Genomic DNA, 144,179 nt, shown 5'->3' with positions numbered 1-144,179 from the left:
CACCCCCGATTTGTGTTCCTGCATGGGAGCTGGGGCCGTGAAGTCCCCAGTGCATAAACGGTCTCTGAAATGTCATTGCCTTTTGCTTTGTTACCCCAAAGGGACCCAAACTTAGTGAAGAGAACAGCCACACATCTTTCCTGGTATCCTGACAGAAGTCGGAAACTAGCTGTAGCTTATTCCAACCTAGAGTTCCAACGGAGTTCGAAAGACATGTGTTATGACTCCTATATATGGGATCTTGGTGAGTGAGGGGACAGCAGAAATTAGACCTTCTGCATAATTGTTAATAGGGCTTGGTTGGGGGCTGAATTTAACTGGTTTCTACAGGGTGCATTTTAATTGCTGCCATATCTGTCCTTCATGCTATGGAGAAAACAGAATTTTTCATTAACACTGATTATGCATGGCCTTAATACAGCTTCTAAAAGCTTAGCTTCATTCTTCCTCTTGTTCCTTCATCCTTCCCCTCAATGTATATGAGCTGCCTGGTGAATTTATCCTACTCCCAGTTCAAACATGCTTAGAAGAGGGTGATTGCTGAGGCAGTTGTGTGTGTGTATGTATGTGGAGAATATGGAGTCCGGAAGGGACTGAATGTGAAATCTGGAAAATCTGCAAGTTTTTCTCGTCCTTGCCATAAAACATTTTCTCTTTCTTAGAAACCCCCAACAAACCAGAAATGATTATCCGGCCTTCCTCACCTCTGATCTGCTTGGAATACAACCCCAAAGATTCACATATTCTGATTGGAGGATGCTACAATGGACAGATTGGTAAAGAAAATTACTGAGGAGTGCAGATCCTGCACTTCTTTGACTACTACCCACACTCAGCAAATCTCAACTCTTAGAATACTGAGATGGAAATAAAGGAAATTAAAATAATAGAAACATAGAAATGAAAGGGGCCAAAGTGGCCATCTAGTCCAGCTCCCTGCTCAATGTAGGATCAGCCCAAAATATCCCTGATAAGTTCAGCCGCTGCTTAAAGATGACTAGTGAGGGGGAGCTCACCACCTCCTTAGGCAACCTATTCCACTGCTGAACTACTCTGACTAAGATGGCCTGTACAAAAATAGCATGAACTCTGAAATAGATAATATATCATTCTTTAAGTTGCATGGTATTGAAGGATTCTTCGAAACATTGAAGACAATTGTATATTAATTGAAGACTGGTATCCAATGTACATAGTCTCTGATCCAATTTCTGGTCCATTTGTATCAAGAATTTCTGAAGAGTCCATACTTGGTTTCTTAGCTGTTTGTTCAAACATATAGGTGGCCTTATTAAGGAGCCATCGTATTTCCGCACCTGCAATATATTCAGTATTTATAGTCCAAAAAGATTAAATTATTTAAGTGTCCACTCTATAGTAGTATTGTATAAAAATGGATTTAACTCAGTGGCAGTCTGCTAATGGTTAGTAGCATATCAATGTTTACATTCCAAAGTAAATGTGATGACTTTTCCCTGGATAATTTTTGTAGTCTCTAGTTTAAAAATGCTTCACTGTATATAAACTTCATTAAAGAGACCAATTATCTTTCCAAGTGTAATTTTTTAGCAAGAAACAACTTTCCTTTTTTATTTAATATAGAGGGGGCAAAGTGGTCTGCTCTCACGTTTTGTCACTGTTTCAAGCAGGAATTAATGTTTTACTTTTCTATCTCTCTGTATATGTTCAGCTGGTTGTAAGGGATTGTAAAAGAGAAGAAGGGTGTGACTGTTAATCATCCTTCTATGTACAATTAACAGAAACATTTAAAATGGATAAGAATGTATAGTTTTGACAATGCTAAAAAAGTATTCGAAACTAAATTGTGTGCAAATGATGATCATGCAATTACAAAAATGTACAAGATTTTATTCAAATATGAAACAGAGGATGAACAAGTAAAACAAATTAAATGGCATAGAAATTTTGCTTAAAATACTCAAATGGATCAATGGGAAAGAATGTGGAGTATGGGGATTAAATTTACAGAGCTCCTTAGCAGGCCAAGCCTAGCAGGCCAAGAGGCCCTCATTAGCAGGCCCTCCACCACGATCCTTTGCCCAGGGCCCTCTCCTCTTACCTGCTGCTGGCTCCAGGCACTGAGGCACATCTGAGAGCATAGAGGCTAGAGGCCAGGGATGGAGGGTGGGAGCTGCAGGGGCAGGGCCAATCAGGGTGCAGCCAGCTGCACCCTGATTGGCCCTATTCCAACTTGGACAGCCAGACTCGTTCCACCCCCCAGGCTGTTTCACAAATATATAGAGGAACAACAATGGATAAGGATACAAGCTAGGATCTTTAGTGCTGTAACAACCAACTTCTCAACCTTTTTTTGAAATACAGAAAAAAGGGAATGAAACAACTTACACTGGATGTTGGTGAAAGTGGCTATGATCATCCTATACAAATCCCAGACTGAGAAAGAGAGAAAAGAGGGAAGTGTCAAATGTGTGGTTATATTTGTAGACTATCTTTCATTGTCCTTCAGCTTACTGGGACACCCGAAAAGGATCTTTACCTGCAGAGCTGACTGTAGTTGAACTTGGCCATCGGGATCCTGTGTACAATGTGATCTGGCTGCAGTCAAAGACTGGAACTGATTGTTTTTCTGGCTCCACTGATGGGCAGGTAAGTGGCAGAACAGTATGTAACAACAAAACATAGTCTGTTTGGTGCTTTTGGTTTAGGAAAGGCAATGGAGAACTTTATTTAGCTCCTTTTTTGCCTGTATCTTAGAGACAAAAAATCTTTTTTCATTTTGTGTAAACTGGACTGTGTCCAATTAGCCTTTGTGACTGGCGTTCTGTTAACATGGCTTATGGACTGGATTTTATGATATGTGTTTATTCCATTCCATTAGTTATCTACTACATTGTTATATTGCCCTACCTCCAAATAGCTTAGTGTGGCATACATGATTTTTCCTTCCCACATTTTATCACAATTAAGTTAGGCTGGGCCAAGATCACTGAGACTGTTTTCGCACTACCGATGTTGTTCAGATTAGCCCTTTTAAAGGATCAATTTTTTCATCCATTTTCGCACTAAAATTTGCTTCGGCATGCAGGTACCGCCCCTTCCCAGGTACAGAAACCATGAGAGAACTCTTACTCAAAAGTAAGGAGGGGAGCACTGGAAGCGGCCAAGTCAGAATGAGCACTTGCAGCCAAGTCAGGATGGGAAATGCTGCAGACCCCTCTGTAGCTTAGTCAAATTAAATGACTAACATATCATTTCTACCCCTATATTTCAATGACTGATAGAAATAGAAGGCAAGGAACAGGGCTGGAGACTAAAGAAGAAAGGTGAGAAGAAAGATAGTTCAGGGAAGTCAGGAGATAGGTACAGTCCTCAATAGCATAAATGCACTAAACATTCTTTTGAAAAGACTAAATGGAAAACCAATATGTAGTCTACCAGGCCCAAACAACAGATTGAGCACAAAAGGCTTCAGCCCCATGCTGCAATTCTTGGGGTGGCTGATCATGAATTAGGTCTTCATGCTTCCTGATACTTCATGGTAGTAGCAGATAGCTCAGATGTGATGACATGACAGTTCTTAAATACAGGCCACCTCAACCCCCATTATGTGGCCAGAGAAAGGTGGACAGTAGCAATTATGGGCATTTCTGTTTAACAGGTCTTGTGGTGGGACATTCGTAAACTGTCTGAGCCTGTTGAGACATTGGTAATGGATATCAGCAGGAAAGGAATCTTGGAAAATGCGTTAGGAGCCATTGCACTGGAGTATGAACCAACCATGGTCAGTACTTACTGAATTTTCCCTTTTTTGTGGGTTCTAGGAAGCCATGGCTTCTTTGTCTACTGATTGCACCATTTCTTACCTTTTAGTAATGTGGTCACGAGGCGTAGCATATGAATAGGCCAAAACATGGAATGTCTACTTATTAGTATGTTTCTGTGCTGGGAAACAAAATGGAGAGAAGAGACAAAAGTATTTGAGCCTACACTGTATATGGTGTGCATTTTGGAGATATATTTATATTAAATGTCCACTATACATGCATATAAAATATGCATTGGTAAAAAGAAATAAAATAATCTTGGTTTAGAAGTGTCAATTTGAAACATCAATGTTTGTTTTCTGTTGTACATGCTTAGGAACAGAGGTTCCAGGTAGGTTCAAAGCAAAATCCCAAAACAGAAATTCTGTAATATTTTTAAAATTAAAATCAGCAAATGACAATATTTTTCAGATTCAAGTATATTGGGCCTGAAAAATATCAGTATAGCTGATATCCCAAAATTCCAATATCAGTATGGTATTCAGATTTGGTATTTTTCAGGAATCTAAATTTGTTCAGTTCCACTTAACTGGGAGCCAATTTGGTGTAGGGGTTAGGAGTGCGGACTCCTAATCTGTCATGCCAAATTCGATTCTGCACTCCTCCACATGCAGCCAGCTGGGTGACCTTGGGCTCGCCACAGCGCTGATAAAAATGTTTTGACCAAGCAGTGATATCAAGGCTCTCTCAGCCTCACCCACCTCACAGGGTATCTGTTGTGGGGAGAGGAAAGGGAAGGTGACTGTAAGCCGCTTTGAGCCTCCTTCGGGTAGAGAAAAGCAGCATATAAAAACCAACTCTTCTTCTTTTTCTTCTTCACAACTTCTCTGTCCATGTCAACCTGCCATTCAAATTCTATATCTTGCCTACTACCGTCCTAAATTTGTCCATATTCTTCAGAAAAAAAACAAGGCTGAGCCTTTCTGCTTTTTATCTGTCTTCTGGCTGAGTTTCTCCATCTTCACCCAACAGTAGGAATATTTATTTATTGTTATATTTATAGCCCACCCTTCTTGATCCAGTCATCTCGGAATGGGCTGCTGCTGCTGCTTCTGCTTCTGCTTCTTCTTTAGTCCTTATTTTACTAACTGTTATTGGGGGGAAGGGGATTGGCTTAAACATTTCTTGTCATTTTTACATATCTATATGAGACACCAAAACAGAATTTGTTGTTGTTGTTGTTGTATATTTCATCTTTTGGAGGATGCCCAGATGTCTTTTGTTTCTTTCCGAGACAGCTGATGTGCATCATTATGGTGGTCTCAGCACTGCATTTTTCTCAGAGTACTTGTTTGAACATCTGGAAGTTAGGTGTTATTTTACATGCTTCCTTCCCTATAGTGTGGAGACCAACCATTGGCATGCACTTCCCAGTGGGTTCTGGTATTCTGCAAAATTAGTTTGTCATACCACTACTTTCACCTAGAACACCAGACGTGCAAACATTCCACATAGTCATGGAATTTATTATAATTATATTTTCATTGACTAATGGACACCAACACCCAGATACTCTGATTGAAGCCCTGGGCTATTTGACCTTACCCTATAATGGAACATTTCATGCCGTATTCTTTTATGCTGCTATTCTCACAGGGACCCCTGTCATTGGGGAATGCCCTTCTAATCCCTTGCCAAGGTACACTTGTTTCTGATGACAAACATTAGTGCACTCCTTAGTACTTCATGATAGTTTTGTCATCAGTATATAAGAAGATTATATAAAACTAGTAAAAAAGCCCACTGCAGTCAAAATGCAGTGGGCGCTAGGAGGGCAGGCCATGAGGGCGGCGGGGCTCTGCGGGCTGGCTTGGGAAAGCCGGGTTTGCGCTGTGGGGCCGGGGGCTCGCAGCCTACCTGGATGGCGGTAGGCTGGCAGGCCGTGGTGGAGGGCGTCGGCAGCGTCGGGGGGGGGCTCCTGAAGGGTGTCGAGGGGGCGATGTCCGTGGCAGTGCATCCGGCGGCGACTCAGGAGGTGGGTGGGGAGCCCCCGGCAGCTGCGCTCAGCGCGACTGCTGGGGGCTCCCTCGGGCGGCAGCCTGACGCATCGGAGGCGCTTTACACCTCCGACGCGTCAGGCCGCCGGCAAAGGAGCAACTGCGAGCCGCGCTCTAATTTCACCAACCACAATAATATCTACTTAAATTCTACCACCATCCAAACCACCCCTCTAGAAATTAAGGGGAAGAGGCAGAAAGAAACAGACTCCAAAACTGAAAAGCAAAGCAAATCTTTTAACAAGTTAAAACAGCAGAAAGTAAACAGGGGTGAAGTAAACTGGGGCAGCTGACTGGCTAGCAGGCAGGTAGATACAGGTAAGTGCAACCCTATTCTTTCCACTCCATGTGAATAATGGGAAACAGGTCTCTTTGTGTGTGTGTTTTTCTTCCCTTTGCTTTGGGATGGTGATATGCTGTATTTCTATTAACAGCCGACCAAATTCATGGTGGGGACAGAGCAAGGAGTGGTGATATCCTGCAACCGCAAAGCAAAGACTGCTGCGGAAAAAATTGTCTGTACCTACAGTGGACATCATGGCCCTATATATTCCTTGTCTAGGAATCCTTTCTACCCCAAGAATTTTTTAACAGTTGGAGACTGGACTGCACGCATCTGGTCAGAAGAGAGCAAAGAATCATCAATCATGTGGACCAAGTAAGTAGCACATTCTTTTACTTTTTTTACTTTTTAAAAATCTTGATTCCTGTGACTCCAGGTTGGATGACTGTCAAATGTGCTAGACAGGACAACTGCCTTTGAAAACAACCTAGAAGCTTCAGCTACTACAATACGCCTCATGTAACCTTTCCATATAATAAAACATCTGCCATACTGGCAGATGAATAACTTCTTAAAACAGGAGACCCTGAATGGGGGATATTCAACCAATAGAAAAAAGGCAATTTTAGGAATCTGCCCTGCAACTGCTGACAAATCCAGACTGCTTTTTTCCTATTGGTAGGATATCCCCCACTTAGGGCCAAGTCCTCTTGAACTCCCCCCCCTCCCCATGTCACAACCCCTCCCCAGCCTAGTGGCAGCAGGTAGCCAAGAGCAATTGCCCCCCTTCCCCGGCCCACTCAGCTGGATTGAGCCTGGGGTCCAGGCAGCTTCCTGGATGCCTCCTTCCCATCTGTGACCCTCCAGCTGGATTAGCCCAGTAGCGTCCTGTCCTGATGAGCTTGTGGCAGGGGGAGGAGAGGCAGGGGAGGCTGCCTCAGGGCCCATTCCCAGCAGAAAGTCAGTTGCCTTTGGCCCTCAAGGCTTCCCACTCTTGTCTGGTGGCCAGTTGCCCAGTCCCATGGTGCTTGCCTCCTGGCCTAGATGGCCTAGCTTGGAAAGACATGGTGGTAGCTAGGGTTGTGTACGGTGGCATCCAAATTGGCCATTCCAGGCCAACGCAGCCGGCACCGTGGAAGGGGGGGAGGGGAGGCGCTGGTGCATAACTCGGCACCAAGTTACTCACCAGTGCTTGCGCCTCCCCTCCCCCCATGGTTTGGCACTGGCTGCGTCGATTTGGCCGCCGCCGCACACAACCCTAGTGGCAGCTGCTGGGATGGGGCTGGAGGTGTCACCTCTTCTAATGCCCCCTCCCCACCCAGATCCCTCCCCCACTGGCTACACTGCTGCTGTCAGAGAGCTGAGAAAGAACAGCAAGGCCAAGATGGTGACAGTACCACAGGCCAAGGCAGTGACAGATGGGTGGAGAAGGGAGCCCCCCACCCTCATTCTTTGGGCTGCAACCACGCTCTCCCGAAAAGAGCTGAGGGAGGATAGCCTGACAGAGACAGGCTCTTGGCCAAAGGGGAGACCAAGCCAGCCCCCCCCCCACCTGCATCGAACACTGCATTCTGGGTATGCCTGACCCAACCCATTCCTGATGGGCTTCGCCTATACTATCCCCAGTTTTCTAGAATCCATTATATTTCTTCACAAATGGGTAATATTGCTAGTCAGTGTGGTCACTGTGGTCAGTGCAAACATATTTCACCTGTTCTAGAATGTCGCAATCACAATTGATGGTGAAGAGATTGAATAAATTCAGGAAATAATTTTTCTTGGATCACTTTCACTGTCATTCTCCCCACACTATTTTAACTCAGCCTCATCACAATTTCTGTCCCCTAGCAATTTCCTTTCTATCTATTGACTGCTTCAACCACGCCCACCTCACTGCGTGCACCTGCAAAACCTCCAAATAGCCTTTCCTAACTCGTACCAGTTTCTCATGGGCTTGATAAGGGCCCTGGATCGAATGCTTCTAGACTTTAGGTCTTATGTCTGACACTCCCGCTCTAGAAAGTTATATAAAATTGAGTTTCAATATAAGTGATTCCATTGATGCTTTCCTCTGTATCTTTTTAGACATGTGAAAGCTATGGAAATACACAATGTAAGTCAGGGACAAGAGCCAACTATTAAGGCTGAGCATTCACAATATCCTTTCTGACTCCTAAGATCTGCAGTGTGCGTACTGCCAAACTGAAGAAGGGTCCACCTTACCCTTTTGCCTCAGTGGCTGAACTTTAGTGTCTGATGCAGTTCTTCAAAGCTTAACACTTTCTGTAAAAATGCACTTTCCAATCATGAATGAAAGCAGCAGTTTTAAAAAATGAATGCTTTGGGATAAAACAGTGCAGCCTCAATGAACATTGTGTTCTTTGGCAGATACCACATGTCTTACCTCACAGATGGGTGCTGGAGTACCACTCGTCCAGCTGTCTTCTTTACCACAAAAATGGATGGGACCCTTGATGTCTGGGACTTCCTCTTCAAGCAGAATAACCCTACCCTGAACTTGAAGGTAATTCCCAAAAAACAATGCTTCCACTTAGATTGTCAGAATCAATATCTTTATATTGATCACTTGACCACACCTCTACAACACATCATTTGACAAACGCATACACCAGACCTACATCACGGGTACATTACTAATCAGGTGATGCTAAAGCATTTCTCATGATTAACAAAAATTCTACAATTAACATAAACATCCTGGTTCTCACCAGATGCACAATTTGTAACTCTGTTATTCAGTTCTTTTGTGAGCTTTTTCATAGACAAAATCTTACCCTCCACCAACGGTTGGCCCCTTGGCTGCCTTCAGAGGTGGCAGGGAGCACTGAAGCAAGGAGCCTAGCCAATTCGAGAGCTCCCTGAATGCTTCAGGGAGGTCTCGAATTGGCTAGGCTCCTTGCTTCAGTGAAGCCAACCACTTGCTTCTTTGACCCCTGCCCCTCGTGGCTGCTGAAAATGGGCAGTGAGAGAATTGGGAGGCCCCTTGATGACATAATTAGCTAGTCCCTACTAACAAGGACTTTCCCAGTGCTCTAAATGAGGCAGTTGGTGCTACCTCTGTTGAAGAAACCAGCACTGAATCTGCAGGATCCTGCAAACTACCACTCCATTTAGTATATCTGGGGAAAGTGGTGGAGTGGACGGCTGCAGAACAGTTAAAGGATTACCTAGAGGAAGCTTTTGTACTGGACTCATTCCAGTCTGGTCTGGCCACAGGATGGAAATGGCACTGGTTGCTCTGACAGATGACCTCTAAAGACAGCTGGACTGAGGTGGGTCCTGAGCTGCTGGTATAGTTAGACCTTACCAAAGTATTTGACTTAGTAGACCATGAACTTTTCATTCACTGCCTCGCTGACACAGGGGTCAGCCCTTCACTGGCTGGTCTCCTTCCTCCAAGGTTGGAGGGTTGCAATCAAGAAAGAGTAGTTGCATCACTTCAAACTCCATGACTGGTTCTCCAGCAGCTGCACTGGTGGCCGATTGAATTCTGGATCAGGTTTAAGGTGTTAGTCCTAACTTTTAAGGCCGTACACAGTCTGGGAACTGCATACCCGAGGGACTGCCGCTCTGAATATGTACCCCAAAGAGCTCTATGGTTTGAGGCCAATTGTTGACCATAGAGCTTTCCCAAAAAACAGAGCATCACCCCCAATATCTCCAACATGCCAATGTCACTTCCAGGTGATAACAGCATGTCTGATTCTCTTCTGGATTCTGGTAAGTGCGGGGGTAGCTCCTGGAGAGTGCCTCCTCTCCCCTCCCCTACCAGCAGCACAGTGGCACCTGGCAACTCTAGCATTCAGCTTGGTCTTCTGAGATTATTTGGTTTTTAAATATTTGCACCCAGTGGGCTCAGACTTTGATGACTGTCAAGGCTGCTGAAATGCTGATGGGCCTTTTTCTTTTTGTGACATTTAAAACTCCTCCTTCCTGAATTGCCTTTTTCTTCACAGGTCTGTGATGATCCTCTCTTCAGTCTACGTTTGCAGGATAATGGTCGTTTTATTGGCTGTGGCTCCAAACTGGGTACAGTAACACTGCTGGAGGTTTCTTCAGGCCTGTGCACTTTGCAGCGGAATGAGAAAAACCTGGCTTCAGCAGTGAGTTTCAAATTTTATTTATAATCCATTACAAAAAAATACATTTAGCCATCTCCAAAATTACATGTTAATAGATTATATTACATTTACAAATAATAACTTCCAACTGTATTTGTTGAAGAATATACAAAAAAAACATTAATTTTCCTATTCAAAATTTCAATCCATTCTCATTTCCCCTTATAAATCATGTCATAACCGATATAAATAATAAGTCATAACCATAAGTCATAACCATAAATCCACAACTATACTTTTGTTACATGGGTTATGGATATCCTTCCTTTAGGAAATATTTTTGTTGTTAGGTATATGCATATCTTAGAGTTCACACAAGAAAGGACTTATTTTCAAAGCAGAACTCACACTTAAGAGTGAGAACAACCAGCCTAAACATCCCTTGAAATGCAAGACCACTTGACTCTGGAACTAGGAACATAATATTCAGTTGAAGGGGCTTATGGGAGTTTGGTTCAGTGAGTGGGGAAACCATGGAAGGGAGCCATGCATTGACCTGACTGTGGGATAGCGCATCTGCCAGAAAGTTGGTCTTCCCTGGCAGATGAATCATCACATGAAAATCTTGAGAAGAACCCACCAGACTGGTTTTACATTAGGCTTCCTGGGCTGTTTTAGGGCTTCTACCTTTTTATGATCCATCCAGACCTCAAAAGGAATCAGAGCCCCCTCCAGACTGCCACCAGGTAATTTTGTGAGTGCCACCTCCTTTTCCCAAATTGCCCAATTTCATTCTGTTTCATTAAATTTCTTTGACAGGCTCCCCTCCCCCTGCTGGATTAGAATGCTACCCATTGCCACTTCACTCACATCAGCCTGAACCACAATTTGCCGGTCAGAGTCTTCATGCCTCAAGTAGTAGTTCATTATTAAACTTTTACTTTAATTCTTCAAAAGCATGCTGCCATTCTGCAGTCCAATGTATGAGGTTTTAGCTGATTGCTTTTCAGTAAGAAAACTGAATGAAAACATTCAAGGAAACGTTTTATTGCAAAAGACAATGATGCCAATGACCCTAATGACTCTTTGCTAAGACTGAGAAGTGGCTTCTCCTCTGTTTTAACCCCCAATCCCCCCACCTCCCCCAATTAACCCTTTTGGGTGCAGAGAGTCCAGACTGTAGGCTTCCAACTGAGAGACAAAACTACATGGTGAAGATAATGTTAGTATAGTGACCAGACAGAGCTCTTTTCCTATAACTTTCTGTAACAATTCTTTAGTGATCAGATATATGTTGCCTAAATAGAGCAAACATGCACTGCAGTGCTGATCCAAATCAGGCCCCAATATACCTGGGAAGCATGGACCATCAGGACTTTCAGCTGTAACTTTCCTGTGTGTCCCAGATGTTCGAGCGGGAGACAAAGCGGGAAAAGATTCTGGAGGCCCGGCACCGTGAAATGCGGCTCAAGGAAAGAACCAAAACAGAGGGCAAGGAGGAAGAGGTCAAAGAAGAAACAGAGGAAGAAAAACCTGAGGAAGTCCTGGCTCGAGTCAAGAAAGAGTTCTTTGAGGTTATTGAAAACGAGCTTAGGCGCAGAGAGCGAGGTCGAGCTAAATCAGTGGTAGGCCAGGTAAGGGGGCCACACTTCTGAACCTCCATTTCATAGTCAGGGCAGTAGAATGAAAAATGTAATGATTAGATCTGTTCCCTAGGCACAATAGGATGCCAAGGTTGGTATTTTAATGGCAAGGCAAACTCGCTATGGAAGAAGCATCCTAACTTTGCAGAATTGCAGCCATATTTTCTAATGAACATCCTGTGGGGATAAATAAACTGTCCTATTAAAGTCTAAAATTACATTTCTTCCACCACTGGATGAGAATACTCTGCATCATAATTTAACACCTTAATATTTATGTTTATATTTGTGTGTGTGTTTAAAAGTCACAGTGGCATTTTGGTGGGGATACAGCCTTACAGTGACTGGTCTCCTTCCTTGATGGTCAAGGACAGAGGGTGGCTACCAGAGAAGAACAATTGCACCACTGCATATTACAGTGCAGGACACAACTCTTTCCCCAATACTATTCAACATCTTTATGCACTTTCATGCACCCAGCTTGTCTGGAGATATGGGCTAGGGCAGCAGTAGTCATCCTGTGGTCCTCCAGATGTCCATGGACTACAATTCCCATGAGCTCCTGCCAGCAAATGCTGGCCAGGGCTCATGGGAATTGTAGTCCATGGACATCAGGAGGACCACAGGTTGACTACCCCTGGGCTAGGGTGTCACCAATATGTGGATGACGCCCAGCTTTACCTGTTAACAAGGAGCTAGCTGAAGCTTAACTGCCTGAAGCTTAACTCCCTGGCTGGGTAGGAAGGGTTCAGAAGAGGAAGTGTACCTCCCCTGTGTTGATAGGGTGCAGTTGGTAGCTGCACAGGCTGTCAAGAACCTGGGAATGCTCCGTGACACCTCCCTTATCATGGAGGCGCAGTTCACAAAGGTCGCTCAACAGGCAGTTTTTCCATCTGCACCAAGCAAAGCTACTAGCACCTGACCTGGCCCTAGAACACTTAGACACAGTGATCCATGCAATGGTCACCTCCAGGCTAGATTTCTGTAACTTGCTGTGCATGGGCCTTCCACTAACTTTGATCCAGAAATTACAGCTGGTCCAGAATACAGCTGCCAACATCCTAATGGTCCCCAACCCCCAAAAGTGTGGCTGGCCTCAAACAAATTATATAATTTAAAAATATTTGTATTCAATTTTAATCATGTTAGCCACCTCACGACCGTTGTCAGATAGGAGCAGCCTAAAAATCCCATACATTTTAAAAAGCTATATTAACTTGGGAAAACATTCAACTGGTGGCAAAGTGGTTTAGGATCAAGGTGCAAATAACTTATTAATAAAGCATACCAGCACTGGAATCTTTCAAAAACCAATTGGAGCAAACTAGCATTATGAACTTTCCTGCAAACTGTTTAAAGTCACTGAATATATCACAATCTTGTTCTTCCATTTTGCAGGACCAGGAGTTTGATGAAGAAAGCGATGATATAATCCTTCCGAAGGTCAGGATTCTAAAGTCTAAGCACACTCTTGTAGCTTATAAGATGCCCTGTCAGAAGTCTTTTGTTATGCTTCGAATTGGAACCAGCCCATGGGGGAGAGAGAAGGGTGATAGAGACACACCATACTGGGAGGAATCAGGCCACAACTTCATTTAGTACAGGTTCCTCAGGTTTTGGCACATTATAGACTGGGAACAATAGGTGTTAGTACCTTCCCCAACCCGCCTATTGGTATGACTGAGAACATGGGGCTGGTGTTAGGGTTGTCCTTGCTTCCTCCTCTTCCACCCAGGCACAAATGGTCCCCCTAGCCCAGCCTTTCTCAACTTTTTTACTATTGAGAATCCCCTGAAACATTATTTAGGCTTCAAGAAACTCCAAATATGGTTGGGAAGCATAGCTGTGCACATGCACACCCAGGGCCCTTATCTCTCCAGGCCTATCACTATTTGGAAGGGAGAAGGTGGGTCGACATGAACATATATGGTCATATCATGATAAATGTTTAACCTAAGGTGACCAGCTTGTCCCACTTTTGCAGGGACATCTGGGGGTACCTGGCAAATTGTACTTATGTTGAAATTTAAATATATATATTGCAATACTATTTTTGCATTCTATGCGTTCTGTGAAAATTTTTGTTGCTCCACCCCCCCCCACCCCCCGTCAATGGTGTCCCGCTTTACCAATGTTAAAATCTGGTCACCTTAGTTTGAACATTTTTAAGATATATCAAAAATTAACTCCAGCCCTTTCAGGAAACCCTTCCAGGGCCATAAAGAAACCCCAGGGTTTCATAAAACCCTGGTTGAGATAGCCTGCCCTAGCTAAACTGCTGGGAGCCTGTTTTGTTGGGGGTTATCTACAGAAGGGGAAGTCAGGGCACAAATAATACCTGCACAGAGGGTTGGGAAATGGGAGGCATTAAGACAACGAAGATCTTACAAAACCAATGGCTGAGGGCATTAGATTTGCTCCAGGTACTCCAGTGGCCCTGCTGTGTTACCCTCATGTAGATTGTGTCTGCATGTGCAGAACTACACACAATAACTGTTTGGGAGCATTCCTGTTTTGGATATAATCTCCGTCTTGGGTGTGCACCTTAATGTAATGAGGGAGTCTGTGTGTATCAGCAAAGCTGAAAATACTGTAAGGAGTTTATACTGTGTCAAGAGGCTGAACTCCTAGCAGAGTCTCACACAGCTGAAAGGGGTTTAGCAGCCTTCTCAATAAAAAAAGTTCCTTTGGCTACAATATCCCCCCACCATAACCCTGCTAAGGGCGGTCAGTTTTCTTTGCACCCAAGTCCAAAAAATTTCTAAATTGGTTACTTAAATTAAAAAATGGGCTGCACCCAGCAATGCTTCAACAAAACAAAAGGGGGGATTACAAGGTTCTTATGCATTAGAAGAAATTGCATTAATATTGATTATCAAAATGAGGCGAAAACAGTAAAACAAAATCTTGCCACCTGGGATCACATCTGAAAAACAGCATTTAATAAGGTTGCAACTTACAGAAGGGAAGATCTATTGCATAACAACAAAAACAAGTTGCAGAATGAAGAATAGCAGTCAACCTGACTTATAAACACATTAGTGCACAATTAAAAAGAGCATATATAAAAGCTGGAATATGTTGTATGATGTTCCACTTTGTGATTAAAAACTCAACACTCTCTATTAAAAGAACATCCAATTTAAATGACAAATTGGATCACCCTCTCTCCAGAAGAGTGCTGCTTTTCTTTGCCATGTTCCCAGGTGTATATTGGTTGGGACACTTGTAGGGAGCTCCCTGCTCCTTTAAAAGACAGTTCAATATCAGACATTAAACAATTGCTAGGAAGGTGGTATCTTCCTTTGAGAGCTTCATGCCATCTCTTGCACTCAGTGAGCTTGCTAATTTCCCATTGTGGGGCTGCGCAGAAGCAATGATGATGAAAATAGGGTTGTACTTACCTGGAACTGTTGTTCATCAAGTGGTCTTCTGTGCAGGTACACATACTTCCATCCTACCCTGCTGTGAACTCCCTGGAACCTTAATTTCTTGAAGTCTCTGGTGTTATCAAAAGAACCGAGGGAGTAGCACTCCTCCTTGTAACGTGATTGCTTGGCGGGAAATCACCACTCCTAGTCTTCTAGAAAGCTTTAGATATCTTTTCTGTGGCTGGCCTTCACACATGCAATCCTCACAGGTGGCCTGCACAAAAGACCACTCAATGAACAACAGTTACAAGTAAATGCAACCCTGTTTCCCTTGCATGGGCACATCTATAATGATGGATATCATTTTAACATCACTTCTGACCACTACTATTTCACTTTTACAATCATAGTGAACATCTGTGTTTAGGGCTAACTTCCACAGTCAACTATGTTATACAAATTCCTCTGGGACTGTACCACTTCAGATTACAAGAGGATTACAACACCATTGAGTGCTCTGCATTAAAAAAACAAAAACAAAATAACTGCATAGAGAAACTATTACAGCAGGGAGTGTTTAGGATAGAACTGGTATTTTTACATGACAGAACCATTCAAAAATACTATCTCCCACCTGTAGTCTGAAGTGGTATAGACCTAGAAGATCATTGATTTTGCTGATCTTAATCAATTTGTTTGTTCACTTAATCAGAAACTAATGATAAGAGAACTTTGAAAATAATCAATCTTGTTTTTCACTTTTTTAACAGGAGGAGGAGGAGGAATAAATGCAGACCCTGTATTTTGTCATTTTGGACTTTTTCCTTTATTTTTATTTTTTTTAAACAGACTGCATCAATAAATTTGTATTTGTATTCCTTTTTACTCTGTTCTCTATCGGTCAAGCTGGTGTCCACTTGAGCTTTGAATTTCTTTGCCATAGAAGCTTGCAGTAATCGTCAAAAGTAGAAGGACAAAATAAATGGAAAGACAGATATTGGATTAAAAACAATGAAAGTAGCTTCAGCATGTAGCATCCTGAAATATTGCATACTGAAAAGAAAGCTCCAATGCCTAAGAAGGCAATACTGCACTTTTCCTTCTAGCATCTCTAAAGAGGAACAAAATATTTTCACTGACAGTTACCACACTGGGATCTTCACTGCCCTGGCTTCCATATGGGAGCACAAATCCAAGGCAGACGAGGTGCTCCGGGCCAAATACTCCTGCGTGGGGTAGTAGGAAGAGGCAGGGCAACCTGCCCTGACTCTAACTCCAGCCTGCAGCCCAGTATGAAGCCTCCAGTGCAGAAACGGTTAAATGGGATATGGGTCAAGGATAAATGTGCTGCTGTTGCATTAAGTGATGCCCTGTATGGAAGGAATGGATGGTAATTATACTTCTCTGCTCAGGATAGGGTCAGCCTTATTTGTTTAGAGTGGCCAGTTTGGCTTGCTGCTTTTCAATAAGAATGCAAAGAAAGGACGAGGAATTCAGAGAAGAACCAGGCACACACAAAAAGAGGCCAAATGGTTTGAATAGTAGGACATATGATGAAGGGCATAAGGAATGGCATGTTCAGAGAAGAGAGTGAAGGGCAACAGAGCGGGTGGACATTTCAGTTTTTAAAATATTTCAGCCAGTTGTATGTATGTGGCAAGTGCTGTCAGGTTGCTTTTGACTTATGGCAACACTGTGTATCAATACCTTCATCACTGTGGCTACTGTGCAGTTCAGCATTGAGACTGCAAATGGGCAAGGCCAACCATAGAAAAGGTTTCCAATGCTTTCTAGAAAGCTAGGTATGCCCCTTCTCCCTCTGGTGCTTTCCTGCCAAAACGATCACATGACTAGGAAGAAGGATGCTACTCCCTCAGTTATCTTTATGTCACTATGAAAAAGGATCTCCACTGCTGATGTTGTCCTCACTTTATACTTGAGGCCGAGGAGACATATTCCTATCAAGCGGTTTTTGTCACGAGAACTCATGCATGAAGAACTACGTTTAAATAAGAAAGGTTTTTGCGTGGCTGAATGGAGTCTAGGCTTGAGCACACACCACCTTCTGCATCACCCTGTGCTGAGGCTGCACTCTTGGGGTTCTGTAGAGTGAATTGGATCCAGATTGGCAGTGAGGATATTTGTAAGGCTGAGTTTGTCATGCTAAAACTGAAGCCAGTCCAATTGGTTAATGCCCCTGCTGCTTGTTTCTATTCCTTTTTTAAAGTTTGGGAAGAAAGTTTTTCATCCCAGCTGCACAGCGCAGATCAAGAGGGGATGCAGTCACAGCAGGTCGGTGCTCACCAACACTTGCCCTCAAAGGTGGGGAGCTGAAAGCTGGCAAGGTGTCCTTCAGGAAGGTCAGTTGCTCAGCTCTTGGTGTCCAGGCATGAGCACTGTGTGCAGACAATTATGGATTTGGATTTGGATTTCAATGTCACCCAATGGAAAATGCCTGCTTATTCTGGATGCTTATCAGAGGGCATGAGAGGAAGTTCTGGGCCATGACTGAGAGACAGCAGACAGGTGATCTGTGGCTCCTGAGGCTCAACAAAGTCAGGCTTCACCATTGCAGCTGCTATCCCTCTCTCGTACCCATTCCGCTCCCATGGGAAACACACCCACCCCGTCACTGCCAACTTAGATTGATGCAGCTACTTGGTGGAGTCTTTAGGGCAGAGCTGAGCTGCTTTTGCCCGTATCTCCCCAGCTGTCAACATGGCTCATTTGGACGTGTGGCATGCACCTGCCCCAGGCCAAACTAATGGTGCTGGGTCGGTTAGATGCACTGAACAAACTGCACTGCCACCCATCTAGACAAACCCTTTTTCTGACACCCTTTTGGAAAAAAGCTAACCTACCTAACCTCAGATATTGTTTTTCTCCTTTTTAGTTTCTGGGGTGTCTGATGCCTAAAGTCCCCTAACACTAAAACCTGGCTACCTTTTAATCACCTAATCTAACCTCAAGTTGGAATCAAAACCTTTTTTAAAAGTTTAACCCTCTTCACTAAACCCCTCCCCTGACTACACAATCTTCCGGAAGAAGCTGGCTTTCCTGTTTGGAAATGCATTAACTCAGCTTACTCCCTCCTGACAATTTTTTTAAAAAACTACAGGGAACACTAAATTGAAATTCCTCTAAAACAGCTGGTATTCAGTGGAGAGGATGCACAGCCGGTTCGTTTTCTATTTCATTCTAGCCAATTCTGAAGCCACCATTTGTCTTTTGATTTCCTAAGTAACTAGTCCTTTGGGGGAGAAACTGAAGCCTTATCCTGAAATTTTACAAAAAGTGATTAAAAATCCTAACAGTCCCTTTATATCAAAAGCCTAGTTTACCCTTCTGCAATCTTTTTACTACTGAGAACCCCCTAAAATAGTGATCCCCAACCTGTGGGCCGCAGACCACATGTGGTCCTTTGACTAATTGGAGGTGGGCCCCGAAGGACGCCTTCTCCCCCCCCCCCGGCCCTTTACTTCATCCCCCCATCCCTTTATAACACACTTCATTGTTGTGGTGTGTCTGTATCTTATTTTGAAGGGATGTTTAAACATTACCATAGCAATCAGAGAGCGTTAGAGCAGTGGTTGAGAGTAAACTACCCGCCCCCCACCGGGCCTCAGTAAAAGGCGTTGAGTGGTCCCCGGTGAGTGGTCCCGGCATTGAGTGGTCCCCGGTGATAAAAAGGTTGGGGACCACTGCCCTAAAACATTCTTCAGGCACTGAGAAACACCGGAAGTGATGTCAGCAGGCCACACCTCCCTGCCATGCCCCCAGAAGCCACATGTCACAAGAAGTGACATCACCCAGACACTCCCAACAGATGTGATATCACCAGGCCACTCCCACAGCACATGAAGTGACAGCACAGCAATATTTTCAGATGATTTGTGAACAGAACCATACCTGCAGTCTGGCCTAGCTATCAGTTTGCATCAGGAGAAACAGCCCTGCAGCCAATTCCACTGGGCCGGAATGTGTCAAGCCTCCACTGCACCCCCACCCACGGGAGAAACAACTCAGCAGCCTACTCTACAACTAGTTCAAAATGCAGCAGCCAGGATCCTCATGGCAACACCGTGGAGGTCCCATATCCGGCCTATTCTTCATCAGCTGCAATGGCTACCAGTTGAATTCCGGATCAGACTAAAGGTTCTGGTAATTACCTTCAAGGCCATACGCGGTCAGGGCCCAGTGTACCTGAGGGACCGCCTCCCCGCCTATGCCCCCAAAAGAGCTCTACGCTCTACTGCCTCAAATCAGCTAAGGATCCCTGGCCCTAAAGAAGTCCGTCTGGTCTCGACCAGGGCCAGAGCATTCTCTGTTCTGGCCCCTACCTGGTGGAACGAGCTCCCAGAAGAGATCAGGGCCCTGACGGAGCTTAAACAGTTCCGCAGGGCCTGCAAGAAGGAGCTCCTCCATCAGGCATTTGGCCGAGACCAGACGTAATCAACAGCGACCAAGGGCCCCTGCTCCCCCCCCCACCCCCCCTCAGAATTCAATCAATAAACCACCCCCCTCAGAATCCCATCAACAAGCCCTGGACCTGTTTGTATCACAACTGTTTACTGTTATACTGTGTTGTGTTTGGTTGCAATTGTTGGTTATTGATGTATATGTTTTACAGACTGTTTTATGTAAGGTTCCTTGTTATAATGTAAACCGCCCTGAGCCTCCGGGGAGGGCGGTATAGAAGTATGATAAATAAATAAATAAATAAATAAATAATAAAATACTCCACTGGGCTGGGGAAAAGGACAGGCCTCTGCCACTCCATCACACACACACACACACACAGTGACAAACGGCCAACTTTGCAAGAAAGGGCCCCAGTGGCTTACTCCACTATCGGATCAGAAGCCATATAGAAGAAGAAGAGTTGGTTCTTATATGCTGCTTTTCTCTACCAGAGAGAGTCCCAAAGCGGCTAACAATCCCCTTCCCTTTCCTCTCCCCATAACAGACACCCTGTGCGGTAGATGAGGCTGAGAGAGCCCTGATAGTACTGCTCGGTCAGAGCAGCTTTATCAGTGCTGTGGTGAGCTCAAGGTCATCCAGCTGGCTGTGTGTGGAGGAGGAGTGGGGAATCAAACCTGGCTCGCCAGATTAGAAGCTGCAGCTCTTAGCCCCTACACCAAGCTGGCTCTCTGTATCAGGCCAATGATCCACTTTGTCACACAGTGGCCAAAAACCAGGTGCCATCAGGAATTCCAACAGCAAGGCCCAAACACCAGAAGCCCTCCCAGGTGCCAAGCACCAAGAATACAGAGTCACCCTACCTTGTTGGCTAACAGCCACTTAGGGACCTCTGATCCCTGTTTATCTAATCCCCTCTTGAAACTGTCGATGCTTGTAGCCACCACCACTTTCTGTGGCAGTGAATTCCTTGTCTTAATTACTCTTTGGGTGAAGGAATTATTCCTTTTATCTGTTCTAAACCTACTGCTCATTCATTTCATTGCATTCTCACAAGTTCTTGTATAGGAAGAAAAGTACTTCTTTCTCTACATTCTCTGTTCCATGCATAATTGGTCCATCCTCTTCTCTGCCTTTCATTCGATCTGAACAAAAGCCTAGAGATATACCCTAATGGCAGCATGTTTAAAAGGCTTAGCTAAGCCTGACTGAAGGAACCATTTCTTGGCTTCCCTCAGTTTAAAGGTGAAATCATTGGAGGCATGGATTAACAGAGCCTTGCAATTCTCAGTGCTCTTTGTGATTAAAGGTGTTATGTATCAGAAGGGTATTGTGACCTTTAGCTGGGGTTGCTTGGGCCTCTTCATCCCCTGCAGTTTTAGAGATCTACAAAGTGCATAGAGTTTGCTGTTCTTGTTGTTAGTTGTGTTGGGTAACAACCAATGAGTTATGCTTAAAGCCTGCTCAGGTCTGCTTTACCACTGCGTTAAAACTAATTGTCTTGTTGATCTTGGCTTCAAGCCCTCTTGCTAATGGCTTGTTCTAAAGGTTTAAGAAGGAGTACACGGTAACAATACTATGAGGGAAAAACCCGTATAAGGTCAGTGAAAAAAAAGGGTTTTGGCATGTCTTCTAACTGTATTCCTTTACTATTGGATAGATACAAATTCAGTACCAATATACTGGTATAAGAATTGGTTTCACAAATTTTGGCTTCTTTGGCTGAAAAATAAAATTGCATTTTTACTTAACAAATTTATATTCACAAATTTATAATATATACTAATATTTAATATTACATATGAACACAAAGCTAGCATATTTTCCTGTGCTAAATACAATCCATCATAATTAGAACATATCATCATCATGTTTTTACTATTACTCTACCATTATTTTACTAACATTCAAAAATAAGCTCTGAAGGAGGAAAAACCTATCCAAATATGACATGATTTAAGTGTATCAGAGTGGTAAACATCCTCTAGTGTGCACAAATCATTACAACAGCTCAGAATGCAACCAAATTTAAGAGAGTTCACATCTGCATCTCATTGAATAAATGCAACTAATTCATTGTCATGATTGACTCCATGAGGTGTTAGAGTTCCAATTTCATAGATGTACACAGCTTCTCTTTGTTTCCAAATTTTTGATATAGCTATACATTTATACTTATGTGGTTTTAAAGGTAAAGGTAAAGGTGTCCCCTATGCAAGCACTGGGTCATGTCTGACCCTTGGGGTGACGCCCTCCAGCGTTTTCATGGCAGACTCAATACGGGGTGGTTTGCCAGTGCCTTCCCCAGTCATTACCGTTTACCCCCCAGCAAGCTAGGTACTCATTTTACCGACCTTGGAAGGATGGAAGGCTGAGTCGACCTTGAGCCGGCTGCTGGGATCAAACTCCCAGCCTCATGGGCAGAGCTTTCAGACAACATGTCGCTGCCTTACCACTCTGCGCCACAAGAGGCTCTTTATGTGGTTTTACCACTTCCAAAACTACAAAACAGAAGTCTTATTCTGTGCGTAATTATGTAAAAAAATGTTTTTTATCAATTTGGTTTCTAGATTTCTGTTTATAATCCTAGATTTATGTTCTGATATTTTAATTTTCTAGTAGTAGCAGTTTCCCCCTGTTGGCTTTAAGATGGGCATTTCTAGTCTTTTAGAGCAGCGGTCTGCAACCTTTTGGCTGCCGCGGACCGCTGCTCCGGAGTGGGGGGAGAGGGCGGCCTGGGGGCCCACACACGCACGGCAGCCCCAGCGCAAATGCGCGTGCGCGGACTGCTGCGCACGCGCGTTTGCGCCCGGCAGTCCACACATAAGCGTTTGTGCCACCGCCATGCCGGTGGCCACGGCTCCCCCTCCCAGCCCCTCCGGACCATCAGCAAATCGGCCGCCAAAATGGCCGATTAGCTTGCGGCTCAGCAAGCTTCTCTTTCCCCCCCCTCCCGAAACAAGAAGCTTGCTGGGCCGCGAGCTAATCGACCGCTTTGGCAGCTGATTTGCTCGTGGCCTGGCGAGCTTCTCGCTTCGGGGGGGGGGAGGGAAGAAGGAGCCGCAGCCCGGCGCCAAGGCCTTTGCAGCCCACTGACGGGCCGCGGCCCGTGGGTTGCGGACCACTGTTTTAGAGAGCTTGGAAATCTCTTCCGTGGCAGGCCTGTGCATTCACAGTTCAAATGTGTGCCTGCGCATTAGACTACTTGATGAACAACAGTTACAGGTAAGTACAACCCTGTTTTCATCATCACTGCTTCTGCGTAGCCCCACAATGGGAAATTAGCAAGCTCACAGAGTAAAAGAGATGGCATGAAACCCGACCCACTGACAGCTTTGGCTTCCTTTATAAGAACAATCCATCTCATGTTGGTTCTCCCTCCTTTCCTGCTACCTTCAACTTTCCTAACATTATTATCTTTCCTGCTATTATTATTACATTATTACCTTTCCTGCTACCTTCAACTTTCCTAACATTATTATCTTTTCCAGTGACTTTTGACATAATGTGACCGAAATCTGATAGCCTCAGTTTAGTAATTTTAGCTTCTAGGGAGAGTTTGGACCATGAGACCATTCGGGGAGCAGCGGTATATAAATTGAAAATAAATAAAATAAAATAAATTTGATCTAGACCTCATTTTTGTGTGGTCCACACTATCTGTAAAACTCTCCTCCGCCACATTTCAAAATAATCAAAATTCATCTATTACATATATCACACAGAATAAAAAAGAGTGAGGTGGCTACAGACAAAAACGCAAATTTTTGAACAGTGTTCCACATTAAAATACTAACGATTACAGTAAGCAAGATAGAGGACTGTGCCGAACCTTTCTTTATGAAATGCCAGTTCATTAGCTGCAAGGTTTTTATGTCAGTCAGTCTCAAAAAATATGACTCACTGCCTGCCGTCTGAAGTGATAGATGTGCCAACTTGTTCGATGTAATGTATACTTTAAAGGCTGCTATTCTGGATAATCTGGCACACTGAAGACTAGAGAGATCAAATTCTCTCTGGAGCTCAAATGTTGAGAAATGATTCTGAAGATTAAGTATTATGGTAAAGTGCCCCTGTTTTACAGGGAAGTTATAGAATGTCTTTACTTGGTTGTTGCTAGAGAGAAGCTGAATGGAATCCTACCCTGCAGATTCTACCAGTATAGGAATTAAATTGAAGAGCCTGAAGTGCCTGCCGATTCCGTGGCCTCACTCATTACTTTTTAACTAGTTCATAAGTCAAAACTTGTCAGCCTGTTCCCTTCTATAACAGAAAAGCAGACATTGTGGGTGAAGTTCTGCCAGATATGAAATGAGATTTAAAGAAGTATAGTAAGCACGAAGTTACCCATTTGTTATTTACGTCAGTGGTCCCCAACCTTTTTATCACCGGGGACCGGTCAACGCTTGACAATTTTACTGAGGCCCGGGGGGGGGGGTAGTCTTTTGCCAAGGGACATCACCACTGCCGGCTGAGCCCCTGCTCCGCTTGCTTTCCCGTCGGCGCCCCTGACTTCCTGCCGCCCACTGGGGGTGCTGTGCCACGCCGAGGGGGAGCCCCAGCCATGGCGGCTGCTGGAGAGCACCAAAGGGGAGCCAGCGGCAGAGTGGCAGGGCAGCCCCCGAGGCAGCAGCTGGGAAGGAGAATGAGAAGGAGTCGCGGCCCGGTACCGACTGATCTACGGACCTGTACCGGTCTCCTGACCGGGGGTTGGGGACCACTGATTTACGTCAAAGAGCCACCATCAGACATGGACAGGTGGTGCTTCTATTAATGGCTAGAAACATGAAGAGTGCATGTGAAAGTATTCCCTATAGTATTTTCCAAAGATTTTACCTACTTTCAGAATTCAGAACTGTTGGCCCACTTGGTCTCCCTAATGAACGAGCCAACTACAACTGCTTGTTTGCCCCCTCAGAGGTAACAGTGTCTTTAGTTTCTAGGGAGAGCCAGTTTGGTGTAGTGGTTAGGAGTGCGGACTTCTAATCTTGCATGCTGGGTTCAATTCTGTGCTCCCCCACATGCAGCCAGCTGGGTGACCTTGGGCTTGCCATGGCACTGATAAAACTGTTCTGACTGAGCAGTGATAACAGGGCTCTCTCAGCCTCACCCACCTCACAGGGTGTCTGTTGTGGGGAGAGGAAAGGGAAGGCGACTATAGGCTGCTTTGAGCCTCCTTCGGGTAGAGAAAAGCGGCATATAAGAGCCAACTCTTCTTCTTCTTAAAGTTAAACTGTAAAGGATATATTTGCATGATGCTGAACCACATTATGAACAACCATTCAAACAAGAGAGGATGCCGGTGATCTTTGCAATAAACAGCTTTACCAGTCTCTGGCAGGTGAATTATTAAAGGGATGATCATTTTGCAGCTCATGCAAATGCCTCGTCTCTGAAGCAGTGGCAGAGGGCAGGAGTAATAGAGAGGTGTCCTATTACAGTTATTCCATACACACACACACAAGGCATGCACAAGCCTCGGCTCATGAACAAAAAAGTTTCATTTGCCCTTATCACTAGGATATGTGAAACAAATTGGTCACAGTGGGAGGCAGCTCTAGTCTGGAGAGAGAAAGCAGTTTTTAAGAGAGTTTAAGAGAGGAATGGCTTACACATAGCTGATTCTGGTGAAAAGTTTGCAGGGGGCTTATTATTTTATTTATTTTTAGATTTAAACTCTGATTTTCCTCAGAGGCCTCAGAGCAGTTTACTGCAACACAAAAGGCTGTTTACTCATGATGGCAAAAGTGGTGTAGAGAGTGTATACACACACACACACCACAAGTACCAATCCCTCTTTCAAAATGTCGGAATATGCAAGATCTGTAGTATGCATGATTCAGCAGAATACAGAGAAAAGTCTACAGGAGGCATCAGAGGAGGCGTGTACTTAGCATAGTTAGATTAGGAACTTCCTGATATTTGTCAAATAATCTCCAGTGTCCAGATTGGCTCAGCTGGAGACTTCCTGCTTCTTTGAACACCCTTCCCCTCTGTCTGCCTTCAGATGAAGATCAGTTACACAGATGGTTAGGACTGTCTCTCACCTCCCTCTCTTTACAAAACTGTTTCTCTTCACAATAAAACTTTATACATATACATATATTTAAACTCTGCCAACAGAGTCCTGGGCCTAGCATGAGCATTCAGACTGCTTACAAGATAGTTTGATAGGCAAAGAGAAGATGAAACAGAAAATGGCAGTTTCCAGCAACATTCAGCATAACTACCTACACAATAGGTTTACAGAAGGCAGCATCCAAATTTGGAGGGAGAAAATTAAAAGTCACCTCCTAGACACAGGGCTGTAGCTTGCCATCACACACACACACACACACACACACACACACACACACACACACACGCAGAGATGACCAACAGGCAAGACAAAGGGCATGGGATTCTGATGACAAGAAAGCAAGAGGGCCCCTGATCAAAGGTTTGCCCAACAGGGATATTATGAGGATCATTCAAATGCAGACAGAAAAAGCAATACGGTCTGAGTTAGAGGGGCTTTATGTTAATTCCTCTCTGAAAAGTCAGCACTGTTTACAGAAGAATACCTATTTCAGTATTAGAATGCTGGAGGAAGGCAATTTGTGTGGCTATTTAGATCAGATGCTTAGTCTAATTAAGCAGCTCAGAAATGCTGGCAAGAAAATCTCAGAACAGGATTTTATTGTGTTAATTTTAATAAGTTTGCCAAAGACCTAAGAAAATACTGTACCACAGCTTGAAACAAAAGGCAAACTCAAGTAATAAACCAGCTTGAAGAGGCTTACAAGCATAAATTTAAGGACTGCTGTAATAGAGCTGATGGAAATATTGAACTAGTAGCCTTGAATATACAGCAAAAGAAAGGTGATTAGCCCCTCATGTGGGAGACAAGTGCACTTCAAAAGGGACTGCAATGATTGTAAGGAGAAACCCTTGAAAAAAATGTTATATATTGATGCAGGGAGACATGGTATTTGGGCAGTGGGTATACAAAATACATGTGTTCATGCAAGGACTTCTTTGAAACTCTAGATGAAAATGAAAAGCAGACACTGTGGCAGATGGCAGGTCTGTGCTTGCAGAAAGGGTTAGGTCAGAAACAGTAATATATAAACTGCAACTGGACAAATTAGAGAAGTCCTCATTGACAATTGCCTATATTTATCACAACTGGCAAACAACTTGATTCAAATCAGTTCCAACTAAAAGAGGAATATTGACATCATTTGGGTAAACATATTGCAAGTCCCTATGTCTGGTTTTGCAAACAGAACTATATGCCCATACATAAGCAGATGGAGAGAGCTGAGAGCTTAATGATGGATGCTTACTTCCTAAAGAAAGAAGAAGTGGGTGGTGGCCAGCACATGGCTGAGAATCCCCTGCAACTTAAACAGTGACCACCTGATGACACTAGTGAGCAGCTCAGCAGTTTAACAGCTTAGCAACAACCCTTCAGGGCTGACTTCACTGAATTACTTGCTGATTGGAATTTCAACATTCCTGATTGGCTTAGTTGGAGAATTCCTGCTTCTTTGAACACACTTTCTCCGTTTGCCATCAAATGACAAAAGAACAAGAATGTTAAGATCTTCATAACAACACCTGTTCAGTGTCCCTGGCTTGAAAGAGGTGAAGTTGACCTCGGCCAGGGCCTCTTTAGCCCTGGCCCCAGCCTGGTGGAATGAGCTCTCAGGAGAGATCAGGGTCCTGCGGGAGCTAAATCAGTTCTGCAGGCCTTGCAAGATGGAGGTTATGGTCGAGGCCAAAAATAACATCTACCATAGTGGCTGGCCTCATCACTAGGGAAGGAAGGAGAAGAAATGGAAGAACTGTTCCTGTCAAACTTCCTCCATCTGGAGACCTAGTCGAGGGCATGACTGGTGGAAATTGGAATGTTTTAATATTTTAACCTTGTATATATTGTTAAGGTTGTAACCTGCCCTGAGCACTGGAAGGGCAGGATATAAATAAAACTGTTTTTTTTAATTAACAGACAGACTGTTAGGACTCTTCTCTCTTTACAAAGTTGTTTCTCTTCCCAATAAGACATTTAAGCAACTCCGGGCTTGACTCCATTGCAAATTTAAGCTCTGCCAACACAAAGAGGCGGCACTTTCCTATTCTTGTCTTTCCAGCTCCTTAGAGAACTCAATGTGGCAGGTGCACCCCAGGATCCCTTGTGATGAAGCAGAGGACTCTGGGACCACAAATCACGGCTTACCTACATCAACCAGCTCACTTTGTCTCTAGCAGAGTCCTGAGGGAAGATTCCCAAAGGTTCCATGAGAAAACTGTCTTCAGCATTTCCATTCTCTTTGCTATTTTTAAAAACTGACTTCATGCTTAATTGTTCCCAGAATGCTGCCATTACACTCTGTCAGTGTGTTTTAATGGAGAAAGATAGCAGTAAATCAAACCAGTCTTCGAAACCAATTTTCCTTCTATGGCTCGAGCTGCACGATTTCCCCAGAACTCTCCATTTTGCTATGGATGGGTAGAAACCTGAGACCATAGATGCATAGATGGAAGAGTTGAAAAGTATCCTTCCTTAACAGACTTCCAAGCAAGTCTCCTGTGGGAATACATAGTGTAGGCAAAATGTACTTGCTAGCCAGATTTTTAAAAAATGTGATAAGAGACTTTTTATCTTATATTTAATTAAGCCACTGGACAGATTCTGTCTCTCCTTTGTTACAATTTTGGAATCGTCCACTTTTTTCGTGCAGCACTTAGGGTTTTTTTTAACAGCATGACCAAGTTTCCCCCCTTTTGGCTAGCTACACAATGAAGACTTTTTCTCATAATGATGAGAGTAGGAGGGTGACATTTTTGATTCAGACCACTTTAGAAGATGCCTCAAAGCCCTATTGGGTATTATACAAAGTCGTCTGGTTTGATTCAGACATGAGGATTTACAGGCTGCTGTCCCTGCTTCTGGGGCAGCCTTTCCTGCTCTCTTCTCCTATGCCCTCCCACCAAGCATAAGCATAAACTGCAGGCAAGCCAAGGGGAGCCATTGTCTCTCATTGATGAATTAGAATGGGAAAGTGCTCTGAACCTCTGGACACTACAGGAATGATCAACATGGCTTTAAAAGAAGGAGATTCAATGATGAGGAAAACTGCACCTGATGTAGTTCTGCTTGTTAAATACACCATGTTTCTTGCTAAGACAAGGATAGTGGCTTATTGTTTGTTGTTGTCAGCCATTCAGTCGTGTCTGACTCTTGCACCACCTCCCTCAACCATGCAATGTTCTGGCCGGTGTCCATTCTGATCGCATCCAACCACCGTGACCTTTGTCAGCCCTATTTCCTTTTTCCACTGACCAATCCCAGCATAATTGCTTTCTCCATTGAGTTGGATCGCATGATATGGCCAGCAGAGTTTTGTGATTTTGCCTACCAGTGATATATCAGACTTTATGCACTGTAATATTTTCTTGTTTGTGATTTTTGTGTCCATGAAATCCACAGAGTTCAAATGAATCAGTTCTTCTCTTGTTCGATTTTTTCATTGTCCAACTTTCACAGCCATAAGTGGCTGTTGGAAATATGATAGATCTAACTAATCTACACTTGGTCATCAGGCTTATATTCTTGCTTTTCCATGTTTGGTTCAAGCTGAGTGATCCAGAACAATTCGACACATATTCGGTATTTCCATACTATGGAAAGTGGCAGTCCTGCTTGTATATTTAGTATAAGAGTATGAGACAGCAGATGTTGATTGCTTTTGGTCCCATCTCCTTCTCCCAGCTTGGTGTAGTGGTTAGGATCATGGACTTCTGATCTGGAGAGCTGATATCTTTTTTCCTGATATCTTGTTGATATTGTTCTACATGTAGTTTAAACCCATTACTGTGGGTCCTATCCTCTGCTGCCAACAGGAACCTTTCACTGCCCTTCTCCAAGTGACAACTTTCAAATACTGAAAGACTGTGATCATGTCTCCTCTCAATCTCTTCTTCTCCAGGCTGAACATCCCCAAGTCCCTCAGCCTTTCTTCATAGAGTGTCTTCTCCAGGCCCCTGATCATTCTCATCGCTCTCCTCTGCACCCGCTCAAATTTGTCCACGTAGTTTTTGGAGTGAAGCCTCCAAAACTGCACACACGCACTCCAGGTGGGGTTTGACCAATGCGATATACAGTGGAAGACATCTTGTAAGCAACTCATCTTCTTGTGACATGGATTAAGGGACTTGTGCCAGCCTGAGCTTCTCCTCCCAGTCGCCAAATTCAAAGTCTTTATTTGCACATCTGTCTTTCACCTCTTCTCCTGATGTTTGTTTATATTTTTAATATACACCACCCTTCCCCAGCAGACTCAGGACAGCTTACACCAACGTTTAAAATACATAGTAATTAAAATTTTTAAATTCTAAAATTCAGTTTTCAAATTTTTGTACAGATCCAATTCAGCAGAAACACAAAGCTTTGAAATAGTTACTGAATTGGTTAGGTTTTGTGTTTCCCCCCCTCCTTTATATAACGAGGTCATGCACCCTCCCCTCCAGCGTAGTAAAGGGGAAGGGGCTGCGGCACTCTGCACACGTTCAGAGGCAAATTCGCCTCTGGCTCCTGGACGCTGGCACAGAGGCGTTTTAAGCCCTTCCCTTCCCTATCCTCAGAGGCGACAATGCCGTCCCGCGTTCTCCAAGGACTGTCCGGCAGAGGGCGAGCGAAAAGAGCAAGTGGGGGCGCGGCCAATTGCGCGCGGTTTTGTCGCCAAGAGGAAGGCTCCCGCGCGCCTGGTTGTTGTGTACACTTCAGGGCAGATCTCCAGGGGACCCGAAACACCAGGAGGCAGGCGGAGGGAGGCGTGAGACGACGGGGGCAGGGAAAAGACGGAGCCGCTGCACATCCCAGATGGGGAACGGCGGCCTCACCAAACGCGCGGCGCAGACAGGACAGCCGGCTCGCTAAAAAGGGGCGGCGGCGGCGGCATAAAAGGGGGGACCTGAACTATAATTACTAGGAGGGTCACCGGGAAGACCAAGGGGAGGAAGATGCGGCGCCGAAAGGAGATCGGGGGAAGCGCCTTCCGTGCGGAGAATGCGTTTAGCTTGAAGATGCTCTGCTAGAGGAGAGATCAAAGTGACCCTGAGCAGAGGACGGGGAGGGGGTGGGGTGGGGGTAGCTGTTCTGCACGTGGCACCTGCGTTGGGTTTTGCCTTGGCCTCAGGGCGGCTTCCCTTGCCATGATCATGAAGGAGGCGAGCGACTCCAAGGACCAGCAGCTCACGGTGAGAGGAAGTTTTCCCCACCTGTCTGATGCATCCATTGCAGTTTGGTGAACGAAGGAAGGGTATGGGAGGAGGGCAGATTCAATAGAGTACAATTCTCCCCCCCCCTCCCGTTGCACTTTCTTATGTTCTTTCTTCCTAAGAGAGGGACCGACCCAATAAGAATGGGTTGACCTCTTTTAATCAGTGAGCTGTGTTAGGTGGGGTCAGCTGTCATTAATAGAAGGGTCACCGAGATGCTTAAGGTACCCGCTGGCCTTCAGAGACCTGTTCTCCTTATCCAAGCAGAACCCAGAGTTTAGTTGTGCTTTTGCATCTGTGTAGCCCATCTGGCAGGTTTGATTAGTAGTAGATGTGCCTAAATCTGAACTACTCCTTTTATGCCCCAGATCAAAGAGGTTTAGCTGCCATAAACATCTTTAGCAGAAAATAATGACCCGGGAATGGAAGTTTGGTGTCTGAGTTTGCCTTACCCCACTAATGTATTTACATAACAGTAATTAGAGCTGTTCATTTTCTCACTAATAGCCTGTACTACTGAGCTAACTGTACTAGCCAACCGTTATTAGTATGTTACATACAACAAAAACGTTTGGTTATGGTGTTTGGATTGCACCTTGGAAGAGAGAGGTGGCTGTTTTCTGAAAGATTTTTTTTCCCTACAGCAGACTCCTATCTTCTCAAAATGTATAAAGCTTTGTATACATTATGTACATGTAAAATATGTTAATGTATATTTAGGTAAGGGGCAAGGAAATTATTTTGATGTGAAGTCACAGGCTTGGACAGCCTTGTAGCCAATAGCCTAATTGCTCAATAAATGAACAGAAGATAAATTATTCTGCACAAAATAGAGATCCTATGGATTATTATTAAGATAACAATTCCTGCTGTTTTACGTAGAATCTGTTGTGGTAGGGTTCTTTTTCCAACACTCCCCAATGGACATTGGAGGGGTAACCTGAGTCAAAAAAACAGGTTCCCTCCTGTTACAAAGGCCAAAACTGAGTGCTCATTAGAATGAACAGGCTGAAATAGAAGTCAGCTTTCCTACATGGCCACCAATTAGTTCAGAAACCTGATAGAAGCACATTACTTTTCTGGTTTCCACATTTGCACAACAGTGGGGAAGAACCAAAAAATGCTTTAAGAGACTTAATGGTTTAGTTTACAATCCACAAGTACATAATGGCAAAGAAACACAGTGGATTTCTTGTAAATGAGATCCAATCAGAATCCAATGGCAATTGTAGTGTCTTCTCCACAATTTAATATTGTAAACTGTGGTCCTCAACATACAATATCTCCAATAATTTGACCAATATAACCAACTAAAACAGGGTCCCAGGTAATTTTTTCCTGCTTTCTCAATCTTCATCAGTGGTTGCAAATTACAAACCTTATTCAACGTGTTAAATGTTAAAAGTATTATAACAAATTGACAAAGCTCTCAAACTACAAAGTAGTAAGGTGTATCACTTGGGCACCGCTCCAAAGTCATGAGGAAATTTTTCAAAATAAGTCCCTCTATTATTATTGGATTTATTACCCACCACTCCCAGGCAAGCTGGCTCGTGCTGGGTTAGGTACAAAACACACACAGTGACACAGTCTCCAGTTAACCCCCTCCCCATTAAACCCCCATAAAATTAGAGAAAAATACAAAAACCATATGGCAGATATAACAACACATCATTTAGCAGCCCCCATTAAAAGCCAGGATGTGGTGAGAGGTGTGATATCTGGCTATACCAATGGACCGGCATGGAAGTATATCTTTCAGGGGGGAACCCCATCTGACCATCAAAGTTTTAGTCAAGGTGTGTGCTTTCATGTGCAAGCACCCTTCCTCAGGGATTATAAGTGTACAGATATAAGAAGGGAGCTTGAATGGAGACGGATGGGGCTAGCAACAGGTCTCTTTTAATTTATTCTTTTCACAGCAGGGAAAGTGTCTCCCATTGCTCACTAATCTTAACATTTTTATCCCCCCTATGTTTTTGTGAATGACAATTGAACCCAAAGGACTGATTCATTATTCTAGTAATCAATTATCTGATCTTCATTATCATGCTCCGTATTTGTTGGACATCATCATGAGGATGTATACTAATTTGCCACTAATTTACTCTCTCCTTATATGTATAATGATCCCTGTTCTATTGTCCGAGGAAGTGTGCATGCACACAGAAGCTCATGCTTTCAACAAATCTTTGTGGGTCTTAAAGGTGCTATTGGACTCAACTTTTGTTTTGCTACTTCAGACCAACATGGCTACCACCTGAATGCAACTACAGAGGGACAGACAACTACAGAGGATAAACAAAATAATTGTAGCTGCATAGCCTGTACCTTCTGTGCTTAATTTCAGTTCTCTGAAATTCCTGTTCCCACGTGACTGAGGAACTCAATATGTGTTATCAGTCTTCAACCACCAGTGTTTGAGGCAGACTGTCTCCAAAAGGAAATCTAGAGTTTGAGGTTGATGTGGAAACTCTGGCTCTGATTGTACTAACTTTAAGTTGGCTCTTTCACTCATGCAAGTTTTGGCAGTCTTGCAGTCATGAAACAATTAACAGCGTTGAATAGGATCCCTATTGTACAAATGCATTTTGATTCAGAACAGCTTGTTTCTGAGACTTTGACTGCAGCCTGTCTGACTGAAGGCATACCTTCCTCTCCCTTGCTTCTCTTGAATCCAAGAGCCTGGAGGTGTGACCTGTCAGAGATCACCTGACTACAGAAATCCCTTCCCATTCTCTGCCTTTTGTTGGATCTGACCAGAAGCTTCAGTAATTTGTAAATGGCATTCTTTTATTTATGCAAAGTCTGTGATTTCTGTTTGTTTTTAAAGGATGCTCATGTGTAAAGTACAAAGTATGAAGCTTTACTGTGTGCATACAACACAGAAGCAAACATAAAGAGAGGTTGTTTTGAAACTGTATGTTGCTGTACAACCCCACATTGGAACTGTGCATGTGCGGGCTAGCTCCAGAGAACAATTTCTAGCTTTAAAGTTCTACAGTGGTGTATCCCACCTTCAGTGTAGCCACATGTGCATGGGTATTCCTGCCATTCACATAATGTGCTCTGAGGACAGGATACCCCTCTTCCCTCAGTTCCCTTTTCACTGTTGCAAGGGGAACACTTATGGAGACCGGAAACTTGTGGATAACGAAAACAGCGCTAGCGGGAGAGCCCTTTTTCCAGTAGGAACGGCTGTGCGTATTAACAAGACCTGCCGCTATTAATTCTAGCGCTTTACAATAGCGCTTACATTTGGCTACATTGGCGGTTGTGTGGAATGGACCTTATTCTAGTGTGCTCTATACTAGTGGTATCTTTTGGCCTTGCCTTTCTTCCAGATCATCTAAACAGTGAGGCTTTTTGGTTCCTCTCACATCACATTGGGATTTGGAAGTTCAAGGGAGGACCTGACTAAAGCTGCTTCTTTCAATCTATGGCTTAGCAACACAACATATGAAGCCAGAGGTGCTTTTCTCGGGGAGGTATTTTCTTTCTTCCAGGAAGAAGGCTGTAATTGTTAGTGTATGACTGCCTGCCAGGTCTATGGAGAGACACACATTATTGTCTCTCTGGAAAGGCAACGCCTCAGGTGAGGCACACTGGATGAGGAAGAGGTAACAATATCAACCAAGAGTTAATTTTTTGAAGTTTAGGAGTGAAAATCGCTTTCTTAATGCATACTTCATACACTCCGGCTGCTTGGTAATGGCAAAGAGGGCTCTGGCTTCCATGCAGGTGCTGCTTCTGTTTGCTTCTTTTTCTTTTCTCACTTTGCAACGGGTGGGACTTGTATGGAGCTCATGTATCTCCTCCTTGACTTCTAGGTGGCCCTTCGGATAAGGCCAGTCAGCCTGGCCGAGCTGGAAGAAGGAGCCACACTCATCGCCCATAAAGTGGATGATCAGGTATTATGGAAAGGCTTATGGGGGGCAGCTGTGTCAGACAGATTAGGAGTGGGTACTCTCACCTTTGAAATACAAGATCAGATAGGATGTCAGGAAATGCTTTGATGTAGGTGTCATTTTAAAAAACACTTGGGGATACAAGATCCCCTGGTGGGGGCGGGGTTCTCCTGCTTGTTGGGCCACCTTCTCCACCATCACCAGTTGGCAGGGGAAATTCCCCTCCAAACACGGAAGAGCACTGGAAATTAATGTGACATACCTACATAACCAAGGAGTGACATAGGAGTATCAGGGAAGGTGGGGGTGATGCTCTGTTATTTTCCTGACTGTGAAAATTTTGTTCCTGATACCTAGCCAGTATCATTCGACACATAGTTTAAACCCATTACTGCGGGTCCTGTCTTCTGTCAACAGAAACTGTTCCTAGCCCTCTTCAAATTGACAACTTTTCAGATACTTAGAGAACAATCATGTCCCATCTCAACCTCTTCTCTGGGCTGAACATTCCCAGATCCTTCAGCCTTTCCTCATAGAGCTTCTTCCCCAGGCCCAGGATCATCCTCGTTGCTCTTGCCTCATGTTCACTCCTCACAAGCTTTTCTTTATATAGTGGGCATCCCTGGCTAGTCTCAGCTCACTCCCAGCTTTGGCCTCTCTTATGGCTGTCCTACAGTGCCTTGTAACCTGCAGATGCTCTTTTTTAGAAGTCTGTCCTTCCCTCCATTTATTGAACATTTCCTTTTTCTTCCTGAGTTCTTCCTGAAGTTCTCCAAATAGGCTTCTTGGACCCCCTACCATGTTTCTGGCTGGCTGGAATAGTCATGGCTTGAGCATACAACAGCTCTTGTTTAAAGGGAGCCCACCAATCACTTGCTCCTTTCTCTTCCAGAATTCTTGTCCATGGGATAACTCAGTATGTCTCTGTTTATTAAAGTCTGTCCTATGAAAGTCTAATACACATGACAGACTACATACTTCTTTGGCCCCCCATCTCAAAAGGAATTCTAGGAGGACATGGTCACTCCCCCCCTCCCCGGGTCCCAACCTCCTTCACCCCATTCACCAGCTTTTGCTGTATTAAGTCGAATATGGCTGAGCCTCTCATAGGTTCTTCTAACATGTATGAAATTGCCAGGCAGGCAGGTCAGAAAATTGCATTACTCTGGATGCTTAGTAGAGTTTGTTTCCCAGCACACATCAGGGAAATTGAAGTCACCCATAATTACAAGGTCCTGATTCCTGGAGATTCTATCAAGCTTTCAAGGAGGGCAGCATCTACATCTTCACCCCGGTCAGGCAGTCTGCAGCTGATGCCAACCACTGTACTCTCTGTTTTCCTCTCCCTTATCTTCACCCAGATATTTTCCACCAGTGTGTCACTCTTCTCCTCTAGTATTTCTTGACAGACAAACCCTCTCCTCACATATTGTGCCATCCTACCTCCTCCTGTTTTAGGATGCTTAGGGCTGATCCTGCGTTGAGCAGGGGGTTGGACTAGATGGCCTGTATAGCTCCTTCCAACTCTATGATTCTATGATTCTAACCTTTTCTGTTTTTTTTTTTTTTTAACAACTCACATCCAGCCACTACTGCATTCCAGTCATGGAAATAATTCCGTCAAGTCTCTTTAATGCCTACTAAATCATATCTCGCTGTCTGCATGAGAAGCTTGATCTCTTCCTTTTTATTGCCCATGTTTCAGGCATTGGTATATAGACAAAAACTAAAATGGGGGGGGGGGACTAGAACTGGAACCAGAAAAACCCAACTGGTAACAGTTAGGACCTACAAAGGTTGTTATTGTTAAAATTATATTACTTTTATCGTGCACAATTTTAAAAAACAACTTTAGGAATTAAAAACATATATCTAGCCTATAGGCTATGGCAAACCAGTACGCTATGCACTATGTGAACCAATAGACTGACACATTTTGGCCCTTATAAGGCCTTCTTCAAAGGTCTTATTTTAACACACACCGGTTCTTAACACATATAAAATATATATATAGCAGCCAATAAAAGCTCCAAAGTAAGAGTCTGTAAAAGATAAAGAAATAAACTGTAATTCTACACAATCCAAGTTAATACATAACAGAAGAAATTGTGAAGTCATAAAACTTACCATAAAGTATCAGAGTCACTTAATGAAAGAAGATGTCTAGTTTTCAGTCATTAGCTCGCTGTAAAAAAACAAATTAAGAATTTAATCAAACTTATCAACTGATAAGAGAAAGGGAAAAAATGGAATGAAATTTCTCTTCCAAAGGCTGCCCAAAATGTTCAATGGTGTGTTTCCTTATTAGTGCATTATTTTAATGAGTGAAGTGGTTGTCTGCTGGGGGAGAGAATCTTATGAAGTGAGGGTATGATGCAACAGTGCTGATGCAGTGCAACCAGCTGCAGGCAGCCAGAGACAGTGTGTGTGTGTGTGGGGGGGGACGACACATTTGTATCTGAAAATAGACATTTTCTCAGGGAGAAGAAGAAATATATATAGGCACCTGAAGCCTCTTATAACTGGCTTTATTTGACCCATCCTTCCCAGGCAGACCATTGCTTTTTGTTTTGCTACATTAGAATCCCTATTTGGGTGTCTCTTTCCCCTTATGGCTTCAAATTTAAAGCTCTCCTGATGAATCTTACCAGGTTCTTGCCCAACACATTCTTCTCCACCTTAGATAAGTGAAGCCCATCCTGTGCTAGCAGGTCTTCTAGAAAACCTGTTCTGTCATCCCAGAATCCAAATCCCACTGCCAGCACCACCAATGTGGCCTGCAGTTCACCTCCAGTATCTTCAGCTCCTGACTCATTCCTCTTAACCTGACAGGCAGGATTGAAGAGAAAAACACTTGTGCCCCCATTCATTTCAGCTGCCTCCCAAGATCTTCAGTGTCAGCCTTGATATGCACAATTATGTTCATAGCTGTGTTGTTCATTCCCTTGTGGACCATCACAAACGGGTAGTGATCCATAGGTTTTATCAGTTTCAGCATTCAGTTTATAATATCTTCAGTTTTTTGGGAGCTTAGGCATAGTCACATGCCATTAATAGAATCATAGAATCATAGAATCATAGAGTTGGAAGGGGCCATACAGGCCATCTAGTCCAACCCCCTGCTCAATGCAGGATCAGCCCTAAGCATCCTAAAGCATCCAAGAAAAGTGTGTATCCAACCTTTGCTTGAAGACTGCCAGTGAGGGGGAGCTCACCACCTCCTTAGGCAGCCTATTCCACTGCTGAACTACTCTGATTGTGAATTTTTTTCCTGATATCTAGCCTATATCGTTGTACTTGAAGTTTAAACCCATTACTGTGTGTCCTCTCCTCTGCAGCCAACAGAAACAGCATCCTGCCCTCCTCCAAGTGACAACCTTTCAAATACTTAAAGAGGGCTATCATGTCCCCTCTCAACCTCCTTTTCTCCAGGCTGAACATTTCCAAGTCCCTCAACCTATCTTCATAGGGCTTGGTCCCTTGGCCCCAGATCATCTTCGTCGCTCTCCTCTGTACCCTTTCAATTTTATCAACGTCCTTCTTGAAGTGAGGCCTCCAGAACTGCACACAGTACTCCAGGTGTGGTCTGACCAGTGCCGTATACAATGGGACTATGACATCTTGTGATTTTGATGTGATGCCCCTGTTGATACAGCCCAAAATGGCATTTGCCTTTTTTACCGCTGCATCACACTGCCTGCTCATGTTTAGTTTACAATCCACAAGTACCCCAAGGTCTTGTTCACACACAGTGTTACCTAGAAGCGTATCCCCCATCCAGTAGGCATGCTTTTCATTTTTCTGACCCAGATGCAGAACTTTACACTTATCTTTATTAAATTGCATCTTGTTCTCATTTGCCCATTTTTCCATTGTGTTCAGATCTCGTTGAACTCTGTCTCTATCTTCCGGAGTATTTGCCAGTCCTCCCAATTTGGTGTTGTCTGAAAACTTGATGAGTAGTCCCTCCACCCCGTCATCTAGATCATTAATAAATATGTTAAAAAGTACCGGGCCGAGCCCCGAGCCCTGAGGTACCCCGCTACTCACCTCTCTCCAGTCTGATGAAACACCATTGACAACGACTCTTTGAGTGCAGTTATCTAACCAATTCCCTATCCACCTAACTATCTGAAAATCCAGATTGCAGTCCTTCAGTTTATCCATCAGAACATCATGGGGAACCTTGTCAAAAGCTTCACTAAAATCCAAGTAAATGACATCAACCGAATTTCCACGATCCAGCAAACCTGTTACTTGGTCAAAAAAGGAGACCAGGTTGGTCTGCCAGGACCTATTGGAGACAAATCCATGCTGACTTCCTTGTATCACTAAATTGTCCTCCAGATGTTTGCAGATCGCTCCCTTTAATATCTGCTCCATTATCTTCCCCACAACAGAGGTCAGACTCACTGGTCTGTAGTTTCCCGGGTTATCTTTCCTCCCTTCTTTGAAGATCGGAATAACGTTTGCTCTCTTCCAGTCCTCCGGGACATCTCCAGTCCTTAAAGAGGTCTCGAAGATGATGGACAAGGGCTGTGCAAGTTCTCTGGAAAGTTCTTTGAGCACTCTCGGGTGCATTCCATGCCCCTCAGCAGAGAGTCACCGATGACCAACGTTTTCCTTTTTGTTTGAATGTCATTTTTTCCTGTCCCCATGCCCTCTTCACTCCATTGTAAACAACATCAACTGATTTTCCATGTTCATCAGTCGGTCAAAGAAGAAAACTAGGTTGGTCTGTTAGGACCTGTTAGAAACTTCCCTGGTTCAACAAATTGTCCTTCTTATATTTGCAGATCTCCCCCTTCATAGTTGGCTCCATTATTTTCCCTGCAACTGAGGCCAGACTCACTGGCCTGTAGTTTCTTAGGTCATGTCTCCTCCCTTTTTTGAAGATTGGAATAACATTAGCTCTCCTCCAGTCTTTTGGCACCTCTCCAATAGGTCCTAAAGATGATGGACATGGATTTTGCAAGCTCTGCAGATAGTTCTTTGAGCATTCTTGGTGCACACCATCTGGCTCAGGAAATTTGAGTTCATCCAAGGGAGCTGGGTGCTTCTCGACAACCTCTCTGTCCATGTCAACCTGCCACCCAGACATAGTATCTTGCCTATTACCATCCCTAGATGTATCCACTTACAGTGCAGGCTTAAATCCCGCCTTGGACCTCAAGCTTGAACCTCGGCAGAACTACAGACACAACAAATCTCCTAGCTGATCTCCATTTGTCCATTCAGCAGATTCCTCATCACCTCCATAGCCATTCCTTTGCTTTAGGCCAATGGATCTTCCATTCCTTAGAGGTTTGCCCGGAGTTGCCAAAAGCCTCTAGACAAAGATCCTTTCTGTTCCCTCCCCACACATACCAGCTAGGCCCAACGCAAACGTAATGTAAACTCAAATCATATCTCATGCCTGGTTCCAAGAGCCTCAGGGTGACTAGAGCCCCCAAGTCTTCGTCCTTAGCCCCTCCTGCAGTAGCTCTCCCCCCTTTTTAGCACCATCTTAGAAATGTGCCCCAGCTGATACTTAGCCATACTTGGCTCCCACTTGTTGCAGTCAGGAGGGAAATTAGGTGTGCTGATTAGAAGGATATTTTTTTCTCTCCCCTTGAGGGTTGCTGGGAAGTGCTAACTGCAGTTGACACAGCAAGCTGGCCCTAGGGATCCAGTTGGCCTCCAGTGAGAGCTAAGCTGTTTTGTCTATGTGTTACATGTATTAGATTTGATTAATTGCATCAGGTCTGGGCATAAGGGTTTAAAAAAAATGAGATGAAGGCAGTTTGGAAGAGGGATTAATACTCATAATGCGCATCCCATCTTCACTTCTGGTAAGCCTGTTTTGTGTGCTTTGATGATTTTCATTTCATTATGGCATTCATTCAGTATTCTTTTAAACTTTCAGTTGATTTCTGTGGGCAGTGCTTTGCTGGCTGTAATAGTTTGTTGTGTTTTGTTTCCCATTCATATGTGCATGGCATGTTCAGGGCTTGTTCCTGTGCAGACGGCACGGCAAAGACAGGCTTGCATTTCTGCAACCTGAGGAACTAATTTGCTGTTTGTCTCTTGAAGTGCTTCTCTGAACGGCTATCATGTTCCAGTCAAAATGCTCGGCTGTTTCTTAAGCAACACATTTCCAAGGGCAAAAATGCCTGGCATTGCAAGGAGGATTCAAATGAAGATGTCTTACAGGCCCAGTAAGCAAGATGGAGTGGCAGTCTGAGATTTGCACTGGGCTACCACAGGCAGGCAGCAAGGCAGAACTGGTCATTTCATTTCCCAGGAAAGATGGCTACAGAAAAGGCAGAGCAGCAGCATTGCAATGGCAGTATTATTTCCCCTACTACCATGCCCTCTGTAGAGCTGTTTACATTTTACAGTGAACACACGTTCATCCTGCCTGGGTGTGCATACATCTGCTTGTAAGAAAGAGCCAATGTATGTTCACTTTACAAATTAAGCTGGGAACAAGTAAATGGGGGGTTTATATCACACTTTCAGTGGTACATGCATTGACATGAGAATTACTCAGCCCACATACATAGAACATAGAAATTTTTCACAGTCAGAGTAGTTCAGCAGTGGAATAGGCTGCCTAAGGAGGCGGTGAGCTCCCCCTCACTGGCAGTCTTCAAGCAAAGGTTGGATACACACTTTTCTTGGATGCTTTAGGATGCTTAGGGCTGATCCTGCGTTGAGCAGGGGGTTGGACTAGATGGCCTGTATGGCTCCTTCCAACTCTATGATTCTGTGATTCTATGAACAATGAGATGTATTATTATTATTATTATTATTATTATTATTATTATTATTATTATTAGATTTATAGCCCGCCACTCCCTTGCGGCTCGTGGCGGGTAACAATATCGCAAATCCCCATTAAAACCCCATATAACATTGCCAATATTGCCGGCATGGCAAGAATGGCAGCTCAACTCCCCCCCCCTCCCTCCCACTACTAGCGGGTGGAGAGGAGGTCCTGATGATGTTTTGCTTCGGGTCCAGAACCCGAGTCCCCGGGGGAGGCATAGATCTATTATCAGCCCCGGCCTCAACCACAAACCTGGCGGAAGAGCTCCGTCTTGCAGGCCCTGCGGAACGTTGAAAGATCCCGCAGGGCCCGCAGCTCTCCCGGGAGCTCATTCCACCAGGTCGGGGCCAGGACCGAAAAGGCCCTGGCCCTGGTCGAGGCCAGGCGTGCTTCCCTAGGGCCGGGAACGACCAACAGGTTTTCACCCGCAGAGCGCAAGGCCCTGCGAGGGGCATAGGGCGATAGGCGGTCCCTCAGGTATGTGGGTCCCAACTCGCGTAAAGCCTTGAAGGTTAGAACCAGAACCTTGAACCGGATCCAGGCAGCAATTGGCAACCAGTGCAGCTGCCTCAGCACTGGCTGGATGTGGGCCCTCCAAGATGTGCCAGTGAGGACCCTAGCAGCTGCTTTTTGCACTAGCTGAAGTTTCCGGATCAAGGACAAGGGAAGGCCCGCGTAGAGCAAGTTACAGAAATCTATTCTGGAGGTGACCATTGCATGGATCACTGTGGCTAAGTGTTCGGGGGACAGGTAGGGCGCTAATAGTCGAGCCTGGCGAAGGTGGAAAAACGCCTGGCCCGCTACTTTTTTGACCTGCGCCTCCAAAGTCAGGGAGGCATCTATGGCCACACCCAAGTTCCTGGCCTGGGACGTGAATGTACTAGATGTACATTCACTGTAACTTGTGAGCAGGGCTTCAGTCTTTCACATTCTTGCCCTGGCTTTAGATGAAAAATAAAAAGAGTAGGTTTTTATTGATGTCAGCCACTCAGTCGTGTCTGACTCTTGGCAATCCCATGGCACAGCCATCATCACAAACCTCAATCCCACACTGCCTTCCTCAACCATGCAGTGTTCTGGCTGGTGTCCATTCAGATCGTGTGTAACCACCGCATTCTTTGTCGGTCTCATTTCCTTTTTCCACTGACCAATCCTAGCATAATTGCTTGCTCCATTGAATTGGATCACATGATATGGCCAAAGTGAGTGAGCCAGAGTTTTGTGATTTTGCCTACCGGTGATATATCAGACTTTATGCACTGTAGTCTTTCCTTGTTTGTGACTTATGCTGTCCATGAAACCCACAGAAGGTTTCTCCAACACCAGAGTTGGAGAAACCCTGCAATTGCTGCCAGGTACGGGTGGTTCCACCCCAGCACATCCCACACCTTCACTGGGTCCCTCTCAAGGCCCTGACTGGATATTCGAGAGCCGAGGAAGTCCAGCTGCTCCTTGTGGAACTCACATTTGGAGAGCTTGACAATCACTTCAAACTTCTGATATCTGCCTCTCACCAGTAACCCCGTGCTGGAATAGTGGAGGTTTCACTTGTGAAATCATTTCATATGTGACAATATAATTTCCATGTAGGATATTTCCTTATACACTGGCATCCATATGCACACATGATAGGACTGTGGCTTCCCAATGCACTTGTAACAGGATGGCTATTTGTGCAATTCTCCCCTAAAACAGTGCATATGGTCGTTAAATCATTGCATGTATAATGGTAAATTGGAGTCTTGGAGCTGTGGGTGAGGATTAGGGTGCTGACAGGCCTGCTAAGAGCTACTGCAGTCATCCATACAAGGATCCTTTCTGGCTTCTTCCTCACATCCACTGGTGCTTGACAAGAACAGTTATGCTGCTATTAACACCTTGTGGCACATTGTCCTTTTCCCCAAACCATTAGGGCTGACTGGGCTCCTGGAACTTTGCACTTCATGGCAATCCACCTGTGTTTCATAGCAGTTCCCTTTACCTCGCTGCTTCCTTTGCTGTGACCTTCTGTTGGTTTTATTCTCTGTGGCAAGCAGGGGAAGGTTGTAGGTTCAGGGAGGTGTAGTTGTTCCCTGTGGTTGTGCCTGCTCCGATTGCAGTGCTGCCCTATGAAGGGGCTCCTCCCCTTTCTCCTAGGACCCGAGTTGCCTTGGAGACTGGCTCCCCACCGCATCTTGCTGAAGACAATGCTGTATTCCAAGTGCCACTAAATTGTTTGTAAGAGTGACTTGTTGTCATGACAATGATGCACCGGATTCAAAAAAAGGGGGGGGGGGACCACTTCCAGAGCATGATTCGGGACTAATAGAGGGATTAGTACAGGCCCCTTTTTGACATTACTCACTTCCTTGCTTCAGGTGTGTCTCGGAACACTTTTGTCACTAGTGTAATGCTACTTGCTGTGGGCCTAATTAAGCTGTAGAGCTTGTTTTCAGGGCCAGAATTCAGTAGGCAAAACCAAAAGTCTCTGTTTTCTTTCACCAGGAGGTTCCAGAGCAAAGCCAGTTATCCCCCGCCTATCCCTGACTCACAAGAAAATTGTGCTGGAATAACTGTTGTTAGAAGAGCCTCTTGTGGCACAGAGTAGTAAGGCAGCAGACATGCAGTCTGAAAGCTCTGCCCATGAGGCTGGGAGTTTGATCCCAGCAGCCGGCTCAAGGTCGACTCAGCCTTCCATCCTTCCAAGGTCGGTAAAATGAGTACCCAGCTTGCTGCTGGGGGGTAAACGGTGATGACTGGGGAAGGCACTGGCAAACCACCCCGTATTGAGTCTGCCATGAAAACGCTGGAGGGCGTCACCCCAAGGGTCAGACATGACTCGGTGCTTGCACAGGGGATACCTTTACCTTTAACTGTTGTTAGTCTTTGAGGTACCCCTCAACTTCTGTTTTATTTCACTACAATAGTCTGTAGTCAGGGGCAGACAAGAAAAGCATGTTACACCAAACAGCAAAGCTCTGGCACCAATTGTGACACTGGATTTAATCTTTCTGGATTTAAACTTTCAGCCTGCTTATTTCTCTCTCCTGCATCCCCCGCCCCAAGCTGGCCTTTCTGCATGATATTAACTGCCTTAGCTATCTCCTCTGTCATCCCTTCCAGATGGGAAAAACAAAACTATTATCCCTATTGATTGCATTCATTTGTTCATTTAAATATATGAATGTCTTAATTTGCCTGTTGCCCAGCAGTGTCATTAACCTATAAAGAGTGCAGGTGAAAGAGCAAACAAAGCTGTGATTAAACAGCTTTCTGAAATCACTGTTTGGTAAGCATATTCCCTCACATGTGACCCCAAAAGTAGAGATTCTTCTGTGTCATGATAAACATGATCTATAGAGAAGGTGGTCCTATCTGGTGGTCTCAGGTTCGTCACCCCCCTGCAGAGTTTGTAGAGAATTTCTACCTGGCAGTATTCCCAGAATAGTTCAGACAGTCATACTAGTTGGTTACCAGGCCTGGTTCTCCATCCAGACATCATTCACCACTTGGACTGTGCTTGGCCCCAGGTGTAGTTGGGAAGGAGACATTCAACATCATCCAACCAGGTCTGAGCCACACCATTGAAGCCTGGCTAGCTCTGCTAGGGCTCAGCTTGCTTGTGCAGCAGTAATTGATGATCATGATGATACATGATGAATTATCTTGAATTGGCCCTGAATGAGACATTGAAAAATGTGACTGGATCAACCATGTCTTTAAAATCAACATATATGAGCTTATGAAGCTCTCAGTTTGGATCAGGTTGGTAGTGCTGGAGTGGGGTATAGGATTGATGTTCCTCTTTTCCAACATAAATTGGCTCCCTGGAGGTGTTGTTTTCCCAATAGGGAAACCACTGGGCGAGGGGTAAATTACACCAGGAAATGGGAAAGTTCCCCTCTTGCTTAGTGTTATAATGTTGATTAAAATGCCCAGTGGTTACTCTCTGTAGAAATGTTGAGACTAAATATCTGATCATCTATATCTATGTCATCTAGTCTGGTCCCAACAGTAATAAGGGGAAAATATCCTACCTCAATATTGCTTCTGATAGCTCTCTCTCTCTCTCACACACACACACAAACTCACTCACTCACTCTTACACACACACACAAAGCACAATGTAAAAAAATTCCTCAGAGGAACCCACTCTTTCTACTATGGCAGGAGTGAGCTCCTATGAGTAATTCTTTTGGCATCTATACTGAGCATGCCTTGGGATCAGAAGGTGGCAAGGCTAGCAAAGCACATCATGCAGAGATGCAACAGGGATCTCTTGCCAGACAGTCATATTGGAAGTCGTGGGAGGATTCAGTCACCCTTTGTGCAGAGATGCTGGTAAACTGCCCAACCTTATCAGTAGGTCTTGCACAGATGTAGCAAGCAATATTTTCTATGGAAGGAAGATGTGAGTTCACAGAAGCCTCACTGGGTGCTGGCATGATCCAGTCCAGATGGCTAAGTGGTAGCAAACATGTTTTGTATGCATGAGGCTCAGTAGATGTTGGGAAAGCCGGAGAGCTGCTGCCAGTTAGAGTAAGCTGCACTGTGCTAGATGGACCAATGGGCTGACCAGGCATAAGGCAGTTTCATAGATCTTCCTGTGGTCCTTGTCCTGTTTGCTTCTTTATTTATTTACATTTATATTTATAATAAGGTGACCAGATTTTAACATTGGTAAAGCGGGACACCATTGACCAGGGGGGTTCTTGATTAAAAATTTGGTCTATATGGAGCAACAAAAAGTTTCATAGAACACATAGAACGCAAGAATAGTATTGTATATATATATATATATATATATATATATATATATATATATATATATATATATATATATATATATATATATATATATATATATATATATATATATATATATATATATATATTAATTTCAACAGAAGTACAATTTGCCAGGTGTCCCCCAGATGTCCCTCCAAAAGTGGGACAATCTGGTCACCTTAATTAATAATCCACCATCAAGGCGGATTATACATGGTAAGTCAGTACAAATTGACAAATGGGACATTCAGGGCCATTCCGCACTCGTCCAAAATAGCACAATGGTTACAAATTGAAATCGTTACTGTTTTGCTGTTATGCACAACGTCGTCGACAATCTGCAACACTCCTGAAACCGATCCGCAAAAAGCGCTTCGTTGTAGCGCTTTCAAGGAAATCCCAAAAAGTGGATTCACCCTCTGGAAAGCTATACACTCTTGCAACCAATCTGCAACACTAGCGGGAAAGTTCTGTGCGTTAGCATTGTTGCGATTTCTGCAAAGTCCCTCCCCCTAGCTCTCTCCTCTGATCTTACGGCGAAGCGATCACCATTTTTTTTTCTCCGAGCGAGCGGAGATCAATGCACCGGCAAGCCTTCATTTACCCAGCAAGGCTTCCCTGGCTGCAGAGCTGTTTTAAGTCACCAAGCACGAAACAACACACAGCCCTGTTTGCTGGGTTATTTTCCCTTTATTTTTCACTGGATTTTCGGCCGAAAATTTCGCCCGTGCTGGGGGGGGTTAATTTTTTTTTTCACTCGGGGGGAGCGTGGCAACGATGAAACGGCAGCTCACACGCCACCTGCTACCTAGATGGGTTTCTCCGTTGCAACGAATCAACGCAGATTCGTTGCAACATGTTTTTTTTTAAAACTTCCTTAAAGGGAAAGGGGCTTTTGGGGATCATGATAACGGCTGCCCATTGGCTGCTTGACAGCCAGGGGCGGGACGAGCTCGGCAATATTGCTTCCTGGCTAGCGATTTTTGCCGAGACCGGAAACCTGTGGGAAACGATAGAAACGCAACTAGATTCCACTACAAAGCCAGGTATGCATAACGACGAATTCCACAATTTAAAATGGCGTTTTTTCGTCCCGCAACCAATTTGCCACATAGATCCTGGTGCGGAATGGCCCTCAATATTCAATGCAATTAGGATTTTAGAAGTCTGGAATCATCAGAAAGAACTGAAGCATAGCATAAGTAATCACATGACACATTAAGCAGAACAGAAATTACATTACCTGGATCTTACTTAGAATAAGCTGTACACAACAATATATTCATTTGGCCCAGCAATTTTTTAAAACCATTTTGTATGGTGCAACCCTGTTACTGGCACAGAAAAGCACTCTTGAATGGTTCAGTATTGTACAGTTTGCAGACAGCCAGGAGAATGGGAGTTCTCCCGAACTCCTCACGGAATACCTTTCCACAGGGCAGTGGCCAAAATAGGGAAAACCTGTATACAGGCAGTAGTTGATTTGGCCTGTTTGCAAGTTAACACCTGCAGAAGTTCCTGCTGACTTGAGTCAAGTTGTTGTGACAGAACATAGAAAGAGAGAGCGGAAATAAAAAGGGCCAGGTCATGAAAGGTTTTGTATATGATAGCCTCATATATTAAGCTGAGTAACAGATGGGCAGCCAATGGAGTGTCTGCAGAATGAGAATAATATGCAAGCTCTGTCTAGCTCCAGTCTATAGCTGAGCTGCTGCATTCTGGACTAGTTGGAGTCTCTTTGTTGATTTTGAGAGGAGAGTAATGTACGTACGTACATACATAGATACATTATAGTAGTCCAGTCCTGCTGTTGTTATGGCATAGATCCAGGAGGCCAGGTCAGTCGTGTCAAAGTAAGGGGCCATTTTACGGACTAGGCAGAGTTGGTAGAAAGAGGCAGCTGCTGCATTAATGTATATGGCCAACATACATAGAATGGGAACAAGCAAATGTAAGCACAGGTGTGTTTTTGTGATTCAGGATCACTGTTGTCAGAATGGATCCTACAGGCACACAACTGGATCCTGCAGGTGTTCAGTTTGAATGCATGTAATGCTGTTCCCATGTGAGGCACTTGCATGGAGATGAAGATTGGGTCCATAACCCATGACCCCTTTGCTTGTTTTTGCTGTATTTTGGGTTGCCAGCTCTGGGTTGGAAAATTCCCGGAGATTTGAGGAGCAGCCATTTGCTCCAGAGGAACTGATCTCTGTAGTCTCTAGAGCAGGGGTAGTCAAACTGCGGCCCTCCAGATGTCCATGGACTACAATTTCAATGAGCCCCTGCCTGCAAACGCTGGCAGGGGCTCATGGGAATTGTAGTCTATGGACATCTGGAGGGCCGCAGTTTGACTACTCCTGCTCTAGAGCATAGATGTAATTCTACGAGATCTCCAGTCCCCACTTGGATATGCCATGTCTAACCTTCGTTCTTTTATGAAATCCTAGCAAAGGTCCATCCCATTTATCTGTAACCAAATAGGAATTGTCTCTTCAATGTATAATGGGCAGCAACCCACTAGTGAGGCTGTTTCTTTGCACGGGCTGGCAGAGTTGAGAGAATACTTCAACTGATGAATTTCTGCTTGCTACACAGCTGTTAAAGCTTGCCTCTGTCTGTTTAAAAAATGGTGCTGATTGTCCCTCTCCACTGTAGGTCACCTTTCCGCTCCCCTCGGATCCGTCTGCTGAAACCTGAGGACTGGACCACATAGAAGCCCAATTGTTTGAGTGAAGTTATGAGGCCAGCTAGCAGCATTTTTGGCATTGTTCACAAATGGCCATTGGAACAATGTCCTGATTCTGCAAGCACAATAGGGAAGAGCTGCCAGCACAGACTGTTCTTGTGACTATTCAGATCCAAATGCTGAAAGGGAAAATGCTTCAGTTGTCAGTACCCAAATCTTCAACAAGGCTTGCAGCATGGTAGCATCTGCTCCCCCACCACACCCACCCACACATATGCCCCGTTGGATAGCACAGTCATACGACTCCTCAGAAATGCCACTGCAGTCTATGGGGCCCATCCACACCCTTCCCAATCCAGCCATGTTTCCCCCTCATCAGTCTCCACGCCTTGTGTCTAGCCTCTAGTCACCTCCTACCCCTATTTCCAAGGGCTGTTCTTGTTTGGCACAGCTTCTGGGTATTTGTAGGCTGGGGCTTGGCTTGGAAAGAAATCTAATAATTGTTCTAATGTATAGGCTGGAGCATTTCCTGGATGATTACTTTTAAGTTGGCCTAATATCCCAGTAATGACAGCTTATTGGAAGTTCCCCTAGAAGCCATAATACAGCCTGAAGTTATACAGGTTTGAGGCTAGTAACTGAGGATTTGAAATGGCAAATTAACAGCTCTAAAGTCAGAAACTCAAGCAGAGCTATTCATAGAGTTGCCAGCCTCTAGGTAAGGCCTGGATATCTCCTGGGATTACAGCTGATCCCCAGATAACAGAGTTCGCTTCCCCTAGTGGAGTGGTCCCCAACCTTTTTATCACCGGGGACCACTCAACGCTGGGGACCACTCACCGGGGACCACTCAACGCCTTTTACTGAGGCCCGGTGGGGGGGTAGTTTACTCCTCTACTCTCAGCCACTGCCCTAACGCTCTCTGATCGCTATGGTGATGTTTAAACATCCCTTCAAAATAAGATACAGACACGCCACAACAATGAACATAAGGAACATTTTATTTTCATGGAAATTTTAACTCATGACAGTGACAAATCAATGGGAACCCTGAGCTTGTTTCTCTGGGAGTGATGGGAGACAATGACACCCGAAGTGTGTTGTAAAGGGCTGGGGGGATGAAGTAAAGGGCCGGGGGGGGGGGGAAGGCGTCCTTCGGGGCCCACCTCCAATTAGTCGAAGGACCACATGTGGTCCGCAGCCCACAGGTTGGGGATCGCTTCCCCTAGTGGACATGGCTGCTTTGGAGGGTGGGCTGCTTGGCATTATACCTGCTCAGGTCCCTGCCTTCAAGTTCCAACCCCAAGCCCCCGGGAATTTTCCAACCCAGAGTTGGCAACCCTAATTATAGAACTGTCTTGTTGCAGCAAGAAGTTCAAAAAAAGGAGAAAAAGGTAATATGTCCTTTATTAATTACTAGGGGCAAAGCCCATTGCATTCAGGAATACAACGGGTGTTAGATTGGGGAGGGTGCGGTGGAAAAACTCTGCAGATAACCTGGAAAGGTTGCAGGCCGGAGGCCCTAGGCAAGGATCTCACTGGCAGGAGCAGCTCTCACGCAGCAAACATCTGCAGCCTCCGAGCCTTGGAGAGAAGTGGAAGGAGGAGGGGATGGTCAGGGGTGGGGGGTGGAAGGTGATTGGCTGGCTGCTGGACAGACAGGCAAGCCGGTTGGAGGAGGAGGCACTCAGGGATGGGGCAGCCATCCTGAGTGGGTTTTAAACGCTGAATGGCACTTAAGCCATGAGACACGCTCCTCCTCCTTACCAGAAATATTAAGTGGAATAGATAGATAGCATGAGTTCTCTAACTTGCTTGGGCCCCTGTGGAAACATTTTTAAAAGTGTTTACGTTTTACATACCCATGACCTTATTCATAACCAGGATTGTTCAGGGGAGGGTGGTGTCACAAATTTGGATTTTAAATTAAATTAGAATTTTGCAAGCAAATTCATATGAGATGGACTTAAATCCCCCCCCCCCCAATTAATTTCTTGGGAATAACAGGAAAACTAATAATAAGCGAACAGATACCATACATGTGACACTAAGACAAAGACAATGTGAAATTCTAATTCTGTGCCATACTTTGTGAAGTTCCCAAATCTAAACTTGCTGTGCAATGTTAGAAAGCACTGTTCTTTTCATAGTGATGAAAAATCTGCAGTTGATTTTATAGATATGTGAAGTCCACCTGGGACTCCTCTCTTTTGTTTTGAAGTTCGTTATAAATGAAATTAGATAGCTTGCAGCTGAAAAACAAAAGCACAGTTGTATGAATCCTCCAAATGAGCCTCTTGTGGCGCAGAGTGGTAAGGCAGCCGCCTGAAAGCTTTGCCCATGAGGTTGGGAGTTCGATCCCAGCAGCCGGCTCAAGGTTGACTCAGCCTTCCATCCTTCCGAGGTCGGTAAAATGAGTACCCAGCTTGCTGGGGGGTAAACGGTAATGACTGGGGAAGGCACTGGCAAACCACCCCGTATTGAGTCTGCCATGAAAACGCTGGAGGGCGTCACCCCAAGGGTCAGACATGACTCGGTGCTTGCACAGGGGATACCTTTACCTTTACCTTATGAATCCTCCCCCCTCCCATTATCTGCTTGAATGAAAAGAACCTTTTATACGCTAATCTACTTTCTGTGAGAAGATTGTTACTTCTCAGTGCTCATTTGATCATTGTTTTTCAAGGTTCCCATTATGATGAGATTTACATAGAATCTTGGAAGGAGGCATACAGGCCATCTGGTCAATGCAGGATCAGGCTAAAGCCTCCATGATATGTGTCCAGGTGCCGCTTAAAGTCTGCAGTGAGGGGGAGATCACCACCTCCTTAGGCAGCTGATTCCACTGCTGAACTCCTCTTACTGTGAATCCCCCCTGCCCCCGATATCTAGCCAATATTGTTGTACACATAGCATGAACCCATTACTGTGGGTCCTGTCCTCTGCTGCCAACAAGGAACCACCTCTAAGTGACAACCTTTCAAATACTATAGAGAGCAATCATGTCCTCTCTCAACTTCCTCTTCCACAGGCTGAACATTCCTAAGTCCCTCAGCCTTTCCTCATAGGACTTGGTTCCATGGCCCTGGGTCATCCTTGTTGCTCTCTTCTGCACCCTCTGAATTTTGAAGTGAGGCCTCCAAAACAGCACATAGTACTTCAGGTTCAGTCTGACCAATGCATTATACAGTTAGACTATGACATCTTGAGATTTTGATGTAATGCCTCTATTGATACAGCCCAAGACTGCATTTTCCTTCTTTAATGCCACAACACACTATCAGCTCATATTTCGCTTACAATCCACTAATGCCACAAGAACTTGTTCACACACGCTGCTATCCAAAAGTGTATCCCCCATCCAGTATGCTTGCTTCTTATTTTTGCGGCCCAGATGTAAAACTTAGCACTTCTTATTAAATTGCATCTTGTTGTCATTTGCCTACTTTTCCAGCATGTTCAGGTCTCTTTGAACTCTATATCTATCTTTTGGGGTATTTTCTACTCCTCCCAATTTTGTGTCATCTGGAAATTTTATGAGGAGTTCATCCACCCTCTAATCCCGATCACTGATAAAACTGTTGAAAAGTTCCAGATCAAGTACTAACCCCATGGCACCCCACCACTCACCTCCCTCCAATTTGATGAAACATTGTTGACAACTACTCTTTGGGTACAGTTTTCTAGCCAGTTCCCTATCCACCTAACCATCCAAAGATCCAATCTGCAGTCCTCCAATTTGCCCATCAGAACATCATAGGGGATCTTGTCAAAAGTCTTACTGAAATCCAGGTAAACAACATCAACTGAGTTTCCACAATCTAGTAACCCCGTCACTCAGTTAAAGAACGAAGCTAGGTTAAATTGCTAGGACCTGTTAGAGACAGTTCCATGCTGACTTTCCCAGATCAACAAATTGTCCTTCAGATGTTAGCAGATGGCCCTCTTTAAAAATCTATTCCATTATCTTCCCTGCAATTGAAGTCAGACTCACTGACCTGTAGTTTCCCAGGTCATATTTCCTCCCTTTATTGAAGTTTGGGATAACATTAGCTCTCCTCCAGTCCTCCAAGAAGTCCTCAAGATGATGGACAAGGGTTCTGCAAGCTCTCCAGAAAGTTCTTTGAACAGTCTTGGGTGTACACCAACTAGCCCAGAGGATTTGAGCTCATCCATTGTAGCCTGGTGCCTGTCGAAAACCTCTCTGTCCATGTCAGCCTGCTACCCAGACACAATATCTTGCCTATTACCATTCCTAGCTGTGTCCATATTCTTCCAGGAAAAAAACAGAGGCAAAAATGGTACTAAGCCTTTCTCCTTTCTCTTTGTCCTCTTTCAGTCTCTCGTTCTTCACCCAACAGTGGGTTTATTGCCTCATTTACTCAGATATCTGAAGAACCTTTTCTTGTTATAGTGGGTTTCCCTGGCCACTCTCAGCTCACTTCCAGCCTTGGCCTCTCTGACGGCTGTCCTACAGTGCCTTGTAACCTGCAGAGGTCTGTCCTTCCCTCCATTTACTGAACATTTCCTTTTACTACCTTAGCTCCTCCTGAAGTTCTCCTAATAGCTTCCTATGATCCCCTACCATGTTTCCATCTTGTTGGAATAGTCATGGCTTGAGCATGCAATAGCTCTTTTTCAAGGAGAGCCCACCTGTCATTTGCTCTTTTATCTTCCAGCATTTTGGTACGTGGGATGACTCTCATCATGTCTCTGAGTCTGACATACGAAAGTCTAACATACAAGTCTGACTTGGCCCCCCATCTCAAAAGGAATTCTAGGAGGACATGGTAACTCTTCCCTGCACTGTCCCACTTCTTTCACCCCATCCACCAGCTATTGCCTAGTGGTCAGTAGTAAGTCGAGTATGGCCCAGCCTCTTGTAGGTTCTTCCATCATTTCATAAATGAAATTGTCAGTCGGGCAGGTTAGAAAGTTGCATGATTCTGGACACTTAGCAGAGTTTATTTCCCAGGACATGTCAGGGAAATTGAAGTCACCCGTAATTAGAAGGTCCTGTTGCTCAGACATTCTGTCAAGCCACTCAAGGAGGGCAGCATCCACATCCTTACTCTGGTCAAGCAATCTGTATCAGACTCCAACCTCTTTATTTTTCCACCCCCTATCTTCACCCAGATGTTTTCCACTGGATTTGTACTCTCCTCCTCTAGTATTTCTTGACAGGCAAGCCCTCTCCTCACATGCAGCACCCCTCCACCTCCTCTTCAAACTTTCTGTGTTTGTTTTTTTTAATAACTCTCATCCGGTACTGCATTCCAGTCATGGTAATCATTCAACCAAGTCTCTGTAATGCCTACTAAATCATATCTATCTGCATGAGAAGCTCAATCCCTTCTTTTGTCCATGCTTTGGGCACTGGTGAGTGAGTTATCTTTGATTGCTTTGCAATACTTCTGTCATCTTGATACATGAGTGCCATACCTGCCAATGGGATTTCAGAAACATGCTCTTTCCAGGAAATTGTTCCCCAAAACTGGTCCTTTTTATTCACAATACTTTTACAATAAATAAATGTTTTATTTACAATGAAGAAGCTTCTCTTCTTAAAGCACAATTTTGCTCCTCTGTCTGGATAGGCAAAGATATGAGGCTACAGCCTGAGGAGATGCATACGCTTCATAGCTCCCAAAATCTCTCCAGACTTGGAAGAAAGCTGCTAGGAGGCTGAGCCTGCAGGAAATTCAGACCCCCATGGCCTTCCTCCCTTTGTAGGGCAGAAATGCTTCAAAAAGAAAAAGGATTTTTTTTTTATTCTGACACTTTTCATTCCCTTCCTCAACTTCAACATCAGCCTCTTCTGGAATAAATGATTCTCTGCTAACAGATTAGTTTATTTTAAAATTTGCTTTTATGTCCTACACTCAAAGCCAGTTTCCACAGATATGGACAATACTATAGACATCAAAAATATTAAAATCTTGGGCCAGTCATGATCTCTCAGCCAGAGCTACGTCACAGGGTGGTTATGGGGATAAAATAGAGGAGAGAACAACAAAATAATCGGCTTTGGACCCCTACTGAGGAGAAAGGTGGGTATAAATGAAGTAAAATAAATACACTAAAAAAAAAAAACCAAAGTAGATTATCAGACTATGAGTACAACAGCAGGTCAATTTGCAAAGGCCCCTTCAAACAGTTCAGCTTTGTATTTTGTTCAACAATTTGCTCACCCAGAGGTGACATTTCCAACACTTCTGGGCAGCCCATTCTCAGGAATTTAACATTAAGGAATGCTCCCTGCCTTACCAAACCCCACTCACAAAAATACTGATCTGCCCAATATTATTATTATTATTATTATTTATTTGATTTGTATGACCGCCGCTCTCGGAAACCGGCTCGCGGCGGTTCACAATATTTTAATACAAATACAATATATTAACCATTAAAAATTCCCCATTAAAACCCCATTAAAACCCCATTAAAACAATGACTAAGTCACAATGATGGCGATTAAAAAAAAACTATTCCCATACAGGCCCGCTGGATGAGCAGAAAGGAACGGAGGATAATTGGGCATAGGATGGAACACTCTGGGGAACCAGGTCAGTCTAGTACTGGCCTCCCCCCTCCGGGGAGAGGGGTCCGATCTTAGCCCCGGGCCATCACCCGGCCTTAGACAAACGCCTGGCGGAAGAGCTCCGTTTTGCAGGCTCTGCGGAACTCAGAGAGCTCCGACAGGGCCCGCAGCTCTTCAGGGAGCTCATTCCACCAGGTAGGGGCCAGGACCGAAAAGGCCCTGGCCCTTGTCGAGGCCAGGCGTGCCTCCCGGGGTCCTGGGATCATCAGCAGATTCTTACCCGCAGAGCGAAGTGCCCTGCGGGGGGCATAAGGAGATAGGCGGTCCCTCAAGTATGCAGGACCCAAGCCGCGTATAGTCTTAAAGGTTAATACCAAAACCTTGAACCTGATCCGGAAACAAACTGGCAACCAGTGCAGCTGCTTCAGCAGAGGCTGAACATGGGACCTCCAAGATGATTTAGTGATGATTTAATATAACCTACTCATCCTCCGTTCTTGTGCCTGACACTTCTGGGCATTGGAACGCATAGTGTTCTTGATGGCAAGTGTGACAATCCCATTATTGTAACTTTAACAACACCAAAGTGCATTGAAATACCTCTGTAAATCCTAGCACATGGCGCTACTCATTTGGTCCATTCAGGTCCAAATCCTTAATTCTGGTCATGGGCTCTCGTTGCCATGGTAAATGTTCTGTGATTATCCTGAAAAATAATATTTAAAAAAAGAACTGCTGCTTTTATTATGTTGATGGCTTCACACTAAGCCCCTTTTAAGGCCTCTTAGAGAGACTGAAACTCAATCGAATGTTTTTCTCTATGGCAATCCGATCTGTGTGCACACACAAGGAAGACAAGCTGTGCTTACAAGGGACAGATGCTGACATCTATTGAGACATCAGTAGCTGTTTTAATAGCAGATCCTCAGTCCTGCTACTGGACTCTAAAAATCAAAAAGCCTTGCTACCCTTTGTGAAAGTTTCTGAGTCACATTGGGGTTGCTAGGAGGAATGCTGGTCTCATGCATATGATTAGTTCCACACTGGCCCCAGGAAGGTGGTATTACTGATGGTGTTACAGGGAGCATCAAAAGCAGGGCAGAAAAGCACCCTTGGTTCAAGTGTATTTAAGTTCCACAGGGAACTAGTCTCATCTCAGAGTTTCTTCTCCATTTCAATGCCTGAGGAAAAAACAGGATACTGTCCAGTCTCCTCTAAGCATGCAAATCTGTGCAACTGTGCCATCTCTGCAGCCTACAAGCACTCTCTTCCTTCTTCAGGCTCCTTCCATAGTAGCTTATCTTGTTGGGACAACAATCTGTCTTGTTGGGAATAAGCCCAGCAAACAGAATTTGCCCTACGTCTCGCAATTAACACCACCATGGCTAGTATGGGCCTGTCCCCTTTGTCACTCTAGATTAGGGTTGGCAGGGATCAGAGGAAAACAAAAGAGGATTAATGAATCCTTGGCAGGTAGGAGGGTGCCTGGATCAAGAGTAATTGTCATTGCTGTCAGGCGTTTTCTTCTACTGCCTCTTGGTCTTTACCATCTCACTCTTTCTGAGGCTACCAACCATCTACTGTTGCCCTCGACTAGAGATGCCAGGTCCCCCCTGATGGTGGTGAGGTTTCCCACTGACAGGCTCCACCTTTCCACCAGGAATTATCCCCCCAAAAAGGAAAGAAGACCAGAAATTAAAAGTGACATGGCCATAAACCAGAGCATCACACAATGTCCCTGACATCCTACATTACATCCAGGTCATATGAGCACATTGCTGAAATTCTGAGTGTTCCCCCCTTCTCCCAGTAAATGCCCCCACCCCTACCCTCACTGACCTGGCAACCCTCCGCTCAGGCTCTGGGCTAGCATAGAAAGATCTGTCCTTTGAGATGTTCCTTGCTGATAATGACTGCTTTCCCATTAGAGAACTGGGCCAACTCTGAAGACAAAGTCTTTTGGGCATATCTAGTTCTTCATTGACTTTTTAATATAGTACTAGACCAGGATGGTAATTTATAAACTAATAGACTCCGAATATGGAAGTTTCCCCACTAACTATGGGGGACAGTGGTGGATCAATCCATCGGATTCCCTGTCAGCACCTAGTTTGATCCTAGTTGTCCATCAGAGTGTTTCCCAGCTTCTCATCTCTGCTCATTACATGTACAGAATCTAATTAGCCTGTTGCCTTCTCTCAACTCAGTACCCAGGGGATCTATTGTATTTTAGAGGAGAGGAGATAAATTCCAGAAAAAAACAGGAAGGTGCTAGAGAAAAGGTGTCATTTCTTGCTTAGATAGGATGTCACTTGCATTGGCCACAGGCTCTCCCAGATATTTCCTGGAAAATCTTGATGAAATTTCTCCTAAAGTTCTGCGCTGACTTAGGAAGCGGAGAAAGAATGGCCAGTTGTTGGGCTCTGAGTCATTCTGTACCAAAGTAGAGAAACAGGGGGACTGGTGTGAATACCAAGAGCTTGGCATTCTGTCCTGAACTGATCAATGGAGCAGTCACCTCTTCTCAGGGCCCTAACTTGGTTTAGCTTTGGCCACTTGATCTCATCAATCCTGTGTTAGAGAACACACTCCCCAGTTCCATGTTTAGATACCGCCAGCCACTGAAAATGGCAAATAGTGGTCCCCAAACAGAGAGGTGAGTCATAACATTTGAGCTTTGTGACCGTAATAAAATGGAAAACCAGACTACTGGCTACAAGTGGCAGGGAAGTGTAACAGAAGCAGCCAGGAGGGGGGTAAAGTGGCTATGAGTACCGAAGAGAAGCAAGATTCCAGTGAGCAAGTCTTCTTACAATTGGGCAGAAGAAAGGCAATAGGATTTAAGAGAGCTAAAGATGATGTGACAATGAGGAAACATTTCCTACAGGGTACCCAATTTATTATTTTGTCATACTGTGATATCTGACAAAACAGGTTTTACAGGTTCTTAAGGCCCTACAAAATCCTGCTTGATCAGAGACAATAGTAGTGGCAGAAAAAAGGAACCTCTACACTGTGGGCAGCATCAATGTCTGTTTATTCCATCATCTTCAGCTCTCTTGAAAGTAGTTATCTGTCTCCAAACTAAGTTTAGAGCTGCCTTCACTTCCTTTCAGGAGGGAAACAATGACAGAATGAGTAAGCGTGGGTTCAAGATTGGACTGGAGAAAAGGGATGGGTGGATGTGGCTCCCAGAGGCCTCCTTTTGCTCAGTGCACACGGTCTCTCTCCCCCTTCCCAGCGGTTTCTTTGTGGTTGGTTTCTATCTTCCACACCTGTGATGCGGACAAACAAATGCTGTTCCTTGCAGATAGTTGTCCTGATGGACCCGATGGAGGACCCTGACGATGTGCTACGCGCCAACCGCTCACGGGAGAAATCCTACATGTTCGATGTCGCCTTTGATTTTGCTGCTACGCAGGTCAGAATTTCATACATCTCTTTTCTGTTTCCCAGGGCCTTTGTGACCAAAGATGATGCCGTGCAACATCCTCCATATATGTTTTTAAATGAAAAACTGCTGCAGGAGGCTGCAGATTTGATCAGGGAATCAAAGTCAGGGGAGAGATTCAGGCTATTCCCCTCCAGTCCGAACCTCTCTTTCTAAGCTGCTTTTACACTGCAAGGGGATGTATACATTGTTACCTGTATTCTTCCCCATGGCTGAAAAAGAACTGGTGGGGGATTTTTGAGAGAGAGATGGCCAGGGTCAGCCTCTTATACCTCCGCTCTCAGCTTTGTAGAAATGTTGGGAGCATTTTAGCCATGTCTGCTGTGTAACGTCTAGTTCAGTCCTAAAATGGGTCTCAGCCTCCCCTTCTTGCCTGCTTTAGACATAGTACCAGATGGCAGATGGGATGGCAGGACCAAACCTCAAGATACAGTTTCATCAGCTCATTTGAGGCTAATTTGCACATAATAGTGAAACTGGAGCCCATTAGTGAGGTGTGCCCCTGCTGTGCCAGTTGGTGCACCTGGAGTGAAAACGAGTAAAAGAGAAGGAACATGAGAATTTGGTTTTGAACAGATAACCAATCAGCTATCACAGGCTGGATGCATACTCCCTTTGAGTGGCTAATAATGGTTGCTCAGGGCATGGGTAAGATGCATTTGATTCTCCTGTTGGACCTGTTACCTCATAGTGCCTTATTTGTTGGATTGTGGAGTAAAGTTGATATATAAACACACAGGGAACTAGACCCCCGGTCAAGTGTGTACGTCTTTCGTGAGCTTGGAGATAGAATCTAGTAGTCACTGTGGTAGGAATGTTTGTCTGCATCATGGTATACGTTTCCTTGTGCCCTTATTTTCCACCCGATTTTTGGGTGGAAACAGAAATCAATTCTGTTTGCCCTCCAGCAAAATTTATGCTACTGTGGGTTGGAAGAGGGAGAAATCTTCTTTGGATCAGATTTACCATCTGAGCAAAAAAATTCAGACCCCCATGTCTTGTACTCAAAACCAAATGAATACAAATTTCGTCACCATCTCTACAATTAGGGAGACCTTGAGATGGGGGTGGGGCATCAAGCCAAGAGTCTAACATTACTTAACCGTACCACTGGGATGGCTCTGAAACCCAGCTACCAAGGAAAGTGGTCTGTTTCTTTATGACCTTGGATTGTTGACTAGAGGCTTGAGAATCTCTGTTCATCTTAGTGGCTTCTGTGCAGCCCCACATGGTCACTGTGCAGTCGCAGGCCTACCACAGAAAAGATTTCCAAGCTTTCTAATAGACAAGAAGCATCCCTCCGCTTTCATGTGTTTTCTTGCCCAAACGATCACATGACCAGGAGGAGGGGTGCTGCTCCCTCACTTTTCTTTTTGCCAGTGCACAGAAAGGATCTCTACTGCTGTTCTCTGTTTTCTCCCCCTCACCTCATTATGGAAACGGAGGAGAATTCTTTCTCTCAAAAGTCAGCAATCCTCATGTTAGTGAAGAGGAAACTACAATTAAAGAGGAAACGTTCTGTTCTTTCCTCAAGATTAAGCCAACTAAATGGCCATTCTCTGTGCCTAAACTGCCTGATTAGCAAGTATGCTTTAGAGGCAAGTCTAAGTAGTTCACCTCTTCTAAGGGTTCCCAGGTAGGCTTTGGATCCATCAGTGTTGCTGGGACCCCTGATCTGCCACTTTTCTCCCATTAACAACGATAACCCTGCAGGAGCCACTTTTATGTGACACTGTTTTTGTTTCTGAGATTTTATTTTTTTGTTGTTATGTAAAGCATTCACCTAAGATAATAATAGAATATATTCTTATAACAGATTATACTCTCATATGTATTAACAATTATTTCGCTAAGAAAGATGGTAATAACTTCTAGATTAGGATTAATATGTGATGGGAACTGAATATGTATGTTAAAAGAGGATGGCAAACCATACTTTCATATGTATCAATAAGTATTTGGTTAGTTGATTGTTCTTTTTTCTTTATAATTTAAGTGATGGGAATTGAGCACGTACGTTTCAAGATAAGAATGGATTGTGTTTTTATATAGATTAATGATTACTCTGTTAGCTGGCTGTTTCCTTTTTCTTTTTTTTCTCTTTCTCCCCATTTTTTTTTTGTAAACTTAAGAAAGACAGCAGTAACTTAGGCTAGGACTAACTAGCAATAGGAACTGATTATATATTGCTTGAGATAATATTAGAATATACTATGTATGGTATACACGCACAGACGATGTATAGACTGTGTACTAATAATTATTTATTAGCTGGTCGCTTTCTTTTTCTCTCTTTACCTTTCTGTAAATGCTTTACATAACAACAAAAAATAAAATCTCAGAACTGTTTTTGATACTGTGTGTAGAATAGTGTTGGATTCAATCTGGAAGACCCAGGTTCAGAAGCCATCTTCTCTGGACACTTGCTGATGTGCAGACTGTAATTACTAACCGATATTATGGTCTCTACTACAAATATCTGCTGGATTCCATTGGTCATCTCTATTGTTCTTCTTATGGGGTTGCACAGAAGCCACAAAACTGAAAACATGGTTGCACTTACCTGGAACTGTTGTTCATCAAGTGGCCTTCTGTGCAGCCATCTCTCTGTCTCTCTGTCTCTCTCTCTCTCTCTGTCTCTCTCTCTCTCTCGTGCCCCATTGTGAACTCTCTGGAACCCTAATTTCTGGGGTTTTCTGGTGGCAGCATGGAGAGAACTGATGGGTTAGCATCCCTCCTCCTGGTCATGCAATTGTTTGGGCAGGAAGACGCCAGAAGGAGGAGGGGCGCTCCTAGTCTATTCGAAAGTTTGGAAATCTTTTCCGTGGCAGGTCTGTAACTGCGCAGTCCCCATGTATGTCTGCACAGAAGACCACTCGATGAATGACTGTTACAGGTAAGTGCAACCTTGTTTACTCCTGTATTAGGTGGGCAGCAGGACAGTAACTTAGCATAAGAGCTAAACTCTTGTGATGATAGAGATTGTTCATTGTACTGTGCTTCCACACAGTGAGATAATTTTATTCCCTTGTTTCCCTGGAAACAATTTCTTTCTTTGATACCTTCATGTTTTCATCTCCCTCTGCAGGAGATGGTCTACCGTGCCACCACCAGAGGCCTCATTGAAGGTGTCGTCTCTGGATACAATGCGACTGTTTTTGCCTATGGCCCCACTGGTAAGAGAAAAGGTTCTTCTCTGAATGAGGCACACTACTGGAAAAACAGTTTGTGTCAACCAAGTTCTGGGCACTGCAGACTTCTTAATTGCTTTGATGGGTGCCTAGCTGAATCCCCTGAGTGTGAGGAAAGGCAGGGCCAAGAGAAAGCATCTTTGGGCCACATTTGCCATTTCTTAAAAACTAACCAGATTTTTGAACCTGCTTTGCTGTGCTGTGTGATAAACTGCCCTTTGGAGTAAACTTGAGACAAGAAACTGGATAAAGGTTTTAATTGACTCCTTGGACAAAGTGTTAGTCATACTTCTGCAATGAGACTGTGCTCTGTTTTCCACAATAGCTACTCTAAGAATCAACTTACCCCAGGAAAGTAATATTTTAGAGTTGAGATATAAAAACATTCAATTGTGAGCATACAGTGGAAACACATTCCTAAGTAGTTAAGACTCACATGTCGCCTTCTATCTTGGTTTGGGTGATGTGTGTGTGTGTGTGTGTGTGGGGGGGGGGATGCTTCTTCTGTTTGAACAGAAGCCAGATTTGCACCGTACTGGTTGGCTGGCAGTGACATCAGTCATAAAGCAAACTCCCCTTCTAAAACTCAGGTTTGGTAATGCTGAGTTCCAAATTTGGGTAACTCCACCACCACCACCCAAATGCAAATGTATCAGCCATCAGTTTCTTAACTCTGTTTCTATCCTTAGGCTGTGGGAAGACCTATACCATGCTTGGCACTGACAATGAACCTGGAATCTATGTTCGGACGCTCAATGATCTATTCCATGCTATTGAGGAGACCAGCAATGACATGGAGTATGACGTATCCATGTCTTACCTAGAGGTGAGGCTGGGTCACCCTGGGACAGGGAAGGAATGTGTGCCTGAGGGCCAGCCTGTACATCATAGCCCAGAGATGAGAAGGGATTGGTCACAGTACTCTGATTCATGCAACTATTTCTGAACTGCTCCTAGAATCATGATGCTTTCCATATTGTTTTTCCTTGGAGCAGAGCCTGAACTGTATCTATGTGCCTTAAATCAGGCTTCCAAACACAATTCAGGTTCATATCTGTTTGCTCATTACAAAAATGCACCTTTTCTCCTTTTCAGCCATTTTCCTACTTTCATCTGACCGAGAGTTGCAAGGGAAGAAGGCTTCCCAATAAAGATGCAGTTTTGCTCTCAGTCTTGCAGTTGCTCAGCTGTCCTTAACCCTTCCCCCAGCCCTCTGCTTCTCCCAAGACACCCCATTCATCCCTTCTCTTTTGATGGCTGGTGAGCGCACTATGCTATGCGCAGATAATCCCCTTGGTTACACACCAGGATGAAGGCTAGTACAATATTGACACATATGAGCAGCTTGGAACAAACAGCTACCCTGCAACAAAGCAGGGAAGGCAGGAGCAAGAGGCTGGAAGAACAGGGCCTTGTCCCAGAGCCCAGTTCTCAGTTCTTCCTTAGCTCCTTTTTAAGGTACGTTTGGGCTTTGGCCCATGGCAGCCATGAATTTCAGCAAGCCTAGACTACCAGGCACCATATTCAGCCTAGAACAGTGTTTGGTGCAAGAAAAGCTTTTCAAGCATATGACAGAAACTGACCAAAACTGAGCTCAGCACATAGCCAGGACATCCATGCAACCAACTCACTACAGGCAGCTGAAAGTCAGCACCGGCTGATGAAACAAGATCCTTGTTGTCACAGGCTGAACCATAATGTCAGTAGTCTCTATTCCAGCTCTTTTGACTTCTAGAAGAAACTGGATGATTCCTGTGACCTCAGGCAAGGAGATACAGTCCCACTGGTTCTACTGGAAATAATTAGAACTTGCTGTGACTCTTAACAACGGGAATAATTGAAAATAGTTATGCTCCACTTTTCTACTGTAAATGATAATAAAGGTCTCTTACGTGATCAAACTGCAGCCCCCCCAAAAAAAACAAGCAAGCAAATGCCATAAAAATGTGAATGTGTGCATTGCATACTTATATATCTGTTCCACTTTCACTGCCATAGTGCTCAAAGTGTCTTATAAAAATTTTTAAAAATATAAGCAATAATTACATTTCTGATAGTATCATCAACAAAAAGCCTGGGTGAGCAAGAACAACTGGTGCCAGAAATTCAGCACATTTGGCAAATTTGGTGAGATGGGTGTTCTGTAATCGAGGTGCCACCACAGAAAAGGCCTTGCCTAAAACAGCAATCTGCAACAGCACCACCAGCATCCTAAAACAAATAGGCCAGCAGTAAACAGAAACAAAAATATAATTGATTCAGAACTGATTCGATAATAGACAACAGATGTTAGTAGTGATAATATTGAAGATAATATTAAGACCAACTCTTAACAAATTTCAAGAAGGTTAGAGGTAAGGTGGCCTGACAAACCTCATGGGACAGAGAATTCCACAGCTGGCGGGCCACAGTGAGAAAGCTCTGTCATGTATGGTCACAACTTCACTTTGGCTGGCGTAGGAACATGGAACAAGGAAAAGAACCCATTATCAAAGCACAACCTGGCTCATATGGGTGCAGGTGGTCATTCTTGTCCTCAGCTGAACATTTCAAGGAGCTGATGGATGGTGGCCTTGTAGAGTTTTCAAGGCAAGAAATGTCAAGAGGTTGTTTGCCATTGCCTTCGTCTGCATTAGGACCGAGGACTTCCTTGGTGGTCTCATCCAAGTGCTATCTAGCCCCATCCGGCTTAGCTTTGGACGTCTGATGGGATCAGGCTATCTGGGGCCATCCAGGTCAGGGAATATCAGCACTTTGAGTTGGGCCCTTAGGGGGGAAATGTTGTCAGCCAAAGCTGTAGCTCATTTTCTCGACCGTTGTGATTTTGTCGGCCTTTGAACTAGCCATAAGTAGAGGTGAAGGAATCAAAATATGTGCCCATAGTCAGTCATGGCCAATGGTGGATTTCAGGTTCCAACATCAGACATCTAGGATATGTGTCACACTCATCCTTTTTTTATGTTCATGTCCCAAGAAGCAGTTGCAGCTGTGACTCTAGACTTTGGTTGGCAACTTGGGGAGAGGATTCATGGAGCAGAAGTTGAAACAGTTTCCAGTTGGGACACCATGTGCTGACTTCCTAGAGTTTTATGTCCTAGGGATGTGCATCAAGAAAAAAATTGGCACTGCTCCAAGTTGGACCCAGTTGATTTGGATACACCCAAATCACCTGAATAGTACAGGCATTTGCGTGATTTGAGGGCAGCCAAATGGATTTCTCCACAGCCTTACAAACAGATGAACTGCGGAGATAAGCCTGTCTCCGCAGATCAGCTGTTTGGGGCATTTAAATGCCTTGACCGCAGTATACTCCTCTGAGGATCAGCTATTTGGCGAGGTCTTTTCCCCCAGCAGACCCTTCTGAAGTTGCAGAGAGTCCTCTGGGGTCATTTAAAGACCCCACCAAATAGCTGTTCCTCAGGATCAGATGTTTGGCGAGGTCTTTCTCATTCAGTCAAATCACAAATTAGCTGAATCAAACCCAAATTGATTCAGGCTTCTCTTGATAGACTTTATTTAAACTAATGGGATGGGCAATTCAGCTTGGATAAGGCCAAAAAATACCTGAATCAGCATTGATTTGAGTATTTTCAGGCTTACCTGAACTGAATTGCACCTCCTTAGTCCTGACATTCTGGGTCCTGTCCTGGTAGTAGCCCAGTCCTGTGGCTGTAGACAAAACAAGGGTGGAAGACATGAAGGGTATTTCATCCACTAAAGACAACATAGGGAACAATCCTAAGCAGGTCTAGTGAGAAGCAAGTTTCCATTTGATCAGTCAGACTTACTCCTAGGAAAATGTTCTGAGGGTTGCAGCCTTAGTGTATTAGTCATCAGCATGTTGCCCAATTTTATCTTCCTTGCACACAAAAAAGGAAAGGGTAGCTTTCAGACGTGCTGAACAGACCAAGGAGAATAATACAGCAGCATGCATACAGGGAGCTACATTTTCTCAGTCTCTTTTTCCGCCGGGGCTTTTCTTAAGGATCTGTAGATTTGTAAGGTAGCTGAGAATTCTCCTAGCAGCTGCTTCTATGTACATACTGTGCCTACTTGCATGAAGCAACTCTTTCAAAAAATCTGTCTCAACCACATGCATGATTCCAGTTAGCCCCCATCAGATGGGCCCTGCTCAAAGATACTTAAAGTTGACCACCACACTACGTTGGCCCTTGTCATGGGGATTTGCCGTCTTCCTCTTAACTAGATCTACAATGAGATGATCCGGGATCTGCTCAACCCTTCCCTCGGCTACCTGGACCTTCGTGAAGATTCCAAGGGCATCATCCAAGTGGCCGGTATCACTGAAGTGTCCACCATCAACGCAAAGGAGGTGAATGGGGGTCAGCCAGTTATAAAAGTGAGGAGAGCCTGAAATGTTGCTGCTCCTGTTTGCAGTTTTGCAGGGTCATGACCCCCCTGACACATTTTATATTCTGCAAAGCCTGACCATAGTTTTCCACTTTTCACTTTAGTGAGTTAGGGAAGGTTCAGATCCAGCCTGCTGAACTGAAAGCCTTGGTCAAACTATAACCCAGCATCCAATTGCAACTAGAACAATTCTAGTTCATCCAGTCCTTGGTGTTAGAGAAGCTGTCAGAATAACACCCCCACTTTGCATCCTGACCAGTGATCATCAGTTTTCCTTTTGTATTGGGATTTTTGCAGATGGAGATTTGAGCACTTTTTTTGTTCTGTATTTTGTTCCGTTCACTGAAAGGTGGGAAAGGGATTAAAATTGGGATCAGGTTGGTCATTGTTAGTATTAGATTTCTATTTTGAGATTGTGGATGGGGCAAGAAATATTGGGATTTATGGATATTAGTTAAGAGGAGAAAAAACAGCTCACCGTCACTTGGCTACCATTTGAGGTCTAGTTTTGAGGAATTCGGAAAACCTGGCTAAGGAATTGCAGGATGGGTTCTCTTATCTGGTCTCACCTCAGTGGAAAAAAGTAACTGTTTTCTGGATTGCCACATGTTTATGCCATGCTGCTGCTGGTGCTTTGAATCTGTAACTTGTCTATGCCATGTTGATGCTTTGATCTGAATTGTGTCATGGTGACTTTATCCTGCTTAGTAATTGCTTTTGCTAGCTTTGCTTGACCAGAGTCCCAGGGGCGGCTGGGTAGTGTAAAGGATTTTATTCTAATTTTGTGACCCAGGGAGGTTGGCAATAACATTCCATATGTCTCTTCAGGGCCTCTTTCACTCTCTCTCATGACTTTGGACAGTGGACAGTGCTTGACTCCCTTTCGCTTTTGCAGGCTTGTTGCATGGGAATGCACCTGGGTTTTGGTGTCAAAGGGTGCTGCAGGAGGGGAGCTGGGAGCATCTTAAATCTGGGCTAGTTTTTGCCACCTTCAGTTTCAGCAAAGAGTTTCATGTGTCTCTTTCATTAACCCCTTAGTAAAGAGATTTCTTCAACTGAGAGCCTGCTTATTGGGGAATTTGATTGGAAAGTGATAGATTCCCTCCACTAATTTTAGATAATGTTCCCAGCAAGAAAGAAATCTTGGATCAATTTGATGGGCCAAGGAATCTTGTCCCTTTGGCTCCCTCACCATTCCAAGGCATTATTGAGATATTCATGGCTGCTGGCATAGATGTCTGGTGTGTCTTCAACAGCTTCTTTTCTATGCAGATAATGCAGCTGCTGATGAAGGGAAATAAGCAGCGGACACAAGAGCCCACAGCAGCCAACCAGGCATCTTCACGGTCCCATGCTGTGCTACAGGTCACTGTGCGCCAGAAGAGTCGCATTAAGAATATCATGCAGGAGGTGCGCGTGGGACGACTCTTCATGATTGACTTAGCTGGCTCTGAGCGGGCCTCTCAGGTATGAGGAGAAGGGGCTTGTCCTCTCAGCTATAAAATGGTCTAGGGAGCGGATTAAATAAAGCACTAAGGGCTCTGTGGGCGGAGAAAGGGCGGGGCAAAGCGGCTCCTGATTGGCCCCTCCGAGTGCCACTCGGGGGCCAAGTGGTCCCCATTGGCCACTTGGCCCAGCCTGGACTGGCTGCGCATTAGCTTCGCCACAGGGAAAGGAGCAGGGCCGCCGCTCCACCCATCCGCCCTTCCACCCTTCCCGCTACACTACACCAGGCAGGTGCGGACTGCCGCACATGCCTGGTTCCCATTTCCCCCACCCCCACGCCCCCAAGCCCTACCCACCCCGCTTGCCCCAACCCTCCCCACGAGTGGGGACCGGCCTCTGCGGCCAGCATCTGCTCTGCATTCTAGTTTTATTCATGAAAGGGTTATTTTTGGCCCAAATATTGGAGCAGGAAAGTAAAAAAATGTGCTACGTTTCCTTTTCCAACTACCATCTTCCTTAGCCTGTGACATTCGTGTCTTGCCCATTTCCCTCATTCCAGCTGCCCCCGCCCCCAAGTATAGCCTCCCCTGGTAGCCTCATGGCTTAACTCACCTCATGAGAAAAACAAGGCCAAAGCCAATGGTGCAAAATAGGTCAAAATATTTTATTACTCAGTTTAAGAAAAATTACCTATGCATTTCACTAAAAAGGCTTCTTCAGTGTCAGAATATAGTGAAGCTATTCCAGTACACTTTCTAACCCTTTACTCTTATTTGATGAATCACTGAGAGATGAACAGATTCCCCTGCAGAAGCTTTTTGATGAAGCGTGTGGGGAATTTTTGGAGACTTATATTGAGCAATAAAATATTTTGACCTATTTTGCCCCATTGGCCTTGGCTTTGTTTTTTTTTTAATATCCTGTGACTGGTTATTGTTAATTCTTTATTGTTAACTCAGTTCAGGCTTCTTCTGTGTTTCTGTCACAATTTTTCTTTCCTTCCTGAAAGCTGCTTAAATGAGAGAGAACTGTGAGGCCAATTGCTTCCAGCCCACTCTCACAATTACAACCAAGAAAAATGGTTCTACATGCCCCTCGCTTGGCCTTTGCCAGAACAACTGCCTCAGTCTCATGTCCATCCCCCTCTCCTCCTCCTCCTCCTCCTCCTTCAGACACAGAACCGTGGGCAGCGAATGAAGGAAGGAGCTCACATCAACCGCTCCCTACTGGCTCTTGGCAACTGTATCAACGCTCTTAGCGACAGGGCAGGTGTCAAGTATGTTAACTACCGAGATAGTAAGCTCACCCGCCTTCTCAAGGTAGGTGGGGCTGGCATCCTTTGCCATGGGTGATCAGAGCCTGTGTGAAGGCTAACGCCGTCTTCTTCTTGAAGCAAGAAGTGCCTTTCTGAAAGGAGTGCATGTTATACTCCTAAGAGTGAAACTAAAATTATGGTAAACATAAATGGCAGCCCTGGGCTGAATGCTCTCCCTCCAGGCCCATAAAATTTACAATAACTTACCTACTGTCATGAAGTTCATTTCGCCACCCTTGAGGTGCAGCTTGTGGGGAAACATTCAGCACAATTATGGTAGGACACGGGGGTAATTTATGCTCTTTGTTACAGAGGGAGAAGCTCCCGTGTGCAATTTTCTGCTCTTGTGGGAATGAGATGGTCTTGTGTGTATACTTAAGTGAGATTACAGGTTTGTAAGACTGCCTCTGGCCTCTGGTTCTCCGATCACAGGACTCACTAGGCGGGAACAGCCGGACAGTGATGATCGCTCACATCAGTCCTGCCAGCAGTGCCTTTGAGGAGTCACGGAGCACCCTGACCTATGCCGAACGTGCCAAAAGCATCCGCACCACGGTATGATCCTGCGGCCTCGGCCTCCTTCCCTCCCGTTTCTCTCCTCAGCTCAGCCTCTCGTTTTTGTGTGAGGCTCTTATCCTACCTGTTCCCTCAGAGTCCAACCAGTCCTTCTGCATTCCAGACCCAAACATCCAAATATTCATGTTAGCTACTGGAATGCTTGACCAATTCTCAGGTTGCCATATATTTCTAGGGAGCAGGGAAATGCAACTGTGCTGTAAGACGTGCAGGATGTTTCATTTCAGAGCTGTATGGGTCAGTGCTTTCCAGAAACATCTGGCTGGATAAGGTGGGCCCTTGGTTTGAGCCACCCATCAAGGTCCTTCTTCTTGTGTCTTTTCACAGTCATGGGTTCCAGGGCTCTAGAGTGTCCTGCATTATTGCTCCAGCAACCCCCTAATTATTTATCTCTCGCAAAACATCCTTTCTCTCAGAATTCCCCATCATGTGAGCTTCATAACCATCCTCGAGCACTGTCCTTCACCGCAAAAAGTGACAGGCTGCCACAGAGTTATTTTGCCACCTTTGGGGCTGAGAGGAACCCTGTGCTTCTAATATTCCTATTGGCCTGTCTCCTCCCTCTGCCCGGCAGGTGAAGCGTAATCTCCTCAATGTCTCTTATCACATCGCCCAGTACACAAGCATCATTGCCGATCTGCGCAATGAGATTCAGCGGCTGCAGCGGAAGATTGAACAGCAGGAGCTGCGCCCGACAAGGCCTGACATCCGCAGCATCCAAGGTAGAAAGAGTCCTGTGGGGGGTGAGGGAGATGGCTGGCATGGCGTGAACATTTCCCCCTCCAGCTCTCAAGTAAATATTCCGCAGGCTGTCTTTGGTGAATTTATTCCCGCCATACAAATGTGGCATTTGCACTTAAAGGAGGGGGGGGTGATTGGGCAGATGTGCAGGGGTAGTCAAACTGCGGCCCTCCAGACATCCATGGACTACAATTCCCATGAGCCCCTGCCAGCGAATGCTGGCAGGGGCTCATGGGAATTGTAGTCCATGGACGTCTGGAGGGTCACAGTTTGACTACTGCTGCTCTAGAGGACAGCAGGTCATATAATTTACACCAGAGTACTTCTGGCAGGTGACTAAGGTGGCACGTTGGAGGTTTTGAAGAGACGTGTGATTGGCGTAGGGAGGGGGCACATAGCTCTCCCAAAGTGAGTCCAAGAGATGTGTGGCTGTTTCTTCTCTCGCCACGTGTTCGTTGGCCTTTTTGGAGCTCTGGAGCGATTCTTGTCCCCAACCGATTGTGTGTTACAGCTGAAGTGCAACTCCATGGCAACCCTTTTGAGAGGCAGGTGATGGACCAGCTGAGAGAACAGCTGATTAGCACCTTCCGGGAGCAGATGGATGTGCGGCGCCACCTCATGGAGCTGGAAAACAATTACATGGAGATCCAGATTGAGAGCTCTCGCCATCTGCTCACCATTGCCAAGTAAGCAGTAAGCAGGGAGCAGACAGTGGGCGGAATGCCTTCTGGAGTTGGTTGGGTTGCCCAAGACCAATTCTTTCAGTAAAGGTTCCGGATAATGTAGTGTGTTCTGCTATGTCCTGCGTGCGTCCTGCCACGTCATGGTCCTGATGCAGTCCCTCTACCTTTTGTCCTCCCCCCCACTCCATCCCCATCTCTCAGCTGGGAGCAGGAGAAGACACGTCGGGCCCAGAAGTGGCAAGAAGAACAAAGGAAAGAGAGCTACAGCAAGGATGAATGTGAGAAGGATTCTGACACTGGCGAGGACCTATCCGATGTTCCAGAGCCACAAGAAGTGACATTAGCCAGGGAACATATCGCCACCCTCCTGGGAGAGCAGGATAAACTTCACAAGCAGAAGGTGTTCAAAGCAAAGGGAACAAGGGGGGGCTTCTCAACTGAAATGGGGAGGGGAGGGGAGGGAGTCCAGAATAGTGGTCATGTGGAAGCCCTTGTCTCTGTGGGATGCATTGCTTTTGCCGGCCCCGTGATCTCATGTGACTCTTTCCCTGTACCAGGCTGAGCTGGAGAAGAAGTTTTGGGAGGTGCGGCAGCGTGGCCACCGGCTGGAGGAGGCCTTACCCTGGCGCATCAGCTCCGAAGAACAGCGGGAGGTTCTGAGCCTGCTGTGTAAAGTGCATGAGCTGGAGGTGGAGAACACAGCCATGCAGTCCGGGGCCCTGCTGAAGGACAACCTCCTCCGGCAACAAGAGCGGACTGTGCGCCGCTTCGAGCGCCACCACAACCTTTGCCACCGCATCATTCGTGAACAGAGGCAGATAATTCATGGTGGGGCCACAACCGGGACTTGGGGCTGTCTTATGGAAATTTGCTACCTGTAAATGTGCCCTGAGAATAACATCAGTTTATCTGTGGGGATGGGGACAATTAAATCCCAAAATTACATCCCGGGAGGCGAGAGGGTACTGAAGGAACTGAAAGGAAGGTGGGAAGGAAAATGTTTTTCAACCAGTCCCCCTTGGCATTCAGCAGACCTTAGTCAGGGCAGCTGAGGATGAAGAGGGCAGTTGTGGCATCTCCATATCAGTGCAGTGCAGGAGGAAGCTGCATTTCCTACCTCTTGCACGGATTATTAGAACTCTGCGTGTGTCTAAAGCAGAGGTGTTTGTGTGGGAATATGCTCTCCCCAAAGAAATTGACCACACAGACTGTGTGTGTATAAAATGCCATCAAGGGATGGCCAATCTATGGTGACATGGTAGGGTTTTCAAGGCAAGTGGGTGACCAGAGGTGGTTTGCCATCCCCTTCCTCTGCAAAATCTTCTTTGGTGGTCTTCCATCCAAGTACCGACCCTGCTCAGCTTCCAAGAGCTGACCCTTCCGCATCCTACAGCACATTCTGGGCTCTTTCCAATCTGATGCAGATGGCCTAGCTGAGAGTCTTTTGCATGACCACCTCCTGGCTCAGTCTGATTATATCACAGCACCATCTTCCTTGACCTCCTGGCTGTCAGAGGGCCAGTCTGCACTGCAGACCAAAGCTGTGTTGATTCCTGAGATGTTTTTGACCCTTTCTTCCTCGCTCTCTTCCTGCCAGAATCTCAGCTGTTGGTGCCATCCCACTTGGAGGAACTGTATCAAGCCTACCTGCGTGAGTTGGAGGAGGGCAGCTTGGACCGTGTGGCAGCCATTGACTGTGCGGCTGCTAGAGCCTTGAAGGTATCATGCCACTGCTACTATGTCTGGTGGCACAGCACAGCCATTTGGCAATGTCTCCATCCCCTCCAGTTTGGTGTAGTGGTTAGGAGTGCGGACTTCTAATCTGGCATGCCAGGTTCGATTCTGCGCTCCCACAAGCAACCAGCTGGGTGACCTTGGGCTCGCCACGGCACTGATAAAACTGTTCTGACCGAGCAGTGATATCAGGGCTCTCTCAGCCTCACCCACCCCACAGGGTGCCTGTTGCGGGGAGAGGAATGGGAAGGCGACTGTAAGCCGCTTTGAGCCTCCTTCGGGCAAGGAAAAGCGGCATATAAGAACCAACTCTTCTTCTTCTTCTTCTTCTTGCCAGTTGCCTCCCAGATCAGAGGCCTATTTCACAGCAAATGCCTGAGCCTGTAAAATTCCTGGTCTTCGGGTTAAATTCCCAAAAAAAGAAGGGGGGGGGGAGAGGACATAGCAGACTCCCAACTGGTGTCTTTTCTTTGTGAAATTCTAGTGACAATTTAAAAACAAGACAGGCCAAGGCAACGTAGCCATTCTCAATGGCTTTCAAATCAGGCCGTTCTCTCAATGCATAAGTTTCCTGTGCTTTTGTTCTCCCCAGCACGGAGCGCTGAAGAAGCCAAGACAGGGAGGTTAGAAAGCAGATAGGCTGTTGATGGGTCTGTTATTTTTAGACTCCAACATCTTTCCTAATTCTTTTAGTAAATGTTTAATAGAAGCTATGCACACATGTCCATGTTGTTCATTCCATTTTAATTCCCAAAATAAGTCAGCCTTGCCCTCAAAGATGAATTTGAGTGGAATTCTCAGAAAGAAAGGAGAAGGCGAGACCTAGGGAAAAAAACAAAAACAAAGCTAGGAACTGAACTTTTCTTTCTCAGTGCTTTCAAACATCAATGCAGTCGCCACTTTACCACCATATCTCCCAGCTAATGAACCCAAACTGTAGCTGGAGAAGTTCAATTGCATTCCCTTGATGCTGTCTGTTTAAATCTCTGGGCATGTCTGCTGTTTTCCCCGCAGGACACGTCTGTGCCAAAGCTCCCCCCTCTCGCCATGGACAGCATCCTGGACTCGGACCAAGAGAGCGTCAAGACTATGGGCTCTGAGTATCAGCAGCTCCCACGGCAGGAGTCTCGGAGGGGCATTCTCCCACACATTGTTCCGGAGGCAGACAGGTACGGCCCATGTGGAACCCCTAGGGAGTATGTGGTGTAGCTTGCAAGGCGTCCTTTGCGGAGCGTAGGGCAGGGGATTAGCTAGTGCATCTTTGCAGCACAAGAGTCGTACTAGTCCTAGAAGATTTTTTTAAGGAAAGAGCAAATTGCTTTAGGCCAAGCAGAGCTGCACAAAATGTCACAAAACAGCCAGCAAAATAGGCAAAAACAAACAAAACCCATACTTCTTTTCCCTAATGTTTCCCTTACCCCTACAATTCTCCTTTTCTCTGACATGAGTGTGCCACTCAGGGTCCCTTTTGGCCTCTCATGAAATGTCTCCTCATCCCCTCAGTGTCACCCATTTCTGGAGACGCTGCCCAACCAGCTCTTCCTAGCACATCAACCGATTGCCTCTCGAGGGATTACGCTCGAGGGGAGGGCGCCCAGCAAACCAGGAAGTAATTCCTTTCCAGGCAGCTCCCTGTCTCCCATCTCTTGGGAAGCAGCTGGCAGTGCTCTGGGTCACTCTGACTCCAAGAGCTCATGTCACACTGTACAATCTGAGCAAGCATATTCGGCACCTCACCTGTTTCTCTTCAAACCCGGTGAGTTTGAAGGTTATATCAAGCTCTGAAATCACTTGTCCAAATGGGAGAAGAGGGCCAGAGCTGTACCTGAGGGAGCCCTTGCCTGCCCTGTGTCACAGCCCTGAACCTGAAGAGACCCAGGCTTCGTTCCCCACTTCGCTATGGATCTTAAGAACATAAGAAGAGCCCTGCTAGACCAGACCAGTGGTCCATCTAGTCCAGCATCCTGTCACTTTCAAGGCTGTCAGTAGCTCAGTTAGGAGGCCGTCATGCTACAGTTAGATAGGTCAGCGGTTCGAACCCAGGGTTGTGTGCTGACTTTCTCCCCTTTCCCCGCTTTCCCCTTCCTTGCAGTGTATGCAGATTCAGATGACGTTTTCAAATGTTAATGCCCTAGTAGTCAACTTAGGCTTCCAGTGACAGTCCTGCCAACAGTTGGGGTGGGGGGGGGTCGCTTTGCCAGATCTAGGTGGGGAAGATCCTGGAGATTAGCAGGTGGAATCTAGGGAGGTCAAGGAACTGCACTGGGATAAAATGAGATAGGTGTGCACGCGACATTTTGAAATGCATTCATACTGAAATTGCTTGCACAACTTTCATCAGTCCAACATTAAATCAGGTAGGCCGCCAAAGTAGCAACGCATACCAAAGGGAAAAGGTAGTATCCGTAATAGGCATATAGTTGAACGAAGGAAATCCAGGGATCGGACTCAGAACCTTTTTGTGTCCATACTGACATCTTCCACACTGAGCCACTTGCACAGCTGAAATTTATTGTAGTGAGCAAGCCTTGTGAGTGCACTGAGCGACTTACAGCATGGGGGGGTATGTATCATGGCACAGACACATTCAGTTACAAAAAAACACAAACACACATACCAATACCCACACACACTGCTTAGCAAAAAAGTTGCTCTTCTGATAGATTTTTTACAGCTAGTATACACACACAAAAATAGCATTGATGGATGGCAGGATGGTACATTGAGTTTCTGTAACTCCAGGGAGCTGAAGTTTTGCAGTTTTCACAGGTAATCTTACTCTTCTTTTCAGCAGCGAAGCCAGTCAGGTGTTCAAGACCAGTCCACGAGCCAGGCAGATCAAGAATTCAGCAGTAGTGACCCCGCCGCCTATCCGCATCAACGGCATGATCAGCCAAGAGGTGTGAGCCATAAGAAGGGAAAGCTTTATAAGCCTGGGAAGGAACATGCTTCCTATCCATCCATCCATCCATCCATCCATCCATCCATCCATCCATCCATCCATCCATCCATCCATCCATCCATCCATCCATCCATCCATCCATCCATCCATCCATTCATTCATTCATTCATTCATTCATTCATTCATTCATTCATTCATTCATTCTTATAAGAAACAGTGCTACATAGCAGGTCAGGCTGTGCAAAGACACAATTGCATGGAACGGCTGCTTTACAAGACAGTCTGCCAAGCTGCAAGATGAGGACTTTCACCCCCAGAGCACGATGGTGGAAACATCTGTGTAGTGGAGCCGTGTGGGGCAGGGGTGTCTCTGTGGGGCAGTGTGCACACTTAAGCCCAAGGGGTTGGTTCCAGTGCCTTGGGATAAGTCTTATTAACCTGCCTTGCCTCTCCGTCTCCACAGTACATACCCCGAGAGAGTCTGGCTAGCCTGGGGAGCCAGCGAAATTCCTCCCCTGACAGCAGCGATCACTGCTCTGAAGGCATCCTGAAACGTGGAGGTAATTGTAGGCCGGATATCTAAGAGTCCCCATGAAGCCGATCACAGTGTAATCTGGCAGCCAAACAGCAAGAAGCCCCACTTTGGGAGCCTCTCCCTTGAAACAAATCCCCAGCAGAGAGAAAAACTCATTGGGGTGATGTTACTTGTGCCCAACACACACACACACACTCTGGCAGCAGCCACACTTTTTGTTTCTGGGCCCACAATCTGATTTGCCTGAAGCCGAACGGTAGGTTTCTCTGGTCCCAGAGCAAACTTGTCACACAGACCCAGCTCCCCAAATGCACAGCAGCACCTCCCAAGCTGTGAAAGAGCAATGTCTGTTTCATTTCTCAGGTGACATACAAAGAGCATTTTATGGGCAAGGGCTTCCAGCCTAGCCTCAGCCCTGAAAGGTGTGCCCAATCCCCACCCCCACCCCCACCCTTGAGCCAGAATATAAATGGGTGCTGCTACCGTATTCTGTCTTGGGGTACAGGTAGGAGAGAAGATCCATAGCAATTCTAGGGGGAGGGGAGAAGGAGGCTCTTTGCCCTCCAGCCCCTGCCCAGTCCCTCGGTTTCATACCTGTGTGCCTCTTCTGAAGGCCCCTCTGTGAGCTGCTTGGGTGGAGATAACTCAGAAAGGGAAAGCAGCTACTGGCCATTTCTGCCAGAAGTCTGCTCCATTTGGCATCTCCATGAAGGCAAGTCGTGTAGAGACTCAGCAGGGATCTGCTGCCACAGATTAGCTTGGCCCTGGAACACTCTGGGCTGAATGTCCTTGTTGCTGTGCTAGGCACTTTTGTCTTCCCATAAAGAGAAGTTCATGCAAAGCCATACTGTTTTGGGCAACAAGGAGAGAGGCCAGCATCAGCTCTTTGGAGCAGCCAGTGCAGCTCACTGCTAGGGCCATGGGGGTCTGTACTCAGACCAGATCTCGGGGGCTTCGGGTAGCAGAGGGATGGTGCAGGAGGTTCTTCACTAATCCATGAGGCTTTTGACAGCAGAGTTATTCTGGCAAGAGACAACAAATTCTCCAGACATGTAGCTCTTCTTGTGTTCCTTGACTTGGGGAAGAATTGTGGAAAAGGCACTTGCTTGCCCTGTTAAAAGGACAGCTGCCTTCCCATTGCTTTCTGGCACGTCTATGTGACCTATCTCCATAGCCAAGGCTTTTCATACTCTGGTTCAAGGGAGCATGGCTTCTGTTTTAAAATACACTATGCACGTGGAATACGTGAGCAAATGCACCCTCTGTTGGCAGAGCGCAAGGAGATAGTGAGTGGCACCAAGAGCATTGCGGTGAAGGCTGCCCGGCGCCGCTCCCGAGTGCTGGAATGCGACCGGCTGAACCTGCTGGAGCCCACCAAGGAGTGCAGCCGACTATCCCTGCACTCTCTAAGCGAGAGCGAGGACCCCTTGTGCCGGGAGACACCTGCCCTCTGCCAGCCCCCCAGCCCCAGCCTCCAGCATGCCGTCAGTGAGGACAACCTGTCCAGCAGCACCGGGGAAACCGCCCCAGGAAGAAACGTCCCTCGCCATTCCCCTGGACCCTGGCTCCGGACAAACAAAAAGCAGAGCAAGAAGCAGGAGAAGAGGGAGGAGTCGCTGGAAGCCAAGAGGAGGAAGCGGAGGTCACGATCTTTTGAGGTCACTGGCCACAGGGTACGTCTTCAATATCCCAGAACGGTAAGGAGGGAAATCTGGGGCATCCCTTCTGCAGAGTGTGCAGGCCAACCATCATGTGACTTGTGCAAGGTTTTAGCAGACGTGGAGGCGCTCCCTGGTGCTCCGATCCCTTTGCTTCTTCTCCCTGGGGGTTTTCACATTCGTTCCTAAGATAGGCTGGTGGGACTCAAGTAAGGCCTTCCCTCAGTTTAGGGATCATAAAATAATCAGCCATACCAACAGTGAGCAATTGAACAACATAAGAGGAGAGGAAGGCATATTTAGTGCAGCCTTTCCCAAACCTTTTGAGGGGAGCACATGAAAAAAATTCAGGCTTTGAAGGGGTCAGGAAGTGATATCAGTTGGCCACATCTCCCTCCCATGCCTCCAGGAAGTGACATGGCACCAGAAGCGACATCATCGCTCACAGTAACAAGCAGGCTCAAGGAGGATTGGGGGGTGAGGGGAGGAGGTAGTATAAATCAGGAGTTGGCGTGCAGATTCTGCCCCCTCCCAGGCACAGAAACTGTGAGAGGACTGACATTTTTTTTGGTGGTGGGGGGGGGGGGGAAGCAGTAGAAGTGGCCAGTTCCCTGGTTTGTGGCTGAATCCACAGGCCCCTGATTTATCGAGTTTCCATAGCATAATGCAAAAAATGTTGAATGTACATGAGAATATCCATCTGCCAAATGTAGCGTCCTTAGCATAATGAATCAGAAAGCTGGTCATGCAGAAGGAGATGTCACTCTTAAAAGCTTATATCCCCAAAATCTGGCTGGTTTTTAGGGTGTTGCTGTTCTTCCCTGGACCAACATGGCTACCTGCTGGAAACTAGCCTTGCAGAGTATACCATGGTGCTGGTATCTGGTGCTGATGGCTATCTGTGATGCACCCTGCAACTTGCTCCTCCTCCTTGCAAATGTGCCTTAGGCTTAGGAGGAAACCATGGGGTGGCAAAAGCAGGTCCCTCCCCCACTTCTAAATGCTCCTCTCCAAGCCATGTGACCATCCGTTGCCCCCTCTTTAGCTCCCGTGTCCGAAGAACATCACCCATCATCCACTAGAAAGCAGCTCTGAGCACAAGATATTGGCTGCAGGAGGGCCGCCAACCACCACCCGAGGCACCGGGAGAACTGCAGCCCCGTTATCTAGAGTGAGACTGCTGCAGGCCCAGCCGTCATCAGGTGGGTGAGCGGGGGCAAGTGGGGCCAAGGCTTCCATGTTAAAAATCATTTGACCGTAGTAAAAGGTAAAGGTAAAGGTATCCCCTGTGCAAGCACCGGGTCATGTGAGTGACGCCCTCCAGCGTTTTCATGGCAGACTCAATACGGGGTGGTTTGCCAGTGCCTTCCCCAGTCATTACCGTTTACCCCCCAGCAAACTGGGTACTCATTTTACCGACCTCGGAAGGATGGAAGGCTGAGTCAACCTTGAGCCGGCTGCTGGGATTGAACTCCCAGCCTCATGGGCAAAGCTTTCAGACAGCTGCCTTACCACTGTGCGCCACAAGAGGCTCTCTTAGTAGTAGGATGCCATTAACTATGGTGAGCGTCTACCCTCAGATACTTAGACAAGATCCTACCTTTTTTATTATGACTAATGTATCTGGAAGTATCGCCACCTCCCACTGCCGGGAAGTGGTGGGGCTGGAAGGCTGTGGGACTGTCACATCAATTAATTACACTGTTAAGAGCTGGGGAGGTCCAGTTAGCATATGTTTGTGGTGAAAGCACACACACACATGGTGCAACCTAACCATTTCCCTCTTCTTTCTTTCCCCATCCTTTCCTTCAGGCCCCACGGAGACCTTCTCTGTCTCCTCCAACCAAACTGGGATACCCAAGAAAGTGTCCCACCCCAGCCAGCGTCCACGCTTGAACTATATCACAGTGAATGGTGGCAACACTCACAGCAAGGATGAGAGAAACCGGCGGTGCTAGGAACAGGAGGTCATAAAGCTCTACAGAACTGTGTTTGGGGCCCGCTCAGAAGGCATTGTGGGATGGTAGCTGCCACGAAACTGGCCCTAGCGACCCAAAGGAAGACCCAAGGAGCCTCTGCTGCAGGCATTCAGCTCAAGATTCTGTCTTGTCTTGAAAGACATTCCAGCTCCACAAAAAAAGATACCCCAGGATGAAATAAGTGACTCTCTGGTTGGGCAGACATCCCGTGGGGCCTGGAGGAAAGAAGGGGGCTACCCAGAAATATCCATTGCCATCAGTCACTGGGATCAAACTGGGAAAACCTTTTCTCGGCCAGCAGAGGCCTCTGCTTAGTGTTAAGTTGAAGGATTTGCAGCTCTATTGTGCCTTTGTGCTAGAGGAAAGGGGGTAACACACAACTTCTGCACAACCTGCAGAGACCCATCAGTCGACCAATACTCTATGTGTGTATGTGTGTGCACGCACGTGCGTACGTATACACTGTATTTTTGCATCATGTTAAATCATCAAATTAATTTCAATAAATTGGAATCCTTTAAATTTGCACTTTTCTTTCTGCAACATTCTAAAAAGGATCTGGGGATAGAAAGGGGGTAACCCCTATGTAACTCTAAGTGCCATGGCCATTTTCAGGAACAAACAAGCAGAGCCAGCTTGGTGTAGTGGTTAGGAGTGGGGACTTCTAGGGTTTGATTCCCTGCTCTTCCACATGCAGCCAGCTGGATGACCTTGGGCTTGCCACAGCACTGATAAAGCTCTTCTGACCGAGCAGTGATATCAGAGCTCTCTCAGCCTCACCTACCTCACAGGGTGTCTGTGGTGGGGAGAGGAAAGGGAAGGTGATTGTAAGCTGCTTTGAGACTCCTGGTAGAGAAAAGCAACATATAAGAACCAACTCTTCCTCTTCTAAGCTGGTGGGGAACAAAGGGCAAGAGAGCTCAGCCTGCACCTGTCAGGAGTCATCTCTGGTGAGATTATGCAGGAACTAGAGATTATATGCTGAGTTTCTGGTAACCTTCCCATTGGGTTAAATAACACAAATTTTCATCTGCAGAGGCCAGTGAATGGACATTTTGTCTTTTGCATGTCCAGTCAAATACCCTGGAGGCAGATGAATAGTATCATGCACTTCCCCAAACAAACCTCAAAGCATTATCAAAGTCCTCCTGAGCCTCTTTTTTATAGCTGCCATTGCTGATAGGGGATTAGGGGATTTAGCTCCTGCCAACTGGCTGCCTGCTGCTGCTGCTGCTGCTGTTGAAATGAAGAGTTCCACGTGGAACTGGGCTGCCAGCAACAGAGCTGCATGGTTCTTATGGGCTTTTGCTTATGGCTCATACTATTGTGCACGGCACCCACCCTCTTCCTGTCCATGGTTTTAGTCTGAAAATATTCTTCCCATTTATCACATGATTTTGTGTCCATGACATTTTCAATCCAATTTCCAATATTTAACATTGTCGCGTATTAAATTTGTGGCACAGTAACAGTGCAATCTGAGATTGAGCTATACCCTTTAAATCCACTGAACTCAGTGAGTTTAAAAGGTGTCACTCTATTTAGGACTGCAGTGTAATTCTGTCAGGCTTCGCATCACATATACTCTCAAGCAATAAGTGACCCTTTTCTTCACCTTAAAATGACGTATATTGGAATCTACAATTCATAATCTACAAATGGGAGGCCTGCCACCCTGCCCCGTGTAGTTCTTTGCGCAACAAAAGAACCATCAGCTGAGAGAGCATGAAAGGGTGAGGGTGGTGGGAAAGAAGGGGCTGGAATTGCAAAATGGATGGTGGACTCACCAGATGGAAGGTGAGGAGCAGAAGCCATTTCTGTATGGACATTATAGGATAGCGATCCCCAACCTGTGGGCCATGGACCACATGTGGTCCTTCAACTAATTGGAGGTGGGCCCTGAAGGGCCCCTTCTCCTCCCCCCAGCTGTTAGCTTCAATGAGGCCAATCACATATCCTCTAGACTAGCGATCCCCAACCTGTGGGCGGCGGACCACATGTGGTCCTTCAACTAATTGGAGGTGGGCCCCGAAGGACGCCTTCTCCCCCCCCCCCCAGCCCTTTACTTCATCCCCCCCAGCCCTTTACAATACACTTCATTGTTGTGGCATGTCTGTATCTTATTTTGAAGGGATGTTTAAACATTACCATAGCAATCAGTAGAGGAGTAAACAATCCCCCCCCCCACCAGGCCTCAGTAAAAGGCATTGAGTGGTCCCCGGCGTTGAGTGGTCCCCGGTGATAAAATGGTTGGGGACCGCTGGGGAGATGCTTGTTGGCCTGGTATGAAAGCAGTTATAGAGCCAAGGCATGGAAGAGAAACTTGGGCAGAGGACTGTAAGTGCTCCAGAGGTCCTTCCATGAGCAAAATGCTGCAAACAAAACCACAAAACCCCTTATACAGCATTTTGTGGAAACCTTGAAAACAAGTTTCCTGATTTTCATTGACTGATAAATCATCTAAATAGCTGTGGACATTGCCTGCAGGGATACTGTGAGCATCAGTCCTCTCCCTAGGCTCCTACCTACAACACACCTTCGCTGCGCCACCCCTTCCCACAATTCCAGGATGGATCTCATGTGCCACACACAGTTTAATGCATTTTGTATAGAATGTATCACAGCCATTCTTTCTTGCCTGAGCTAGTAATTATGCCTTAAAGGCACCCATTCAAACAAAGTGAGAAAGCCAAAACAATCTCCGAATTATTTATTTAGTTGTCATTTTTGTTCAATATTAAGAATTTGTGCATATTATAAGAAAACCATCTTAAATGGGGGGGGGGGGGGGATGCAAGACCAGTAATGAAAGACAAGGGCTAGAGAGGGATAGTCATTTATTTTTTAAGATTGGTCAAGGTGGTATAACAGCATCACCAACTACTATTTGTCCACTCACCCAATTTTTACTTTTGGTTTTTGAACTGTTTCAGAACCCTCTGATAAAAGACAATATCAGGATAAAAGCAATCCATGTGCAAAAACAAAAACAACTCCTCTTTCAATATCTCATTGTGGTTGTGTTGGTATACATTATCCCAGAAGTCCCCAAAATGCCAGGCCTATAGTTACTTTGGGGTGTTGAGAAAAGTTGTGGGATGCACTATAAAATGGAAGGCCCTTCAGTATATCCCTTTCTGCAAGGCTGGGGTGAACATACTATGAATTTTTTCATTTATTTTGAGCTTTGAGCATTGGAATTCTCACAGACACCTCTCCATGAATAATCCCCCCCCCCCCCGTTTATCTCAATGAAACATTTAGAGGAAGACTGAAAGATTTCTGTGAGGTCAAGCAACACCAGCAGCACTGACCCATCTCGGCCTAGCTGTCATCGGAGATCATCCATGAGGATGGCCACAGCGATCTTGACCCCATGGTCAGGATTGAAACATGACCAAAATGGATCCAGGACTGATGCTTCTTTCAGAAATGTCCATGGCAGCCCTTTCAATCACCTTCCCCAGAAACATAAGATGCAAAACAGAGTAGTAACTGGCTGGGTCCCAGGAATCCAGTGTTAGTTTCTACAATAGAGGGCGAAGCTCTGCCTCCTTCAGACCATCCAGCAAAGTCCCTTTGCTGGGGACAGGCTTATGATCTCCCAAAACAATTATCCTACCTTCCCGTTGCTCATTTTCAGAAAGGATGAGGGGCAGGGGTCTAGAGCAGCTGTCCCCAACCCCCGGTCCAGGGACCGGTACCGGTCCATAAATCAGTTGGTCCCGGGCCGCAGCTCCTCCTCATCCTCCTCCCCGGGGGCTTCCCTGCCACTCTGCCGCCGGCTTACCTTTGGTGCTCTCCGGTGGCCACCATTGCTGGGGCTCCCCCACGGCCTGGCACTGTGCAGCTGCTGCTGGCAGCGCCCCCCAGTGGGCGGCGGGAAGTCGGGCGCCGGCGGGAAAGCAAGTGGAGCGGGGGATCAGGCGGCGGCGGCGACCCTCGGCAAAAGAGTACCCCTCTCGGGCCTCAGTAAAATTGTCAAGCATTGATCGGTCCCTGGTGATAAAAAGATTGGGGACCACTGGTCTAGAGGATATTGGCCTCATTGAAGCGAACAGCCTGTTAACATCAGTCTGCACAAGCAGCAGAAACTGTGAAAACGCTCCTTCAAGAGCAGCCAAGGGGTCTTCCATCACTGCATTAAGTGTCAGGGGAAGGTTGTGGCAGTGATGAGATTTTATATGCAAAATAGCTTGCAAAAGTCTCACAGATGAGTTCCACGACTACTTTCTGGGTGCCCTTCATGCAGGGCAGTTAGGGACTGATTTTACCTAAATAATTGTGCTGGGCAGAACTTGCGGATGCAAAGGAGGTGGTATAAACTCATGTGTTGCCTCTTGCACTGCCATCTCATAGGCTGTCATAAGCATTTTTCACAGTCAGAGTAGTTCAGCAGTGGGATAGGCTGCCTAAGGAGGTGGTGAGCTCCCCCTCGCTGGCAGTCTTCAAGCAAAGGTTGGATACACACTTTTCTTGGATGCTTTAGGATGCTCTGGGCTGATCCTGTGTTGAGCAGGGGGTTGGACTAGATGGCCTGTATGGCCCCTTCCAACTCTATGGTTCTATGATTCTATCCTCTAAGATGTCCTCACTGCTTCCTTGCATCTTTGCTTTCAACCCCTCTCTAGTCATCTCAACTCCCATTTCTTTGCAGCTCCTCTGTATACCTGGGGGCTGTCTTGAAACAGACGGGGAGAAGCCATAGGGGAGCAGTCTCATCAACGGTAGCCGATTATCTGGCTATGCCAGTTGTCAACTGTCTCATCTAACGAGTTGTTGTGGGGCTTTGGGTTCAGGAATCCTTCTGGATCCATAAGTCTTTGCAGGTGGGCAAAAATCTGCTCTCTACCTCTGAGGGGAGGGTGAGGAATCCATAGTTGGGGTTCCAAACTGTAGTGATCTGACCATGGCACTGCATTTACTGCTATCAGATCCACCTCTTTAAATATGTGAGGAGCAAACATTAGGAAAATGAGACAATGTGTCTTTTTTGTCTATTTTGTCTATTTCCCCAGAATATGGACACATCTAGGGATTGCAGTAGGCATGGTGTCGGGTTGGCACGTTGACATGGACCGAGAGGTTGTCAAGAGGCGCCTGACTGCACTGGATGAGTTCAGATCCCTGGGCCAGATGGTGTGCACTCGAGAATGCTTAAAGAACTTTCTGAGGCTGGGGACCGGCAGGGCATCGGGCCGCGCCCGCGGGCCACGCCCACGCATCGCGCCGCGCCCGCGGGCCTCGGCCACGCATCGGGCTGCGCCCGCGCAATGCGCATGCGTGAATGCACCATGCGCATGTGCAATGCGCGGGCGCGGCCCGCACGGGCGCAGCCCGGCCCTGATTCCCTCTCCCCGCCCTCCTGCAGTAAGAAGCTTCCCGGGCCGCAAGCTTGCGGCCTGGGAAGTTTTTTACTGCGGGGGGGCGGGGAGAGGGAGCTGCGGCCCGGCACCATGGCCTTCGCGGCCCGGCACCAGGCTGTGGCCCGCAGGTTGGGGACCACTGTCTTAGAGGACTGGAGAGGTGCCAGAAGACTGGAAGAGTGCTAATGTTAACCCAATCTACAAAAAAGAGAGGAGCAGTGACCTGGGAAACTAGAGGCTTGTGAGTCTGACCTCAATTGCAGGGAAGATAATGGAGCAGTTTTTAAAGGGGGTGATCTGCAAACATCTGAAGGACAGTTTGCTGATCTGCCAATCTATCTCTAACAGGTTCCCCCAGAACAACCTGGTTTCCTTCTTTGACCGACTGACAAGCTTATTAGTAGAAACTCAGTGCATGTTGTTTATCTAGATTTCACTAAGGCTTTTGACAAGGTTCCTCATGATGTTCTGATGGGTAAACTGGACGACTGCAGGCTTGATTTTCAGATAGCTAGGTAGATAGGGAACTGGCTAGAAAACTGCATCCAAAGAGTGGTTGTCAGTGGTATTTCATCAGATTGGAGGGATGTGAGCAGCGAGGTGGCACAGGGCTCAGTACTGGGTCCGGTACTTTTCAACATTTTTATCAGTGTTCTGGATGAGGGGGTGCAGGGACTCCTCATTAAATTTCCAGATGCCACCAAATTGAGAGAAGTAGTGAACACCCAAGAAGATACAGAGAGGAAAAGTGGGCAAATGAGAACAAGATGCAATTCAATAAGAATTAGTGTGGAGTTCTACATCTGGGTCACTAAAATGAGAAGCATGCATACTGGATGGGAGATACACTTCTGGGCAGTGGTGTGTATGAACAAGATCTTGGGGTACTTAATGGATTGTAAACCAAGTCACTTGAGCAGTTCCTGTTGGCAGCAGAGGATAGGACCCACAGTAATGGGTTTAAACTATATGTAGTATGGCACTGGTTAGATATCAGGGGGGATTTCACCGTCAGAGTAATTCAGCAGTGAAATCAACTGCCTAAGGAGGTGGTGAGCTTCCTCTCACTGGCAGTTTTCAAACAGCAGCTAGATAGATACTTATCCTGGTTGCTTTAGGCTGATCCTGCGTAGAGCAGGGGGTTGGACTAGATGGCCTGTATAGCCCCTTCCAACTCTATGATTCTAGGTCAAGACATGGAATGCATGTCAGGTTCTAAGTAGGTAAGAGAGAGAAAGCTGTCACTATGGGTGTGAGCACTCTAAGAGCACTCTAACCTAAAGCACCACAGAGATCCTCCAATTCTACCTGAGTAATTTAAAGGAAGTTGGAAAGGATCTAAACAAAAACTAGAATGTCCCACCCTCCCATGATTTCCCATCTATCATAAAAGCTTTAAAAATCCCAGATTTCCTGGTACAGATGTTATCATTGTGCTAGAAGCACTGTGGGCTTATCCCCAAAAAGTCATTCTGGTATCCACAAATTGCAAAATACAGATTATGCATCTCATTTTTGCAGCGGATGGTGGTTGGGTCACCATTCCTCAATGTACCCCAGCAGAGCTCACCCCATGCCTCCCCCTGCTGTTCCTCTTCTTCCCTCTTCTTCCTACTTCTTCACCTTGATCAGCGAATGATAGACTGGCTTGATGATGATATGCAGGTGCAGGGAATTGTCAATGAGGTATTCAGAAGTGCGCTTCTGCAAGTCAGCATGCATCAGGAAGTCAGCCACTTCATCGGTGCTCTGATGGAAGCTGTAGGCATGTTTGACAAAGACTTTGCCATGCTGCTTCACTCCCACTAAGATGGTCTTCTGGAAACTGACCCCGGCAAAGTCAGAGCTTGTTGTGGCTGGAGTGATAACCAAGCGAGGGCGTCCATCCTCAATCCTGATAGACTGGATGGCTCCAGACACAGAATCAGAGTAGACAGGGCGCAAGCTGACTGGTAGCCAACGTGGGGAGAACAGGACGTTCCAAGTCACCCGCTTGGAAGAGTCATGATTGCTCGGCCCCAGCTGGGTCTGGAAACTGGTGCTTCGGTCATCCCGAGCCGGGTTGTTAATAACCCACTGGGAACCCCAGGAGGTGGAGAGGTAGTTGCGAGGCAGGAACATGCTGCAGTTGACATCAAAGTATTTGGCAAAGTGGATCGGGGATGCAGAATGGAACTGGAAAGCTTGGAACAGCAGGTCCTGCACAGCAATATAGTGCTTCGCCATCACCAGAGACTGCTTCTGCAGGTGGAAGAGATGGCTGGGGGAGATCATAGGGTAGCGCACAGCTCTCAGCATCTTCTCTGCTACAGCATTCTCAGGCTGATGGGTAGCCATCCATTCCTCCACAGCAGTGTACAATTCCAGCTCACTTTGGAGGACCAGATCGGAGCGTTCGAGCAACAGCAGCAGCAAGTCTATGCTCACCGAGGCCCACTCGGCTGTGCTCATCACAGCGGAGAGATTCCAGGCCAAGAACTGGAGGCAGCTCTTCTGAAGAGCCTCATCTCCGATCCTCACTGCGTAGTGATACCAGCTCACCACGTGGCCCTGGCTTGACTCACTGGCCAAGTGGCTCTTCATATACTCAGCTACCCCCTGCTGTAAACTGGAGACGTGATATTTGCTAGCTAGTCGATGAAGAGGGATGGCTTGATGGAGGAGGATGGAGATCTCGCCACAGTACAGATACCTGGAGGGGGAAGGCAGTGTCAGATTCCCTTGTCTCTTCTTCTCCTTCAGTACCCATTCAACAAGGGTCATGCTCATACTGCCCCTCTCACTGCACACAACGTCAGGATTGCCTCGTGATTCCAAGGTATAATTTCAGATCACAATATTTCTATTGATCCCTGTCTCAGAAACAAAGGCTCTAGCTACATATTGCAAACAAGCACATGAAAGGAAACTCTAACAGCCCACTTAATTGCTGTCAAAGTGTTCTGGGGGTGAGACATGGCAACACAGAAGCAATAGCATAGAGAGGTGCTTAACCTCCCTCTTTTGCCTGCCACTTTCTCCTCCGTTTACCTTCCTGGTGTATTTGCCATAGGATTCCAAATGCCAGTTACCCTTCTGAACAGACATGTAGAATCTTGCTGTGGAGGGAGGGAACCAACCAGTGGACAAAGGGTTAAATATTGACCACCGGCACTACCCCCCCCCAAAAAAAAAACTTCTCAATTCCCAATCTTCCCCTCCTTAGGCTGTTTTGCAAAAAAGGGTTCAGTGTTTTCATTCACATGTTAGGCTCTTAAAGCATGGTGAGATCATGCCACTTGGCCTAAGGGTCCAGACGTCTTTGTACTGTACATTCCCAGCAACAACTCAATGTTCCAGTAAACCCAGGCTACAAGAGCAAAGGCAGCAAGCTCCTGTCCTTTCCTTTTGCGGGGGGGGGGGGGGGGAGCAGCCATGCTGCCATCAGTATTAATATGCAAAGAAGGAGTCCTACACTGAATAGGAAATCACATGATTATGTGGGAGCTGAGGTTCGGGGCACTTCAGCATGAAAGAACTAATATGGTTATTGCGACTGCTCTGAAATCTAGGGAGCAGACAGGCTTTTGTTTCAGCTCTCAGGACTAATCAGCTAGTGAGAAGAGCAGCGTGGTTTCCAGTTGGACATCTTTAAAAACTCCAGTCACTGCTAGGAGCTGAGCTTGCCCAAATGTCTCATTTGTGTTGAAATGTAAATGCCGTTCCCATCTTGTCATACTTTCCCCCGTAAATGGTAGCTGTACTGATCTGACAGAAAACTGAGATTTGATCAGAAAACCAAGTTCCAGATTACACACCCTGCAGTTACAAGCACAGCTCTGATGACAGCAGGCTCATGTTTGCGACTCAGGTTGCTGAGATCCAGAACATTCCCACACTTTGAAGTGGGTCAGACTGCTGGGGACCGAGGAAATCCCTTCTAATTCAGGCCGCAAAATCATCAGCTATGATTTTTTAAAAATGCATTATCTCTAAACGTTATGTTTTCTAACAAATCAAGTGCCAGAGTCAGCTCAGTGAGGGGAGGAGCCTTGCCCCACGTCATTTTCTTGTTTGCCCCCATTTTGGAGCTGCACAGAAGACAAATTGGGCCCTTACCATAGTTTAAAAAGTAGTTAGCTGCAGCTGCTGCATACCCACAAGGAAAGGGAGTCAGGAACCGGACCCCACTCAAAAACATAACATGTTGTTTGGTCCTAAGTCCCTTCCTTCCAGGCTACAAGGCAGCCTACAGGATCCCTCTGGACTCTCTCCTGCTGTGAGAACTGTCAGGCCCTGTGCTCTGTTGGCTAGCCCTGCAGTGTTTCCCTTTGCCAGGGGTCCTTGGGAGTTTGCTCTTGTGGAACTGCATCATCAAACCACATGTTGGGTTCTGGTGATACGGCATGGCCTGCATTCTCATCCCACCAATTTGCCCCTTCAGCTTCCTTCAACAATACTTTCTTTAAGTCTGCCAGGCTGGCTTGCTTGTCCCCCTTGCTGAATCTCTTTATCTTTCAGAGGGAGGTGGCTGCTAAAAGCAACATAGGTATCCACACAGAATTAAGACTACGGATGGAGCAAAATTCCTCAGTCAGATTTTGCAGCAACACTAGTTAGAGTTGCCAATCTCCAGTATTCTCCTGGAATTACAACTCATCTCCAGATATCAGTTCCCCTGGGGGTCATGGCAACTTTGGAGGGCAGACTCTATGGCCTCCCTTCCCCTCTGTGCCCCTCCTATTATTGCACCCTTGGGCACTGTCCCCAAACCTCCAGATATTTCCCAACCTAGAGTTGTCATCTAATTCGAGTGTCTATAACTACACCACAGGCCAGAAGTAGAAACCTGTGTTTAAGGTGCAGTACTGGGCCTAGGAGCCTATGCTGAGATTTAGCGGGGATAGCAGGCTGTTTCTAGAAATGCATACCACTTCTTTGGGGAGTAGGATTGCCAATCAATGGCTAGCACTGGCAGGAGAGGAGGAGGTGGGGATCTTGTGGGGGCGGAGTGCATTCATCACACATAATGTGGCATGGCTTCCAGGGTACATTGGAAGTTATGTCATATCTCTCTAGATGTTTCCAGAAACTTCATGGTAAAACCATAGTGTTTCTGGAAATTCCTGGAATGCCATGACATCACTTTCAGGTTTTCTCTGGAAGTGATATCACTGTGCACCCCAGATGTGATTCCCCCCCCCCTCCTGCCACCCAAAGGGGCAGTGGCAGGAAGCTTAGAATGGTGGTGGGAGGTCTTCCACCATAGCAGGAGACCTGGCAACCCTATTTAGAAGTGCAGCTCTCAGCCATAGCCACCATTTTGCCTTTCCCTGGACCGGCAAAGTAGAAAGGCATTGTATCAGGTAGCTAAGGCACACACCATGGCTTATTTAGGAAACTGTCTGCTTAACCCTGACCAGGTCCAAGATGTTCTCCTGTTCCTTTCTCATTTCTTGTCCTCTCAGCAAGTAGTGTTCCCAGCCCTGTGGCCTGCATTCAGAATTGCCTCCGAGGACAACACAACAAGGCTCAGCAACAGAGCAGGCCATCAGGCATGACTGAGGGAAAGCAGAAGGGCCACTGCACACTTGCAGGCCTGGTACCTTTGCCGGCTGCAGACCCTCAGGGCCATGATGGCTGCCCTTTAGCCTGGTCATTGAGCTCTCTCAGGGCTCATATGGGGGGCATGCAATGACACTCTCCTACCTGATGAATTTTTCAAAAAGGGCGGCACTGTCAGGTGGCTCATGCAGGGTCAGCATTGTTTGATTGTGCAGGAGGCTCTCAAAGATCTCACTTTGCAAGCTGAGCATCAGCTGGTGGGCATTAAAGACTTTGATTTCGTCAGAGCCAGTTGTGCGCACCCGTAGCGTGGTGTCACTAGCATTCCCATTGTGCAGGAGCTCTTGCAATCGCTGCAGCAATGACAGGGAGTGGTTGATCGTGGCCACCGTGGAATCTCCACCAAGGTCCGCCTTCTGGACTGCAGGAAAAAGACACAGGCAGGCATGAGCAAGAAAATAATGTCAGCTCTTATTTGTTTTATCGATTTATATGGGAGAAACTGAGTAGGAAAGCACTGGGCAATAAAAAGCCTGCTTTCATCCCAGTAGTTTGGTTCACTGCTGGAAGTAATGCTCTCTCTGTTGTGATGCTCTGACGGTTACCGCGCGGAGGACATTGTGTCACTCTGATGCCTGATCTTCGGTCTGGGGCTTGTCACCCCGAGTCTTCCCACTACTGCATTTGGCCTGCCTCCCTCCCATCCACCCCAGATTTTATTTATTTATTTTATTTGATTTCTATGCCGGCCTTCCACATGGCTCAGGGCAGTTTACATACAACATCATAGGGGGATACATGGAATGAGTCAACATACAACATAGTCAATATACAACAATAACAATCCAACAGTGGTTCTAAACAACACAACTTCAGTGATCCCGACAATAACAACACAACAAGAACAGAAATGTAGCTAAACCCCGTAGAGAGTTCAGACTGCTTCAGGCCATGGAGGGGATTTTCACAACCGCACGAGGTCACCAATGGATAGGAAGTGGAAACTTCCCATCATTCATTAAAATTGTCAGTCCTTGTGACAGGGTGAGAACTCCCCAATCACCTTCCTGTGCCATTTGAGCACCCCCCCTCCAAGTCTGAAATAATTAAAAAGAAAAAAATTACCAGGATTGTAATGCAAAACTATTACAACATACACAAGGGGATTTTTAAAATGGGCTGTTTTATCACACCATTCACACATGCACACACACATGCAGACTGGCCCTGATCTCATGAAAACCAAGAAAACCAAGTGTGGTGGGCGGGTTGCTATTTAGTTACATTGGAATCTCATTGTGATGTGATCAGACTTTTGTTTTTTAAAAGCTGCGAGGGTAGATGAGGGAAGTGATGCTTTTTTGGGGGGTGGGGGGGATGACAATGCCCTGACTGGGGATGGTCCAGATTTTCCTCCTCCTGACATACCAGCCCAGCCCTGACATACACACCATTGGTTCCCAGGCCAAAAATAGGAACTCTGATTTTTTCCCTTGTTGCAGGGCAACTGATGACCAGAATTTTGCCAGCCAGCCCTGGGATGTGTCCTGTTCAGTCAGGAAGCGGGAATTACCCCACACCCAGACAAGGACTAAGCCACTGCAAATTCCTCCTGTGGAAGAGGTCTCTGTGTGAGAAACATTCTACTTTGTTTGTTTATACTTTCCCAGTTTATCTCTATGATTATATTTGGTGATCATATTATTATAAACCTGCCTAGAATTTAGGATTCTCAGCCTTAGAGTGGGCCCTCGAGTCCTCCCAGAATTACAACTCAGCTTCAGGCAATGGATATCCATTCATCTGGAAGAAATGGCAACTCTGGAGAACACACCCTGTGACATCCTATCTCTGCTGAGCTCTTCCTCTTCCCCAGACTCTGTTCACCCCAGGTGCTGTTCCCAGATTTCCAGGAATTTTCCAAGCCAGGGTTGGCAACTTTACTTGAACGGCTCGTAATCTGACTGCTACCCACAAGCAACAACAAAAATGTTGCATCAGGAAAAGTTTTCTTCCCAAACAGTTTCTAACCTTCATAATTATTCTAAAAATCAAACATCACAGCTCTAGTTATAAAGTCCAGCTTCCTAAAGGCCTGAGTCAAGGACAATTATAAGACCACCTTATCTTAATTATCCGCCCATAATGACTATATCAGTTAATGCCACTGATTGCACCCTTATTTTGTCACCTGGAATTTTTTTTAAGCTCCAAATATTTAGAATCATAGAATCATAGAGTTGGAAGGGGCCATACAGGCCATCTAGTCCAACCCCCTGCTCAACGCAGGATCAACCCTAAGCATCCTAAAGCATCCCTAGAACAGAAATCTGGAACCATATTTCCTGCTGGCCTTGGCTGTTTTTTGTCATTAAATTACACATCAGGAACATGAGTCATGACTCCCCAGCATTTAATTCCCCACTGAAAGTAATGGACTTGAAAGTAGTACTCTCGGGGTGACTTGTGCCCACTTTTCCCCCATTCACCATCATGTTCTAGTGTTTGTTTTCAGTGATTCCATTCAACAAACATGGTGACCCTAACTGAGTCATGGTAGAACATTCACAAAGGAGGAGGTTCAGGTGTCTCTTCTTTGGGGCTTCAATTCCTCACCCAATGTGGTAAGGAGCCTGTCTTAACATTTCACTCATTTTAAAGGAGGCATTTTTCTGTGGATTCATTCTGTGGCATCTGTAATGTTTCCAGGTCTAAAGCCAAGGACAATCAGATCAGTCTTTGCACAGAGAAGTGGCCTCTCCCTCAGAAAAACACTGGTGTAATGGTAGCATTGCCAATGCCAATGGTAAGTTGGCAAAATCCTGGATATTTGAGGGTAGAGCTTGAAAAGGGCAGGATATGTGGAGGGGAAGTGCCTTCTCAGGATATAATTGCTCCGTATGGCTTTGATGCAAAAACAGTAATTAAGAAGGCAGGGCACAATAGCAAAGAGTCCATCCTCCAATGCAGCCATTTTCTCTGGAGAACTGTGTCATCTGTAATGCCAGGTGATTTCTGTAGGTTGGCAACCCTATGTAAGATTAAATGATATTGTATATGATGCACTCTAAATGTAACCACAACGTTGGTCCTGTTTAAAAAGCAATAGCCATTCTGCATACGTCTAAGGAATGAAAACCTTCCAACATCACTAATCCCAAAATATTTAAAGTCCATGGATTGAAAAAAAATACAAGCTTTTTTAAAATACTTGCTGCTTTCTTAATCTTTGACACAGTGCAATAATCTTTCCAAACTTGTTCCAATAATAAAAGAACGTCTGCTTTCTCAAGGATTTAGTATATCTTACCACTTCAAGCTTCTTGAAATACTTCCAAGTGGCAAAGTTTGCAGTGAAATCATTAAAAGTCGGTCACCTTTGACTGCCTACAACCCCCTCACATTGACAGTGGTAATTAAAGTCACCCTAGCTCTCAGAGGACTGCCCAGTCCTGGCTAGCTCTTCTGGGTATCCGAGCATTCACTTTCCACTCTTGGGAGATGGATCTGAGCCAGAAGCTTCACAGCTGTCATTAACTCAATGAAATCACTGCCGCCGGATGAATTAAATTCTCTCATTGAGCCAAGTTACACTCCTCTGCCTCCCTTGGGAAAGAAAGCTTAGCCTGTTCATACTCTCTGTATCTTGGCTTCCTCCTCCTGTCCAGTCCAACTTGGGCAGGGATAAAAGGTTAAAACTCAAAGGCAAAAAGAATCTCACTCCTTCTCAGAACAAAGAGGCACAGTAGGATGTGGAAGAGCTACTTAAAGGGGAGAGGAAACCTGGTTATTTCCATGAAAACATCACTTTTGTTGAAATGGCTTAAGAAAAGCACTGTGACTCTTGGCTCCAAAGAACAGACAGGAGGCAGACTCACAGCTGCAAAATACGCCCTCCCCTCCAGTTGCCCACTTCCCAGTCTGTCTTTGTGTGTGGTCTTCACATTCCCTTATTTCTGTTGGGTTCAATGTTTGCATCAGTAGCCATTCCACAACTCCCATAGCCATAGTCACTCCATAACTTCAATAGAGAAGTTGGTTTTACATTAAATAAAAGACTCATTAACATATTCATGAGAAGCACTTCCTTGGGAATGGGAGATCACACACTGTTAAATGTTGACTTCAAAATATGCATTTCTTTGCAATCCCAGGCAACCCAATTATAAATGGGCACTCCGATTTGTCATAAAATATCAAACTCTAATAACTATATTTTTCAGAATGTAAAAATTCACCCAATCCAAGCTGTGAGATTTGCAGCGCAATCTTACACAGAGGTATACATTTCTAAATCCTCTATAAGGGTGTAGTGTTAATTTCCAGTCCCAAACAAAGACCATCACATGAAAGTCAGCCAGATACACTTGGGAATGAGCTACAGCAATTATGAATTTATACTTCATGTAAAATGAACATAGTTGGAGGGCAGTCCGGATTGACTCTCAGGGATTGCTACATCCCCCCTACTGCTACTAACACTTATGTCCAAGTTAGTATGTCACAGGTATTATAAGTCCTTGTCTTATCCTGAGGGTTAGAAACACAAATTAAACCAAGACTGGAAACAAGGTATGCATGTTTTTGGTTCAGAAGATAGACTTGAAATTCAGCACAGAGAAGAAGCTTAGCTGTATATAAATTATTTTAGGAAACAGTCTGATTTTCTCTTACATGGGTCTTTATGCCATCAAGCATTGATAGGTAGATCTGAAGGGACCAGATCTTTGAGATCAAAATTGCAGTGAGATCCACCTGGACACAGCTTGCTCATCAAATGCCCAATTTGCACAATCCGGCCAGACTGTAACTTTAGTAAGTGGTCTAGGAATGGGGCAATTAGATTGTGATGGGGTGATTTCATGTCTCACAGGGTGTTTGTGTAATCTTCGTGTAACTGGAGGTCAACAATGTGAAATAATTTGCTCAGGAACAGCATCGTCCCATTCTCTGTTGTCGTAGAATGCTTAAGCCATCAACAAAGGTATGTCACCCAAATCATTTTGTTACTGCAGCAATAGATATTCGGCTTCTCTGCTCTCACTGGTCCCTTAAAAATTACAGTGCTCTTGGATAACACACTTCTGAATAGGATTTTTGAAAGATTCTTCCCTGGTATTAAAGTTATACAATACATCCCACTTTCTGGCTGCATTTGTGGCTCTCAGCCATGCCTCGCAAAACCAAACTATACTTCCTAATGACATGCCAGAAAGCTCACCCCAGCAGCATCGTCTTACCTGCTTGGACTGCCAGACACAGCAGGGACAGCGCAGCTAAGAAGCAGGCCCATCGCCTGGGTGTGGCATGCCGGACCCCTATCACTTTCGCCATGGCTCCTTTGTTGAGTGTGCCCACCGAGGGAATGAGTCCTCAACTGAGCGTGCTAATGTGTCTGACTCTTTATGTAGGACACTGACTCTCCCAGCCCTGCTTGCCATTGATTGGTGGAAAACTAGTAACAGCTGTTACCAAGGAAACCACTTAAGATTGTGAATTGATGCCTATTGGGCTTTGTGGGGCTCCCTGGTCTGCTGGCTGAGCCCCCCCCCCCCGGGACAGCAAGCCTACCTTGGCCTCTCAACATATGGAAAGCTCTACAGTCACACAGAGAGAACACATCTTTGTACTTTCACCAAGAAGTTTCTCAACTTCAATGTTTCGGACTGCAAAATTGTGGAGTTTTTCAGCACACTTTTAATAGCCCCCATTAACAAAGTTTCCCATTTCTTTTGAGGTGAGACAGCAATGTGCACCGCTAAAGTTGAATGCTGCACTATTCCATGGTGGAATGAGCCGAGAAGTCTTATAACACAGCAAGAGTCTTTGTGACTCAGTTTGTTCAAACAGGCAAGGCTACATTCTCTGACATCTGGCAGAAAGAAATAGGCATGCATAGGAGCACGTTTCTTCCAAGTCGCTCAGCATGGCTTCTCTTTGAAATATCAACAGCATAAGCAGCAGTATAAGCTGCAATTCCTCAGTGCCACAGCTGAGCAGGAAGTGAAGAACACAGGAGGACTTGCCCTACCTAACTGCTGTGAATAAACAGCAGCCAACGGCAGCTTGGCCTGTGTTCTGCAGGTGTGGAATGACTGTATCCATGCAGAGACAGACATGCAGAGACAGACATCACTGTGTATCAGTGATGCCACTGGTTGACAGAGCACAACTACTACAGGCATAGGCTAGCTGTATCCAGACCCACAGATTCTTCTAATAGTGACTCCTGCAAGAAGCACTTTATTTGTTTATTTATATTTATATAATGCCACTCCCAACAATGCTGGCTCATGGTGGTTTACATATAATGAATAAAAAAAACCATACATCGTAAAACAAATAAAACAATCTAACAATAGAGCTCCTAGCCCTAATTAATCAATAATAAAATTCAAATTACTAAAAGACAGCAGCATAAAATATTACCCCATAATGAATCACTGAGCTGGCTACATAGACATGCAGCCAACGCTGCTAATGTCAATAAAGGGGACAGAATATTAACAAGGCTGACATAGTTTAGAACATAGTTCTGATTCTGGAGGGGTGGGGGAGAAGCCTGATCTTTTCACCCCAGTCCTTCTCAAATCCAAGCAACCTTTTCTTCAATGGTCAGCAGGTGAGAGAAACCAGGGCTGAATCAAAAGTAATCTACACGTTATTCAATTTCCATTTTGATATTTAGCACTTTAAATATCTGCAATGTCTATGATTGATCCAAGGTGATACTGCCTTTCCCCCGTGATATCCAGGAGCAGATATAACTCCAAGTGACTGTGCTCCAAGCCCCCCACTTCTATGTGCCAAGATTTGCCTTTTGGATTAGCTTTCCCATTCTCTACCCCCCCCTGCTCAGGAAAAGAAAAATAAACAAGCAGCCTTCTGCTCCATTCCCCCCCCCCCTTGATTTGGCTGTATAGTCGGGAGACAAATGACAGGAAATACATCCATCTCCAGCCTTGTGCTCCTTGAATGCCAGCTGGAGCTTCGCAACCACCACTCCCCTCTCCCCTCTTAGCTTCTCCAATCAAGTGGGAAGGAGAGAGCAGCCAGACAATTAAGTGTAGAACACAACATCTGTTTCAATTCAAGAAAAGAGAAGGCAGATAGATCTGAATTCAGCAGGATCGACTGGGGGGGGGGGAGTAAGTGCAGAAAAAGCCCAGGATCATATGTTCCTGTCACTTGATTGTCCAGAGTCTGTCAGCTCACAAGAGTGGGGTGGGGGGAATTGCTGAACTCCCTATCTGGAGTGGCATCAGAAATCCTCATTAGATTTCCCCCCAGATTTTGAAGTTCCAAATTATCTATTTTTGTTTCTAAAGCAGAATCAATGTATCAAGACTTGTCATGTTTTTTTAAGCAATGTTCATACACATCTTTCTTTTCTGTGGTGTTTTATCAATGCATAATAACATGTATGTGTATCAGTAAAAAAGAAACATCAATAAACTATATCAGTGAAAAGGGTTCTTGGTAAATTGACTGCACAGGTAGTAAGAGCTGCAACCTGGGAAAATGTGTATTTAAATTGTACTCAGCTAAAGCTCAACATGCCTTTCCCAAGTAGAACAAAAGCTGAGTGGTTAAGTTCAGATGTAACATGAAACCATGGTTTAATTGTACTAACTCTGTTTACTATGATTGTCTGAATGTGGACCACTCTGGTACTTATAGTTGGCAATAATAATTATAATTATTATTTTATTTTTATATCCTGTCCTTCCCTGCTCCTGACAGGTAACATCTAGTTAAAACATTCCATAAAACAAATGTGTGTGTATACATTTATAAATATATATACACACACACCCAGGACTGGGTGGGGCACAGAAGGTGATTTTAGCCCCCTTGACCCAGGGGAGGTCTCTCTCACCTGCTGACCATTGAAGAAGAGGTTGCTTGGATTTGAGAAGAGATGGGCAGCCACCTTGGACCAGGTGGTTACCAGGGGAGATTATGAATATCCACCAATAACTTGTAACCTCTTAAGTAAGGTACCCACCCTATTTTTAACATCAGATGTAATATGTTTCAGTAGAGAAGAAGAAGGATTGCATTTTACCCAGTTTATTTTGTTTTGTTTGCTTAACTCTGTGTTGTGCTAAAGATATGCTTATAACCCTTGTTTAAAAAAAATCATAAATAAAATTTGAAACAAGTAGTGGTTTTCTGATCCATGTAAGCCTCCCCCATGTAGGCCTTGCTAGTCCAGTGCAAGGGGAAGACTCACAATCCAGGAAGGGAGTTTAGCAAGCAGCAACTCCTCGGAGGGGGGGGGTGAACCCTGCAGGAAATTGTCCCCATGGTGCTTGTGTGCTGGGCTGTGGCAGGTCATGTACAATGACCAGATGGTGGTAGCAGATACCTAGAGAGACCCTTTTGCAACTCTCCAGGAATTATGCAACCAGCCAAAAAATGGGGGTGGGCGAGGTGGAATACAGATTGCAAAGTAAAAGCAAATCTCTCTCACAGCATTATTAGCAAACCAACCCTAAAAAAGCAAGTTTCTCCAATGAACTTTTCGATGGGAGTCTGCCTGACTATAAGAACTGAAACTGATATGTTGAGGGTGAGTAGCCAACAAAACAGAAGAGCTTTTTTCCTGTAGCTCAGACGATAGGTCATGCCCTTCTTTGGTATCTTTTGGTGATAAGAAGGAGAATTTTCCACCAGGTAGAGAAAGGCATGGGGACCTGATGTGGATAAAATAAAGAATTCTTTTGTTTAGGGACAAGATCCCCTTGTGTGGGAGGAGAAACAGATTTTGCTCTTGACTATATGAAACAGAAGGGGAAAGCTATTTAGGACCTTCTGACAAAAACATGTAAGATCCTGAAATTTCAGGAATGATCCTGAAATTTAGTAACTTTAAGATTATTTTACCTGTCTCTTCCTCCATTAATATAGAGAGATCATTTTAGAATGAGATAAAGAAAATTGCAATCACTGCATTTTTACTCACCTCTGTGCTTTACGTACTGTCAAGTCATTTCTGGGTTATGGCTGACTGAATCAATGTTCTCCAAAATATACTATTGCTCTGGCCTTACAGACTGAAGGGCATGGTGGCTTCCTTGACTGAGGGCCATTCCGCACCGGGATCCATGTAGCAAATTGTTTGCTGAACGAAAAATCGCCATTTTAAATAGTGGAATTTGTCGTTCTGCATACCTGCCTTTGTAGTGGAATCCAGTTGCGTTTCTATCGTTTCCCACAGGGTTCCGGTCTCGGCAAAAATCGCTAGAAAGGAAGCGCTATTGGTGAGCTGTGTCCTGCCCCTGGCCGTCAAGCAGCCAATGGGCGGCCGTTATCATGCTCCCAAACAGCCCCTTTCCCTTTAAGGAAGGTTTAAAAAACACACACACACACACACACACACCCGTTGCAACGAATATGCGTTGATTCGTTGCAACGGAGAGACCCATCCAGCAAGCAGGTGATGTTTGAGCTGCCGTTTCATCATTGCCACGCTCCCCCCGAGTGAACCCCCCCCCTCACGGGCGCGATTTTCGGCTGAAAACAGTGTGAAAAATAAAGTGAAAATAAACCAGCAAACGGGCCTCTGCGATGCTTGTGCTTGGTGACTTTAAACAGAGGGGCTGCAGCCAGGGAAGCCTCACTGGGTAAACGAAGGCTTGCCGGTGTGTTGATCTCCGCTCGCTCGGAGAAAAAAAAATGGCGATCGCTTCGCCGGAAGATCAGAGGAGAGAGCCAGGGGGAGGGACTTTGCAGAAACTGCAACAATGGTAATGCACAGAACTTTCCCGCTAGTGTTGCAGATTGGTTGCAGGAGTGTAGCACTTTCCGGAGGGTGAATCCACTTTTTGGGATTTCCCTGAAAGCGCTACAACGAAGCGCTTTTTGCGAATCAGTTTCAGGAGTGTTGCAGATTGTCAACGACGTTGTGCATAACAGCAAAACTGTAGCGATTTCAATTAGTAACCATTGTACTATTTTGGACGAACGCGGAACGGCCCTGAGACAATCCATCTCATGTCAGGTCTTTCTCTTTTCCTACTGTCTTGAACTTTTCCTAGGGCATTTCCACACATCGGCAAAAATAGCATTATGCCAGCTGAATGGCGTAGCGATAATCATTATCACGCTTCCCAGTCCCTCCTCACCCTTTTGCTGCCTCGCTCTAGTCTGCTGCTTTTTCACGCTTCTGTAAATGGTGGAAGAGAGCAGCGCGCTTTACACGCTACTCTTCTTAAGCCTCGTCTTAAAGGTCCCGCAATGCCTGCTAATTTTTTTCTTTAAAAAAGTCAAAGTTCTCCGTTTAAACACCTATGCCTCTAATCATAGATGCATAGTGCTTTTTGAACACCACCCTTATGGAATCACGAGTCTTGATACTTTAAAAAATTAATCCCTTTCCTGATTGGGGGGGGGCTTTAAAGAGGCATGCTTTGTGTTACAACTTTTGGGGGGAAATTATCTCTGGCATCATCTGCATGCTTGTCCGCTTATTTGTTGTTCCAGGAAGTTAGCCATTTTTTAAAAAAACATTCCCATCCCTGGGAACAAGGGAGAGGGAGGCAGGTGCGAGGATGGGACGAGGCAGCCGCACTTAGGTTGGGGAATCCACTTTATGCGATTCCTCAATTAATGCTTTAACACGGAGGATGTAACCACCTGGCTACTACCGAGATGCTGGATGTTGGCGACGTTATATGAGGGGGACGGAATATAACAACTATTAAGGTAAGCATTTCAATATATTTAATGGGCTCGCGGTGCCAGCTATTTTTTTTTTTTAAGTAAAACTTCTAATCATAGGTGCATAGTGCTTTTTTTAATGCCAACCCTTTTGGAATCATGAGCCTTGAATCTTTTAAAAATTAATCTTGAGATCGATTTCTGGGGGGTGGGACTTTAGAGAGCTTTGTGTTTAAACTGGGGGGGGGGATTTTTTTGGCTTTGCCTGAATGATTTAACACCTATTCGTTGCTCCTGGAAGTATGCTTTAAAAAAAGCCCTGTCCCCAGGAGAAGGGAGGGCTCTTCATAGTTATACATTTCAAATTAGTTGCAGACAAAAGCTAGAGCATGAATATAATATCACCTTTCTCTTCTATCTTACTCCAAGAGGCTGTTCTTTCACACCTCTCAAGGTTACTCACATGTAACTGAGGCAATTATCTTATGCAGGGGTAATCAAAATGTGGCTCTCCAGATGTCCATGGACTACAATTCCATTCACTGGCAGGGGCTCATGGCGATTGTAGTCCATGGACATCTGGAGGGCCGCAGTTTGACTACCCTTGATTATGCATTCCTCCTGTCTAAAACAAAGAGGCCCCTTTTCCCAAGGTTCTGACATTCTAACAGAGTCTATGAATCCTCTATTCCAGTGGCCCCCAAACTTTTTAAGGCTGGGGACCGCTAGGAGGGGTGGAAGGGAGAGGGCAGCCCGGCGGCGCTGCGCATGCGTGGCAGCTCTGTGCAAACGTGCATGCGCAGAACCTTTGCGCGTGCACGTTTGCGCCCACCAGGGGTGTAAATGTGCATGTGTGACAGTTCTGTGTAAACACACATGCGTGAAATGGTCGCGCATGCACATCTGCGCCCGCCGATAGATGCAAACGCGCCTGCACAGAGCTCCGCACAAGCGCGTTTGCGCCTGCCGGCATGCCGGAAGCCACGCCTCCCTCCACACAGCGCAGCGCTCGCTGGGCCTTGAGCGAAGGCCCGGCAAGCACCGCACTACGGGGGAGGGAGTGAGGCGCCTCCCTCTCCCCAGCCGTGGCCCAGTGGCAAGGCCTTTGCGGCCCGTCATCGGCCCACGGACCGGGAGTTGACGACCACTGCTCTATTCTACAAGGTTACAAAGTGTTTCTCATTGAGAGTACATAGTATGATATCAAAAGTATTTTTCTTTCGTATTGCAAACATAGGCTATTTTTACAAGCATGTGTTTCAGTTGAATTCAATTAACTCTACAATCCCACCTGAGGTTCCAAGACCCACCAGGCCCAATGGAGACAGAAATTTCCTCTTCTGAAAAATGAGCTCTTAGTTACCCATGCTCTACTCACATCCAAATAGGATTACTGTAACACACTGCAAGTGGAACAACCTTTGAGGACCGTTCAGAAATTTTCAAAGCAAAAGATGTTTGGAGGAAGTTTGCAGTTGCCTGCCTCTGTGTAGCCACCCTGGTACTCCTTGGTGATCTCCCATCCACTAGGTACTGACTAGAATCATAGAATCATAGAATCATAGAGTTGGAAGAGTCCATACAGGCCATCTAGTCCAACCCCCTGCTCAACGCAGGATTAGCCCTAAGCATCCTAAAGCATCCAAGAAAAGTGTGTATCCAACCTTTGCTTGAAGACTTCCAGTGGGGGGGAGCTCACCACCTCCTTAGGCAGCCTATTCCACTGCTGAACTACTCTGACTGTGAAAAACTTTTTCCTGTTATCTAGCCTATATCGTTGTACTTGAAGTTTAAACCCATTACTGCGTGTCCTCTCCTCTGCAGCCAGCAGAAACAGCATCCTGCCCTCCTCCAAGTGACAACCTTTCAAATACTTAAAGAGGGCTATCATGTCCCCTCTCAACCTCCTTTTCTCCAGGCTGAACATTCCCAAGTCCCTCAACCTATCTTCATAGGGCTTGGTCCCTTGGCCCCAGATCATCTAGGGCCAAGGAACTAGGGCTAACTCTGTTTAAGTTCCACAATTAGGCTATCCTGGGGTGGCCAAAGTGTGGCTCTCCAGATGTCCATGGACAGCAGCTGGCATGGGCTCATGGGAATTGTAGTCCATGGACACCTGGAGAGCCACAGTTTGGCCACTCCTGCTAGACCGAGCTATCCAGGTCAGGGCCATATGGAGCATACACAAACATGCAGAACTGCTACTTAAAGACCCCACTATCCCCACCAAGTTATCACAGGGTGTAAATAGTCTGAATTGCTTTGACAACCTAAGCAGACAAAACTATCATGGTCTGGAGAACAAAACTCACACACAGCTATGTATATGTACGTGGGAAACATTTTGCTAGTCAAGAGTTCTTCCAGCTGTTTGTTAAAATGGCTCCAGAAGGAACAGCCATGGCTGAACTTGGGGGAAAGGGTGCCAATCTAGTAGCAAAGTCAGACTTGAAATGCTAGTACATAAGAGGGAGGAGACAGTTTACACTTCACTTGCCTGCTTAATAACAAAGCAGATGCCCACATAAATCCTGTCAGCCGGACAGCTACTCGATAAATGAGAACAGGCTACTGTTCCCCCAGCAGTGACCCAACTGGATGCTGCATGGATGAAGGTCACACACAATCTGCTTGAGCCTGGGGCAGGGATGGCACATACGTATGGAATAGAGGCCTCTTTGTAACTTTGAGAGTGAGAGGGCATACCAATGGCAACTTTACCAAAAGCAGCATGGTTGCGGGAAGGGAATCTGGACATGACATTTTCCAGGACAGCCAAAACCCTACAGTCCTTCGATATTTCTACCACAACTTTCATATCACTTTCATATGACAGCATGCGAAGTACAGCCAAGCCAGGGAAGCTACTAATAAATTACCTCTAGCAATTCCCATGGCAATTCCCATGGCAGCATGGTGTCGTTTCTGGGGAAGGTGATATCATGCTTCTACAGAGATTGCCAAATACTCTCTGGTAAAACTTTAGATTGAAATCTCTTGCTCCACACACACTCAAGAAAACTGCTCACTTCTTGTCGGAGTCCATGATCCCATTGGCGGTAGAGTAGAATCTGAACCTTGCTGCATAGTTCTCCCATCAGCTTGGATCACTCGGATCAAACTCCTCTAGATGCCCCTGGGTCACCATCCCATCCTCATCACCTGTGCTACATGTCAAGGCCACTCTGAAGTTCAACAACAATCTACTTTATTGAACAACTCAGAACAGTACATGTGCAATGGGCAAAAGTGAAACCCAACTCTGTCCTAATATAGCTGATGTTCCTGCCCAAACTTTACCATGTGAGGAAACCCTCCCCACACAGTTAACTCTTACACGACCATTTCCATCAATACACTACAGATTTATTTCCAACAGGTTTTGCCAGACCAACCTGGTTTCCTTCTTCAGCTGAAAGACGAACTTACTTGATTCTGGAAACTCAGTGGATGTTGTTTACTGGGATTTCAGCAAGGCTTTTGAAAGGTTCCCCATGACATGTAATCTGATGGGTAATCTGGAGGACTGCAGACAGATTTTCAGATGATTAGGTGAATAGAAAACTAGGTTCATTCTACACACATTGGATGTGTTCTAACAGCTGGATCTTCCTGTGCAGAACAGGAAAGTTAGAAAACCACATTGAAAGTTAGAAAACCACACCCAAAGAGTAATTCTCAATGCTCTTTCATCAGGATTGGAGAGAGGTGAACAGTGGGGGTGCCACAGGGCTCTGTACTGCATCCAGTAGTTTTCAACAGTTTTATCATTGATCTAGATGATGATGATGAAAAAGAGGAAGAAGAATTGTTTTTATACCCTGCTTTTTCACTGCCCAAAGGAGGGGGGGGGGAGAAATTTCACAGTCAGAGTAGTTCAGCAGTGGAATCAGCTGCCTAAGGAGGTGGTGAGCTCCCCCTCACTTGAAGTCTTTAAACAGCATCTGGACACATACTTATGATCCTGTGTTGAGTCTGTATGGCCCCTGTATGCCCTCTTCCAACTCTATGAGTCTATGATTTGTTGTCTCCCCCTGCCACTCAGTCCCAAATACACCACAAAATTTTGCTTCTGGGGGACCATGATCTGAAACAGGATGTGAGAATCGCCAGAAATCACCTTGCCCTTCAAGCCACTAAGGTTACCAACTGAGGGTGGGGGCTAGATTTCCCTTAGAATTACAATTGATTTCCGGACTAAAGAAAGCAAATGCGGTCCAGGTCCTGTCTGGTCACTTCTAAACAAAAATAGGGATAGGCAGTGGACACACCCCTGCTTCTCCCCCCCCTCCCCCCAAATCGGTGCCATTATCTGCTTAGGATTTTATTTGCAAAAGCTGACCCAGAGCCCACATAATAGACACCAGCACTGGGACCTGCAGCCTGGAATTGGTGCAGAGGTGTTAATGCAGTTGTCTCTCAGGAGAAATTCAGTTGCATTATAAATAGGGCAGAAAATTCCCATATGTAGATTTAATTCCTGATTGGGGAGGGTAGAGAGCAGCTATTTCAAGGCCTCTGTGGAGGATTTAGGGGCAAAGAGCTTCCAGATGTTAGTTTATAGAGACATTTATTATGGCAGCTAGCTCTTCTGCAATCCTTCCCAAATGGCAGAGACAAAGAGGCCCAGAGCTGTCTGTTCTTCTGCCTCTAAATTTCAGATCTGTCCGTCTGTCCCCACTCCAAAAAATCTCTTCTCTCTCATCTTTTTCATTGTGGTTATTTTGGGCATAGGATTTTAATTCAAGCAAAGGCCTTCAGTGACTCAGTCCTGGAAAATATTGTCCTGTGGCTTAGTGAAGGAAAATGAGGGGTCATAGCAACAAAGGATGGTGTCTGAGCATATGCAGAGAGCATTTCCTTCAGCACAGATAACAGCTTTCTATATAACTGAAAAGAGAAATAAGGCTTTCTAAGGGCAAAGAGAAAGGTTTTTAGAGACAAAGATATATTTCCTTGGAACATGCTGGAAATGGAATACTGTACTTAATCTTGTCTGCAGGAGGCTTCGGTGCAATATCATGCATCGGAGACTCCTTTTACATTCTGTACCGCTCTTCAGCAAGCAAGAAGCAACGGGCCAGAATAAACAAAGCCAATAATGCTAATGAGGAGTAAATCTGTTCCAAGTTTCCTGAAACCGTAGTAACATCCAGCCATTCTCAAATATGTTCCTCCTAACACCACTGTTTCATCCAAAACCTGTAGCCTCGAGGAAAAGCTGTAGAGCTGCTTGGTGGAGTTGGGAGTTGCTCTGCCAGACACTGTGAGCATCCCTAGAAGTCTAAAGCACACGACTGGCTTTGCTGATTAAGCGATGTGATTTCTTCCTAGTTGAAAAGAACCATAGACTGAATACGCTCTGCGTATCATTAGCACAAATGGCTAATGACCAGGGGCAGGGGGAGTAGATTTCATGGAGTTGAGGGACAATCTATTGTGACACACGGAGCACACTAGATACATGATCTGACAGAGATAGTGAAGGTATTGATTATATAAATCCACATACTGATCTAGATTAAGACATGCAAAGGCCCTAGATTACATTGTTTAAGGGGGCCCACAACATTACCAAAAATTGAGATATATATATTTAAAGGCCCCTCAAAACCTGAGCCCCTAAACTGTAGCTTGCTTATCTTATGCATAAATCCAACTCTGTCCATAGAGAAAAAATAGTTCCCCGGGTAGTGAAAATAAAAACACATTGTTTTCCAGTTCCCCTAAAGAAGGAGTTTTTTGCAAAAGGGTAACTATGTCCACCCTGACTAGGATAGCCCAATCTGGTAAACAGAGCTGGCCCTGGTTAGTATTCTGATGGGAGGCCACCAAGGAATACCAGGGTCTTGACATAGATGTAAGTAATGGTAAACCACCTCTGAATGTTTCTTACCTTGAAAACTCCACAGGGTTCCCATAAATCAGCTGTAACAAGATGGCAAAAAGGTGTCTTCTCAGTAATGAATTAAGTGCAAAGTAAGAATTTATTTTGTCTTCACAGACTAGGTCAGGATTCTCAACCAGGGTTTAATGAAACCCTGAAGTTTCTTGACGGCCCTGGTAGGGTTTCCCAAATAGGTGGGAGCTCATTTTTTATATATCTTTTACATTTGTTAAACATTTATCGGGTGATATGACCATATATGGTCATGTTGATCCACACACCTCCAAATGGCCAATGATGAGCCTGGAGGGGGTGGGAAGGGGAGGGTCCCCAGGTGGGTGTGTACACAGCTATACTCCCCAACCATATTCAGCACAATTGTGCCACTCCTGGGGTTTCTCAAAGCCTGACGAATGTTTCGGGGGTCTCAATGGTAAAAGCATTGAGAAAGGCTGGACTAGGCAGTTGAAATGTAGTTGAAATTACATTTCATGCATAAATTGTGAACATAATTTAAACTTCATATAAGAGATACATACTACAGATGAATTTCTAAAATGCCCTACATATACTGTATCATAAAGCATCATGTCATCTATGAGGCAGGCCAAAGAGAAACTAATGTCAATTTGTTCTGTCCTTTACCAATTTTCTTTCCACAAGATGGTTAAACTGTGATCAGGAGACATAACTTTTTCAATGTACGTTTCAATGTTGAGACAGGGTCCTAATCCACGAGGGTCTAAGGAACATAGAAGCAAGTATCTAACAGTTATCTTAGACTTGATGACAATTTTCTAATACTACCTCATTCAGATCCTGCTGAAGCTAATAAGCATATTAATACCCTTGCAGAGCTCAATTAAAAGTAAATAGGACTACAAAAAATGCCAGGAGATTTGGAGGTAGAGGGTGGGATTGGAAAGGGAAAAGATTCCTGTAATTTGGAGATCAGTTATAATTCTGGTAGAACTCCAGGCTCTACTTGGAAGTTGGTACCTCTAGGAGTAAATCAGTGCTTATGTTGATTAATTAGGAGTAAATCAGTGTGCTAGTTGATTAATTAAGAATGCCTAATCTAGCCCCCACATGTAACAAATGTATATATACAAAACATAATACAAATTAATCCCACTTTATGTATTTATACATTCATTTACATAATTTATGCCCTGCCTTTCTTCTCTCATTAGATCCACCAAAACGACTAATGAATAAAAATTTACATAATTAATACTTATATTAAATATCAGGATTTTTCTGATTCATGAATCAAATACCAATATTTAGTTACAGCAACATCTTTGAACTAGATTTCACCAAATCTGATTGGCTGTGAGCCTGTGAGTTGATTAGTTTGCCCCTGAATAGAGTCAAAGTTCAAACAAGGTTACTTAGCAATTAATATGATCGATTAACTAAAGTAAAATCTGTTGTCACAGGCCTTTCTCAGAGATCATAAAATTAATATATTAAACCAGACTTCCTTAGCAAAGGTTTAATGAAACCCTCGGGTTTTTCAGTGGCCCCGGAAGGGTTTCTCCAATTGGGTGGGAGTTAATTTTTAATTCTCTCAAAACATTTAAAAGATTATCATGTTTTGGGGAAAACAGCTCTTAGCCAATCACAGAAGGTTTTCCCTAACTGAAAATCTTCTGTGCATAGCCAGAGAGGGGGTCCTATCTGACTCCATTGCTGCTTCCATCCCTCTCTGAGTTGCTGCAGGGTATATTGGCTGGCTGCTGCTGTGCTGGACCTTGGAGGATCATTGTCACTGGACAAGACTTCCAAAGGTTGGCCCGAGAAACTCTCCTTTGGAACCTTTTCCCTCTCTTCATTTCTCTCTTTTCTTCTCATTTTAAAATTCACTTTTCTACCTTTCAATTACTCTTTGGGCTTCTGCAGACAGAGTGAGGATGTTTTGGGGAGGATTTTCTGAGTTCTTTCCTTCTTTTTCCTTTTGATCTTTTTTGGGGGGCTGCTACCTATTTATTCTGCTTTTGGGGATCTGTTGCTGTTGGGTGTTTTGTTGTGGTACGTGGCTCTATTGCTGTTGTGTATGGGGGGGTGCATTATTATTGTTTCTACTTTTTCTCCCCTTCTAGATAGAAGTAGTGGCTTTGTAAGAATGTGCAGGACCTGGTGTTTTTCCTGCACATTGTGTGTAATCTCAGAGGCTGTGTAGGTTTGTGTTCCTGCCTGTGTTTTGTGGGCTAGGTTACCTGAGTGTTGGTGGTTTAGTGTGTGGGACAGAAATTTGCCCTGTTAAGTTTTCCTAACTAAATAGGCTTTAAACAGAAGAGGGACTATTTTGGGAAATTTAAAGTCTTACTAATACTATAATATAGGATTTCAATTCTTTTCCTAATTAGACTGTTATAAGAGAAAAGGCAATTATAAGAGAAAAGGCAATTATAAGAGAAAAGGCAACTTCTACATTACAATTAAACAGTTAAAAACCAGGCTGTGCCTTCTCCATTGAAAGCCAGCTTTTCAGAGAGTACTTATCAAGCCCACTAGTTTCTTGGATTCTTAGGGGCAGAGGGGGGTTCTGCATTTCACTGTCCCTTCTACAGTAGAGTTTGTAGTCAAATTTCATAGTTCATTCTTTGAAAGCTAACTTTCTACAAAGGTTGATTGTTTTCAGCTCAAGGTTAGCTAGGGTCATTTAAACATAGCCAGGATTCAGTGTTAGGTATCTCTAGCCCAACAGAAGAAAGAGAGGAGCAAAATCTCCAGGGAAGTCTTGTTAGGTTAGGGGGACAGGGAATTAGCATGGGGAGATGTCATAACAAGGTTTTGGGTTTTTTTTCAGGGACAGGTGTCAGTGCAATTAGTTGAGGGCATCTAATTTTCCTGCACACAGTCAGTCAGATAGAGTCTGGCCTCAGGTTACAGCCATGAGAGGCAGGGAACTCAGAGGGGTTCTGGGGACAAGGCCTTGAGGAAGACTAGAGGGGATAAGGGAAGGGGGTGGGGATGGCTGCGGCTTTCCCCCCACCTGTGAAGAGGCCTGCCTTAGCGCCACCTATCACCATTCTGACCCAGAATGGCAGAGGTGGAAAATACAAACCCTGCACTCCCCACCTTCTGAACCTGAGTTGACCCATCCCAGCCACTGCTAGGCAAGACAGATACTAAAAGCAAAGGAGTACAAAATCGGGTCACAACAATCATGGCAAGAGCATGTAGCTATGTATTGGTAGACAATATTTATCTGCTTGACAATATTTATCTGCTAAAGTTCTAACTTCATCCTTATACGTGAGGGTAGAGTTATCAGTCTTGAATTACTACTCTGTTTTTGTACCTCATTCATATGGTACAATTTATGCAATTAGTTTCTAGAATAAGAGTGCCGTCTAGTGGCCATAGTCATAGCTTGCCCATCCAGACCCTCAAACTGTCATACAGCCCAGTTATATGCCACTGGTTCATTTGGGTTACAAATTGTCTCTGGCAAGACCGAGACTGTTTCTGCATAAGGAGCATCATTTGGATTTGCATTTTTAAAGGGTATTTTGTCTGTTTCCGCACTGAAATTCGCCTTTTCAGGCGCAAACCCAAATTGCCCCCTCACTTGCAAAGGAATCCCCAGAAATGTGGTTTTCGCTTCTTGAAGCAGGGTCTAATGGGGTCTGTTTCAGTGCAGTGCAGAAATGTGTGCATTTGCCTTTTTCACAGCACCTGTCATTTTGAGTGTTTCGGCTCCCCTCCCCCTTTCCTCCCCTCCATCCTTGGGACAGGTGCCCATGGGGCAGGTGCCCTAGAGCTCCCCTCTTCAATATGATCTGTGTCTCTTTCCTCCCAAATAGGGTACCTTGGTTCCACATTCCCTCACCTCCCCCCTGCCCCCCTAGGTGTTTTTTTTAAAAATAAGGTTATTACGTTACAATGCTACAGCACACAAGACTGTTTTTTTTTGTCCATGGAGGACTGGAGAAGGTGGAGGGCTTCTGAAGGATCAGGGGAGAGGCAGGGATGGAAAAATCCTTCCCCCCCCCCACCGCCCACCTGACCAGTCATTTTCAACCTTTTCCTCAATGATCTGGATGAGTGGGACTACCATTAAATTTGCAGATGACACCAAAATGGGAGGAGTAGCAAACACCTCAGAAGATCCACAAGATCTCTACATGCTGTAAAAGTGGACCAATGAGAACAAGACACAATTCATTAAGGAGAAGTGCAGAGTTCTGCATTTGGGTAGCAAAAATGAGAAGTAAGCATACTGGATGGGAGACAAACTTCTGGGTAGCAGAGTATGTGAACAAGATACTCGTGGACTGTAAGCTAAATGTGAGCAGGAAGTGTGATGTGATATTAAAGAAGGCAAATGCAGTCTTGGACTGTATCAACAGAGGCATCAAATTGAAATTGCTAGATGTCATAGCCCTGGTTAGGCCACACATCGAGGACATGGCCAAAATTGAGAGGGAGCAGAGGAGAGCAGCGAGAATGATCTGGGGCCTGGGGCCGAAGCCCTATGAAGAAAGGCTGAGGAACTTGGGAATGTTCAGCCTGAAGAATAGGAGGTTGAGAGGGGACATGATTGCTCTTTTTAAATATCTGAAAGATTGTCACTTGAAGGAGGGCAGGGAACAATTGCGGAAGTCTTCCCAGACATCTAGATCAGCTGTTTTCCTCAGTAGCTCTCCCAAAGATTCTCTCTTTCCCCTTTTACTGTCCCAGTCTGGTTTTACAACAGCCCTTCAGGTTATAATGACTCTTTCAAAAGCATATCCTTTGCTAAACATGCAAATTTACACAAGCATATGTACATACTAGAGGCAAAGCCCGTTGCACCCAGGAAAACAATGGCCGCTAGGATGCATACTTGTACTATGGCCTTCCTGGGGGCTGGCTACATGGCAAAAGCTCCTACTCACCCCAGGGGGGTGTGGCAAGGAGGCGTGGCCAGCTGACATAACTTCTGAGTCTCCTTGAAGGCTGAAAAAACATTACAGGGGCTCCTTCATGGTAGAAAGATTGAAAGATTGAAAACGAATCCTCTACAGCAGTGGTCCCCAACCTTTTTATCACCAGGGACCACTCAACGCTTGACAATTTTACTGAGGCCCGGTGGGGGGGATAGTTTACTCCTCTACTCTCAACCACTGCCCTAACGCTCTCTGATCGCTATGGTAATGTTTAAACATCCCTTCAAAATAAGATACAGACACGCCACGACAATGAACATAAGGAACATTTTATTTTCATGGAAATTTTAACTCATGACAATGACAAATCAATGGGAACCCTGAGCTTGTTTCTCTGCAACGAGATAGTCCCATCTGGGAGTGATGGGAGACAATGACACCCGAAGTGTGTTGTAAAGGGCCGGGGGGGGGTGAAGTAAAGAGCCGGGGGGGGAGAAGGTGTCCTTCGCGGCCCACCTCCAGTTAGTCGAAGGACCACATGTGGTCCGCAGCCCACAGGTTGTGGATCGCTACTCTAAAGGGCCATGGGGGCCTACATAGCAAGCAAGTGACTAAACAGACTGCATGGCAGAGACAGGAAATGTTACATCATAAAACAGCAAGTAGGACATATGGAGAAACATCAGTCAGAGTTTTGACCCCATCCTTGAGACAGAAAGATCGTAACTGTTAAACCCTGATGACTGATGACTGATGAAGGGGGGCAAAATCCTGTGCAAAGGAACAAAGGCTAGATGGAGCTAGGATTGCCAACCTCTGCATGCAGTCTGGAGATCTGTCATCACAACTCTTTTCTTGGCTACAGACTTCCCTTGAAGAAAATGCTTTGGAGAGTAGATTCTATGTCACTGTACCCCACTGAGGTCCCTTTCGTCCCCAAACCCTTCCTTTTCCAGGGCCTACTCCCAGATCTCCAGGAATTTCCAAACCTTGAGTTTGCAACCCTCAATAGAGCCTGTGGACTACCAAGTCGCTTATCCCTGACTTACTTTATTAAACTAATAGTCACAGAACCAAGGGCAGGTTGAGTTGTTCTACATTTAACTTGTACCTGACTTGCATCCCTTGAGTCGCCTGAGCCTTAAACCAAATAGGGCTCACAATCTGCCTCTTGGGCCAACGCAGTAAATATCCCAGATAATGATGACGACACTACGAAATTCCTGAGGGCCTATCCATTCAGGGTTTCCCTCATGTTGCAAAAACCACAGTTTCAAGTGGATAATTGTGTTGGTCTGAAGTAGCACAATGAAATATGATTCCATTGGCACCTTTAAGATCAACAAAGATTTATTCAAGGCATGAGCTTTTGTGTGCATGCCTGCTTTCTCAGACAATTTCAGTTGTTGAAAAGAAGTAATTAAAAGAAACTTGTTGCTAGCTCCATCCATCTCCAACCAAGCATGGAGGAATCCCTACAAGTGACAAGCTGTGCTGAGTTTATTATCCTGTAAACTGCCTTATAGAATCATAAAGTTGAAAGGGACCTCCTGGGTCATCTAGTCCAACCCCCTGCACTATGCGTTATTGACTTATTTTAATTACTTCTTTTCACAATTTGGAAAGTGTCTACCATTAATCATTAACCTTAACAGCTTTGTTCCCCCAATGTTTTTGTGAATGACAACTGAACCCAAAGGACTAATTTGCTTTTCTAGCAATGAATGAACATACTGCATATTTGGGACATAGTGATGCTGTTTACTAATTTGCTACTAATTTACTTTCTCCTTACACTTGTATTGTTATGATCCCTGTTCCATTGTCCGAGGAAGAAAAAAAACACAGTTGTTGAATTTTCCCTATTTGTAACAGGGGATCCAGAGAGCTTTCCATTACTTTCATAGGGATGTCACATTTCCCCCAACAAGAGTTTGTTATGCCAAATGCAACTGTTTTTCTAGCTGGTATAAATGGAATCATCAAAACACCCTCTTGACAGTGTGTATGACACCACCAGGGAAGAGTGGCATTTTAACAGCCCATTCCTGCAAGCAGCACTTTATCTTAAAATGTGTTTAATTCTTTAGAGTTCTTTCTTTGTACCACTCAGCCATTGGAAGTACTCACAATACACACTTTAGCACTGAAGTGCTCCTTCTTCAAGAAAGCGACACATCTGCAGCAAGGTCAGTCTCCTGACAGCAAGGTTGCTCCTTTCCATTACTTTGGGCCAAGACACTGTATTATTGGCCATGAAAAGGCACTCCCCTTACCCCCACCCCACAAGGTACAGAGAATAGAGTGGGAGAGAGGGTTTTTATCCTCTGTAAACAAGGCGAGAGTTCTGAGCTAAGAACAGGAAAGTACAAATGGAGAAAAGGTGCACGCAGAGAAAAGGCAAGCTTGCTCTTTGACCTTTTTAGACACAGGGGATCGTTATGCTGCAGCCTTGTACACACCACTATCTGCTGCTAAGTGAGCACCCCAAACCGAGCAAATATGGATTCTCGTATCACTAGTGGTGATGGTGCCCGGCACTGTCAGCCATTTGTAGGTTAATTGCTTGACGGTCCATCTGCTGATGGCTCATTTAGCCACCAGCGTGGAAAACAACAGCTTGCTGAGAGAGTGCACACAGCTGCAGAAGGGGAGGGGGGAGGAGAAGGAAAAGAGGAGAGAAATAGCGTTTGGCTTTGGAGAATTAGTGCACGCTGTCTAGTCATGGGTGCCTCCCATGGGTTGCATCCTGAGAACTGCAAGAGAAACGGCTCGCCATGGCTAGACAACCCCAGAGCTATGCTCAGCGGAGCTGCTTTCAGACTGGGTCACCTCCCCCCTGAACTCTGTCATGCTGTTTTCTATAGGAACCCTCTCTGCACTTGCCATCTTTTTGAAAAGACTGCTTATATGCAGCCAACTCTGATTGCTACCCTCTCCACCTCTCATCTGCAGGGGTTGGGAGCAAGGGGGAAATGGCTTGGGGAAAGTCCCCCAGCTGAAACATGCAGGACACTTAACTTTTAAGAATGACTGACTCCACTGATGAACTGGGATCTATTGTTTAAAATAAAGAGCCTCTAGGATGTAGAATATCGATCAGGGAATCAGCAGGAGAAGAACTATCACAGCCTTCTCCGAACTATTATGTAGCAACAATTCAGAGACATCCTGTCAGCTTCCATGGCATTTCCCACATGAAGACAAATTCGAAGTCCAGAGTAAAAGGCTTTAAAGTTTATTTAGGAGACTGCAACTGGCTACACAAGACTCTCTGTTGCTTAACCTAGGATTAGGCAAAGGTTTGGGAGAGAGATAGGGTAAAATAAAGGGAAGTATATTCCTAGAAAGAGCCTCTTGTGGTGCGGAGTGCTAAGACAGCAGACATGCAGTCTGAAAGCTCTGCTCATGAGGCTGGGAGTTCGATCCCAGCAGCCGGCTCAAGGTTGACTCAGCCTTCCATCCTTCCGAGGTCGGTAAAATGAGTACCCAGCTTGCTGGGGGGTAAACGGTAATGACTGGGGAAGGCACTGGCAAACCACCCCGTATTGAGTCTGTCATGAAAACACTGGTGGGCGTCACCCCAAGGGTTAGACATGACCCGGTGCTTGCACAGGGGATACCTTTACCTTTAGAACTGAGAGTTAATAATATTAGATCACTTGCCTCAAAGGAGCTTAATTTACAGATTTTAATCTGCCAGAAACATGCAAACCTTAGTAGGATATACAGCATCCACTACAGCATATTGGGAGGGTGGCATAGAAATTTAATAAATAATAATAACTGGGTGTACAATGGTCTAGAGCAGGGGTAGTCAACCTGTGGTCCTCCAGATGTTCATGGACTACAATTCCCATGAGCCCCTGCTAGGAAATGCTGGCAGGGGCTCATAGGAATTGTAGTCCATGAACATCTGGGGGACCTCAGGTTGACTACCCCTGGTCTAATGCTATGGAGTCCACCCAACAAAGCAGCCACTGATCTCTGTCACATGGAGATGAGCTGTAGACCCAGGGCACCCCTAGAGAAGCTGTTCTATACAACTTTGTATAGAAAGAGTAGAGAGAGAGAGAATTAGTCCCAAAAATCTGTCTGTTCTGTTAACTGAGAGCCAGTTTGGTGTAGTGGTTAGGAGTGCGGACTTCTAATCTGGCATGCTGGGTTCGATTCTGCGCTCCCCTACATGCAGCCAGCTGGGTGACCTTGGGCTCGCCACGGCACTGATAAAACTGTTCTGACCGAGCAGTAATATCAGGGCTCTCTCAGCCTCACCCACCTCACAGGGTGTCTGTTGTGGGGAGAGGAATGGGAAGGCGACTGTAAGCCGCTTTGAACCTCCTTCGGGTAGGGAAAAGCGCCATATAAGAACCAACTCTTCTTCTTCTTCTTCATTCGGTTTGTTGGTTCTGCAGGCAAGAAAGGAGAAAGTGTGCTCAAAGGAGCAGGGCATTTCCAAAGAGCCAGTCAGGACACAGGAGGAGATTATTTGACAAAACATCAGGAATGATGACAAAACATTAAGCTAACTGTGCAGTGCTCCCTGTAGGATATTATTCATATCCTTTTGAACAATGCACACTATAGATCTTGCATATTCCAGCATAAGGCAGGTTCATTCATTTGCCCAGGGCCTTAGTATTGTGCCAGTTGTCCCCAAATACTAGGGCTGAATAGACTGTTTCTCCAAATGTTCACGCTACTTCCCAGCTGTGGTCTTCAAGCCTTATGCTTCTTCTGTTCTGTAAAACAGAGATCTCATTTTCACAGAATTAACATGCTGACCAGGGTGGCTGTATGTGTCTCACTTAAAAGTCATACAGCAGTACCTGCTCCTGTTTCATTTGTGAGAAGTGAGCCAAGATTAGGAGCTATCTGTGCCGTTATTAGGTCTTCCAATGTCCAGGTTGCATCTGGGGATCTCCCACAATTTTAGTTGATCTCTAGACCAAGATCTGTTCTTCTGGAAAAAATGACACCCTTGTAGGGTAGACTATATGACATTATCATTACGTCTGTGGGCTCGGCAAGACCAGATTTTTCAAACCCAACAGCTCTTTTTTCAACATTAATACCAACCAGAACACCAGACAGCAAACACTGGGACTTATATACATTTGAGCTGGCCCACCAAGAAACATGATTGGTGCTTAATGGCCATCTGGTTGGTCTATAGCAGAGACCTAATACAAGTCACTCATTGGTCACATTAGAATCCTTCATTTGCATACTGCAGCTCTTGAGCAGACTGTCCTCATACACAACAATTAAACCCTGCCAAAATCCATCTCCTCTCCAAGTTCTGCCCTCACCAGGCTCCACCCTTAAAATTTCCAGGTGTTTCCCAACCCAGAGCTGGATTGGAGGCATAACTGGGGGGAAGGGAGAAGAAGAAGTGGATTTTTGTACTCCACTGTTCAATGGACCCAAAGGAGTCCTGAAGTGGTTTACAATTGCCTTCCCTCCCTCCGCCCACAATAGACACCTTATGAAGTAGGTGGGGCTGAGAGAGCTCTAAGGGAATTGTGACTTACCCAAGGTTACCCTTCTGGCTGCATGTGGAGGAGTGGGGAATCAAACTTGGTTCTCCAGATTAGAGGCCACCACTCTTAACCACTGCACCAGGCTGAAGGGTTTGCTTCCCTGAGGTTTGGAGAATTAAGGAAATCCTGCATCTAAAGCCCAAATGAGATAGTTGATGCTTTTCTGGAAAATAACATCTTACTGCCAGATGGATCATCAAAGCTGTTTAGTATACCTTCCTCCACCAAATCCAATTTAAAATTTAATAAAACTGGTGAAGACTTTCACAGCCAGAGTCAACTGGTCGTTGTCACCAGCCACAGAGCCTGGAAAATCAACAACACCCAAATTTAAAATTTGTTTATCTTTTCTGAATTTTATCTATTGACTGTTTCTGCACGAGGAATCTGCCTCTGGACTGCCTCTGGATGCTGGTGGCTTTTAGAGCCCCCTCCACATGACATCGCCTGGATCCTGAGGCTGTCCAGGAGTGGGTTCAAGTTTTGGCCAGATTTAACTCACGATGAGGGAAATTGCGAAAACTCAATTTGCCACCTTCAACCACACATCCAATCAGTGAGCATTTAGTGAGCAGCCAGGGGTAAGCCCATATGGAAGGGGAAATGCACAACAGTCTCAGCAGCATTGTCCCACCTTTGCACCCATCTTCCTCTCCCCAGTTCCCAGCCATGGAATTTTTTTTTTAAATGGTGCTGTATGTGCAGCAAAGTGTAGGCACATGTGCACACGTGAAATGGCAAACCAAAAAACGAATTTAAAAGTACAGTGTTACACAAAGTGAACATTAATACATTTTAGGGTAAATAAAATGAATGTATAGACATGTTATAGTTTAAGGTCACACACTTATAGTGGGAGCGAGTGGCAGCATCCACCTAGCCACATTTACGTATTTCTATTTTGTTGGGAGTTGATGGTCATAAAGCAGGATTTCACATGGGAGACCTCTCGCCCCTTGCTGGGCATCTGTGTTATGGGGCTATTTCTTCCATGTTTAGAACACACAATTCCCCCCCCCCTTACATTGCTGCCTGTGGCAACGTGTGCATTGCCCCACCACTACATGAACTGGTGGTGGCTGTGTGCTCCACAGAGGAGGGAAAAGTTGCCTGGGACAAAGAAAGCCAACTTGTGACCCTTGTGGCCGAATCAACTTGGTCAGCGAGGCTCTCAACCCAATGGCAAACCACCTCTGAACATCTCTTGCCTTGAATAGTCACCTGTGACCAAACAAGGAAGGAAGGAAGGAAGAGAAGGAAGGGAGGGAGGAAGGGAGGAAGGAAGGAAGAAAGGAAGAAAGGAAGAAAGGAAGAAAGAAAGAAAGAAAGAAAGAAAGAAAGAAAGAAAGAAAGAAAGAAAGAAAGAAAGAAAGAAAGAAAGAAAGAAAGAAAGAAAGAAAGAAAGAAAGAAAGAAAGAAAGATTGTGTGTGTGTGAGAGAGAGGGGGGGGATATTTAACAGAACTTTGGATGTATGACTGGTAATGATGTCCCATGGCCAGTCCATCATCTGTGCTGAGTACTCCGGCTTGCTCCCCCTCCTGACTGCTGTTCTATCTGCATCAAGCACTCACCTGCTGCTCCTCCCTCAAGCCAATGATCTCACTCAGCCACCCTCTTTTTCTTCTCTCTTATTCTCACTAAGGGCTGTTTTTCAGTGCTATACGTCTGGTGTGCAGGAGAGGAGGAAATGCCCTGTTTAGCCATCTGATGAGGGAGAATCTGCAAGAATAGTGCAAGTGACTAGACAGGGAAGCCATTCCCACAGAAGAGTCATCAAGGTAAGATTGGACCCTGATCTATCTTTTAGGACACTGAATATCTAGCGAGAGAACAGGACTGAGTATGAAGTTCTCTGCAGACAGATGCTGAGACACATGCCATGTGGTAAACCAAAGGCATGAGTATCACAGTAACTGATTCCATGTGTCCCAGAAGACTTTGAGCTTATGAGGAAAGAGTGAAACAAGTAATTGGGTTTCATTATAAAAGTGAGGGGGTAGGCATGATCTCTCCCTGGAGTCAGTGATCTCCTATTCAAGGTGGGCTTATTTGGGAAAAGACACATGTATATTTTGCCTTACACTATTCTTCCATTCCCAAATATCACCTGCCTTTATGTCCAAGGCCTTTGGTTGGGGCCACAATTAACAGCTACTCAGCTACTGTCTATGACCCACCCATCCCATCCCATTCACTGTTTATCTGTAAACTCCTAGACTAGTCTGATTTTGGGGGATAATTATAAAATACATTCTGTGGAGAAACTGTTGCTGCTGATTTTAATCTTGAATATTAATCTATTTGCTATCTATTTTTAAATAATTTTAAATCCATTTTTTATTTGTTTACTTATAGTATTTTATCCTTTACTTTGTACACTGCCTTGAGCCAGCCTGCCAGGGCAGTGTAAAAATCAATCAAACAAACAAACTAATGAATGAATGAATGAACAAATTAATTAAATAAGTGGAGCCCTGAGTGAATATTGTATCTGGTTGTCTGCTCACATGTATGAAACAGAGGGACATTTGCAGGTACCTATGTCGTAGCGCACATCACTTTGCTTATTCCTACATTGTCGAGCAAACTTCTTTCCAGGCATTAACACTCCTGAGATGGCTCCCTACACATGATCTGGAGATGGTGTGGCATGGTTCCATCCCTAGCCTTACATGTCTAGCAATGTAATCCTAGGTAGAATTAAAAGAATAAAAACTGGTTTAGGATTGCACTGTAGCGGTCCCAAAAGGAAAAACCTGCTGACATGGTGCATCAACAGGTCCTTGAAGCTGCTACAAGAAATACCACACTGATTCTTATTTTCATAGCACAATTTCTGATTCCTTTACAAAGAAAGGAAACAACTAAATGATCAAGAATTTGTGAGGGAAATGTATTATTCTGGATAGTGATTAGTTCTGAAAGATATTCTTAATTCCACCCCAACCCCACCCCAGCTGGCAGATTCTAAGACAGGATGAATACGACCGATCTGGCATGGACCAGCAAGACCAAAGACCAAGGTGGGGAAGAAAGATCAATTTGTGTTGCTGGCAATGGCCTCGTCATCTACTATTGCATCCTGTTGGGTCTGGGACTGCCAGGTAAGAAGAACTATTTCCCTAAGACTGTCAGAGAGACTATTGAGGTCCATTCCGCACAGCGTTAATGTTACTGAAGTCTTACCATTGTGTAACACTATTTTTTAAACATTATACACGACATCGTACACAAAATGCGGCACTCCTGCAACACTCCCGCAAAAATTGCTTCATTGTAGCGCTTTTCGGGGAATCCACAAAAGTGGATTCCACAAAATCCACAAAAGTGGATTCCCCCTTAAAAAACTGCTTGACTTTTGAGAACAACCTGCAACACATCCGAAAAAGACATGTGCGTTCTCAATATAGCGGTAGCAAGAATGTCCCTCCTTAAGCTCTCTCACCCGAGCTTCCGGCGTCGCGATTGCCATTTCCCCCCCCCTTAAACAGGCAAAAAAACCCTGAATAAGCGATGCTTCTTCGGCTGAAATCCCTCCACAAGCAATTGTCTGTAAAGTTTCTGAGCACAATACAGCCCCCTATTCGACACTGCCCGTAATTTCAGCCAGAAATTTCACCCGGGGAGGAGGGATTCTTTTTTAACTTTAAGAGCATGTAAACGATTAAGCACAAGCTCCTACACCAGCGAAAAAGGTCTTTCTGAGACATTGAATGAACAAATATGCATTGCTACAGCTGTTTTTGGGTTTTTTAAAAAGCAGTTTTTAAAGGGAAGCACAAACATAACAGTTCATTGGCTGTTCTGTTTGATTGACAGTCAGGTGCGGGAGGAAGCGTGGAAAAATATCGCCTCCTTTGTTGCGATTCCGGCGAGACCAGAAAATTGTGCGTTACGAAAACAGCACTAGTGGGAGAGCCTTTTTTCCGAGAAAAATGGCTGTGTGCGTTACCAAGACCTGCCACTATTAACTGCAGCACTTTTCAATAGGAGTCAGATTTAGCTACATTGGCGGTTTTGCGGAATGGCCCTGAATGATACTCAAATGAGGGAAGAGGTCATGGCTGAAGAAAAAAACAAAGGCCAGGGGACATCAGCACTATGAATTTCCCAAAATCAGGGAGGGTGGCAGAAAGACTAGATTTGGATGGGAGAAGGCTTAGAAATGCTCTCAATCTGAATGATTTGCCAGCAGATAAGAAGTGTAAGAATCCTGAAGAGCTTGGTCTGCTTCAGAAGGACTAAAAGCTCAGAGGTCAGTTTTTGTGTGCCAACTGTTAAGAGGAAAACAGGCAAGTAGAATGGAAACAACGCCATACATGTTTACAAGGCTTGTTCCCCAGGTGAGAGCTTCTAAATTAATTGTGGCTTGGGAGCGATTTCTCTTTTGAATGATAAATTAGAAGCATTTCACAGCTGCTTAATTTGCAAAAAGCTGTGCAACATTGCTTCGGATGGACTGTAAGTCAGTGGTAGAGCCCTTTGTTCCCTACGAGCTTAGAAGAAGAAGAGTTGGTTCTTATATGCCGCTTTTCTCTACCTGAAGGAGGCTCAAAGCGGTTTACAGTCGCCTTCCCTTTCCTCTCCCCTCAACAGACACCTTGCGAGGTGGGTGAGGCTGAGAGAGCCCTGATATCACTGCTCGGTCAGAACAGTTTTATCAGTGCCGTGGCAAGCCCAAGGTCACCCAGCTGGCTGCATGTAGGGGAGCGCAGAATCGAACCCGGCATGCCAGATTAGAAGTCCGCACTCCTAATGACTACACCAAACTGGCTCTCAGTGAACAGAACAGACAGATTTTTGGGACTAATTCTCTCTCTCTACTCTTTCTATACAAAGTTGTATAGAACAGCTTCTCTAGGGGTGCCCTGGGTCTACAGCTCATCTCCATGTGACAGAGATCAGTGGCTGCTTTGTTGGGTGGACTCCATAGCATTAGCTATCATGCTTCTGTTGTTCAACAACTATTCTGGAGGCAAGGTGGCAGGAAATCTCCTGTTGGATCAATCAGGACATTTGAGGAAATAATTTGGAAATCATCAGGAAGTTCCTATCCTATTTGTGCTAAATATACCTCTCCTCTGGTGCTCAATTATGCATGGTGCAGATATTGCATATTCCAGCATTAAGAACATAAGAGCCATAAAAACATGATGGATCAGATCTGCGATCCGGCTTGTCCAGCTTGCTACCTCACGGTGACCAATCAGTTCCTCTGAGGTCCAACAGTAGGGCATAGAGGCCAAGGCCTTCCCTTGATGTGGCATCTGGCTTTGGTATTCAGAGGTTTATTGCCTGTGAATATGGGGGTTCCCTTTAGTCATCATGGCTAATAACCACTGATAAACCTATCCTTCATGAATCTGTTTAATTCCCTCCGAAAGCCATCTGTGTCTGTGGTCATCACTACATCCCACATTTTTATAATTTGCCATTCAAAGAAATATTGCCTGTTAGCAACATTCATGTATTACATAGGCAAGTGGGAACTGGAAAATTGCCACAAATGAACTATCTTAAAATTTAGAAGTGGAACATAAATACACTTGTGTAATGACATTTTTTGTGATCAATGGAGTGAGATATTCCACAGAAATCATGAGGTATCATATCACAAATGTGTTGACAGAGTAATTAAAGCAGCAAGGGTAATTTAGGAACAAATCTACTTGACAGGAAAGTGGATAGGCCGAGATAGGTTCGTAACTACATCTCTAACTAAGAGAGAGGAAACTGAGGTGAAGAACCTCTGAGAAGAAAGAGGAAAGTGCCCTAAGAATGACAATCTGTAGACAGGCAAGGAATGATACTTAACAGAAGAGAAGATGCTGACTTCACTATCTAATTGGCTTCCTGCTGCCAACTTCAGGATCTTCTTTTCTCTATTGCCTTTTTCCAACAAAACAAGCCATAATTTAGGGTACTTGTAGCATTTTACTTTCTTAAAGGTAAAGGTATCCCCTGTGCAAGCACCAAGTCATGACTGACCCTTGGGGTGACGCCCTCTAGCGTTTTCATGGCAGACTCAATACGGGGTGGTTTGCCAGTGCCTTCCCCAGTCATTACCGTTTACCCCCCCCCCCAGCAAGCTGTGTACTCATTTTACCGACCTCGGAAGGATGGAAAGCTGAGTCAACCTTGAGCCGGCTGCTGGGATCGAACTCCCAGCCTCATGGGCAGAGCTTTCAGACTGCATGACTGCTGCCTTACCACTCTGTGCCACAAGAGGCTCCTCTTTTTATTTTCTTATGCTTTCTTACTTTCTTTTTACTTTCTTATGCTGTACAAAATAGGGATGCCCAGAACAATAGCTATAGATTGATGCCCATACTTCTGAATTTCTAAATTCAGGTTGGGGTCTCTCTTGTCACTTAATTATCCTAAAATATGGGATGCTTTGTGAAGGCATGAGCAAAAACATTGTTCCCTTTTTTCCTGTGAACAGCTGCATCAATTAGAAATGTTTACTGCAGTGCTAGGAGGAAATCCTTACATACGGCAAAGTATGAAATAGAAGAGATTGACGGGGGAAAGGAAAGGTAATTAGAATGGCATTTGTCTAGATGTCATTTCCAGCACTAGAGGGAGCCATGACCTCAAACTGGCAGGACAGTTTGGTAGGCAACACAGTCTGATAATGAGTCTGGGTGGGGGTGGAGAGATTGGCAAGTGGTTCTTGGAAGGAAGCTGAACTTGGATCAGAGCTGCACAAAGGGTAGGGAGAAGGTTCACACCTGAATCCAATATCCCTTATTAATACAATCAAGCATCAATGCTTCCTGTCCTCAGATACTCAGTAATACAGTTTCGTATTCAGCTTGCTTTGTATGCAGATGGCCACAGTACCTGGTATCTCCACTGAGTAGTGGGGGGTAAGAAAGACTTGAGGCCCTGGAGAACTGCGACTAATCAGAGCAGACATTACCGACCATGATAAACCAATAACAGGTACCATAAAGGGAAACAAAAAACCCAACCTGAAAAACAGGCGAGAACCAAAAGGGTTGGGGATGTAAACAACTATAGAAATAGAAACATGTTTTTGGAGTTCACATATATAAAACCATTTAAAATATCTGTTGGCATACCTGAAATATCTGGGTGAGGACACCAATATTGCCAGGTTGTTAGGACCAGTACCCGAACCGTTTTGATCTTCATCAGAGGTAAATAGACAGACACACACACGTAAATATATATTTTTGTACAATATTCCGGGGGGGGGGGTGAAAAAACTTATTTAATCAGGTATAGCTGGTTCCGGTCCTGCAGTGTTGTTATTTAGCAGAATCCTCAGCCAGCATATACCTTCCCTGGATATTTGAGTCTTACTACATGCTGATCTGATGTAAGTTCCAAAATTTAGGATACTACTGGTCCCAGCAACTTGGCAATACTAGTGTACTTACTCAGATACTTCATGTGTGCCAGCAGATATTTTAAATGGTTCAAGGAGATGTTGTCATGTCCACCAGGGTGGGAGAATTTTACATCTGTTCATTATTTAGAGGTGAAAGTAAGTTGGTGATTTTAAGAACAAAAATAGAAGATATTTCTTGTTTTATTCATGTCCTGTATCTGATGTGGTTTTTCCACTAGCTCATCTCATCTATACTGACTCTTCATCCCTTCGCTCTCCTCTCTTCCTTGTTGCAGTTAACATTTTGACCGCTGTTGCACTATCCCGCCTGGCTACTCGGACCCAGAAATCCTCCTACTGGTACCTCTTGGCTCTTTCGGCTTCTGACATCCTAACTCAGGTCTTCATTGTCTTCGTGGGCTTTATAGTGCAGGCTGCCATCTTGACTCGTGGTGCTCCAGGGGCCTTTGCCCACACCATCAATGTGCTGCAGTTCACTGTCAACCATGCCTCCATCTGGGTGACCGTACTGCTGACTATAGATCGGTACGTGGCACTTTGTCACCCGCTGCATTACAGGGCTATCTCCTACCCTGAGCGCACCCAGAAGATAATAGGTGCAGTGTTTGCCATATCATTGGCCACAGGAATCCCTTTCTACTGGTGGCTAGATGTCTGGCATGATGCACCCACTCCCATAGACAAATTCCTCAAGTGGCTTCATTGCTTCATTATCTACTTCATTCCCTGTGGCATTTTCCTGGTGATAAATTCTGTGACTATCTACAAGCTCAAGCACTCGGGAAGACCCAACCGACGGCTCAGCAAAACTACGACAATTCTGTTGGCCATTACAACGGTCTTCATTGTCCTCTGGGCTCCACGAACAATTGTTATGATCTACCACCTCTATGTGACTTCAGTCAATCAGGACTGGCGAGTACACCTAGCCATTGATGTAGCCAACATGGGAGCCATGCTCAACACCTCCCTCAACTTTTTCCTCTACTGTTTTGTCAGCAAGACCTTCCGGCATACTGTATGGGAGGTGTTGGTCTCCTATAGGCTCCCGTGTACCAAATCCCTGGGGAAGAATGGTCCCTCTGATCCAGCCATGAAACCACTGGGAATCTTGCATCATACTTCACTATAGGAAGACTGCCTACAGCAGTCCAGCTGTTACTGTTACTATGCTGAAACATCCCACAGTTCAACAAGCCACTGGTTCCCTTGAACATGGTTCCCTTGGAAATATTCGTATAGTCTAGAAATGGGGACAGTGGGTAACATCGGTGTAGGGTTTGATGGGCATGCATATCTATGAATGTATATGTGCACCTATTGCATTGTGAGTTCATAAATCTAGAAGGAACATGCAGGAAACACTCCACCAAATGAGGCGACAAAGAACTTGTCATCTGCATCCTCTGATCCCACAGTAGGTCTCTGTTCCCTGCTCCCCCCAAAATCCAGAGAAGTAGAGAACATGTGCATAAACATTCATTTGCCACGTGACCAGAGGCTACAGGAGATTGCTTTCTGCACAGTAATAGTAACCAGATGGGTCTAAGTAGACAAACTGTTGTTCTGATCATTGTCTAGCTACAGAACTCAGCAGGCATTCCTGGGCTAGTCACTGTCCTTTTGCAGAGTCATGCTAATCATCTCTGTATCATTCAAATTTAAGTTTTTGTGCTGCCAAAGCAAACATGGCTGGTCACTATCTCTCAGCTGAACCTACCTCAGAGGGATGGTATGAGGATAAAATGGAATTATTGCATTTGCTTCCTTAATCTCCTTGGAAGAATGATATAATGAAATAAATGATAATGTGGCTCCTTCCAGAAAGAAGTCAAGCTGCTCTCTTCAGCCCCTGTTTATCCCTTTCCTGCTAGCCTTGAGTGAGCAGCGAAAAAGAGGAAGGAAAAATCCCAGTGTACCCACAAAATAAACACTTAAGAATAATTCACGATACTGAAACTTCAAGGCAGTTATGGAACAAATACTTTATATAATCGAGTACACATACCTCTGACAATGTGTTGAATGTTCCCAAGCCTCCAGGCAGAACCCTACCCATGCCTGGAGATTTTGGAACGTTTAACATGCAGCTGTTAGGATCAGCTGTAATGTGAGGGGGGGGATCTGGCTACCTTTAAACTGCCCACCCACCGCTTTACAGCTGATTCTGACAGACCCACAGCTGCCATGATCACTTGTTAGGCAGGATGCAGTCCCTTTCAATACTTCCCCCCCCCCCTCACCCACACACACCCCTTGGCAGGCTGGGAGGAGTACTGAAAGGAATTGCAGGCAGCCTAGAGCCTGCTGTATTTTTCATATAGTGGGCTTTACTGTTCGTAATAGTATAATAACAAAAACTGTATTTTTCCAGTTATTCATTTTCATAACTTATTCTACAGCCTGAGCATGTAGAAGACACAGGCACAAGGGGCGCTAACTGAAATCCCCATTTCACAAAGAGGATGCTTTGTCCAGCTGTCTAATCTTTCTATAGAAAAACATAATCTAAATACAATATTTATCATACAAGCATGATTTCCTTGTATTCTGAACACTGGGCTTCTAAGAAACAGTTCATAATTAAAAGTAAATATACTCAAACATTAAGTTATTCACCACAATGTAACAATACTGATTTTCAATAGTATTGCTCAAGAGTAAATTTACATACATTAAATCAAAGGATAGCGAAACTGTTAATATAAAGAATTGATCTTTATAACAACATTAACCTTGAGTGATCAGACCTGCATCCCTGCTGATGTACAAATTGCACTGGCGGCTGCACATAGCTATGTTGTTCCTGATGGCAACGTTTTGTGTGGTGAAGGAGCAACACCTTTGGCTTCCGCAGCTCAAGCTCACAATAAACATCCAGCTCATGATCAAAGCTCTCGGGGCTCTGTGTTTCTTAATATATATCATCTCTCAATGCAGCATGCAGAAACATTTGTGACAGAATGGGACTCTGTACTTATGTCTGTGAGGAAAAGTCCTGGGCGCCTGGGCACCATACAAGAAAAGGAGCATCAGGGTTTTGAAATGTGTATGCTGAAAAGTGGACTAGAATGGGTGACACACCCTAGGCCTTTCCAGACTGCTGAAAAAACTGCCCTTTTCCCCATCAGCACTTGACTCATAGCACTCAGATCCAGCACCAATAACAGAATGGTCCTGTATCATGAACAGGGATAAGCCCTTCTGCAGTCTTGCTGTGCAGTTTGCATGCTGTTACCAAAACTGCACATGTCAAGGACACGTGTGATGTGGGGAATGGCTTAGCAAGAGGTTGGAAATGCAGCGAAAGGATCAAATGCCTATGTTATACAAGGTTGAACTCTTCTATATTCAAGGCAGATGACAGATAATAATATAATAATAAGCCAGCAAATTTGGAAAACTCAACAATGGCCACAGGATTGGAAAAGGTCAGTTTACATTCCAATCCCAAAGAAGGGCACTGCCAAAGGATGTTCAAACTACCACACCATTGCACTCATTTCTCATGCTAGCAAAGTTATGCTCAAAATCCTACAAGCTAGGCTCCAGCAATATGTGGACCGAGAACTTCCAGAAGTACAGGCAGGAACTAGTGATCAAATTGCCAACATACGCTGGATCATGGAGAAAGCTAGGGAGTTCCAGAAGAACATCTACTTCGGCTTCATTGATTATGCTAAAGCCTTTGATTGTGTGGAGCACAACAAATTGTGGCAAGTTCTTAAAGAGATGGGAATACCAGAGCATCTTATTTGTCTCTTGAGAAATTTATATGCAGGTCAAGAAGCAACAGTGAGAACTGAACATGGAATCACTGATTGGTTCAGAATTGAGAAAGGAGTTCGGCAAGGCTGTATACTGTCGCCTTGCCTATTTAACTTGTATGCAGAGCACATCATGAGAAAGGCGGGATTAGAGGAGTTACAAATTGGGATCAAGATTGCAGGGAGAAATATCAACAACCTCAGATATGCAGATGATACCACTCTAATGGCAGAAAGTGAAGAGGAATTAAAGAGCCTGTTGATGCGGATGAAGGAGGAGAGTGCAAAAGTTGGCTTGACACTCAACATCAAGAAAACTAAGACCATGGCATACGGCCCTCTCAATTCCTGGCAAATAGATGGGGAAGAAATGAAGGTAGTGACAGATTGTATTTTCCTGGACTCCAAGATCACTGCAGATGGGGACTGCAGCAAAGAAATTAAAAGACGCTTGCTCCTGGGGAGGAAAGCTATGGGAAATCTAGACAGCATCCTAAAAAGTAGAGACATCACCCTGCCAACAAAAGTGCGTTTAGTCAAGGCTATGGTCTTTCCAGTTGCAATGTATGGCTGCGAAAGTTGGACCATAAGGAAGGCCGAGCGTCAAATAATTGAGGCTTTTGAACTCTGGTGCTGGAGAAGACTCTTGCAAGTCCCTTGGACTGCAAGGCGAACAAACCGGTCAGTCCTAGAGGAGATCAGCCCTGACTGCTCCTTAGAAGGCCAGATCCTGAAGATGAAACTCAAATACTTTGGCCACCTCATGAGAAGGAAGGACTCCCTGGAGAAGAGCCTAATGCTGGGAGCGATTGAGGGCAAAAGAAGAAGGGGACGACAGAGAATGAGGTGGCTGGATGGAGCCACTGAAGCAGTAGGTGCAAAGTTAAATGGACTCCGGGGAATGGTAGAGGAAGGCCTGGAGATCATTGTCCATGGGGTCGCGATGGGTCGGACATGACTTCGCACCTAACAACAACAACAAGCAATCTTTAGAAAATAATAAAGAGAAATAGACAAACATATCTGTATCAGGCACACTAACAGACTATTGGATATGAAATCCAGGAGGGAAAAGAGTTGCAGTGAATCAAGAAAGATATTTACCAGTCTTGGAGAGCAAAGAGGCAGAGAGACGACACAACCAACCAGCAGTGTGAAGGGTGATCTGCATGGGTCCAGGATCAGAAGCACACTTTGGCTTGGCAAAGCAAGGGTTTTTATACCTTCCGGAAGGGGGGTCATGCTTGGCACATGATGGGGGCATGATGGGAGCATGATGGAATTTTCCAGGGGTAAGACACTGGGAAAATGGCATGATTGGGTGAGGAGATGGGTGATAATGGGCATAAAGAAAGGAAACCATCATGTCTTAATAGTTCTATAGACTAGCTCTTTGGGGTGGAGAGATTCTCCCTGGCAGATTGGTTATATAGGCACTGCAGGACTGGAAGGGGCGGTGCCACATCGTTTTCAAGACATGCATTAAAAAATGTCAAAGCTAAAGGTTTGTGAAATAGCAAGGTATTGCTGCAAAGAAAGGAAGTGACCTTTCTTGTGTTTACCAGTATCTAACAGAATAATCCTATGCTATTACACTGAGGTAAACCCACTGACATCAGCAAACTTTGACTGAAGTGGTTCTATGTAGAATTGCAGTTAGTTTTTAAAGGGCGACATGAGCATTCTTGGACTTTAACATTGCAAAAGGAAAGCTCTCCACCACTAAAAAGTAACAATAAAACTTTTTAACCATCATATCGGGAAGAGTTACTGCTTAGAATTCAAGGATGCACAGAGACTATCCAACAGGAATTCTCAGTGTATTCACTCACCTATATTCTATACAGTATTCTTCATTTGATGGATTAAAAGAAAAAGATAATATTTTCCCAGTGACAAAATATGCAAGTCCATATGTTGGGAAAGTGTGATTGCTCAGTCACACAAGTGATTTTGTTGTTAACACAGAAGTTTTCAAATTACACTGGACTCTTCTTCAGGTGGAATAAAAAAGATGCAGATTCTCAAATTTCTAGGAAACAAATTAGAACAGTAAATTTTGGGCCTGAGATTCACTGTATGACTACAACTAAATGACTAAGTGGCATCAATAGAGCATGGGGAAATACAGGACATGGGGCACAAGCCAGGGCCAAGGAAAACTAGCAAAAGAGCTTTGAACTTGTCCTGGGAATGCCTGAGCCAGGACAATCCATTCCACACATTTAAGAATACAGCCACTCATCACATCCCACCCTTTGCTCTGGCTCCCATAATGTTTGTCTTTGGGTGGGGGTGAGGTCTCTCTGTCTTTCTCTGAAAAGCTCCTTTCACACCAGTTTTCAGGGCCAATCAAATCTGGCTGCATCCCAAGGAGCTCCAAGTAGCACTGCTGGGAGAAAGTCCATCTATATCACACCTGGCTAATATATGCATCCACCTGCTCTCCTGCATGTATATATGCACAGAGGATGTCCATTTTAAATACTACATCTATACATGCCCAAGCATACACACATTCATCCAGGTTTCTATATGCACAGTGAAATAAAATATATACCTCTGTAAGTCTAAAACACTCCTACTTTGCAACTGGAAGCTTCTTGTTCTCTGTCTGTTAGAGGCAGAATGAAACCACCTTCCCCCTCTAGTTCTCAAAGAGTCTGGGATGGACTGCATCACTATGCAGGTGGAGTCTTATGTTTGTATCCGCTTCCATAGAATACAATTCCCTACTAGGGTTGCCGGCTCTGGGCTGGAAAATACCTGAAGATTCTGGGAGGAGTGCAGGGTTTCAGGAGGGGGAGGATTTCAATAGGTTATAATTACATAGAGGCTACCTTATGAAGCAGCCATGTTCTTCAGGTGAACTCATCTCTGTTACCTGGAGATCAGTTGTCATCCCAGGAGATCTCCAGCCACCACATGGTGATTGGCAACTCCAATCCCTCCATGTAAGAGAAACTGATGATAGAAAGTCATGTCTCTCTGACATACTAGTTTTCTAAAGGAAAGGAGAGGTTTTGGTTTCTTTTGGAGTGTCATGGAGGAGTTAGAAAGAAATGTTCTTCTTACTGAGACCACAAAAGTGGTTGTTTCTCTGCTAACCATTCCCACATTTCACAACTGCAGCAATTCTGAGTGCAGGATAGCAGTTTCCCATCAATATGGGATGGGCACAAACCAGGAAAATGTGATTTAGTTCAGTTTAGTTCATGGAAGACTCAAACCAAACCAGAAACCATCACAAACTAAAAAGTCTTCATAGAAAACAAACCTGTTCATGAAGTTTGTGATGAGGCAGCTCCACAGCATGCTAGAGGCACCAAACTCACTCAGAATCTCCAGCTGATGCCTCTCTACCTGAGAAACAGTATGTGTGGGGGAAGCAAGGGCAATTGAAGAAGAGCTGGGTTTTGTACCCCAAATTTTATTATTTTATTTTATAATCAAAGCAGCTTACAATCACCTTACCTTCCTGTTCCCACAACAGACATCCTGTGAAGTAGATGGGGCTGAGAAAGCTCTGACAGAACAGTGACTGGCCTGAGGTCACGGAGCTAGCTTCTTGTGGAGGAGTGGGAAATCAAATCTGGTTCTCCAGATTAGAGGCCACTGCTTTTAACCACAACACCAAACTGCTTCTTCAAGCCCCATAGAAAAGAATCAGTCCCAAAGAAACTCTGCAGTAGAAACTACAAGTGGAAGGCACTTTTGCAAGTCCAGATGTTACCAAAATTTAAGCCTTTAAGTGGAGACTTAGTGAGAAGGGGTAACTACAGGATCTCCACCAGCATTTATGAGGATGGTTCCTTTTAAGAAACTCTAAATAACCACTCAAATGTTAAACTGGAAGTGTTCTTTATTAAAGAGAATTAAAATGAGGTACTATAAATGCACAAAGTACATGAAACACACACACAAAATTGTTTAAGGAAAACATTTGGTGAAAAGGGATAGCATTTCTGGGGAAGAAGGCAATATTTACCATTCACAACCTGAAGAGTGGTCCACAGATGCAGCAGTGAAAAAGCCATGTTACATGGAAGACTTACATGTAAATAAGGATGTGAGCAAGGTACGCCAAACACAGAGAGAGAGATTGGTGCGGGGTGCTCTGTTTTATAGGGAAAATGTTGCCTCAAACTATGCTGATGTGCTAGTCCCTAAAACAACGTGATATTATGGATTTCCAGGAAACATGATTACTCTGCTTAAGGAGAGCTATACATATTAATGTTTCTTGATGACCCCTTATGTACTAGACAGGAAGCTATCAAGGTGGGACAAGGGTTAGGAATTCTTAATTTAAGTATGTGGATGTGAGGGAAGATAGATATTTAGAGATTGACCAGTTCTTGGAAAGCCTATTGTCCTAAATTATGTATCCCCATCAGGTGAGAGGAAATCTATTAGTGAGTCATTCCTGCATTCCCACAGAATTTAAACTAGGTGTCCATGTGTGCTCTGGGATTTGACATCTGGCTGGCATCCATGTTTCTATTTCCATTTGGGATTAGACAGAGTTTTGACACTTAAGACGTAGCTGCTACCTCTTTCAGTCTCAATTTCAACCAGGCAGAGTGCTGCAAATTAAATATTTGATGCAGTATTAAGGAAGGGGTTTTCTGGGTGTCTGACTATAAACTGGACCTCAGTGTGAAGAGGGGTCTGACTGCTGATACAGCCACTGTTGCACTGCAAACCCAACAGAACTTAGGAAAGTATTCGGGGGGGGGATGTCAGACACAGATTCAAAAATGTATAGAATGGACCCCTATAAACTACACACGCCAAACAGACAGGCAACCTGCGACTTGCCTTTCTACAATCTCTCCAAGTTCGAGGTGGATTACATTTCTGGGGGCCTGGTTATGCACCCCCAAAAGAAGGTCTCCCATCTCTGGAAAAGACAGCTGAAGTTACAATCGGGAGTCTTTAGAATGGCTCAAGAACAAGCCACTGACACCATACTCACAAGGAAACCACCTGGGCAGCCCCCCCCCCGATGCTTGAAGAAAGAAGAAGTGTTGTTTTTCACTACCCGAAAGAGTCTCAAAGAGACTTACAATTATCTACCCTTCCTCTCCCACAACAGACACCCCATGATAGAAGAGTGTTACCCAAAATGGATCCCTCAAGGGGAATTGTGGAAAAATTGAATATATTAGCAAGAGGCTAGGTAACTATTTAGGGGATCCTTTTCTCAGGTAGAAACCGGTTTTTTTTTTTAGATGAGAATTTAACTTATACTCAAGGAGATTTATTTGGGGGAAATATTGGGGTACATTCAAAGCACACAAACAAAACATACAATTTCCTAAGAAATAAAAGGATGGAAAATGGGGGAATTCAGCATAGAGTTGGGTAATATTTACCTGCTCCAGAAGAGCTGCAGATTGGAGGGGGACCAGCACAATGACAGCGGCGGGAGGGGGTGACATCCGGAGTCAGCAAAACAGCACGTGTGCTAATTGCCGAACACACTCAAATTGGGTTGATAGCTAAAATTTAGCCTCTAGCTGTGAGCTACATGCTGATAGACTAAAAAGGCTGATGGGTAAGTTCCTGAGAATTCAAAATTTCCCAAGAGGAGACAATACCTGCTAATTATTGACAAATAGTTCCGAAATTGTGTGACTAATGCATTTGGGAAAGGGGGTGAGAGATTATTAGCAGGAAGGAAAGAATGAGTAACTGCCTATCTTGATGGTCTATTAATGTATTTGTGTTGGGAGGGGGGAGTATATGACGGCTTTTTGACGCCCTAGTGTCAGGATGAAACTGCTTGTCACAGCATGTTCCATTTTGCTTGATCCAGGCTCCATTTTCTGAAAACAGGCATGCCAGGTAACAAAATAATTGTTTATTTCTATGGGTCTACAAGGGATGCCTCTGGGGGCCAATCTAGACTGTCCTTTAACCCAGGGGTCGCCAACCCCCGGTCTGCAGCCTGGTGCCGGGCTGCAAAGGCCTCGGTGCAGGGCCGCCAGCAACCGTACCTGCCTCTTCCCTCCCTCCCCCCGCTGGGAGAAGCTCACCAGGCCTCGAGCGAAGCAGCCACCAAAGCGGCCACTTCACTTGTGGCCTGGCGAGCTTCTTGCTGTGAGAGTGGGGGGAAGAGGCAGGCGCGCTCTCTGGCATGCCAGAGGACGCTAATGCACACACACGGAGCTGCCGCGCATGCGCGTTAGCGCCCCCTGCCAGACCGGCAGCTTTCCCTCAACCCTGAAGGCGGTCCTCAACTGGAAAAAGGTTGGGGACCGCTACTTTAACCATTAAAAGAGAAGGGTCTCAGGCTGTTATCAGGTGAGGCTGAAAGAGCTCTGTGATAACTGTGACTGGCTCAAGGTCACCCATCTGGCTCAAAACCCTAAAAAGCCATGCCCAGCAATCATGTACTCCATGAGGCAAGTGAGTAACAGATTCCAGGGCCCTCCCTAGCCCTTTTGGATACTACAGACATGTGTCCCAGCAGAATGAGCTTGTGCCAGAATCCTGAAATAAGGGTAAAAGAAAACCTAGAAAATAAGAGAAAATAATAAATGCAAGGTTTATTTGTTGACTAGATTTAAAGCCCATTGTATTTTTTAATACAATGGGCGCTAGCCTTGGAGCCCTGCTGGGCCCCCCCCCCAGCGTCGAAGTCTTTCCCACCGCCGAGGCACCAGCCTTTCCCCTGCCCCTCTCCCCCCCTGAGAACCTGGCTTCGGCGTGGCAAAAGGAGCAAGGCCGCCGCGTCTCTGACGCAGTGGGCCTGCTCCTTTTGCTGCGCTAAAGCATTTCCCTTCCCCAGGCCCCAGCTTTGCCTCCCCCCACCCAAGGCCCTGGCTTCGGCACGGCGAAAGGAACAGGCCCGACAGCCGAAGGCTTTCCCCCTCCCCCCCCCGAGGCCCCGGCTTCAGTGCGACGAAAGGAGCAGGCCCATCCACCGAAGGCTTTCCCCCTTCCACCCCCCAAGGCCCGCTGCATCAGAGACTCCTTTTGCCAGACTGAAGCCTTTCCCCTCCCCAGGGCCCGGCTTCACCACCCGGGTGATGTCTCTGCTTTTTAGGATGCTGTCTAGATTTGCCATAGCTGTCCTCCCCAGGAGCAAGCGTCTTTTAATTTCTTTTCTGCAGTCCCCATCTGCAGTGATCTTGGAGCACAGGAAAATAAAATCTGTCACTACCTCCATTTCTTCCCCATCTATTTTCCAGGAATTGAGAGGTCCGGATGCCATGATCTTTGTTTTCTTGGTGCTGAGTTTCAAGCCAACTTTTGCACTCTCCTCTTTCACCCGCATCAAAAGGATCTTTAGTTCGTCTTCACTTTCTGCCATTAGAGTGGTATCATCTGCATCTCTGATTGTTGTTGATATTTCTCCCTGCAATCTTGATCCCAATTTGTGACTCATCTAACCCCACCTTTCTCATGAAGTGCTCTGCATACAAGTTAAATAGGCAAGGTGACAGTATATAGCCTTGCCGAACTCCTTTCTCAATTTTGAACTAGTCAGTGATTCCATGCCTGGTTCTCACTGTTGCTTCTTGACCTGCATATAGGTTTCTGAAGAGACAGATAAGATGCTCTGGTATTCCCATCTCTTTAAGAACTTGCCACAATTAGTTGTGCTCCACACAATCAGGCGTTAGCATAGTCATTGAAGCAGAAGTAGATGTTCTTCTGGAATTCCATAGCTTTCTCCATGATCCAGCGTATGTTGGCAATTTGATCTCTAGTTCCTCTGCCTCTTTGAAATCCTGCCTGTATTTCTGGAAGTTCTTGGTCCACATATTGCTGGAGCCTAGCTTGTAGGATTTTGAGTATAACTTTGCTAGCTTGAGAAATGAGTGCAATGGTGCGGTAGTTTGAACATTCTTTGGCAATGCCCTTCTTTGGGATTGGAATGTAAACTGACCTTTTCCAATCCTGTGGCCACTATTGAGTTTTCCAAATTTGCTGGCATATTGAGTGTAGCACTTTTAATGCATCGTCTTTTAAGATTTTGAATAGTCCAACTGGAATGCTGTCACCTCCACTAGCTTTATTGTTGCTCAGACTTCCTAAGGCCCATTTGACTTCACATTCCAGGATGTCTGGCTCCAGGTCAGTGTCTACCCCCTCGTGGTTATCAGGGATGTTAAACTCGCTCTTATATAGTTCTTCTGTATAATTTTGCCACCTTTTAAAAAATCTCTTCTGCTTCTGTTAGGCCCCTACAATTTTGGTCCTTTATCATACCCATCTTTACATGAAACACAGGATCAGCCCTAACCATCCTAAAGCATCCAAGAAAAGTGTGTATCCAACCTTAGCTTGAAGACTGCCAGTGAGTGTCCCCTCTCAACCTCCTTTTCTCCAGGCTGAACATTCCCAAGTCCCTCAACCTATCTTCATAGGGCTTGGTCCCTTGGCCCCAGATCTTCTTTGTCGCTCTCCTCTGTATCCTTTCAATTTTATCTACGTCCATCTTGAAGTGAGGCCTCCAGAACTGCACACAGTACTCCAGGTGTGGTCTGATCAATGCCGTATACAATGGGACTATGACATCTTGTGATTTTGATGTGATGCCCCTGTTGATACAGCCCAAAATGGCATTTGCCTTTTTTACCGCTGCATCACACTGCCTGCTCATGTTTAGTTTACAATCCACAAGTACTCCAAGGTCTCGTTCACACACAGTGTTACCTAGAAGCGTATCCCCCATCCAGTAGGCATGCTTTTCATTTTTCTGACCCAGCTGCAGTTTTCTGACCCAGATGCAGTTTTCTGACCCAGATGCCATTGGATGTATCTTTCTCTTTCTCCCTTGCCTTTCACTTCCCTTCTCTCCTCAACTATTTGTGAAGCTTCCTCAGACAGCCATTTTGCTTTCTTGCATTTCTTTTTCTTTGGGATGGTTTTAGTTGCTACCCCTTGTACAATGTTGCGAACCTCCGTCCATAGTTCTTAAGGTACTCTATCAGATCTAATTTCTTAAATCTATTTGTTACCTCTACTGTATATTCATAGCCTGTGCCCTGCTTCATTTTGTACTCCATGGCCAAACTTGCCTGTTATCCCGGTAATCTTTTGGCTTCCTACTTTAGCATTCCAATCCCCCATGATGATAAGCACATCATTTTTTGGTGTTGCTTCTAGGTGGTATTGTAGGGCTTCATAGATCTGGTCAACTTCATCCTCTTCAGCAGCAGTGGTTGGGGCATAGATCTGGATTACTGTGATGTTGAATGGTTTGCCTTGGATTCGAACTGAGATCATTCTGTCATTTTGGGGATTGTATTGCTTTTCCTACTCTTTTATTGATTATGAAGGCTACTCCATTTCTTCTGCGAGATTCTTGTCCACAGTAGTGTACCCGATGGTCATCTGAATTAAATTCACCCATTCCTGTGCATTTGAGTTCACTAATTCCTAAAATGTCACAGTCTTGTCATCTCTTGTTTGACCACGTCCAACTTGCCTTGGTTCATGGATCTGACGTTCCAGGTTCCTATGGAATAAAAATCTTTACAGCATTGGAGTGTCTTTTCGCCACCAGTTCTCTCCACAACTGAGCGTCCTTTCGGCTTTGGCCCAGTAGCTTCATTCATTCTGGTGCTACTCGTACTAGCTGTCTGCTCATCCCCAGTAGCATATTGGACACCTTCCGACCTGAGGGGCTCATCTTCCGGCGTCATATAATTTTGCCTTTTGAACCTGTCCATCGCACCTTCCGATTGGCCCCTCCCTTTGTCAGTCTGGGGCCACGGGGCCAATCGTTGCCCCCCCCATCCTGGACCAAGCCCATCCCCACAGCTCTTAGCCTTTTATTTATACCACAGAACGCGGTGTACAGATTACTACAACCCTTACAATGGAGAACAGATCACAAGCAGAAAACAATGAATCTGTTCTGCTTTTAACAAGCTCCGTGCCGCTCTCTCACCAGCCAACACAGGAAAGGCTCAGAGGAGAACTGACTGGATATATAGCATTCTGATCCCATAAAACAGAATGGGAACTCTTTGATTGGTCACTGGCAGTGCCTGTTAAGCCTTGGAGCATCCTGTTGGCATTTCAAAGACTGAAGAATCTCCCCCCCACCAGCCATCCGTTGCCTTGGACTTTGGTAAAACAATAACAATAACAATAACAATAACAATAACAATAACAATAACAACAACAACAACAACAACAACAACAACAACAATAATTTGCACCAGTCCATCTCCATTCATGAACAGCTACAAACTGCATTAATAGTTGTGGCAGCAGAACTTTTGTTTGTGAGCTGCTTCATGCACATCCCTAATTATGATGGAGAGATCCTCAGACTTATGTCTGCAAGCACCTTTGAAAATTTGAGAGGAGATGGTGAGAACCGCTTTCAATTGGTGCCTCAAGAAGCACTGCCAGACTCAAAATGGCACTGACACAGGAGGCAGAGCCAAACTGAATGCCTCTCTCCTAAAACTTACAGGGAAGAAGGAAATCCCAGTGGCTTATCAGGCCTCCTGTTCCTCCAGTGGAAAATCCTTGCATTTGAATGAGGGCAGCCGATAACAAGACCTGCCTTACAATGGCCCTGCCCACTTTCTGAAAAGCTTAGCAGACGCCAAAGGAAGTATTGTTGTGCACTGTGGCGACCACAGGAATAGCTGCTGTTTAGGGTTGCCAGGTCAGAGCTGAGAAACACCTGGAGATGTTGAGGTGGAGCCTGGGGACAGGGGAGACCTCAGCAGGGTATAAAGCCATGGACTCCACTTTCCAAAGCAGCCTTTTTTCTCCACAGGAACTGATCTCAATTGACTAGAGACCAGCTGTAATTCTAGATCTCCACCCACTACCTGGAGGCTGGCAGCCCTAGTTAAATGTATTTGGATGACACAGTATTATCCATCTCTGTCTTCTCAGAATAAGATTCAGTTTTGTATCCTGAACACACTGAAATTAGGCATGAAAATGATTGGATTTAAACTGCTGGCTACAAACCTCATGAACCAACCTCAGTTTGCAACATGCCTGCCACAGGAGGGCAGAAAAGACAGGTCAGCAAATGGAATAACAAACTTGACTGAAGGTTTTTTGTCTGCGTTTCATACACTTTGGTCAAAACCGTGTTTTCTAGAGGTTGGAGAAGAAAGTCCTACTTGTCAACTAAGGCCTGGCTGCCAAGGAGAGTTGTAAAACTGAAGCATAACTGGGATGAAAACAAACAAATACAAGATAGGACTGCCAACTTTTAAACTGGTCTCTCTAGCTGTTCCTTTAATATTAGCTTGTTCTTTAGCAATTACCTGATGATATTATTTAGCTTCATGCCATTTCCTTATTATAACCTCTATTAAAAGTACTGATTTTTCCCTCCGACCAGCTGGCAGCCTTACCCACAAGTGGGAGTTTTGTTTTTAAAGCATGAATGCAATCTAGTCACCTGATTGTCAGGAGATCCTGGACTTCTTGTTCAGTGTGCTTGTCTCAAAAGATTCAGTCTGAAGCTGAAAAAAAAAAGCTTATGGTCCCACCTTGTCTATTTTCCTAAGCAGCGCATTCAAGATCTTGTGGCTTTGCCTGGGTGTGTTTTCAAGGCTATTTTGGTCATTCCCATCAAGCAATGCAGGGGGGGAAACACCTTGCACTTATGTGAAACTGTAAAAGCTTCTTCATGGGGAAAATGTGAGCGCTTTCCGAGGGAATGTCTGTTTCAAAAAGCTGAAAGAGGGACCTTTGCAAGGAAGCCATTAGTGGTCAGACCAGTTAAACAATCTTTCATGGGCATTGTAAGTCATAATCCTGGCCACGATCTTTTAAGTTCATAAATGTTAATGTTTATTAATTGGAATGTTATTTTAAGCATACTAGTTTATTTTAATTGAAGGGGCTCTATTTTGCCTTGATTGAGTCTATCCTCTCCCACCTGGCTACAGATATTCTCTCGGTAGTGTCATATTCCATCTCCAGGGTGACTCTGGAGGGTTGGCTTAGGGCTTAGTTGGGTCAGCCCAACCCCTGCTTTGACCTCCCCCACCCTCGTACTCTTGGTTCCTTTTAATCTGTAATTTACAACCCGCAAATTTATATGCCCATCCCCCCCCCCACTGGGAACCAGGTCTTATCTATCAATGCCCTTAGTTCACAGAGAGGCCACAAAACAGTCAGTCAGCTGTGGAATATCCCCCATCTGGGGAAGGAGACTTGATGTCTCAGGAGTTTGCTCTAAAAGATCAAAGGCCTCCCCTATGTGAATCACTGTTTCCACCTGAACTCCAGACCTACATAATACCTGGGGGGGGGGGGGAATGATAGTTCCTTGTCTGTCAATGACTCCTGTTTCTATCTCTGGGTGTCCTGCTCAGCTTTGTGGATACTTTCAATAAAGACTGCTTTTCCTTTAAACTCCGTGTTGGGATTTTGTCTGAGAGAGGGTTTCTTCCATGCATCAGAATCCTGAAGCTGTGGCAGGTAGGTCTTTTATGAAAGATCATCTAGCACAAGAGTTACAGTTAGCCCGAAGGCAGTGGCTAGTACAATGGGGCTATCACACAAAATGAATGGTGGATAGCCCCGAGGCAGAAAAGAATAGCTGGGCTCGTCAAAGATTCAAACTATGTATATATTTTTTCTTCCAAAAAATGAGGAGTGGAGCAGGTTAGAGAGGACATGCATAATACAGATATATTAAAATGATAGCCAGTGTTTTTAAGCAGCTTTGCTTGCACTGACCATGGTTTAATTTTAATTTTTAATCTTTGTAAATGCTAACACACAAGTACTCCTGCTGTAGGTATTGGATGACCAAACCAGAGGGGTGGTGGGAATTTATGTTTTTCAGAAGGTTTTCAAAACAGTACACATGTGGGCTGGGGGGGACAGGGGTATGGCTCATCACCAGTAACATCTCAAAAACAAGCCAAAACTCACAGCAAATGCAGCACCACAAATCACAATGGGTACACTGGGGAGGGGGAGGGGAACTGCACTGTCTCATGAATAAAATATTGCCATTCAGTGTTGGGAAAATGCAGCTTCCTCATAATGACCGTGATTACTGGAAAGACATTTTTTTGATCTCCCATAACAACTGAGTACTCACATGGGAGCACCTTTGTAGTACAATAGAAGTAGTCATCTTTTTAAAAAGGCACAGATTTTACTATGACTGTAAGGGAAATGGCTACATGTCTAGACCAACAAGAATACTATCTACCTCTCTGTGCTTCTGATCAGCCTTGGTGGACAGAGATAGAACACCCACACCTCTGTGCTTTAAAATCATGTTTAGTTTCTGGCAGCTCTTACCTACTTTGGCAGATTTTAATTAAACAATAATTGCCTGCCAGTTTGGGTTACCTTTGCAAAATTTCCACACAGATCGAGAGGCAGATTTCTGTCCCTTGAGTTAACTGGACAACTCTGACAGGAGAGCTGAGGAATCACTGGTGTGTGTGTGTGTGTGTGTGTGTGTGTGTGTGTGTGTGTGCACACGTGAAACAACATTCTCAGAGCAAAGTCCAGGTAACTCTGTATGTTTTATATGAGACCTTCTCGTGAGTTGTTCAGTAACTACTGCCAGCTTGGATCAGAGCTTTTTAAAACATATATAATTAAGAAGGGAAAAAAACACATAGAAATATGAGAGGGAAAAAGAGGTTATAAATATAGGACATCATATTATACAAAATTACTGTTTCAAGTTATACAACAGACAAGCAAAAAAAGAGAGATTTCTCTCCAGCATCCTCTCTCATAATCTTATTTAAAAAAAACAAGAGAAGCTTAAGCAAAGAAGTTCTCCCCATCTCCCCACTGAAATCTCATCAATAATATGTAATTATTAGTAATTATTAGTTCTCACTAAAAATAGTTTACCTAAACTGTTTTACTGCTAGTTAAATTTCATCATTTCTACTTGTTCCTTTTTATGCTTCTATATATCTACCTTAGCACATTTAACATTTTAACTATAATCATTCTTAATCTGTGATGTTGTTACACTACACTACAACACAGAAATTCATCATATATATCACATAGTAAAGAGATGTTAAAAAATAAAATTCTCAATTTTTGGCTTCAAATTCTTTATAGAATTATTAGATTATTTTTCATTCTGCATTTGTCTTCTACTTTCATAACAGATTCTCCCTCTGTCCTCAAATTTCAAAATTGATCTGATGTTCGAATATGCGATTAATTTCACCATGACTGCATAATTGGCCAATTTATTATTCCAGTCTTCTAAGTTTGTGCAAACATCTGATTTCCATTATGGCTGCTGTCACCGTATATTCAAATATTTCTCCCAAACCTTTTGGTAGGTTATCTGATTTTATTCCCAACAGCATGTTCTTAGCACGGGAAATTTAAATTTTAGTACATTTTGCATTTCCCCATGTATTTCCTTTAAAAAAATCATTTTTTTGCAACTCTACCACATATGATAAAAAGTTCTACCGATCTCTTGACATTTCTAACATTTTCCTTTATAGTGTAATGCCCCAGCCACCTGGAGGCCTGACTGAGGAAGAGGCAGATCTGAGAGTGTTCCTAGGGCCAGCCGCACTGTCTACAGAGCAGCCTCAAAGCACCCGAACCGCCTAAGGAACCCAGCCCTGAGCTTGAACCACAACCAGGCACAAGCATCCAGTACCTCCAGCCTTTGAACAAAGACTGACTGACACAGGAGCCCTGGCAGCACCTGGCTCCCCACCCTTATTTCCAGAGCCTGGGGAGCAACAGCGTACGGAGCAAGGCTTTGCTTTGCAGGAAAGGAGGAAAAGTGTGAAATTAGCTGCTCAGGGAAGAACTGACCTCCAAGAGTCTTTGCACAGCTCACCCTGAGTAGTGAGCCAGCTGTTTGTGGTTAGCTGCACAACAGCCCTCATCAGCAGAAAATGCTTTCTAATATTTAAGTGGAAGCTCCTTTCCCTTTTCCTTATGTGAACATATAGTGTCTTACTCTTACATATTTGTGGGCTGATTTTCTCAATTTATCTGGGGTGTATTAACATAGCTTGCT

General features: G+C 45.1%; 4 protein-coding genes across 8 annotated transcripts in view; 3 read left to right on the top strand and 1 right to left on the bottom strand.

Moving 5' to 3' along the window:
• The window catches only part of DNAI2 (dynein axonemal intermediate chain 2), a 25,968-nt gene extending 9,902 nt beyond the window's left edge, over positions 1-16,066 (top strand). For all 3 annotated transcript variants that reach the window (XM_077328283.1, XM_077328284.1, XM_077328282.1), the window contains exons 5-14: positions 102-244; positions 663-776; positions 2,489-2,628; positions 3,641-3,763; positions 6,238-6,461; positions 8,475-8,610; positions 10,064-10,210; positions 11,575-11,802; positions 13,210-13,254; positions 15,953-16,066. In XM_077328283.1, the coding sequence (XP_077184398.1) occupies positions 102-244; positions 663-776; positions 2,489-2,628; positions 3,641-3,763; positions 6,238-6,461; positions 8,475-8,610; positions 10,064-10,210; positions 11,575-11,802; positions 13,210-13,254; positions 15,953-15,970 (1,318 nt within the window). In that variant the 3' untranslated portion in view covers positions 15,971-16,066. The remainder of the gene's footprint in view (positions 1-101; positions 245-662; positions 777-2,488; positions 2,629-3,640; positions 3,764-6,237; positions 6,462-8,474; positions 8,611-10,063; positions 10,211-11,574; positions 11,803-13,209; positions 13,255-15,952) is intronic.
• A 14,260-nt stretch (positions 16,067-30,326) lies between these two features.
• KIF19 (kinesin family member 19) lies at positions 30,327-80,683 on the top strand. Of its 3 annotated transcripts, none has more exons than XM_077328280.1 (20): positions 30,327-30,845; positions 34,697-34,777; positions 58,890-59,000; positions 62,119-62,206; positions 62,911-63,047; positions 66,429-66,554; positions 67,865-68,059; positions 69,211-69,357; positions 69,786-69,908; positions 70,504-70,651; positions 71,182-71,356; positions 71,555-71,753; positions 71,911-72,181; positions 72,951-73,072; positions 74,102-74,256; positions 75,882-75,987; positions 76,453-76,549; positions 77,797-78,221; positions 79,228-79,384; positions 79,995-80,683. In XM_077328280.1, the coding sequence occupies exons 1-20, from the start codon at positions 30,801-30,803 to the stop codon at positions 80,138-80,140; spliced, it is 3,054 nt and encodes a 1,017-aa protein (XP_077184395.1). In that variant the 5' UTR covers positions 30,327-30,800; the 3' UTR covers positions 80,141-80,683. The 3 variants fall into 3 exon arrangements, with proteins under 3 accessions (XP_077184395.1, XP_077184396.1, XP_077184394.1); XM_077328281.1 differs by having other exon boundaries at positions 75,879-75,987; positions 77,797-78,197; XM_077328279.1 differs by having other exon boundaries at positions 75,879-75,987.
• Positions 80,684-82,981: 2,298 nt separating this feature from the next.
• Positions 82,982-96,452, bottom strand: BTBD17 (BTB domain containing 17). Its single transcript, XM_077328276.1, has 3 exons — positions 96,312-96,452; positions 91,216-91,492; positions 82,982-88,219 (listed from the first exon to the last, which is right to left on the bottom strand). Exons 1-3 carry the CDS (start codon positions 96,403-96,405, stop codon positions 87,139-87,141), a joined length of 1,452 nt encoding a protein of 483 aa, XP_077184391.1. The 5' UTR covers positions 96,406-96,452; the 3' UTR covers positions 82,982-87,138.
• Positions 96,453-119,713: 23,261 nt separating this feature from the next.
• GPR142 (G protein-coupled receptor 142) lies at positions 119,714-126,561 on the top strand. Its single transcript, XM_077328277.1, has 3 exons — positions 119,714-119,826; positions 121,006-121,152; positions 125,705-126,561. The coding sequence occupies exons 2-3, from the start codon at positions 121,026-121,028 to the stop codon at positions 126,559-126,561; spliced, it is 984 nt and encodes a 327-aa protein (XP_077184392.1). The 5' UTR covers positions 119,714-119,826; positions 121,006-121,025.
• The last annotated feature ends 17,618 nt before the right edge of the window (positions 126,562-144,179 follow it).

This window comes from Paroedura picta, chromosome 3, assembly GCF_049243985.1.
Source record: "Paroedura picta isolate Pp20150507F chromosome 3, Ppicta_v3.0, whole genome shotgun sequence".
Classification (NCBI taxonomy): Eukaryota; Metazoa; Chordata; class Lepidosauria; order Squamata; family Gekkonidae; genus Paroedura; species Paroedura picta.
This window is presented reverse-complemented; position numbering and strand designations above follow the sequence as displayed.

Bases quoted from the DNA above. Each gene is read 5' to 3' on its own strand.
- KIF19 (XM_077328279.1), top strand. From the start codon at position 30,801: ATGATCATGAAGGAGGCGAGCGACTCCAAGGACCAGCAGCTCACG. The intron at 69,909-70,503 runs GTATGATCCTGC...TCTGCCCGGCAG, and splicing joins CCAAAAGCATCCGCACCACG to GTGAAGCGTAATCTCCTCAA. The intron at 71,754-71,910 runs GTGTTCAAAGCA...TCCCTGTACCAG, and splicing joins ATAAACTTCACAAGCAGAAG to GCTGAGCTGGAGAAGAAGTT.
- BTBD17 (XM_077328276.1), bottom strand. From the start codon at position 96,405: ATGGCGAAAGTGATAGGGGTCCGGCATGCCACACCCAGGCGATGGGCC. The intron at 91,493-96,311 runs GTAAGACGATGC...TTTTTCCTGCAG, and splicing joins GTGTCTGGCAGTCCAAGCAG to TCCAGAAGGCGGACCTTGGT. The intron at 88,220-91,215 runs GTAGGAGAGTGT...TTCCCCCTCCAG, and splicing joins CTTTTTGAAAAATTCATCAG to GTATCTGTACTGTGGCGAGA.
- GPR142 (XM_077328277.1), top strand. From the start codon at position 121,026: ATGAATACGACCGATCTGGCATGGACCAGCAAGACCAAAGACCAAGGT. The intron at 121,153-125,704 runs GTAAGAAGAACT...TCCTTGTTGCAG, and splicing joins GTTGGGTCTGGGACTGCCAG to TTAACATTTTGACCGCTGTT.